Source organism: Centroberyx gerrardi, chromosome 2 (genome assembly GCF_048128805.1).
Source record: "Centroberyx gerrardi isolate f3 chromosome 2, fCenGer3.hap1.cur.20231027, whole genome shotgun sequence".
NCBI lineage: Eukaryota > Metazoa > Chordata > Actinopteri > Beryciformes > Berycidae > Centroberyx > Centroberyx gerrardi.
Window position 1 is genome coordinate 28,997,891 of NC_135998.1, and position 141,180 is coordinate 29,139,070.

Sequence of the window (141,180 nt, forward strand, 5' to 3'; positions counted from 1 at the left end):
TAACAAACACATTGATTACTGCCGACAGAACATTTCAGTACACCATAGGAAAGCACAGCAATAATCAAAATGAGTCGCTGATCTAACCAGGTAGTTAGAAGTACACTGACAGTGGTTTACACAAATGCCACAGTGTGTTCATTCCATGCTACATGCCAAAAAGTCCCCACACCACATGGTAGCAAGATAATTATCTCACTCAGTAACAAAACACCTCCCGATACCAAGATTTCCTTCAACTTTTTCAGAAATCGTGGTGTAAGAGACCCCAGGGTGACCCGTCTTGCCAGCTTCTCATTGTCTTTTGGCTGAGGAAGCCATAAACAAACACTGTCCTCATGCATATAGCAAGTCTTGAGTTATGCAAATATGTCCCCATATTTGATTAGCAGATTACCCATCTGAAATATGCTAAAATATGAGGATATGAACTGTAAAATATATATTTTCTTAAGTGTATGCCTACAAAACCAACATGTTTTCCAATTTGAATTCCTTATATATAAAATCTAATAATTTATTCCCTGTCTCATAGCTGAAATCCTTCAACCCTGTCATGAGAATGACAAAAAATAGTCATGAAGAATGAAAGCTAAACTGATTGTATGATTGTAACTGATTTGTATGTTTAGTATGTTGAATTAATCATTGTTTAAAATCTTATCAACACTTGTTAAAACAAGTGCAAAAATGTGTCAGTGGTGGTGAGATATTTTCTCTCGTCTCTTATGCAGTGTATAGATGTTTTAAGGATTTCTGTGGAATCAAGCAACACCTGAAATAAGGCTGATCACACTGCTCGTTTCAAGTAAGTCACCCACGCCTAAGCTCTCTCGCCACACTGTAAGCTTTTTAAGATTAATAATAATACTTCATATAGTATTTGCAGTGTCTACTTTCCTCTATGTCCTTGCCTGTATGTCATGCTCTCTATTTGGTAATTCACAGTATTTAGCTGTAATTATGTTTCCTACTTTTCTGTTTAGTAGGGAAAGCATAACGGTGGTCTTTAGTGGAGAAATAGAAATAGCTGGGCATCCTTCAAGTGCAGTGTGTTTGGTGTGTGTGTTTGGTGTGTGTGTGTGTGTGTGGGGGGGGGGGGGGGGGGGGTGTAGGTGACAGTGGGGGTGGTGTGGGGCGAGATAGGGGAGGGAGAGAAAGAAAACAGGAACCCTGTGACTTTTGTACCTTGTCTTGTCCTTGGTCAGTTCCAGTCTTAGAATCAATAATCACAACTTGCACACCCACACACACATGCCAGGCTGTACTGGGTGCCAGTAGTAGGTTGGAGAAGCACTGGGACCAGCAACACAAGGCCATTAACCAAAGCAGTCCTCTGTGAGTGTATATTATGTGTGTATGTGCATGGGTGCGCAAGCTTGGAGACAGAATATTATGAAGAGAATAACAACACTGCACTGTTACCACTGGCTTCTATTCCCCCCAGAATGGAAATCATTGAAATCACTGGAGTGCAATAGGAGATAGCAAACAAGTAGCTGTGACTCTCATATACTGGAAATAAAATCATATGCCCATGCCCAGCCACCCATAAATAAATTGCTTGTGCTCTCGTACACACACTCACTCACTCGCGCACGCACACACACACACGCACAGACACAGTACATACCCTCTGATTTTATCCATGAATGAAACCAACATTTTCTTCAGTTCCACACCTTTGAATTTGCAACCCTTGAGGAAAGAGCACAAATGAAAACGGCTACTATCAGAGAGAGAGAGAGAGAGAGAGAGAGAGAGAGAGAGAGAGAGAGAGAGAGAGAGAGAGAAATCACTTTCAGTGCATTCAGTGATTTCAGGCTAATTTCAGCCACTGTGAAATTAGAGTGAATTGATTTGTCAAGCAAACAGCAAGATAGACATCTGGGGTCAAGTAGACAACCCACAAAAAATTATTTTTTTTCTATATTTTGCACTTATGTGGCTTTCTGTGACTGTATCTTCTGGTACGTGTGTGTGTGTGTGTGTGTGTGTGTGTGTGTGTGTGTGTGTGTGTGTGTGTGTGTGTAGGTGTGTGTATGTGTGTGTGTGTGTGTGTGTGTGTGTGCGTGTGTGGGTCTGTGTGTGTGTGTGTGTGTGTGTGTGTGTGAGACAGAGAGAGAGAGAGGGAGAGAGCACATGCTGGGGGAGGCACTGCATCCTGCAAAATGACCAACATTTTTATACTAGGCTGTTATCAGAGTCATAACTGATTGCTTAATTATGAGTAAGAAAATATTGGCTAGAATGGAATTGATCTCGGTGTGAAAGGCAGGATAACAGCCATCGATCTGTTTGGGACCCCATGGCCAATATGAAGAAAAGAAGTGAGGGTTAAAGTTCAACATTGACTCTATGACAATGCTAAATTCGTAGTTAAGATTCCATTCAATAATATTGATTTGACATGGAAAACTGTCAAAGTGATGAATAGATATCACTATCTCCCCTCATACATAAGAGCACAGAATGAGTTTCACTTTATTTAATTGGTTAAAAAAACAATAATGAAAATAGCCTTTTCCAAATAGTTGTTATGGGTTATACTATAATATGACATAATGTAATAGTTTTGGTCCCTATATGGACTTAATTTTCATCCTGAACTGGCCAAGGAGAATTCATTTTATTCAATTAATTCCATGTAGTGGTCAAACAGGAGCTAAACTCCATTCTTAGTGTCAAAAACTAGTCATTCTTACAAACCAGTTCTCATCTGGGAATTTTTTAGTTCATTAAACTTAAAGGAATCAGAACCACTAAAACACGGGTTTTGAGCTGTTAACAGGTTATGTTGAACTGTTGTTGTAGGCACTAAATCAATAATTATTTCTGGGGTTAAAAATCCATTTTGTGCTTTATCATTGGTGACTGTTTTATATTTGACAGTTAGTTTGTCATTGTTTACCATGAGAAGGAATCAATCCCTCACCTCTCCTCATCTACAATCTCCTCTAATTAAACTGCTTTTCTGTCTCACCTCACTAATGCACTATAGATGAATGTATTTTATTAAAGGGTGACTATCTCCAGTTTCAGTTCCACTGCCCCACTAGTTTGAAAAATGCAATACATTGGGTGTGGACAGCAGCAGTGAAGAGGGAGGGGGTCAAGAGGAGTGGCTATCAAATCAATCTGATTACATAATAATTTGTCGTCAATCCCGATGGCCAGGGATTCCTTCTATGATGGAATCCCTTTTCTTTGGAAATGCATGTTGTGCGTTTTCAGAAACCAAGAATTGTTTAACATGGACAGTAAACTGATGAAATCTTTCTCAAATAATATTTAAAAACAAAAATAATGAGGGTAAATGATTGTGATTTATTTGGGACAACTTTGACAATATTTGTAAATGACAGATTTAATGACTTTGTAGAATAAAATTGTTTTTCTGCAGGGGTTATACAAGATCGCAAATATTGGGAGTTACCATAGCTACTGATCATATTCCGGTTAAAAAAGAGCTGTATAGTTGCGTAACCCCAGTTACATATTTTCATCAGAGAGAAATAAACAAGCTTCAAGTTGTTTCTTTGCACGTCTAAACGAGACCACCGCATTTTGAAAACACAGTAGGTCAAATCAGAGTGTTTATGTTCTCACCACAGGGGAGCTTAATTTATTTATCCTTCTCGATTTCTGTTAACATTTTATGCATACCAAACCAAAAACCAAGACCAAAAGGGCCATGCCTAAAGATTTTAGGCTGCGTTTCAGCTGACAAGGAGATAAAAGGTTTGTGATACAGCCAGGAGCCAGACCCAGTTGTGCCTCAAAAAGTGATGAATTTTAAAATAAAGCTTAAAGTAACTGGCAAGCAATGAAAAACACATAATTGGGGTGATACGTCGTTTCTTTTAGCACTGGTTAAAAATGAATGAAAATAAATGTTTTGGCTTGTGTCAGTCTGAGGTCTTAATTATTGAGGCTTGGGGCAGAGGTGTCCTATGAGTCATTAGTTAGTTGGATGGATCTAGGTTGTTCTGGCCTGGCTGACCCACCTAATCACAGAGCGCTTCAGGCTCTACATGTTTCTGTTCCAGTTCAGCTCTCACATGACAAAACACAGCTAATCATCTGCACCTTAACTCAGGTGTGTTGTTTGTGGAACAAAACCACAGGAATGCACCACATTTCATTTCTGATATTTTTGTTTACTACTTTTCACTTCAGCATTCTCAACAAAATTCTCCCCACCTTCAGGCCTCCAAGCAACTCACGCCTGCAGTCCCAGCAGGTATTGGGGAGATGAAGCGCCACCGGGGTTAGACTATCAGACACAGAGTGACCATCAAAGGATTCTCTGGGCTCGACTTGCATGGCATGGAGGAGCTGGGGCTCTCTGGGACACCCCCAATGGAGCCATCCATAGCTTTCTACCATCACCCAGATCGCTGTGTTACTGCATCGGCAGCTAGCCCCTCCATTGCAAAATGGCCAGACTCACTGCCTTCATTTACCAGAAGATCTATACATCCCAGGCTGTGAGGGCCTTTAATGGAATTACCCCTCCTGTCTGTCTACCATGCAAAGCTATTGGAGGGCATGGGCCAAGAGCTAGTCTTGGGTACCACTAACCCTGCTGTATTGAAGGAGCTTTGCATCACAACCGATCTCATCCACGCCTCTCGGGGGGGCGTCCAGTGCTGCGGCCACACCATGGGCCTCCTCGTAGTGGCAGGGGAGAGGTTGTTGTGGCTGAACCTATCCAGCCTGGCTGTTAAGGAGAAACAGGACATCATGGACTCTGAATTCAACGTGAACAAGGGTCTGTTCTTATCCCCCTGGGACACTTTCACCCCTCCGTCCCCCTGCCAAACGGAGGAGAGCGCCTATTGTTTCACACTGTCCCCAAGACTATTGTGTGGCAGCCCATTGTGTTCCCCCATCCCACAGTCGTTCAGTCATTCAAGCACAAGTTCCCCCAGTGCTCTCTGTCCCACCCCCTCCCCAGCCCTGTCTAGGCCTGGGAGGAGCGGGCTATTCTCCATTCCCATGTGGCTAGCAAGTACAGCCCGCACACTGTGCCATTCTCTTACAAGAAATAAAATGTCAACTGTTGCATCCAGGCAACCTGCCGAGGGCACAGTTTTTCATAAACCAAACTATGAAACCAAAAGAAAGTCCCACATCGCCACTATAGGGTGCCATAACTCCATTAATCTCCCTCGCCAGCCGAGTGGAGTACTATACTGAGCAAAGGGGCAATCAGAGTTGTACCAGGACAAAAACTCCAAGATGGTTTCTACAGTACTTTCAGTATTTCATGGTTTCAAAAAGGGGAGAGGGCTGCACCCTATCCTACACTTACATGTCCTGAATAGCTACTTCAGAAGGTCTGCCTCTGCAGTCTGCCTTGTTTTGCTCTGCCAGTGGAGAGAGCCAACCCTTCTCAGGCTCAGCACACCACTGGGGGCAGTGCCACAGAGGAAAGCTGTCACAGCAGACTCAAGTCTGATGGGCTGGGGGGCTATGCACGAGGAGAGAGTGGTGAACGGCAAATGGACATCATGGCTCCGCCTCGCCCATAAATTACTTAGAATTCCTGCCGGTGTTCCTAGCCCTGAGACGTTTTCTGCCATTTCTCCAGAGGTGTCACGTTTTGATAAGAAGTGACAGCTCCACAACGGTAGCTCACGTCAACCATCAGGGGGGAACCCATTTCTTCCAGTTCTCCAATCTCCTATCACTACATGTGACCCGATATGAATATGAATACAGGAGCAGATCATGGGGAAGTCCCGTTTATGGGGAGTGGGCTCGCAACCATCAGGTGGTAATAATGGTAATACCGGTATGGTGGAGATACGGTCAGACTGCCATAGATCTCTTTGCATCACAAGCAAAGACCCAATGCCCTCTCTTCTCATGGGCAAATGATGTTGCACAAATAGGTGTGGATGTGGATATTCCCCTCTCAGCCTGATATCCAAACTGCCCCTTATCATGATTACTCCTGATTTTCCTGGCTGGGGAAACACCCCCATGGTCGCTCCCGTTACACCAGGATCTGTTGTCCCAAATGAACGGGGAAATTTACCATCCTGGTCTGGAGTGCATGGCTCTTTGGGTCTGGCCTGTGAAAGACTGAATTTAACAGGCTGGTGGAGACTGTCCAGAGTGCTAGAGCACCATATATGCGTTCTTTATACAACACTAAGTGGTGTGTGTTTGAGGATTGGTGTAATCAGAACTACATTGTTCCATGTCAGTCTTTTGTTTGTTGTTTTGTGCTTCTTAAAGGACTTATTGGACTAGGGTAATGCTTTCTCTACCATCAAAGTTTACCTTGCTGCCATCTCTGCTTGCCATGTGGGTTTTGGGAATGATACTGTCGGTCAGCATCCTCTTGTCTGTCCTCCTCTTGTATCCTCTTGCATGTCCAATGAGTTCTGTAAGAAGCACAACACCTTGGACACAAAACACTGGAATAACCTGGAATTTGCGAATTTGTGAGATGGTGACATTTCACCCCCTTCCTTTCTCTTCTCCTGTAGAGCAAGTGCTGAACTCTCCCTGCCCAGTGTGCACTTTACACATACAGGACAAGAAAGTTTAGAGGAGGTGACCAACTGTTTGTGTCTTGGGTTTTACCTCACACGGGTATACCCATTTCATTCCAGCGGCTATCCCACTGGATAGTGGATGCTATTAGGGAGGCGTATGAGAGCAAAGGCTTACAGGCTCCAATGGGTCTCACGGCTCAGCTACAGCGGTGTTTCTGTCTGTCCACTTGTTTCGGAAGGGTCAGATCAGATACGCAGCCATTTACTTCAGTGCAGCCTTCTCCACTGGCCATGCAAGTTGCCGGATCTGAAACAGATGGGAGCAGCAACTTTGGAGATATGCATATCTTCTATTTTTGACGGACTACAGAGCGGTCTGTTGAATAATTGAGCCATATAAATGTATGTAAATGCCAAGATTTTGCTTAGTGTAGTCATTTATCACCACACTAGTAAACAAAATAGAGGATACAAAATCTGAAGAGTGGGCGTGGCGCGATTCAGGAGTCTGGAACCAGGCTAGAGCCCATTCCACATGTGGCATGACCAGATCGTGGGCCCTGTTCAGAGGAGTTTCTGCTCAGGACATTTGTGCTGCGGCAAGTTGGGCGTCACCGCATACATTTGTCAGATTTTACAAATTAGATGTTACGGTGTCTTCATTGGCTCATTCTGTTCTCATTGTGGGTGGTGTCTGACTTGTACCTCTGTTGTTATTCCTGCATTGTCTGTTGGAGACGGAGGTTTGGCTTTTGAGAGCATGGTGCAATACAAGTCTCCTTTAGGCTGAGATACCGAAATAGAATGTAAGGTTAACTGATGTAACCTCAGTTCTATGATATAATGAGGTATCTCAGCACACTTCCCCCCGTGCTGTGAGCGAGGAAGATGCCTGTTTGAGAATGCCGTACCTGTGGATCGCAGTGATTTATATGAGGGGAGGTGGGCTCCTCTGTCACTGCTGGAATTGGTCTGTCTTTGACAGACGGGGTGTCATTGGAGCTTCCGTGTTTGGATTGTAGAGAGCGCTCTCCCATAGGCTGATATACCTCAGTATGAAAAAAAATTCAAAACGCAAATGCAAATCCAGGTGGGCTGGTACCCCGGCACCCGCTACAGGTCAGTTGCCACTGGTTTCTGGCCAGTTAGAGATTGCTCAGTTGCACTCATCAAGCAATTTCCCCAGTTTGAATTTAACACAAAATATAGCTGAACTATAGATTTGATTGCTACTTTATGTTTCAGGAATGATTTCAATGGATTAATTTCATTTCATGTTTGATCAGTGAAATGGAGTATTTGCCCTGCTGCAGAACCAACTTCAAAGGCAGTGTGTTTTTCAAAGTGTAGGGCATGCCACCTTGGTGCGTAAAGATAAGGTGAGAGAGACACACAGAGAGAAAGACAGCTTCAAAGCCACATTCTGATCCTGAAATTGTTGAGAAAATATTTTATACTCACTTGTTTACTTTGTAAAAAAGTGTGTGTGTGTGTGTGTGTGTGTGTGTGTGTGCGCGTGCACTAGCTGGAGGGTTAAGGACCTCTCACTGAACCTTCTATTTTGAAGCCTGTTGTACACAACTGGTGAAAAGTGGCACCCACTGTGGTGCCTTACATTACATTCAGTTGGCTGTAGACTTACTGTAATGTAATGTAATACTGTAATGTAAGCAGTTCTTTCATTTGATATCTAGGTGGTAGGCTATAGGCTACTGTCAAGAAGAGGCAGTGACATATGATCCCCTGCATGTGTATTTGCTCCCCAAAATGTGCGTTGTCCGAAATTTTCCTTTCGACTTGGCTGCTGGCAATGCTGTCATTCACACTTATTACTAACCACAATTTGGCTGTTTGTTGTTATTGATCATTTTAGTGAGGTTACCATTATTTAGATATTGTTTGGTTTTCTTTGATGAAAAATATTGCGTTCTCCTCATAAATACGCCCACCACCTAGCTTCATGTCATAGCAAGAAATGAAAAGGCATGCAGCTGAGACACACACACACACACACACACACACACACACACACACATACATACAATTCTCCCTAACTCAGCACTGCCGCCTGAAAATATCTCCCTGTGGTGTGTGCACATTCCATGACAAGCACTTTGAGCTGCTTCATTATAATGTGCTATACAAATTATAGGAATTATATGAACAATTATATGAAAGGTGTGAGGTTGATTATAATTTATTATTATTATGACACACGTGGACACGTCATCAGTGATGTAACCTCAGGGTACTAATGTTGTTTCCAGCAGTTTGTGGCGTATGGACCCATTGGTGAAGTCTCAGTCAGTGCTGAGCAGTGTCAATACCCCATAGATGTATGAATTGGTTATGTGAAGATGCTGATTTACACTCAGAGCTACAACTCCCACTGAATCAACTCAGGACTATTACATCCACTTCTGCAGGTCCGTCATTCCAGCATATTCAGACTGATTACTGTAGAACTGTCAGGAGGCTATGCAGTCAGGTGAGGGTGAGGGGGAGTGAAGAGGAAAAGGAAGGAGGGATTGAAGGAGACTGAGAGTGGCAGGAGAGGAGTAATGCTGAAAGAGGGAGGAGGACATTAGCGTTTGGGGGACACGTTTGAAGCAGCTAATTTCCTCTTGTTTGCTTCCTCTCAATCTCTCCTCCGCCCGTCTATTTCCTTCTCCCCATGGCCTACAATCTCCTCTGCCTGATGGAGTGAAGAGGAGCCACCTGTGGCCCTCGCGCTCATGATCCACTGGCTCTCATACCGCTTCAACCCCCCCCCCCCCCCCCCCATCATTCTCTTTTCCCCCACTGTCCTCCATTCATTTATCATTTTTGTCTATTTATTACTATTCTTCTCTTAATCGCATTCACTTCCATTTCCCTCCTCTATTTACTCAACACTTCTCCCTTATTCCAGAACCTCCACTAACCTCTCATTTGCTTCTCTACCTCCTACTCACTCTTTCATTGTCCGTGCCGCCATCCTTTTTCTACCCCCTCTCTGCCTTGTCACACCAAATGGGGCATAAAAGTAGAGGAGTACCACATTCACCACAACAACATACTTTATCTTCAAACTCCAATATGGAGGATATGTTTATGCTTCCCTCACTCTATGCCTCTCTCATGCTCTCTCTCTCTCTATCTTCTCTCTATTGCTTCTGTGACACAAATACCCTAACATTAGGATTCCTGCTGAGCCGCTCTTGTTTTCTATATTACCCTGCAAGTGTGCAAGTGTGCGCGCACACACACACATACACACACACACACACATTGACAGGCATGCATCTCTGTTTTAAATGAGGAAAAAAAAAAAAAAGTAGATGAAATCTGAGAAAAATAAACATATTAGCTTCATGTTTATCGTGTATCATGCAGTTCACTCTGTTACAGATTGTGTGTGTGTGTGTGTGTGTGTGTGTTCGTGTGTGTGTGGTGCCTGTATTGTTTGTAGCCATACAAGACACAGGACACTGACGTAAGTACAACTCGATCCTGTACTGCCTCCTTGAGGAAGAGATTTGTCACTACTGATCATAACAAACACTCTGCTTGTAGGCTGGTTTCTCTCAGTTCTTCCTGCATTTTTTGCCAAAAAAAAAGACATTTGGTGACATCGCAGAATTTTGGGATGTGATTGAATTTTGAATGTTCTCTGCACAAACCTCTTGCTACCTGCACATGATCTAAGTATATGGTTTCAAATGGTGTTCAAACTGTTCAAAAAATAATGGAAATTTATACAATGGGTTGTTTTGGCCAAACAATATGTTTTGTTAAAGACATATCACCATGCTGAGAATTCCCATGAAACCATACTAGTTTACGCAATTTCAGGAAGACTCCCTAAATCCACCCACCTCTCTCTAGTTTCATTCATGCTTCTCTTTACCCAATCAGAGTTGGCGAACACTTTCCCTCTTTTTCCAGAGAACCAATCAGAGTTAGCCGTCACTTCCCTCTCAGAGAGCCAATCGTCTAAGTGACGGGAGTATAAACACGTCACCTTCAATGCTATTGTGCTACTCACAGATCTATGCTGTATGCTGCTGTCATTCCAGTCTCTGTGCTTACCTTCGTCCCTCCTCCACCCCACCACCACCATGTCCAGGCTCCAGAGGAACTCCCCAGGGGGACAGAGCTTCCTAATTCCTACATCCATCCATGGATGTACTCCTAACTTCACGAATGGGAGGAGTTCCTCCATGGAGCTTACGCCAAAGTTTCCATCATGTTTCACTTCTGAATAAAGCTAAATGTCCCATGTGAACTAAGAGCCAGCTCTGTGTGTACATTCTTGTGTTTGTTTGTGCATTCGTTCATTTGTTTGTTAGTTTGTGTGTAACAGTTTTTGCTATGCGCAGTGCTTAGGGGGATTGTGGTTTGCACTATTTAGGCAGCGCAGAGTCCCAACAGCCCTGGATAATGGAAATACAGCGTGCGCTCGTACACCAGGGAGTGCAGCAGAAGTCAAACAAGCATCAAGCAATGCAAGGCTGGTGCTCTGCACACCCACATACCAGGAAGCAGCTCGCTGATTTTCTAACTCTAGTGGCTAAGTCAATGCATGAATTAAATATTTTGTTCAGCGTTGCTCTTCGTTAAAACACTGCACTTTGGTGTTAACAGGTTTTTTAAGTCAACATAGTTTTCCTCGCTCCAATCATGTATACCAGGTTCTTCCTGTTGGCAGTCTCATTTTCCGCCCCCTAGGGTTCACACAAACAACCTGTTGGCAGCTCTGTCTCTTCAGCGGTGGTGGAGACACTGATTCTTTTACGTAACTAACTTGGTCTGAAACTCTTCAGTCTGAAACAATGTTCAATTCAGCAAATAAACATTATTTTTAAATCTTATTTTGATTTAAAAATAATACGTAGTACGTACTGTTTAAAATGTTTCTAAGTGTGTTGGTAGTTACAGTAAGGTAAGTTCAACTCCAATTACATGTGTAGAAATCAAAGGTGTTCATAGATAATTTAACTTTTATTCAGAAACATGTAACTGAGGACCAAAATCTGCCATTTTGTCAGGATTTGCCTCAGGATTTGTTCTGGATCCACCTTTATGTGTCTGTGGCTATGGTCTGTGGACAGGCATCACAGCACTGCAGCAAGGCCAGTCAGCCTCTATGCTGTCATGCTTGAACGCAACCATCTGTGACGTTCTTGCTCAATGACTTCTGGATAAGGTAAGTCAACTTTGTACCAATTTATCATCTTCTCCTTTGTCCGCTTTGACAGTTGGTTAGGTACCGGGTAAAATGCCAATGAAGCAGGTTCAGTTCTTTCAGAAAACCTAGTCCAGTGGTTAGTGGTGATCAATGAAAGTATAAAACAGGTTCAATCTGTAATGCTCATCAATTGACTGGGGAGGTGTGTTCTCTCTGTGCTGCTGTCTCACTGTCACCCTCTTTTTCACAGAGACAACATCAATGGACTTGGACAGTTCTTCTGCTTGTTTACATATTGAGCTGAATCCCTCCTCATTCTGTAAACTGGCGACACACTGAATCACCTCTTCTGTCTCTTGGGCTGCCACCAAGTCAATGTTGGGACATTGGAGTTGGTTTGTCACTGGTTGTAGTAGCTATGGATATTGCTTGTCATCTCTGAAGTGACAATAGTGTCAAAAGAGTCTGTGCTTTGTCGCAACATGCTGGCTTTTTCAAAGCTCTGTCAGACATTTGAGGGATGCTTCTTTGTATCTCCACATTTTCTTCGTTCTGCAGACACGGGCTGGGTTTGCAGTACGCTCTTCCTTCTCACTGATGGTGAGAAGAAAACAGCAACCTTCTCCACGGTGCCCACTGTGTTCCTGACTAAAGAACACCCATGAACAACAACAAGTTTCAGGGCATGACTTTTGGAATGGGTGAAGAGTGTCTTTGGGTACAGCTTCATTATACTCTGCTGGACTCCACTCACATGCCCGCTCATTATAGATGCTCTATCAAAGCCTTGACCACGAAGAAATGTGGCTTGGAGACCCCACCCCACGCAGTTCGATGTTGCATCCATTACTTCTGCAACTGTCTCAGTTGCAGAAGTAATGGATGGCACGGTGGCTCAGTGGTTATTGTAGCACTGTTACCTCACAGCAAGAAGGTCCTGGGTTCGAACCCTGGTCCGTCCCAGGTCCTTTCTGTGTGGAGTTTGCATGTTCTCCCCGTGTTTGTGTGGGTTTCCGCCGGGTGCTCCGGTTTCCTCCCACCATCAAAAGACATGTATGTTAGGGTTAATACTCCTGTCAGTGGCACTGGCAAAAGAACTGGAGTTGGTCCCCGGGCGCTGTACTGCAGCTGCCCCTAGTGTGTGTATAGGATGGGTCAAATGCAGAGGACAAATTTCCCCACGGGGATAATAAAGTATACAAATACAAATACCAATGAGATTAATGAAAACAGTATACGTAATATGGAATTTAGGTTTCTTCTTCTCCTCATGAGATTATAATAGCCTATAGTCATACACTTACATCATAACACATAACATTACAAAATAGACAGGACAAAGACTAAAACACACACACAGACAAGACAAGCTCCTGACAATCAGAATATATGAAATAGTCCGTTTCACTCCAGTGTCCCCAACACATTTCAACTCATAATACAGGTGTGGAGGTGAATGAATACATGACGTACTGCCCCTTTAAACGTCTGACTAGCTGTGCACTAGAGTCAGGATGGCCGAGCGGTGGCGCTGGATTCCTTTCCATTCCTTTCAAGTTTTACTACTGTCTGATCGCGCTGATCGGCTCATCTTGACGCTCCGTTCGCGAGGGGTGGAGGCATAGCTCACTCACCGCTCTCTCTCTCTCTCTCGCTCACTCACCTCTCTCCCTCGCTCACTCACCTGTCTCTCTCTCTCTCTCTCTCGCTCACTCACCTGTCTCTCTCTCTCACTCTCTCTCTCTCACTCACCTCTCTCTCTCTCTCTCACTCTCTCTCACTCACCTGTCTCTCTCTCTCTCTCTCGCTCACTCACCTGTCTCTCTCTCTCACTCTCTCTCTCTCTCACTCACCTCTCTCTCTCTCTCTCTCTCTCACTCTCTCTCACTCACCTGTCTCTCTCTCTCACTCTCTCACTCACCCCTCACTCACTCACCGCTCTCTCTCTCTCTCTCTCTCTCTCTCTCTCTCTATAACTGTAAAAATAAAAAAAGGGAAATACGGGAGATTTACGGGGAAAATTAGCCACATTTTTCTTTTCTTTCTCATTTTTTCCTTTTCCTCTCTTTTCCCCTTTCTTTTCTTCTCCCCTCTTCTCCCCCCTTCTTCCCCCTCTTTGACGGACGAATGTTCCCCAGCTTGAATCCTTCCAAAAAACGAAAAGGTGGGGCAGAGAAATTGAGGGACAAAAAATAAAGTCCCGTGAAGCTGAGGCATCAAAATATGCAAAAATGACTGACCTTTTCAGTAGTGCAAGTACCAACAACATTTCCATTGCCGGTGGAATGGCATCAAGAGGCTCTCTACATGTCTACCCCTTTACACCTTTTACTGTAACATCCAGGCTGCACAGAAAGATGAGGCAATCATCCTTGGACTGCAGCTTCAACTTGTGGAGTTGAACAAAAACGAGAAGGAGGCTCTCTTCACAACAGAGGAGTTGAAGGAGGCTCTCCAAAAGGAGAAAGAGGAGGCCCAGAAGGTGCTGGAGAAGCACCTGGCCTCCCAGCTGGCTCCAAAGGAGCGAAGTGATGAAAAGAACAAGATCACAGAGACCCTGAAGCATGCTGAGCAGCAGCTGGAGAGCCACCTCCTCCAGTGGCAGGAGGAGCGGACCTGTCTTGTCAGGGATAAAAACAAGAGCCAGCAGGCCCTGGAGGAGAAGGAGCTGGAGTGGAACAAGACGAAGACCAGCATGGAGGACAAGCTTGCCAATCTGGAGCGTGAGCTCCGCGAGGTGAGAACGGGGAAAAAGTCCAAGAAAATCAGCTGGCTAAGAAGAGTCATTGGTGCCCTGACCCCAACCCGCAAGAAGAGGAAGAAGGAGAAGAACATGGAGTCCACTTCCAACAAGGACTCCAACAAATTCCTCCAGATCTTCAAGCGAAGAGCCTGAGCACACTGACACCTGTGCTCACCCCTGACACCCCCCACTCACCATCAAATTCCCACAAACCCCTTTCCCTACCTATTTTTCCCTCAATATAATTTGATCTAAAATCATGCGCTGGCTGTAAAGTTTTATTTCTATAGAGAATTGTCGAGAATTGAAAAGTTCCACTCCAGTCAACAGTGTATGCATAATTAAACTATCAATTGTTTGTGTGGTTTTGATATTTAAATGCTGTTTAAAAAATGAAGCAAGTATAGAAAAGGAAGATATGGAGAGATATTGCAGTGTGGGATGTGATTCATCAATCCTAATTGTAATCAAATGGTAGTATGTTTGAAACTGTGTCTGCCTTTACAGTCATCTATTGACACCACTACAGAAGGAAATGGAGATCAACCTGTATATGCTCTAAAGTACACACACACACACACACACACACATCATTTCATATTCAGTTATAGCAGTGAAGAGTAGCCTGTTTTTCAAATATGGAAGACCTAAAATGACTTATCCGTTTACTGGATTATTACAGTTTTTCTCGATCGCTTACACACTATAACTGGGCCTATTAACTAAACATCCCAAACCATGACGCCATCTACCAAAAGACAGACCCATTTCCCAAAACTATAAACACTATTCCCCTGTTTCCACACATGATTCAGATTTGTTGAACTTTTTGTGAAAAACTCTACACACAAATCCCTTCATATATCACTGGCTGCACCATGTGCTCATTTAGAAAGCACTGGCATTCAATATCATTAACTCAAGTCATCACAGCTCGAACCCAATTAACACACAATTCCCCAGGTGCAAACACTAAGAGTCAAAATTGTTCACACACCAATCAGAAGCTCAGGATAGATAGATAAAAGGGCCATGGGTCAGTTCACTTGTTTTGTGATGTGATGTGATGTTGATGAGAATCTCTGGCCTGACCCAGACCAGAGACGGGATGCTGAGGCAGAATAAATGTGATTTCTTTCTTTATGTACAAACTGTTTTTTTTCTCCATTGGTTTATATTGGTAAATACATGGAATCAGTATCAGTATCAGTTGCATATTTTTACAGTACATTTACTTTTTCACTCAATTTCAGTTTATTTTACTACAGTACATTGAGGAATTAAACATTTTAAAAATGTATACATGTGCTGTGTCTTTATATTGTGTTCATCATGTAAAGAGGTTGTTCTGGGGGAAAACCATAAGTGCATTACAGTATTCATTGCAGTAACAGGTTTTTACAGTAGTGTTTTGAATTGATCTCACCAGTGTGTAATGGTTGTTTTGTAGTGTACGTGTATTTGATGGCTTTTGTGTGATGTCTGAAGGCAAAGTTTGGTTTAGATGTAAGATTACATGGTTTTGAGTGGAGAGTTTGGTTTTGACATGGAAGTTTGAACTTTGTGAAGATGAGTGTGCAGTTATGCATTTGTGTTTAGAGTTTCGGGAAATGGAGCATAATTTCAAGAAATGTGTCTTGGCAATCAAAAAAAACTGTATTATTCATTAAATGTAATGTCTTGGTGTGTGTTGTTGCTTAATGGAATCCTCTTCTGTAGAAATGGATGTACAGAAGAGGATTCCATTGGATTTCTGAACTAATTATTTAAAATTAGTTAAGTTGAGAAATTTCTGTAATTTACAGCCATGCAGGGACTATTTGAATTATTTTCTAAAATGCTGCAGTGAAAACGTTGGAGGATTGTTATTGTTTGAGACTTTTTTTTTTTTTACATATTATGTTTTTATTGCTTTCATATGGTTAATGGTATCAGATTGAGATTTTCAAGCAAACAAAACAGCAAGAAAGCGTTTTTTCTGCCTTTTAAAAAACAGTTTTCACTCACGCTAATTATTGCAGTGTTTCTCAACCAGAATAAAATAGAAAGCCATTAATAACCCGGTGTTAACATGAGCGGGCCCGCGTATCTCAATTTGCCCAAACTATGACAATAAAGTTATTTTGACTGGGTGGGTGAGTAGCCTACCTGTAAAATAACACGTACTACCCCTTTAAATCTGTCTGACAGCATGCCTGCTGAAGTCAGGATGGCCGAGCGGTCTAAGGCGCTGCGTTCAGGTCGCAGTCTCCCCTGGAGGCGTGGGTTCGAATCCCACTTCTGACAGCAAAGATTTTGGACTGCAGTTGGGTAAGGTCATGTAGTGCTGGGAAATGAGACGGCGAGGGAACTGTGATCATCAGAGGGTAAACATCCACCAATAAAACAGCAAATTCACAGTCACAAAACCTTGCAGCCCGCAACCACCATTCATTGTTCTTTGAATAAATGACATTGGCAAGAATCTTCCTCCTTTCCAACCTCACTTAGCCTCGTGTTTGTCTGCAGTAACTAGTTTGTGCCACAAGGTGCCGCTACTTACTTTGATTGGAAATCAACAAGATGGAGAGGACTTCTTGACTGCGGACTGATATGATTAGATGTGCAACAGCAGTCTGTTATGTGAAACGGTTCTGTTATCCAGAAATAATAGACCTCAGGATGCCTTCATTGGCCAATCAGAATTGAGTATTTAACAAAAGAGTGAAATAAAACAATAAGATGAAATATGGTATGAAACTAGGGAAACTGCATTGTTGCAGTACCAAGAGGAATACAATTCAGCGAGGGAAAAGACAAATAGAATATAAGCAATAGAAAAAAGTCTACAGAAGGCCATACATATGTACAGAAAGTGTTGTGGCTTGCTGACTAGTGTTATAATAAAGGTATAGCTACAACTTATCAAATATATTCACTTAACAGTAGCATAATGTATGAAGGATATGTATGGCACACGGATCAGCACACGGAGAAGGAAAAGTCTCACGTGTGTCTTGTGCAGAGATATGCGGATATGCAGTCAAGAATTCTACCAGTGCGAGGTCAAAGGTCAAATTTAACCCTCAGAACTTGACTGACAGCACCTTAACCTCTCAAGAACACATGGGCATTTCACCATTACAGTGCTCAGGTAAATCAATACCGCATTTAGAATGTTCACTTACTGTGAAAGGAGACGAGGACTCACTTTGTTTACATCCGCACCCTAACCTCCTATGTCCTCTGCACCCTAACCTCCTATGTCCTCTGCTCCCTAACCTCCTATGTCCTCTGCTCCCTAACCTCCTATGTCCTCTGCACCCTAACCTCCCATGTCCTTGGTATGGCCTAAAGTACTGGTGTAAAAATCGACTTGCGTAAATGTAAAAAGTAGCTCATTTAAAAAGTTACTCAGGTACTTTTTTTGAAAGGACAACATTTTAGATGTGATCTTTTCCATCCAACTCTGAAAAGATGAGAGGACAGAGTTCAAACTAGATTCTAGTGTTTTGGATAGCTAAGTACAATACTTGAGTAAAAACATACTTAAGTAAAAGTAAAATCACTGGCTGAAAAAATACAATATATATATGTATATATATATATATATACATATATATATGTATATATACATATACATATATATACACAAAACACAAGTACACAAAAAGCTACTCAATTACAGTCACTGGAGTAGCCTAAGTGTAATTAGTTACTTCCACCCTTGAATACCATAATCTCCTTTGTATCTACAGTACAGTCACTCCATGTTCCCCGTGTTCTAATACAGTGATTCTCAACCTTTTTCATATCAAGGACCCTAATTTAGTACATATCACAACCATGGACCCCCATTTGATGAAATTTTGTCTCTCGGACGTAAATCGGAGAATATTATTGTTAGACATGATTTTGATCCAGAATTCCAAGACTATCTGTATTGTAGGTAGAGAGATAACAGTGAAACTATGATCAAAATAGTCATTCTTCTACATTCTCTAATTGTGTTAACTTCTTGTGAATTAAATAATGCTGAAGTTTAACAATTCATCAGTTTGCTGGGGACCCCCTGGAACCCCCTCAAGGACCCCCAGTGGTCCCCAGACCCCACGTTGAGAACCACTGTTCTAATGTGTTCTGTATATCACAATAGTAGTTAGTAGGCCTAATTTGCAAAATGAATGGAAACAAGTCGAGATGTGGGTTGCTCTCCTAAGAGATCTTGGGTTTTGTGATCATTATTAGCATTATGAGCTGTATTAAGCCACTTCCAAACCTTTGCTTCAGAAAGAGTCAGTTTTCAAATTAAAATGAAAGTTGCAAACTTGTGCTTCAACAGCTGCGCATACTGACAAATACAACGTACTCGAAACATTTGTTGGTGAAACTATAGCACTGGTCATGTTGCCGTAATTCATCACATTGTCATTCATAAATGTCCCTCCTCTCTGTTTCCCACGAAGGAAGCCCCGCTCACTCGGAGAGAGGCTTTACATAAATAAGGCGCACCCATCTATAGCGGCTGATCCCGGTCTGAACGAGCTGGATACTTGAGAGGAAGCTACCAGTCCCTCCAGTTAGTATCACAAAGTTGTTCATGTTTTACCGTTTCACACTCTACTGACAAAGGAAACACACACATATGTAACAGAAGACACTGTTAACACCACGTCAAGCTATGGAAATCACAAAATAGGTGTTAAGATTTGGTTTGTCGACACCATAAAAACACGCTGTTTGAATGGGAATCCATGAGTGTGTACCCCGCTAGCGTGTTATTTCCTGGTTATTCGCTTTGCTTTTTTTCGCTCCTTCCGGATTAAGAGAGGTCACGTGACCTCGCAGCTCCTGGTGGGAAAACTATAATGTCGCCCTCTGGTTGTTGCGTTCAGTGACAAATGCGTAACTTATCATTGTGGCAAAATGATGTGAATCTATATTACAGAGTGCACTAAATTAAACATAACCTAGAATACATGTCTATTAAAATAATCTTTCGTTGTTGATTGTAGTTATTTGCTGGCTGATAATGACGAAATTTAGTTTTTACAGTGTTTTATTGCAATGACCGTTGTTGAAACTCGTAGTTCATGACCTTATTTATTGAAAAGACACTGCTCTGGCAAAGTCCGTGCAGTTAATTGCGCGTGAGAAATTATTTTGCATTCGTCAGTGGGAAAATGAATGGGATTTTTCTCAGCCACTAAGGCAGCCATGAGGGGCGCTGTTGTCACTTTCCATCCCCATAAGCGGGGGAGTGAGAGGTGCATGAAATGGAGAAAAATGGCGGATCATGTGCAGGTAAGCAGAGGTTTATGTTTTTGTAATCAACACATTATTGATATGCATAAAAATTAGTCGGTGCACGGATTCAGATGCTTTATTCATCGCGCAGAGCTAGTATGTGCCCAGTACGTGCAGAAAGTGGCCGTGCTTTGGCTGTCGGCAGTAATAAAAGGATGTGGCTGCTTGTGTTGACTTGTGGCCTGTCATCGTGCAGGCAGCTTATTGCATTAACGTAGTTAGCTGCTGTTAGCTGCAAGGTTACTTTTAGGCGTGAAAACGAAAACAAAACACTCATACCCGTGCATTATCACGTGTTTTATTCCCGATGTTAGGCCGAATCGACCGGAGGGCGCCGCCGGGCTCCCAGTGTATTTTCCAAGATTATTTTAACGGAGTAAACAATAAAGGCATCCACAGATTCAAATGGGCTGGCCGCGGACGTCGTTAGGGATGAGGGGGAAAGAGCTGTCAGGCTAGCTCTAGTAACTGGCTTGAAACATTTTGGCGCCAGTGGGTTTCGTCATGCGGGAATTAGCTCTGTCCCAATTAGGAAAAGCTGAGTTTTCATCGGTGCTTTGTGCACAAGATTTGAAGTTTGGTGACCGACCAGTTGCGCTAAAACAAGACAGCTCCCCCCAGCAAGCTAGCTAGGCTAACGTTAGCTTTCAGCACAGACGTCAACTTCTCCCGCCCGACCCCGTTTGAAATCATGTGTCGTTTTGTTTAACTGTTTGCCTCTAGTATAAGCATCATGGCTATTGTTATTACCATATAGACCATTCAAACGCGTGTATACCTGGGGTTTTGTCCCTATGTTATCTGTGTGTGTAACCAGTGCTGCTTTCTTTAGCTAGCCTGCCTGAACGTTAGCTGCTTCGAGGTCTGGACTGGACACATGTTTTGGAGAATAGCTGCAAGGTGAAGAGGGCTCTATGGATGAAGTTACCTGGCAATATTATACTCTCGCAGGCTTACATTTCTCCTAAAAGGCCCACCGGACCACAACCCATGTCCTAAACAAGACCCACGACTCGCTCTTGAAATATTACAGCTAACCATATTCAGCATGTTATTGTTGTACTGGCACTGGCTCGCTGTGGTGTGTGGTAGCTTAGCATGCGGTAGGGACGCTGACGAGTGGGCACTGAATTTTACTAACACAAAATTCCAAACCAACTAAATGGTTATTGGATTTAGAGGGTAATACCACATTTATAGTGAAACCAGTCCAATTAATAGCTTTAGCCCCCGAGCTAACGTTAGAAACGGAGAAGAGAGATGCTGATCTGTGCAGCTCGAGCTACATTACTGACACTGAATGCCAGACTGACTTCTTGGAAACATACAGCATTTGTCCGAACCTTTACATGCAAACAAGGTTTATTTGATGGGTTTGTTATCAGGAAATGAAAAATATTCTTGAATAAGGCCATAGTCTCCGCTTATCTTTTGCAGTTCATGTAACTGTACTTACACGTGTCATCACATATTGAGGGATGAGACAAACTGTTTTGTTGTGTTTTGTCATTGGAAACAGTACTGAAGTCTAACCAAAGCAGAAAGAACTATTCTGATTGCAGAAACAACATATTTCGAAGTTAATACCCAAAGATGCATGGCACATTGGCTTGATGAATGCCTCATGTTTAACACCTGCTTCCCTATAAGTGTTAATGGATGAAAAGTTTACAAGGCTTTCAATAGCATACCCATTTGAGCCTCTTTGCAGAGCCCCAGTATCTTTGGTTAAAATGAGTCAACCAGCTAAACTGGCCTGGATGGGAGGCACACAGACTCCTTATGTGCATACGGATGTAGCCTATACAGTGCTGCTGCCTGGCTGAGCTGTTCCCTCTGTCTGACTGATTGTTAATACTCACCTTGCCCAATGTCCAACTTATGTTAATTGTGTACAGTGGGTTTAATTTTATAAACCACTAAAATATTGGAATTCAGAGGATAAGAGTTGTGCGTATTTGTAGGGGGTGGAACGACTCACAGAAGTAATGATTTGGTACATACCTTGATATTGAGGCCACAGTTTTGTATGATTTTGGTACTGTGGTGGCCTGTTTTTTATGGAAAATTGATGAATCAAAACCGAAAATACCGTCTCCAAAACAGATCAACGTCAGAGCTTTTTCCTCTCTTGTCACTTTGGTATCCTTTAAAGCATCACAGAGCGGCCCGGTTGGTAAACATGAGTGTGCTGTGTGCAGTTTACTGACATCACTTTACAGGATTTCTGGGTATTGAAGTTCACATTTTTCACACAGTTGTCTCTCGCTGCCATTTGGAGCCGCCAGCGTGCAAAGTTGCCTAGTGCAGCTTTAATTAATATGTAATGTGTTTCAAATTTCCTACCAGAAAGTCGAGCCTTTTCTCATCCTCACTGAGCTTTAAATGGAGACACCGGAGGACAGAATTAATTTCACTCCTTATTGCGATGAGAAGAAAGGCCTCAGCAATATTTCATGCAGTTATCCATGCCCTAGTGCTCATTAACACTAGTGAGCAGAGGTTAGCAAATGCTGCTTGTTTCTCATGGAGGGCACAACACAGGAATAAACCTATCCAGTTGTAAAACAAACTCTTTTGAAATAACTGCCAGTGTAAGTGTTTATTCATATCTATTCACAAAGCTTTCTGGAGACTGATCTTGATGAGTACATTTAGCAAATGAGTCTAAAGTCTTTCACTCTATTGTAAATTACTTGGTTATTATATTCCCATCTGATTAATGCATGGTTTGTGAAGTAAATATACCACACAGCTAATTACAAGTTGATTACATCCTCTATATATAACGTAGGCTTGGCATGGCTCAGCATGGCAACACCAGCAGCACCAGCTCCATGTGCGGCATCAGAGGTGCAATGAATTATGGTCACTGTAGTTCACAAGCAGACTTTCAGTGCATGACAGTTTTTGTTGTTTTCAGCAATCATTGAGCAATTTTTTTTTGAAAATACATGAACTGGAAACACCAGGTTTGAACTCCAGATTAGCCCCATGTAAATTCAAGTAAATTAAAACCAAAAAAACATTTACTTGGGTGGCTGATAATTTAGGTGGGCAGGCTGCCCTAATATAATTAGTATAGCAGAAAAACATTGGCTTCCTTTGGAAATGACTAAACAGGTGTTTTTGTTTCCCTGCTGAACCTTTTGTCTATTTATATGTATGTATGCATGTACATATACATGCATATGTACTGTATATACATATATATATGTATGTATATACCTGTGTGTGTGTGTGTGTGTGTGTGTGTGTGTGTGTGTGTGTGTGTGTGTGTGTGTGTGTATGTATGTATGTATGTATGTATATATGTGTATGTCGGATTTAGCAAATCCTAACCAGTTCCTAATAACGGTGGTAGGACATTTCTTTTCGTTGGCCATGCTAGTTCAGTTTTTTGTTTACATAAGTAGCGTGCTAAACTAACATCCTGTCCCTTATTGTAGTGAGGTCCCCAATAGTGGGGGGAAAACGGGAAGCTCATTCATTCATTCATTCATTCATTCATTCATGGTCTTCTGCTTATCTCAGCATTGGGCAGAAGACAGAGAAACGCCCTGGACAGCAATTTAGAGTGTCCAGTCCACCTGACCTGCATGTCTTTGGTGGGAGGAAACTGGAGCACCTGCTGGATATCCTATCTAGTTTGGCCTTTTGTAAATTACTACCATGCATGACACCATTGGCTCAGTGTATTTGTGAGGGAGGGGTTTGTAGGAAGGTTAGCAGCAAAAGTTTGGTGAAAGCAGTGAATGTTATGAAGGCTATGATTAATGTTGTGATTGGAAATTATGTGTGGATTATAGGCTGCATAAATGTCCGCAATGTTCCTTCATGATAAAATTTATCTCGCCCCAATGTAAGATTGTCAGACCGCCAGTTCTTTCTACATGTACCTTTCCACTCCTCCTGTATGTGTATTGTGAGTATTCGAAGCCAAGATGAATGAGTGTTGATCTCGTAACTCGGCTTGCAGTGTGATGCAACTTCGTCATTGTGCATCGTAAAGTCATTATACTTGTGTAGGCTTTGTTCAATAGAGCAGACAGCATATGTATACTGGCGGGGTTTAGTATCCGAACTCTTATCTATGCCCAGCAGAGTTGTACTCCTGGCGGTTATCTGCTATCTGTATACCGTGTGCTCCATACCTCGTCCCTCATCCCCGGGACGTCCTGCCTTGACTGGGATAACCCTCTGTCTCACCTCAGTCGGTCCTCCGACAAACACACCTTACACCATTCACACACCGCCATTAAAATAAACCACATCTGTACCGTGATCCAAGAAGACGCCCCACCCCCGCCCGGACCTCCACCTCTCCCACCAACCCCCTAATCCTGTTCCCAAACCTGATGCCCCCACCCTTTCGATCAGCAGTTTATCAGTAGCTAGCATCGTACTGTGACTGTGCATGACTCAGCACTTTTTCCTTCCTGCAACATGGGTGGAACTCAAAACCATTGGAGGTAATGGAGGTAAATCTCTCCCCTTCGAGCTCGTGTCCTTCAAGCCTTCAAGCTTCTTCATGCTTGTAGACGGAATACAAATGCATGCTTTATTAGGCGAGTCTGAGGCGCTCTGAGTCGGAAGAGTGCCAGTTGTAAAGGTGAGGCGTCTGGCCGCAGTGGGGTGACTTTGTTATGAGTTATGAGCTACCCAGACTACTGACTCTGTCATTTCACTTAACATATCAGGCGCGAATTTAAACGATTCAAAATAGATTCAGTGAAATCTAAACGAGAAAAGTCAACTCTGTCAGCTGGTTCCATAAAGTCTCAAGAAAGCCCTGAGGTAATATGTCAATGAAAAAATTGAGGAAAATTAGTTGAACAGACAGTAAACAATGGAGTATTGCCTGACCACCGTGACTGAAATTAAATTGAGGAGATGATTGACAAAATACAGTGAGTACAGACTGGAAGTAAGAACTGTCAATCACAGGTGGACATGGCTGGACAGGAAAAAAAAAGAAATAATTTTGTCTACTTTTGGAGAACAGAGAAAGCTTCAATGTTATAAAACAGCACATTTACGCTGCAATAGCCTTTATCAGGGTTACAGAATTGCATGCAGAGTAGACAGTTAATATATTCGCTGACATTCAAGATGATCATCTCAGGACCCATGAAGCAATGATAAGCCAGGATTTAAAAAAAAAAAAACACCAATTGCTATCAGCCAGTGTAGGAGGCACTATAGGGGTTTAACCCTTACGGTCTAGAACATAACAATACTAGACAACATTAGAGGAAGTTGTTGAAATTAATTCACTCATTCATTCCGATTGCGTAAAAAAAGGCCTCTTTTGTCTTCTAAGAAAATTTAGATTGCTTCCTCTTGTGCCAAAACAGGCCTTCTCATTGCCTATAAAAGAAAAGGCAGCCATAGGATGATTAGCGTCTTTAAAGGGGAGCGCTACTTGATTCTAGATATCCTTTCTCCTAATGGAACTGCAGCGTTTGGTAATGCAGCATGTCATATAGGCCTATACATGTAACATATTTTGAAATTCAACACTTCCACTGACAGTATGTTCACTACTTATAATATGGCAGTATTTTAAAAATAACATTTGTCGTTTTAGGTGTATATTGTAGAGTATACCGGATGGTCTGTTTTATGTACCCTCTAGCTTTCATTCAGCCTCCTGGCGCCATTCCCTTTTTATATTATCCATCTGTAAACTTGCTCGGCATAATATTTTTATTTGTCTTCTTCTCTTCAGATCTGTCATAAATTCTTTCAGCCCTGGTGAGATGACTTCCTGGAAAGCTTTGTTTTCCAATGCGGTTGAGTGGAGGCTATTGGCATGCAAAAGGATATTTCTAACAGTGGGCTTGTACACATCAGCAGGAAAAAAAAAAAAAACACCTAGTTTAGTGACCTCCAAATACAGAAAGTTCAGTCAGTGCTATAGTTTAATGTATGGCTGCAACAAACATTTATTTTGATTATTGATTAATTATTACTCTAGCAATTAATTAATTAGTTCAAAAAGAAATCTAAACCATGCCAGTGCATCATCATCAGGCCAGGTGATTGAAATTGAAACCATCATCATAATTTCTACTGCACAGTAGCCTAAGATTGCACTGTCTAGCACTCTTTGAGAGTTCTGCAGTGTACAGTCTTAAGGCAATAGGCAATAGTCATTTAGGAGACTCATTGTCCATACAGTGCCCCCATGTTAGCATGTGAGGAACAAGATTCTTCTGTGCATCATATAAAATATAGGCTAATATATATCACTTTTAAAACAAATGTCAGCCAGATTGAGCAGAAAGCTGGTAGAGGGTGTCTGAGGTATCTAGGCTTTGTTAATGTGGGATACTAATGTACAAAGCCTCAACGTCACACGTACACAGTAAGGTGTTTTGTTCTCCCGTCTTTGTATCTGCCACACTCCACTGAGACTCCTTTATGAATTACCCCATTAACGAGCTGATAACTTGCCTCCATTGCTCTTGGAGAGAAGTGGAGCAGTCAGTAGGCTGAGCCCAAATAGATTAAAGAGTTTGATAGTTTTCAATTAGAGTCTTGGTTTCAGCAAGCTGAAATGAGATGTCTACAGAAAATGCAGACAAAATTCAATAGTAGTGTATTTCTTAACAGTGTTGTCCTGAGTGTTTTTGTGAGGTTATTTTATTTGCAAGAGCTTAGCCTATAGCTGCTGTGAGATGGCCCGAGTCATGACCTGGTTATAGCCTCCAGCCTTGAAATTAATTGATCAATTCAAATGAATGGTTGTTTTTTGGCCACATTTTGGCTTGGAGTAGGGTTGCAGGGTTTAAATAGTTTTCCAAACTTAACATTAACAAATGGAAAAACTGATGTTCATGTGGCAGAAATGTTATATAATGACCAATTTTGACAATATATAAAATTCCAACTGAAAAATCTGGATTGTAAAATTATTAACTTACTTTACTCACTTTGGTTTCACTTTCACTTTCATTATATTATTCATACTTGATCTTTAAGTCATTGTAAAATATTTTGCTGTATTTTACCTTTCTTGCCAGGAAGGTTCATCCATCTTAATGGGGATTTTAGGTTGTGGGATGTTTTCTGCCTCAAAACAATGGAGCACATTGTGAAATACCTGTCACTCATGGATGACATTTGATTCCCATTCCCTATGAAGAAATAGGATGTAAAATACAGAAAAACGCTTACTTTGACGCACAAGAAAATGTGCAAAAAGTTAAGAGGAGTTAATATTTTTTATAGCCACTGTATGTGATCCCTGCTGCTGTATTAGTCAGGTCCAGATCAAACAGAGGGTATAATGCTACGCCTACACAGTTAATTAAAATAAAAGAAAGCTAATTGCAGTGTTCACAATTGCAATTACCAAATTTCAAGGGGATACACTTTCATTTACTAAGGAGAAAGGTGTTAAAGATGGCGCCATGCACAAGCGTTTTGCAAAATCCTTGCCCTGCAAATCAAGCTGCATATTGGAGAAAAACTTTCATTATATTTTTTGTTTGTTTCCTATTTTACAATCATGAACGTTTGTTAATTTTTGTGAAATTCAGTATTGGTCAGACTAGCCTGTCGGTCACTGATAACAACCTTTCTTTTCTTTGTCTTTGTGTATCCAGGGCCTTGCCCAGCTGGAGATCCTGTGTAAGCAGCTGTATGAGACTACCGACACAGCCGTCCGGCACCAGGCAGAGAAAGCTCTGGTGGAGTTCACCAACAGTCCCGACTGTCTCAGCAAATGTCAGCTACTACTGGAGAGAGGCAGTGTGAGTACCAGGCTGGACTGTGATGGGTCCGCTGTGTCTGAGACTACAAGTGGTACTCGCCAAATGATAGGCTCAGCTAATGATTATTACTTGGTATTAGGGCAGAGGGATAGTGTGCATTGTCCTGTGAACTAATTGTCGTCCCATATATAGCCGATCCCAGATGTTTTCATCCATTCGGGACAGACACACAGTGTGCGTGGTGTAGGTGTAATGACTTGGAAGTGAAACGTGCTTTTAATTGTGCAAGGAAGGGGGCATTTTTACATTTTAAATTACAGCGCAAGTCCAGTCAAGAACAAAATTTCTGAACCAGTATGAGGTGGCAGTGCATTGATTCCCAACAAGAAGCAGTAGTACAAGACGCTCAATGTGACAAAAGCAGAACACCCTAAATGCATCTTAAGTCAACTTGAGCATAATTTGGATCTCTCTTCCTGCTTCCCTGTTTCGGCGCCTTGCACTAGACTACATTTTAAATAACCAACGATCAAGGTAATTTAAAACAGCAAAGGGAATTCCCACTGGCCGTGGTGTTTTCCCCTGTGACGATGTGTGTGAGATTTACCAACCGTATCCCTCACATTCTTCCAAACCCATTCATGTACCTGCAGTTATTTGGAGCTATAAAGTTTCCCCAGTGTGCTCACTCTCTGTGAGTCTGCCTCATTCGCTCCATCTGACTGGGATCTGAAATTCCCTTTTTACATACATCACTGATCTCAAGAAGATTCGTCATTGGTGATTTCTTATTTCATTTTGAGGCATTCCTGTGTTTTGTTTTGTGTCAGCAGTTAAAGCTACACTAGGCATGATTTTTATGTAAAAGTACACTTTACATTTTACATTTTATCAGTCTAAATCACAAATGGGGCAGCAACAGAGAAGAGCATCCCATTACCACTAACTGAGACTAGAGCTGCAACGATTAATCGATTAGTTGTCAACTATTAAATTAATCGCCAACTATTTTGATAATCGATTAATCGGTTTGAGTAATTTTTTAAGAAAAATAAGTCACAATTCTCTGATTCCAGCTTCTTAAATGTGAATATTTTCTGGTTTCTTTACTCCTCTATGACAGTAAACTGAATATCTTTGGGTTGTGGACAAAACAAGACATTTGAGGACGTCATCTTGGGCTTTGGGAAACACTGATCGACATTTTTCATCATTTTCTGACATTTTATAGACCAAACAACTAATCGATTAATCGAGAAAATAATCGACAGATTAATCGACAATGAAAATAATCGTTAGTTGCAGCCCTAACTGAGACCCATCATTTCACCCTATATGCACAAGTGAAATTTGAAACAACGCGTCCAGGATTGGCTGAACAAAGCCGGACTCAAGTTACTGCCTGATTCTGGTGGGGTTATGGGGATGCAGAGAGCCACTAAAGTGCTGGGAGTTTTCAGGTGTGCGGTCGTCACGAGAACCGCGAGAAGCACGCACGCCAAGATACACGGACGACACGTTTGCGTCTAGCCATGCAGAAAGCATGAACCGAACCTGACTCTCTCTCTCCCTCTCTTCCCCACAGTCATCGTACTCGCAGCTGCTGGCTGCCACCTGTTTGTCTAAACTGGTATCTCGAACCAGCAACCCTCTGCCCCTCGAGCAACGCATCGACATCCGTAAGTCTCTCACACACACCTTTACACACCTCGCATTCTTTGTTTGGGAACAGAGCATCATCTGACACACACAGGACTGTTTGGTCAATATAGACCAGACTGGACCAGGTGGGGCTGTTATGCATGTGGAATAGTTTTGGTATGACCCTATGATATTTGGGGGAATTGTATTCTTTTCAGGGTCTATTTTCTTTTATTAAGAAGAAGCAACTTGTTGTGCGTGTATTGGTATATTGGCCTCCAAACCATAGTAAGAGAAGAAGAGGTACAGTGTAAAGGCCGCTTTTAAAATCATTACTTCTAAAACATTTGGACTACATTTGTTTTAGTTTTAGATGAGAGTAAGACTAAATTACAGTGCTAATTATAATTTCACATTGTCTCTAGCAGTGGGGGTAATTTCCTTGCTGTGGATTTGCACCACTGCTAAATGGATACAGAGGACACTGAGCTATATTTGCTTTCAAAACCAGTGATGGAAAACTCGGTATCTGCCTTTTAAGACACAACCTTATCAGTGTTTCCCCCACATAGAGGCAGAAGCTATGCAGTGCTGCCACCGAATCTCTGAAATGGCCCATTAGTTCTTAGAAGTTTGTTTGGAACCTGCATTACTACCAACCCACATTAATTTGTAGGCCCAATTAAACAATCTTCTACCCCAGAATCAGCAGACAATTGTTCTTTTGAAAGCCATTGTTCATATCAGGACATGAAACTGTATGACAGTTGGGTTCATGCTGCCTGGGTTTCAGCTTTCGCTTTGAATGTCACCTCTTGCTGACAAAAATGACACACTTTTATTCGTTTAAAAAAACAGCAAACCAGTGGCTAAGGGCTTTCTTTTGGGGCCGGGCCGGCAGCTTCACGGTTAGATGCCAACAAGCTACAGCTAAACTCTTGATGTTTCCAAATGCAAAATGGTTTTCAAAGGCCTGACATCTAACAAGGAACAGTGTCTTTCCCTGAGTCAATATTACGTTGGCTCACTGTAAACAAAATGTTTCTGGTCTCTACAGTCTGCCAGCTAGTTACTGATTGGGCTGCTGAACATTAAATAAATACATGAAAACTATGGAACATCTGTATTTCTTTCAACTTGAGACACTGTTTCTCTTAAATGTGAGAAAATAAGTTTAAAAATGCAATTTTGAGTTTGTATTGCAATATAATTTAGTACATAGAATAGATGAGGCTTCTCCATGGCATAATGATGTTTGTCACTACAGCTATGATGTAGCATGGAAAATATCTTTCTAACAGAAGATGATGAGAGGTGAAATCATTTGCTTTTTCAAATAAGTTCTGCTTATAGTTAAGTTTCCATATCTAACCGCTACTGGGGAAAAAATCCACGGGGAAACACTGTTTATGCTCATTTTTATAAACTTGCATTTAACTTCACTAGTGTCAATTGTTTTGTATTTTCTAGGTTTTGAGTTATGAGGTTATGAGTGTTGATGGATTCAGCACTTCCATTTTTATTATAGCTGATTGATTGTTTGCTGAAATGTTTTGTTTTTGTTCCTTTTTTGCCATATTATTTTTAATGTTCTCTACAAATATACCTATTATATGGTGAAAGTTTAAGGTGTGTGTTTTCTCAGTATCCTAAAATTGATTTGATTGTGTGTTTTTGCTATACAGGGAACTATGTGCTGAATTATCTGGCGACACGGCCAAAGCTAGCGGCATTTGTGACCCAGGCCTTGATCCAGCTGTACGCCAGGATCACGAAGCTGGGCTGGTTCGACTGTCAGAAGGACGACTACGTCTTCAGAAACGTCATCGCTGATGTTACACGCTTTCTACAGGTGTGTGTGTGTGTTAAGCCCTTTGATACAAAGGTTGACAATAATTGCAGAGATGATGTAAGACCCGGGTTGGTGTCTCTGTGTGTGTTTGAGGCAGAGGTGTGTCCCAAGTCAGTCTCAAGTCTAAATGTAGAACACCAAGTCAAGTCCATCTCATTAAGAAATGTGTAACAAATGTGGAACACCAAGTCAAGTCAGAACAAATCAAGAGTCCAGTATCAATTTAATATCTTAAAGAAAACTAAATATCTAGGACTTTTCAATGCAATATGGTTTTAATAGGATAAAAACTTGGTAAGAGCATCATGAGTTTGATTTCTAGAATCAGTTTCAACTTCAATAAATTCAATCATTCCATATAAATTCAGAAAACAGAATTTAAATTCAGTCGTCTGCTGGAACAAATCTCATCACTTTCAAGTCATTTACACAAACACAAGATCTCAAGTCAAGACTTTAGAAACCTTTTCAAGTCATCAAAGTACAAGTCAAAGTCAAGTCCCAAGTCACCAGAACCCAAGTCAAGTCTCAAGTCTTCTCTTCATGCATCAAGTCAAGTCTCAAGCGATTCAAATTGTGACTCGAGTCCCCACCTCTGGTTTGAGGTAATTTATTTGATTGGCATGTTTGTTTGCGGCTGTATTGCTGACGCTGTGTAACTGTTGTGTTTACAGGATAGTGTGGAACACTGCATCATAGGAGTCACCATTCTCTCCCAGCTGACCAATGAAATCAATCAGGTAGGCTGAGGCTCCTCCTCATTTCTCTCCCCTCACTTGTCTCCTCTCTACATAGCGTTTGAAATGTTAATATTGTCTGTTCTATCCGCAGGCTGACACAACGCATCCCCTGACCAAGCATAGGAAGATAGCGTCATCATTCAGAGATTCCTCCCTCTTTGACATTTTCACTCTCTCCTGCAACCTGCTCAAACAGGTACGTCTGTTACTTCAGCTGTGGTCCAGTTTTGGGTGAAGGACAGTAATCTGGAACTAGTTTGTCTGCATAACTCAGCATTTCACTCTAAAAAAAATGAAAGAATGAAGTTAGTTCAACTGAGAATCTTTTTTTCGGGATGGCAGGATTAGCCTAGTTGTTAGTGAAATCGTACCCCAGCCAGAAAAAACGTCTGTTGTTATTGTTGTTTGTTGTTTTTTTTTCCATTTTTATTTTCCCAGATTTTTTGGGGGAGTATATTATTTTATTTATTCCGAATTACATCAAATTTCTAGGTTTCTATAATAATGATAATAATAATAATAATAATAATAATAATAATAACAGCGGGAAATACCGCGATATTCACAAAATATTGCAATGTTCATGAAATATCGCGATACTTGATAATATTGAATATCGGCCCAAGCCTAATATCAAATCAATCACAGAAGAAACTATCTATTCATAAGTGATGCGTGTGTGTGTGTGTGTGTGTGGCTCTGATGTCATTTGGTTCGGTTTGATTCTCCAGGCGTCGGGGAAGAACCTGAACCTGAACGATGAAAATCAGCACGGCTTGCTGATGCAGCTGCTGAAGCTCAGCTACAACTGTCTCAACTACGACTTCATAGGAACTTCCACAGACGAGTCCTCAGACGACCTCTGCACCGTACAGATCCCCACCTCCTGGAGATCAGGTAGCTGCGGCTAAAGTGGTCAGCTAATTGGGAGAAAGCTGGTTCAGGCTGTCTGCAGGTCCTGGAAAAGCCAAACTCAAGGCCTTAAAACATCGTAAACAGTTAAAATTCTGAAACTGAATTCCTAAATTCTGTTTTGGAGGCTTTAAAAATGGTTTGATTTGTTAGTGCGCTGCTTATTCCGGTGAGAAATCAGCCCAGTTCACAGACCTATATTCAGATTTTTCATTTTCAGTTATTTCAGTTGTGAAATTAGTTTTATATGTCATTCAAACTGGCATTAAACTGTCTTAAATTTAAGTTGATGAAACTTGCAGACACCCTGTGATTGTCAACTAGACTTCTGTGGTAAATACTTGAATATTAACGTGTAGCATTGTGACTGCAATACATTTTGACACCTTCTGTTTCCCTTCTGTCCTGCAGCGTTTCTCGATTCCTCCACCCTACAGCTCTTTTTCAATTTATATCATTCCATTCCACCGTCCCTTTCCCCATTGGTAAGTAAAGGAGGCGCATTGTGTTAATATATCCAGAATAAAGCTTAAGTTCCCCCTTTGTGAAGACTGAAAACCATGTGTGTGTGTGTAGGTGTTGTCATGTCTAGTTCAGATAGCCTCTGTCCGGAGGTCTCTCTTCAACAATGCAGAGCGAGCGAAGTTTCTTTCACATCTGGTGGACGGAGTTAAGAGGATACTAGCAAACCCACAGGTACGTGCACATCTCCTTCACACAGATCAGCTGTCCATGACACTGAATTTTATGGCTAATTGTTACCTACCCGGTTGTTTGACCCGTGAAATGTTTGTGCTTTAGTGTTTGCCAGATCCTAATAACTACCATGAGTTCTGTCGTCTGCTGGCGAGGCTGAAGAGCAACTACCAGCTGGGGGAGCTGGTCAAAGTAGAAAACTACCCAGAAGTCATTCGCCTCATAGCCAACTTCACTGTCACCAGTCTGCAGGTGGGTGTGCGTAATTTGATGTCTGTTACTGCTTTTTTGTTGAGAAAATGTATGTTTTTTGACTAGAACATAAAACTTACTACGGTTTGATATTGAGTACTAATAAATACTAGTGTTGGATCAATTTTCAGTACTAAGCAGCCTGATTTTAGGCTGTTTAAATTAGAGCTAATTATAGCTTTTGTAGCTAGCCTAGCCTAGCCTAGCATTGGCTAATTACAAAATACGTCTAACGGTGAAAACAACAGCTTCTAGAGTTACTTTGACTTACCGACATGGCGTGTGTGTGGGTCTTGTCTCTAACCCCGCAATGTATTCATGACAATGTAAAAACAATAAAGTACAGAAAAAAGATGATTTTCTGCATGTCGCTGTACTAGCTAAGACCTTTCCGTAAACATATCTTGCACATGGAAGTTCAAAATAACAGTCCCCCGTAGTCCCTACTATAAAGTTGATTACTTCATGAAGTACCGAAAAAAGTATTGATTTGGCATCAAGGTACAGGAACCAGTACCAGCACTGAAAAATGTCAAAAGATACCCAACCCGAATGTTAGATACTTACAAATGGGTCTCAAGTTTTCTGACAGTGGGCATTTCAGTGAAGAAAATAAATCAAATGTCTGATTTTATGTAGGAAGTAAATTGTGGGTAGAAATGACAGAGAAAGAAAGACCTGTGTCATTTTTGAACATTGAGCATTAGATGGTGGTTTTCGGGTCAAGTGCAGTGGAAACCAGACTTTTCACCCCTTTAGAAAAGCAACCAGGAAGGAAGAAAATCTTTAGGTCATGGAAGTCGTGGAATTTTGCATCAGATCCATGGTGGGAATGCTCTAAAACTGGTTAAAGTGTAGAAAAACTCCAATAGTTAATCCTCACCTGTTTATCATCTCTTTGTGCATCAGCACTGGGAGTTTGCCCCCAACAGCGTTCACTACTTGCTGAGTCTATGGCAGCGTCTGGCAGCGTCTGTCCCCTACGTGAAAGCCACCGAGCCTCATCTGCTGGAGACGTACACTCCTGAGGTCACCAAGGCCTACATCACGTCGCGGCTGGAGTCAGTCCACGTCATCCTCAGGTAAGATCTGCTCTCGCTCCACACCCAAACAACGCAGTTCCTCTTTGTAGGGTGTGTTCACACTGTTCCACTTTTTTCAAGCTGCCACCACCTTTTTACCACGATGCCAAATTCAAGTCATCCTGTCAGGTTGAGGCACCTGGGCGCTATCAGACTTCATCACACTTTGTGATTTTCCCATCTTAAATTTTCCTCTATTCTGCATTTCTTCATTTGTTGAGGTGGGTTGCAATGAAAGCTGCAATGAAAGAAAAAAAAAAAATTTGCCATACTGAGCGTAGCATTCCAGCATTTTGTGGCTTTGTGAAGCGAGGATAACACAACTTCTGCACCGTGGTTGGTAGCAAAATGTATAAAAATTATATATATTTTTATATTTATTTATATTTATAGAAATGTATATATATTATATTTTTTAATTATATATAAAAACAGGTGAAGATATGTAATAACTTCGCCATACGTCATTTCTACTTACATTTCACCCATTTTAAGAACAGACCGATTGGCAAACGGGACCCAAAAATCCCATTCATTTTCACCATAGGCAAAAAAAAAAGAAAAAAAACAATATATAATCCGAAAAGCCCCAAAATGACAACCACCCTTGAGAGGACAATGGGACGTTTTGGAAAAAGCTCTCCTCAACTACTATTCATCCTACCATTGGTTTCAAGTGCAGCTCCGTAGGAGGTGAAGCATTCTGGGGAACAAAAAGCTACTTTGACTGAACTGCATGTCCAAACATGTGTTTGCTCTACAGAGATGGTCTAGAAGACCCTCTGGATGATGCCGGCCTGGTTCAGCAGCAGCTGGACCAGTTGTCCACCATAGGGAGGTGTGAGTACGAGAAGACCTGCGCTCTGCTGGTCCAGCTCTTCGACCAGGCAGCTCAGTCCTACCAGGAGCTACTACAGTCCACCAACTCCAGCACTGCAGACATCACTGTGCAGGAGGGTGAGGGTAACGCACTGTAATCAAGGGTTTGGGATACGTTTTTTTATTTCCTTTTTGAATAGGCATCACAGTTCAAGCTTTGAATTTGAATTTTTTTGTAATATTGAATTCATGTAATTTTCTGTCTAACTGATGAATGCATTATTAAGCATATTAAGGATGGTCACTTTAAGTAATTTCAGTGGCGTTTGAAGCACAGATATGAAACGACTAATTTTAAAAATAGCTCATTTAAAAATAGAAAAGTGGCAGGGAGGATTTCCTGCTTCCAGCTGTCTGGCATCCAGTTAACTAATGGCACTTCTGGCACCAGGAAATAGTAGAGTTTCAAATTGTGTGACTCAAAATATGGACAGTCAAATTCAGACAAAGCAGCACACACACATAAACAACTCTGGTAGAGATAGCAGAATCAGACACACACATAAACAACTGTGGTAGAGATAGCAGAATCAGACAAGGGATCAGTTGCTTCATGAAATCAATGGCTGTTTTTGAGGGAAAATCGACATGCAGGTTAAACAATAAAATAATTGAAAATGCACGCCATGACTATAATCTCTGTGTTTGCTCTTTATCCTTTAATTGTGGTTTTAGGATTTGAAGTCTTAGAGAGATTTTTTTTTTTTTTTACATTTTAACTGATGTTCCTCTGCCTCCCTGTGCAGGTCGGTTGACGTGGTTGGTTTATATAATTGGAGCAGTAATTGGCGGACGGGTGTCGTTCGCCAGTACAGATGAGCAGGACGCCATGGATGGAGAGCTAGTCTGTCGGTAAGAATACAAGAAGATACGCTGTAATACAAAACCTCGCTATATCTGGTCTGCCAAAACTGTTAAAAATATCTGTGTGTGTGTTTCAGGGTGCTCCAGCTGATGAATCTGACGGACTCTCGGCTAGCCCAGGCTGGGAACGAGAGACTGGAGCTGGCCATGCTCAGCTTCTTCGAACAGTTCAGAAAGATCTACATCGGTGACCAGGTGCAAAAATCATCAAAGGTAAATACTGCTTTTAAACATCTCAGAATATCTCTGTTGTACTTGATCGTATTGGAGGGAGCAGAGCACGAGTAGTCGTCTGTAGCATGTGTCCATAGCAGGAGCCCACTGCTAATTTAACCCCGGCCTGGCTGACACGCTACCGTTGGTTCCCCCTCGCCCCGTCCCTCCCCCACTAGACCTGTACTAACAACCGGTGACAGGGGGCCAAGTTGATGGGAACAAGCAGGTCTTTTGTCCTGAGCACCGTTTGTGTCTGACAGTGCTGATCGCAGCGTTTTCTATAGAGCCGCAGAGTCTCCGTCTGCTACTACTGATGTGTGCATGTTGTTTTACCATTGTTAAGCTTCACATGGCCTCGTCCACCAAGGCATGCTGACTGACGGAGTGTGTTCTCTTTGTTCTGGGCAGAAACTGCAAAATGTGAACGGCCCAGATAAGTGGCGGACTGTAGTAGCTTCTCCCCACATGTTGTCTGTCTGGTTTGGTTTTAGCTCCCCCTGCCTCTCGTTAAGTCTCACCGCAGAACCCGAGTCAAAGTTTTGTCAGTCACACCCTTAGCAGAATAGCGGGGGCTAAGCCTGCTTAGTATCGGCTTAGCAAACAGATCAGTAGTACAAGTGGCCTTACAGTCAATGAGTATGTTTACATACCACACTAGTAATTAGATGTTAACCTGATTAAGGCAATACTCTAAGTACTGAAACTGTCATGTAAACACCTTAATCTGATTAATCGGAGTAAGGTCATAATCAGACTAAGCAAAACCCAGTTTACCGTAGTTGTGTATCCAAAACAAACAACATGGAGCAGTGGAGTATGGAAGCCAAGAGCGACTGTGGTTGCTTAATTTTGTTTTTTTATCCTTTTATCTCTAGATCGGACTTAATTATCTCGTTATCTCGAGACAACAAATTAATGGTTTTGCCAAGCCCAGTAAGCCTGATGGTGTTGCCGATGTGTGGAAAGACTAAAGTGGAATTGACAGTGTCAGAAGCGGAGATTACAGTCGATTAACGCGTTTAATCAAGATGCAACACAGGCAAAAAATTGCAACCACAATCGGTAACGTAGCCTAGTTAAGTCTTGATCTCGAGGAAACCAGTTTTTGTGATCATTTCATGATAATGAGATAATGAAATTGTGATCACAAGGAAACAAAGCTTGATCTCTCAAGATAATTAAAGTGATGATCTGGAGATAATAGGATTAAAAAAATGTATGAGCAACCACAGCCGCTCTTGGCTTCTGTAGTGCAGTAATCGACCAACTATTAGATGAGTCCATGAAAACCGGGTTATTAGAGAAATTGCGTTACTTCGAAACTTTATCATCGCTATGCAGTAACAAGGTTATAGTCATCACAACACCCAGCATGAGAAGAATTGGACATATACTGTGCACTAGAGTCTAGTCAGATTCAAGTGTAGGACGGGCCCCATGTCCTGCCAACTTCCCCTCTGTTGCCCAGCTGTAGAGCCAGCCTCGTCCATAGAGACGCACCCAGCTCTTCCCTCAGCTACATGCCTCATGTTAGTCGTCCTTCAGGCCCGTTTGCTTCTGCTTAGTGCCTTGCTGTGCCCTGTAATGACCGTAGAGCAGAGCTGCTAGACTATGTATTTGTGCTTCAGATGATGAACAAATATTCAGCTCTACGCACAATTTTGGTCAGCCCCACATCCTATCCATCAACTGCATCAGCTGATGTAGTCTCAAAGCTGTGATTTAAGTTAATAAAAAAAAATAATAAAAAAATCGTTCTAAATTCGAAGGAAAAATCAGTGGACAGGACGTGAAGTGACTGGCCAAACAGCGGATCCGTAGAGCCTGTGGCCTTCTAAAAATAAGATGCGTTCAAATTGTGAAAATTGTAGTAGATGTGAATGGTTGTGTGTTTTTAGATGACCTGTGTGTGTGTGTGTGTGTGTGTGTTTGTGTGTTTTCCAGCTTTACCGGCGGCTATCAGAGGTTCTGGGGCTGAATGATGAGACGATGGTACTCAGCGTCTTTATTGGGAAAATGTGAGTGGCAAAAATGAAAACTGTTTTAGTATTTTGTGTGTATTTGTGTATGTATATGTGTATCCAGAGGTAAACAATTGGACTTTTTCTCTATTTTGTTGATCAGGTGGTACACTTTTCAGGCTTAAGTTGATGAAAAATTGAAGTGTGTTAGTAGTAAAAAATTAATTAAATACACAAAAAGCTAACTTAGATTACTGATAAGCCGAAGTGTAACGATTGCCTGATATTTCATTGTGAATTATCTTTCTTTTTTGTAGCATCACCAATCTGAAGTACTGGGGCCAGTGTGAACCAATCACTTCCAAGACGCTTCAGCTACTCAACGACCTCTCCTTAGGATATCCTTGATTTGTGTGTGTGTGTGTGTGTGTGTGTGTGTGTGTGTGTGTGAATATATGCATGTTTCTTCAGAGTAAGTTTAGGTCCCATATCTATCTGTCTTCTCCTTGACGCTACTTTTGTGCACGTACAGCAGTGTGAGGAAGCTGGTGAAGCTCAGTGCGGTCCAGTTTATGTTGAATAACCACACAGTAAGTACATTAGTGACACAGTACATTACACAATACCCATACATACCTATGAAGGTATTATAGTAGCAGAACTTCTTTTCTTTGAATTCAAATTTAAGACACAGGTGGGTGAGTATTTTCTGATAGTGTCAATTCCAACATTCAAGTTCTCAGGTGTTTTGCTACTATAATACCTTCATATCATCTCCAAAAAAATGTTTTATAGACAGAGGTGTGACCAAGTGAGCTTTGCTCGAGTCCCAAGTCAGTCTCAAGTCTTGAGGCACAGGTCTCAAGTCAAGTTTAAATGTAGAAGACAAGTCAAAACAAATCAAGAGTCCAGTATCAATTTAATATCTTAAAGAAAACGAAATATCTAGGACTTTTCAATGCAATATGGTTTTAATAGGATAAAAACTTGGTGAGAGCATCATGAGTTTGATTTCTAGAATTAGTTTCAACTTCAATAAATTAAATCATTCCATACAAATTCAGAAAACAGAATTTAAATTCAGTCGTCTGCTGGAACAAATCTCATCACTTTCAATCTAAGTCATTTACACAAATACAAGATCTCAAGTCAAGACTTTAGAAACCTTTTCAAGTCATCAAAGTACAAGTCAAAGTCAAGTCCCAAGTCACCAGAACCCAAGTCAAGTCAAGTCTCAAGTCTTCTCTTCATGCATCAAGTCTCAAGCAATTAAAACTGTGACTCGAGTCCAAGTCATGTGGCTCGAGTCCCCACCTCTGTTTATAGCAGATGTTCCTTGTAATTGTGAATTGTATGAGAAATGTGATGCAGCGATGGGAACATGAGGTCACACTATCTTGTCTACCTCCTGTCATGCTAGAGCGAGCACTTCTCCTTCCTGGGAGTGAACAACCAGTCGAATCTCAGCGACATGCGCTGTCGGACCACCTTCTACACCGCGCTGGGACGCCTGCTAATGGTCGATCTAGGTAAACACACACACACACACACACTGCCCTCATCCAGAAAATCAAAAGGAACTTGAGTGGACGGTGTGATGACTTGTGTGTTTTCTCTGTATGTGTGTGTGCAGGCGAGGACGAGGACCAGTTTGAACAGTTCATGCTGCCGCTGACGGCCGCGTTCGAAACCGTGGCTCAGATGCTCAGTACAAACACCTTCAATGAACAGGAAGCCAAGGTGACACAAACACACACACTCGTTCACAGCATGCATACCAACCGACCTGTATGCATTTTGCATGCCGTGCACACATCTACGCTGGCAAAGGTTTCTGGTTTCTCTTAAGTGCATACAGTGTGCGGTTCACCTGATAAAGAAAAATATATTAGAGGCGATCCAGGCATGAAGCAGGGATTATTGGCAATTATTTCACAGTGTCACTCGCTAGTTTGAGTATATATTTCACAGTTTTGGCTGTGAGTCTTGAGAGATGCCTTGGTAGTAAATCATCATTCACTTTTACATTTTAGTCATGTAGCTGTCGCCCTTATCCAGAGCGACCTGACCTGAGCAAGCTGGTAGGGGTTCAGCGTCTTGCTCAAGGGGACATAGAACAAGACATGTGGCTGTGGACGAAGGAATTGAAGGATTACAGCCAACACCCTCTTTCTTTCTTTCTTTCTTTCCTCCTTTATGGGACAGTCTCTCAAACCGCAAGGCGTCCCTGCCGCCCATCTGCCCTCAATCACGAGCCTGGTGTTTACTTGCAGTGTGTTTTTTAGGGAACATAAGAAGGCAACTGTGGTTGGTTTACTGGAAGTGTTGAGTGTTGGTGGAGAGTTCTTGCTTAAACAGCTGGAACAGAAGTGCAATCTTGAAAGTGTTGAATGCTTAGAGATGAACAGGACAGGAGGAAAATACACCATTTGTCTTGAAGCCAATGAATGAATTTTCACTGTTCTGTTAAGCTATATATGGCTGCAAGAATATTGAGCAAGTCCATAGAGATCAACAGGCGCAACACTTGCATGAAACAGTCTTTGATGGTAGTAAAAATCTGACATTTTGGTCATGTGCACACAGCAGTGGCTGGTGTCTTTGGCTTATGTTGCCAATACGGTACTCAAATTGCTGATTGCACAGAATATTAGGGACACTTAGTCTCTTCATGAAGAACACTGATGAGGTGAACCCAGGTAAAAGCCTTTATCCCTTATTGATTTCCCTTATTAAATCTATACCAATCACAAAGGAGATGTAGATAAAGAGAAGCAGAAGGATTTTTAAGCTTTCAGACAATTGAGATGTGGATTGTGCAAAAGGGGCTACAACTCAACATCAGAACGATGTCCCTAATATTTTGTCCATTCAGTGTATGATGATGGGCTGTTTGCACCAGTGCTCACCGTGTGCCAAATGCTCTCCTTTAACAGTATTCTTCCTGTCATGTTGTTCCTTGCAGAGGACCTTGGTGGGTTTGGTCCGAGACCTGCGGGGCATCGCATTTGCCTTCAACGCCAAGACCAGCTTCATGATGCTGTTTGACTGGATGTATCCTTAACTGACCTGTGACCCCCTTCAGCCCCCGTCCCGTCTGACCTCTGGGCAACATCACTGTTGAGAGACAGTGACTGATGAATTATTGCATGTTTTTTCTTATGGAGGGGGCGGGGGCATTCACCAAGTCTGTTTGTTCCCAAAATGGTATTTCCATATTTAAAAGGGATAAGGTAAGTTTTGCCATCAACCTGCCAATCAGGGAATGATATGTGTGGGGGAGACAAATTCTTAAAAATGTATTTTAAGAACAATAGTCATCTAATTACACATCCTCGCATTGTTACAACTGACATAAAATCAGACAAATCTCTGCTGTGTATTGCTAAGCAGCTCTCCCTATTTCCACGGCCTCAGCTGGCCTCCATTCCGGAGCATCGACTGAGTCGCTAAGATGATCTGTGTGTGCAATTACCCTAACAAAACGGAAATGAAAGCCTACATTCTGCTGGTGACTGTCGCCCCAGTGGGCATGTAATGTGAGAGGCCGACCGTTCATGAACTCTAGGGGTACGAGTCCTAAAAAGTGAACCTGGCCTACTTCAGTGAAATATCACTTTAATAACAAAGGTGCTTCAGGAGACCGGCTTACCGTTATGATCCCTTTGAGTGTTGTCCTTCACTTCAGCCCAATAGATATCCAGCTTACATGCCCATTTTGCAGAGAGCCATAGAGCTCTGGTACCACGACCCAGCATGCACCACGCCCGTCCTCAAACTCATGGCTGAGCTCGTTCACAACAGGTAAAGATGCTCATTGTTACAGCTGCTGACTCGTGCTGCATTCATGTCCCGTGGGAAAGATGGTACATTTGCACTTCTTACTAGGGCTGAGAGATATTGACAAAAATTTAATTTTAAGATCTAAGATTACCCAGAGCTCTAAAACTCATCGATTGTTTTAATTGTTTAGTTCTACTTCTTATTAGAAATGACTGTTCATCTCAGCTTTCAGATGGCAAATACTATATGGGAACTGAGAGTTGTCAAGTGTAGAGAATTCATTATTTTTACACCACATAAGACATGGTAGGCCAGAAGTTCTTGAATTTTTTATTTGTGGTTGACATTGTACTGTTTGGTTTTGCTGACAAAACAGTATCTAAAATGTATAAACTCACATGTTAAGTACATGTTAAACAGCTGAAATGGGTTTCCCACACGATGTGAATGCAGCATCATACACAAAGTCCTTTGTTTCAAACTGCTTTGGGTGGGGATGGTCTCTCATCAGTTTTTTATGAGACAAGTAGAGTGGAAATTTGAATTTCGGGGCGGCTGTGGCTCAGGAGGTAGAGCGGGTCGTCCACTAATCAGAAGGTCGGTGGTTCGATCCCGGCTCCTCCAGTCCGCATGTCGAAGTGTCCTTGGGCAAGATACTGAACCCCAAATTGCTCCCGATGGTTGCGCCAGCACCCTGCGTGGTAGCTTGCCGCCATCGGTGTATGAATGTGTGTGTGAATGGGTGAATGTAGGCATTGTTGTAAAGCGCTTTGAGTGGTCGATAGACTAGAAAAGCGCTATATAAATGCAGTCCATTTACCATTTACCAATTAAGTTGAGGTTTCTGAGATGAATCCTTAATTTTGACAGTTTGACACCCAACCTGTGACTGTGTTGTTTTTTGTTTTTTTTATTGTTTCTAGGTCCCAAAGGTTACAGTTTGATGTGTCGTCGCCCAATGGGATCCTGCTGTTCAGAGAAACCAGCAAGATGATCACTACCTACGGTACCTTCACCAGCCTATAACCCCTGACCCCCACTCCCCACCCCTAATCTCCCACCACCTCTAACTTTCACCCTGACCTTCTCATCCCGGCTAGGTGAGGTGTCTGACGCAGCATTAGTAACTGTATTGTAAATGCTTGCCTGGTCATGCCCATGCGTGCGTTTGTGTGTGTGTGCGTGTGTGTTTTGTGTGCATCAGCATATCGCTGTTTTGTAGAAATATTATAACTCCAACATTGATTTTCATGATTTTGAATGCTCTGGGCGACCCTTAGGCTTATGAAACCCTTTCAGCACCTATTGGATAAACTCAAAAACGCATGGTTGTCAGCCTAGAAATGAGGGTTCAACCAATATGGGTTTTGAAGGCACATAGTTATTTTTGAATTGAAACTACTTGCCACTATTTTGTTCCAATATTCCAAAATTCTAATTCCAATATTTCTATATCCAATATTCAATATCTTTAAATGGGAAAAGCCTCTGAAACTGCATTTAGATTATAGAGACATTAAAACTCTCCATTGAAACCCAGTATAATAAAACACATTCATATATATTTGTCTGATGAAAATGTGCATTAGAATCAATTCAGGTTAGGAGCTATTACTATTGAACAATTATACAATAAATATTACTTTTAATAAAAGTCCAGTATGATATATCAGCAAACCCATATATTGGTCTAACCCAACTAACACAAGTCTGTTTTTCCAAGTTCCTGAAAAATTAATATTTTGGAGTTTCACCCAACAGCAGCGATATGCGAACCGCCCCTGTCTTTCTGTGTGACACCTCTCGTCTCCCTCCGTCTAGGGAATCGCATCCTCACGCTGGGGGAGGTCCCCAAGGACCAGGTGTACGGGGTGAAGCTGAAGGGAGTCAGCGTGTGCTTCGCCATGCTGAAGGCCGTCCTCAGCGGCAACTACGTCAATTTCGGGGTCTTCCGTCTGTACGGCGACGACGCTCTGGACAACGCCTTGCAGACCTTCATCAAACTACTGCTGTCCATCCCTCACAGTGACTTACTAGTACGTCCATGCATCTGTTCATTACAGCAGTGTATCATTTATCAAAACACAGAACACAAACACCAAAATCATCCATGTGTCCCCGGTAGATCATTCGTTCCGGTGCTCAGTGCTAACACTTTAGTGTACTCTAAGTTGAGTGATAGCGACTAGCATTATTATATGGCCTGTAGATTTAAAAATGAAATATTAACTCAATATAGCTGATGTAGCAGGTTTATTTTGGGATCTATTTCATGTGAGCAACCACGTATTAATCCGCTGCGCAGTGATTTTTAGCTGTACACAGTCTACCATTGCCCAACACCTTTAATTCCTATGGAAACAGGGAAAGTAGTCCCTGCCACTTTGAATTAGTTTGCTAGATTGATTTGCATATTTCCTGTCATTTTTACAAATCCTACACAAAACAGACTTAGCTGCATATCATTTAAGATTACTTACCATTTAGCTTTAGAGCTGCTACATAGATAGATTTTTTTATTAATGTGTCGTGCACCAGACTAGCTGGTCGTCTAGGCATCAGCTAATGGGGATCCTTATAATAAACAAATAAACCACATGGTGCCCAGCCTGTATGGGTTTACAAGACACAGAGACGTTGAGCTCCAACAAACAAACAAGAACCAGAAACAAATAATTATCAAATAAAAAAAAAGGATCAAATTAAAGTCATACATTCAAATAAACAGCTTTTCCATTCTCAGTTTCAATGCTTTCCCAATGAAACTGGCCACACTAAAAACTTCCTCTCTGAATAACCATTCCAACTTAAAGGATAAGGCTAGTGTTTTTTAATGCATTGCTTACTGTCAACAAATCCTATGAAAATAACAAAATCAGCAATGATTTTGTTTTGCCAACAAGTCTCGTCCATGTAGCTGGTGCCCAGTGAAGCCATGTCCCAACAGCCATAGAACTCCATTGTATTAAAAAAACGATTAAAAACACATCAAAGAGCCATGCCGTTGCTCTGGGCAGCATATTTCATCATCACGATGCACCGGGCCAGCCGACTTTTTCCTCAAACAACTTAATAAGCCGGCTGTAAACACTTTGCGATCTCAGGAAAGTAGTTTCGTAGCACCGAAAATAGTCCCCGGCGTAATGAAGAATTTGTTCCCATTTGATTTGGTAATAACTACAACAGCCTGACTTTTCATGGTAACAGTTAGTGATTTTTAAAATGTAAACTATGTCTTTGTGAGCTGTATTTAAAGGTTTTCAGCTTACAATTGGAGCCAATGACTTCCGGGTTGAAGGCTAAAAACGGTACGTGGGAAGTCAGAAAGCAACGGGAGTAGAGCAAACGCATTGTTGATTTTGTTATTTTCATAGGAGCAAGCAATGCATTAAAAAAAACCACCAGCCTTATCCTTTAAACTCATCTCCTCTGTTTTGTTTTTATTTACTTGACAAAAATAACAATACAACACAAAACACAGAACTGACAAAAACATATACATGTAGAGACATCAGAAAAGAGAAGAAAAATTCTGTAAACATAACAAATGTAAAACAAAGTATATTAACTAGATAGAATGGAGATCACAGCCCAGTTATGAAGAAAAAAGGTACAGAAAGTCTAACTGATATAAACAAATGCAGGTATACTCATATAAGCTTATACATAAATAACATGTATAAACTTACATAAAAGAACAGAACATAATAAAGTATTATACACTCCATTTACAGTTTTTATAAATAAGGCCAATACAAAACGCACAAAACAAAACAAAACAAAAAAATGGAAAAAATAAAAAAAAAAGAATACAAAAACAAATAGGACATATCAAAGCTCAATATCCCATGCCTTTATAACTGATAGTTTTTCCCATTTACCACTAAAAGCAAGTCCCTTACCTTTCCTTCTCATAATTAGCCTTTCCAGCAAATAGTGATGTTTGAGGAAGGAAATAAATGAAGCCGATAATAGATAACTGTTATTTGGAGTATTAAATATGTAAAGTTTGCCAAGCAATACAATTGTATTCAATGAAGTATTTTGGTCATCATGAACTCCCCACATAATTGTTAGAGGGGACAAAGGTAAGAAAATGGCTTGTGAAAATAACCAATCCGCCACCTGCTGCCAAAAGGATGCAACAAGTGGACAGTATCAAAATAAATGCATGGCATCCTCCTCCTCATCAGAGCAAAATCTACAAAAGCTTTCATCAATTATCTTCCACAACTTAAGCATTCTCCTTGTAGGTAATATCTTATAAAACATTTTCAACTGAAAACCCCATAAATAGGTGGAAAAGGATGTGCTATAAAAGGAGTTAAAGATTCTAAACCAAGGAAGTGGCATATCAAACACATTTTCCCAGTATGATTGAAAATGGTATGGTATGGAATGGAAATAATGCTTTCAGAGCAAAGTGATACATTGATTGATCAGGCTTCTTGTTTTGCATTTTCTCAAATAAAAGCAGTCTTAGTTCCTCATATAATGTACAATGAAACAAAAAATGAAATTCATCTTCAACAACACCCAGTTCACATACAGTACAAAGTCTCTCCTCAATAGAATTGAACCTGTCCACCTCAATAGCCAGAGGGAGGGTCCCAGTTCTCAACTGGGCACACAGAGATCTTCTGGATCTTTCCAAGGGTAAAGTAACATAAGGTTCTGGCCTATACATACTACAAGTGATGTTCTCACTTTTGAGACAATGCTAGTGGCTACTATCACTCAACATAAGGTGAGTAGTAATAATAAAGCTCTGTGCTAAAGTTTTGATCTACTGGGGACACATGGATGATTTTGGTGTCTGTTTCTCATCACTCAGTGTTGACCAATCGGCCAATCTACCAGAAACAAGGTGTTACCCTTTAAGTGCATTATAATTTTCAGATCTAAATGGTTTTGGGTTGCATGTGCTAACAGTACTTTGCATACAATTTGTATGAATTTTGCTTGATAAATCAGTCATCATTTATGAATATTCTGTCATGTTGGAGCATTCATACATTCTAATTTACAGATGAAATGGTTTTGGTTTGCACGTCAACAATACTTTGTGCACAAATTATGTGTATTGCTTGATAAATCAAGCCTTTTGTAAGATGCAAATCTTCTCTTCCGGTGCCTGCAGGACTATCCCAAGCTTAGTCAGTCATTCTACTCTCTGCTGGAAGTGCTGACTCAGGACCACATGAATTTCATCGCCAGTCTGGAGCCACATGTGGTCATGTACATCCTGTCCTCGATATCGGAAGGACTCACCGCGCTGGGTAATATACACAGACACACCTGGGCTGTTACGCACGTACATTTTATTTGAAGAATTGTGCTCATCGTGGCTGGTGAGGTTGATGGCAATCGCTGACTGCCTGGCAGTTAAATCTGTATTTGTGTTTTAGATACGATGGTGTGCACAGGATGCTGCTCCAGTCTGGACCACATAGTAACCTACCTGTTCAAGCAGCTGTCGCGCTCCACCAAGAAACGGCCGGCTCCAATGGCAACAGATGATCGCTTCCTACACATCATGCAGCAACACCCGGAGATGATTCAACAGGTGGGATGACCTATATGTCCGCTTATACACATATATCCACAAGATATTTACTCTCTCCAGTAATGTAAGACTCTCAGCAGACAACCATTCAACAAGTCGTAAAACAAAACATGATTCTTTCGCAGATGCTGTCCACAGTTTTGAACATCATCATCTTTGAGGACTGTCGGAACCAGTGGTCCATGTCGCGGCCTCTATTAGGCCTGATCCTACTCAACGAGAAGGTAAAATGCGCACTCCCACCTCGATCCTCAATATGAATAATCTCTGACACAACAGTATGTCTACAATGTCTGTTTGGGTTTCCTGCAGTATTTTGCTGACCTGAGGAACAGCATCGTGAACAGCCAGCCCCCAGAGAAGCAGCAAGCCATGCACTTATGCTTTGAGAACTTGATGGAGGGAATAGAGCGCAACCTGCTAACCAAGAATCGGGACAGGTCGGTTTCATGTACAGATTGTCATTTTTACAGGAAAACAGTCTGGAAAACCTGCAGTGAAATTAGTTTTCTTTCCACATTATATTTATTCATTTAATAGTTCAGTAATAGTTCAGTAATTAATAGGGGTGGTGGGTCACCCTGCCTTAAAGCTAACACAACTGTTTGCTAACACAAAGAATCTCATTAGTCTGGGTTTCAATGGAGAGTTTTAGTGTCCCATGATGGTCTAAATGCTGTTTCAGAGGTGTTTCACCCTGACGAGAATAATATTTTGGCATTAACATTTCCAAACCCTAGCCCCTTTGGTCCTAGTCTGGACTATGCACTATGAATTGTAGCTTTGACTTTCTCTTTTGGGCATTGTTAGCTAGCTAACTAGCCAGCAGGCTAATTTAGCAAAGCAACTGCTGTTCATATTACTTTATGACTACCAGCCATTACTAGCTCTAATGTTAGCTTCTAGTAGGTGCTACTAGTGTGAAAGTCAGATGTGTTTACAAGACACTGATGGTTAGCTGACCAGATACTGTGGTTAGCTAGCTAACAAGCTGACATGAAATACAAAATCACATTTGTCTGTGGTAAAATGATAATTTTACAGTCAAAAACGGCACAGAATTTAGCATGTTATGAATTATGTTGACAGCCAAGTCTTTTAGATTTTGTTTACTTTTAGAAATGCAATTGTTACTTAAAGGTCCCATATGGTGTAAAACAGGATTTCCCTTGCCTCTTTGATTATAAAGGAGTTGGATGTGCTATCTAAACATGGTGAAAGTATCAAAACACACGGTCGCCAACTAAATCCACACAATCCATATTAGAAAAGCGAGCCTCTAAACGAGCCGTTTGGACTTCCGTAACTTTGTGGCGTCACAAAGGTTCGCTCATTATCATTTTTGTAAGAAATAATAGACTAACAAAGTGTCTTTTTCAAAGCGGTTGAGCGGTTGTCATTGTTTATTACCGGAGCTACCTGTAGCTGCCAGGCTGCGGTGTCTCACGTTTCACTCTTGAAACGGTTAGCCAATCAGAACAGAGGGTCGTTAATATTAATGAGCCTTAAAGACACAGCGACAGAAACAGCCTGTTCTTGGTAAGGCTCAGAGAGATGCTGGAAAATGAACGTGTAAAAATGGATTGAGAGTGTTTTTGGTGCATGACACCACACACACAGCTTTTAATGGACCTCAAGACATAAAATAAAACACTGGAAAATGTAGAATATGGGACCTTTAAGAGAGACCTCCAATATGGCCGCCAGAGGGTATGTCACGGCACCTGAAAGCCACCTGCCTTCAAAAGCCCATATCGGTCAAACCCTGCACATAGATTGCCATGATACTAACTCTGGTGGTTGTTGTGGATTATCTTGTCTCCCACCTCACATGTTGAATAACCCTCTCTCTGTGTAGGTTTACCCAGAACTTGTCAGTATTCAGGAGGGAAGTCAATGACAGCATGAAGAACTCGACATACGGGGTCAACAGCAACGATATGATGAGCTGACATTCCACACAGCAGAGTCTTATCCAAACGCACCCAGAGTCCCCCCTCCTCGCTCCTCCACATCCTCTCTCCCCCCCACCAGCACCTCCCCCTCTGCATCAGCCTCCCCCCCCCCTTGGGCCAGGATGCCCGGGGATCATTTCTCAACCCCAAGACGACTAGCTGCTGCATGTGCAGTAGCTTACGGGGGTATCGATACAATACAAACGAATAAACCACCTTGCATCACTTCTATGTTGCACCTGCCCATTCCCTATTTTTGGTCCCTCTCCCGCCCCCCCCCCCCCCCCCACCCTCCTTTTTGATATAAGCATATATAAATATATACAGATCTATTTTAAAGCCAGTCCGAAGCGGTCTCAAGGGGCCGCTCGTCTGGCTGTCCTAAGAGTGGAGGGGTCGGGGTATCGGAGGTCGTGAGGGGGGGTGGTGGGGGGGGGGGGGCGGGCGCACCTCTTCGTACTCTGGAAAGGGAGTAAATCGTCGCAAGAGGAAGGAGAGTGCTCCGGATGAAAAAGGGGGGGGGGGACGAACGCCGGTAAACGTAGTAATCTGCTTCTGCCTGCCTTGTATAGAAAAACACACAAAACAAGTGTACATTTTTTTTTCGTAACATTTTGAACAATGTTTATAATGATTGAATTTAAAAAAAACAAAACACAAGCTGAGTTTAAAAAAAAAAAAAATTGTGTGAGTGAGCTTTTTACAGTGTAGTGAGTTAGTGCAACTGTTTGTCTGTGTGGGGGGAGCGAGCTCTCCACAGGAGCCGGAGAGCTGGGGGGGGGGGGGGAAGAGACCGAGAGAGAGAGAAAGGGGGGAGGGGGGGAGTGTAACCTGAGCTGTGGAGTGGCCAGGGACGTACGGAGCACTTAGGCTACGGAGGTTAGGCAAGATGAAAGGAAAAGAGGTACATACACTAATAGAAATGGAGAGTCAGAGCATCCATGTTGTACATTTTTCTCAGTCTCTGGTCGGAGTGATGTAAATAGCCACTTCCCTGAAACGGCGGCAGGCTCGGCAGGGTTTCGCCTCCCTGACTCGCCTGTCACAGCTCTGCCCTTCTCCTCGAAGCAACCTGCTACACACCAGACCCAGGTCTTCTGTGCATACACTTGCTTGGTCCCCTTTTACAGTTTGCAAACGATTGACGTGTAAGCAACATGGTAATAGCTACATTTTACCCTCTGGTAGGCTGGGTGCAGTTTCCACCATTTTGTTTACACTCTGGATCCCTCGGACCAGGTTTTGGGACCGCCCCATTCTTAGGACTAGGTCCCGCAGTGGAGTCCTCTTTTGGGTGTGCGTGTGCGAGTATGTGTCCTCGTCTGTGTGCGGATGGGTTTGTGGTGAAAACGGCTCTCTGTTGCCTGGTGTGTATGTGGCGTCCCATGGTGCTGCGACTGCTAGAACCTCTGATGGAGCCGTGGGCTCAAACAGCCGGGGTCTGGGCCAGCGGGGAAACAAACCTAGTTCCCAGTTCTGGCGCATCAGCATTGAAACGCGAGTTCTCGTCATCAGAGCTCCCTGAAGGAATCCAGTTTTATTTTAAAAGTATCTGAAGAATATTGCATCAACTTTGGTAGAAGTCAGAACAGTGTAAAAAGAGATACAGGAATGGAGTATATTAGCAACTTGTGTTACTCTCTACGATGTTGCTGCTAACTGTTTGTGACAACTAGCTCATCTCTAACCATGTCAGCACTCATGGATGTTCATTTGAGTTTCTAATTTTTTGGTTTGTGTCCCTGATGTGAATGTGTTGGGTCCATAGAGTGAATAGCTGTTTGAGTTGTTTGGATGTCTGCTACATATAGTGTAAGCATTGTGACTGCAAATAAACCTCATTGGTTTGTACGTTGCTGCCTTTGTGTCTTATTTTTTGATTGAATTGAATTTTGATTAGTTTTTGCTTAGACATTTTCTGAAACTAAGGCAAATTTTCTCAAAACTCTAAACACAAGAACACTAACAAAATGCAAAACTCCACAAATCTTGCAAAACTAAACTGCATTCAAAACGCTTCTCTTGCAACAAAATGACACACAACCATCATATGAATACATCTTTCTAACAACCAACTGATGTGCTCAATGGAAAACACTACTTTGAATATCTTATCAGTAGGCTTATGCCTTTTGCATGTTCAGAGTTCCACTTCTGCACAGTAGCCTGTTGTAAAAGACTTACAGTAATGTAGATCTGTGATTGAAATACTTCATTTTATTTCAGTCACAAATACTTTATTTCAACACTTGGATATGTGAAGTGTTCTACATACAAAACGCAATGCAGCAGGAGAAAACAGAAAAAAAAGGTTAAAAGTTAGGCTCCATCCTGCCTCTTATTTGGGTCTGACCACAGCACCTCATTCAAGTTCAATATCTTTATTGTTCCAGAGGGAAACTGGTTATACAGTCAGGTAAACACCAAGGGTAAAAACTACATGGAACAAACACTGTAGATAAAAACCGAACACATAAAAAACACAAGTATCCGAATCCCTAAAATAAGGTCATGTATCATTCATGAAACAGTCCAGTCCAAAAATGCAAGTCAACTGTGTTTGATTCTCTCCAATAAACATCTTCTCTTCTGAACACAAGCAATTTATTTGTATTTTTTATGTTGTGCCTAATGTAGAGAAATGTGTAGTGTTTTGCAAAAAGTGATTTAGAATTGCAAACTGAGTGAAAAGCAGAAAATGTGCTTGTATTGTTGCAGACTTGGTTTAGGGATTTGATAGATGTGTTTCAGGTTTTAGTGATTGTGTCTCAAGTTCCAGTTTTAATGTGCGAACAACTGTGAAAAACTGTAACACCTCCATTAACAGTGGCAGAATGTATGACTTTATTTGTTTCCTCCGTCATAGGCTTCCATCAAACAAATGCAATTTCAAGGTTATTACAAAACAAACAACCACTCGTATGATTGGCACAATAAGAATGTACAGTAAATACAAAATGTAAAATTGGGATTTAAGTATACAAACAGTGCTGCTGAGCAGGTAGCACTTGGGGAAGGACCGTGTTTTAATCTCACCATTACGCATTGCACCTGTCTCCCAAGTCAAGGTAATGTGACACAAAGATATTAAGGGAGATTTCCACATAAGTCGCGTTACTTATTAAATTAAAAAGACAGGGTACACCCTCGGAAGATGGAAAATATGACAATTTGAAGATAACTGTTTTTACTTAAGGAGGGATACTTGTGTGATAGTCCTTGGCTCCTCGGGTGATGGTACAGGGGGCGGGCCGGGTTAGTTCCTGGTCCAGTCGGAGGCTAGCTCTTGGAACATTTGGCCATGTACACCGGGCTGTTGAAACCCTCTCTGTTGCGGGCGATCTCAACAGCAAAGAACTGGATCCTGGTGGCTGAAAGAGAAACGGTAAAAGATGAATTGTCTTAAGTCTGACTTTTTCAAATGATAACGCTTTTCCCTCTATAATGAGAACATACCGAATATGGTGTTCTCCTCTGTGTAGTCTTTTTCACAGTCCAGGCGGAGCAGGGTCCCGTAGTTGAAATCGTCGATGACCCCTTCAAACTGGTTACAGAATGGACGCCATTGCTGCACAGGAACAGATCAAGTTAGTTAACGGACTCATGGCGGGCTTCAGGGAAATGTCTCCCGTTGTGTTTTTTTTGTGCCATTTTAGCACTTTTAGCACACAGATACAGGTTTTGTAAAATAACATGGATATAACACACTTGAAATTTTGGGGGAGAGACATTAAGCTCAGATTAAAAATGCCATCAATTTATTGATTTATTTTATTTACTGAAAAAATTGACTTTGTAAATGTTACGAGTCAAAGTTAATCCACCAAGGGAAAAAATGTCCAGGCCAGGATTTCACAATGAGCACAGAAATAAACTTCCTGCAGTACGAAGAAAAACATTTACTACTTAATGCTTGTTGGTTGACATTATTTCACCAAATCTTATAGACATGGAGATGCAGTTATGAATTAGGGGTTCACCCCATGTGGGTGGGTGGACAGACAGACAGATAAATCAATGGTCTTTAATAAATGCCCCTAAAATTGGAAAACCAGCCTGAAGAAACACAATTAATCGTCATTCAAGGCTCAACTGAAAACTACTTTTTATAAACTTGCAATTTATGGCTTATTATTATTATTTGATAATATTTTATAGCTAATTGATTATTGATGTTTTGTTCCTTTTACTTTACTTTGTAACTTGGTTAAGAAAAAAGATATACAAAAAAATGATCTTATTGGATGTCATTCTTGTAATGGCCACACTGAAAACTCATCCTCATGAATAACCCTCATAACCTATAAACAGCTCCATTATGGAAACAAGCAGCTGTATGATATTGTTCCTTAATGGACCTGTTGTGTCAGTGGATGTCTGCTCATTTTAATGGGCAGGCTGCCACATCTTCACATGTTTAATTGATGTGCTGTACTTCAGCTCTCAGGCCCACACTGTGCACCGAGCTCTTTGTGGCTTGCAGAAAGAAATTAGCATTTAGGCTGGATATTGTTTGAAAATTTCCAGTACCAATACTGGTATCAGGACTTTGAATTCAATACCAATAGCGAGCTATAGGCTATATTTTTGCCAATACTTTGCATGAATGTTTTAATTTAAAATTCATGTCAAAATATTTCTACAGAAATGTGTTTTGACAGAGAAATTTGAATTCTAATGAGTTCTATTAATGAAGCCAACGTATTCCAACTAACTGGACTGTTTGACCAGTCCCACGTTGTAAACAGTGGAACAGATAGGACAGTCATCATGTTACCCCCAAAAACACTTCCTTGTCTTTAAGTCATCAGTGCAGTTTCATTGCAGCGCACTCTATCCCTCAACACAAACAGCAGGCCCATTTATTTCATGTGCAAGTGACACCGTCTATATTTTCCAAACAAACAAACCTCCTTGGCCTCGTCGGACTTGAGCAGATCTGGATTGAGCATCTTGATGTCGAGGTCCTTGAAGTTTTCCCTGAAGGAGGTGTAGATTTTGTCGTCCACCTTGGTCAGCTTCAGGAACTTAGGGTCGACTGATGAGATGAGCTGAAGGCAGAATCAAAGTAGAATTTAAATTTCCCTCTGTTTACATACATATGTGATCAAAAATGTTTAATGAAGACATTGTTAACATTTGATTTCGAGTGGTTAGATTTTAAGTTAATGCATTCTCAAAAATCCATCTCAAAAATCAGGCCAATCAGGGTCCAGTGTTATGAGGACTTAGCCTTCAAATTAATTCAATTTAACTAATTCAATTCAGCTTTTACTAAAATACATCTACTTGAAAAACATGATGAAGAAGAGGCTGTTAATCTGAGCCTCAGTGTTTTTGTAAAAAAAAAAAACATCCGGAAACTGAATAATATAAATAATGTGGAGAGCCTACACAAGGAGTCTGAGATGATGATGAGATGATTTGGATTTATACTCTACTTTAACAATAATGGGTGTGTAACATGTTTGACGTGTGTGTCTGTGTATGTGTGTATATACATAAAAATAAAAAATAAGGGACAGTTGAGTGAGGATCTTACATTGAAGTAGACTTCTGCGTGGTTGTAGGCCTTCATCGCCCACATGACTTCGAGCTGAGGCTGCAAGGGAGGTACAGGTCAAAGGTCAATACACTCACTGCAGTGAAGTGCTGGATGATACCGCCTGCTTCCACCCTGTATTGACATTTGCAGTCAACTGATTGACAGTTGCTGGTTTCTCCTTCATGTTGAACCGTCTGCTGTTAGCTCCCAGTTTCCTCTAGCTGATGCTGTGTTTCCCTCAGACTTCCTCATGAAACATCAGCAACACTTAACCCTCCCCAGTAACAGGCAACCAGGTCTGCCTGGGACTTCCATACACGACCCTAAGCATTATGGGACGTTAACTGCTTAGTTATCATAGAGACCCGACCTATGTGGAAGATCCAGCTTGCAATATACTTTATAACTTTATAACTAAATCGTAGATATTGGCATTAAAACTTACATCATTTCCATATGCATCAGCTGGAAGAGACAGTGCATGGGCAGCTGCTGAGGCTCCCTCCACACCCTGTGAACCCAAAACACAACCAGCACACATCAGTAACTTGCAGGAAAGATAACTATTCATACATGATACTTAGGTGTGGATATGGACTGTCTGTAAAGCAATTTGTCAGCTGATAGCATGCATGTAAAAATACATACAGATAATCAAAATAGCCTACATAGGTAATACTAACTGGTGGGGGTCTACACGCTCTTGGATAACAATTCAAACGAGATTATCACTAACTCAACTCTGTTAGTTTGCCATGATGTGAGACACTTTAATAGATCTGACTGGAAACTGTCATACACAGGAGTGTTTCTACACGTGCTTTCCTAGTTAGCATAGCAGAGTTAGCTAACAAGCTAGCAGACATGGGTACAACATTTTACACTCGTGTATTCATTTCTGTGATTCGTTATGAACCGTTTAGTGCAAAATGAACGCGTACAGTCAGTACATGTAGATAAAGTGGAGTATAATTCAGTGCTTACCAGAGAGGCCAGTCCATTATTCGACGCCATTGCTCTCAACCAAAGATGATATACACTGTAGATAAATACCAGTTCAACAGCAAAAACTGGTCCAACTTCCTTGCTTTGTAAGTGGGCGTTACCCTCACGCATGCGCTCTTTTCCATCTATTCTACCTGTGACAGCAGGGGCACGTTCAAAGTTTGCACCGTTCCGCTGCGGTGCAAAACGTTTTGACGATATATTTGCTCATAAAAACCTCAACGCACTACTGTTTCTTTTTAAACTTCCTGTTTGCTACGTTTTTAGGTCCGCCGTTACCATAGCGACGAGCCAAATTGGGCCGAAACTAGTAAATTGGGCCGTTGCAGCAGCTGATATGCCTACAGTTTCAACACAAGAACATGCTGAAACATATTAATGCATGAAAAGCAGGCTATGCATTACATTATTAAGAGAGTGTGAAAAATAGCAGCACTAGCAGCAGGAGTTATTGAAACCAAGAGAAAAACATTAAAAAAAAAAAAAACTATGTGAAACACGAGACCATACTAAAATATGGAACGTATGTACAGTATGAAATACGTGAAAAAGTATTTTAAAAAAGCAATATATAGCCTACATAACAAATGAGAGGAACATGAGAATATAAAGAAAAGTAATGCCTAGCTTACATGTGCTCATATTCACTTTACAGATCTACAGAAGGCCATATATGCAAAGAAAGAGTATAGTTGTGTAGATGTGTGCTGTAAAAAAAAACCTGTACACCTTTTTTCATTAAACATTAGCCTCCTCTAAAAGATTTGTTTTAGCTCTGATTAACTATATTTTGGCTTGTATGCAATTTGGCCCAAAATTAACCTTAGATATTTTTCAAATATCTGCAACAGAAGACCATATTTCTATATTTTTCCAAACAAATTGTACAACAAAAAAAAAAGCCAAAACATTGAGAACAGACTATCGTCCCTCGGTCGTACCCGGAAATGGACTTAATCATCTTGCCTTTTTATGCTCTCAACTTTAACACTTTTGTGACGTCATCCATTTTAAAGGGCCATAGCTGGAATTAAAAAGAAGTTCACAAATATATAACTTTACACTTTTACACTGTATATAAGCAGTATTAGACATGAGTTATACCCATCAATACAATGAAAAGGCATGAAGTGGACTCAAAGATGAAGAATACAGCAGGAGAGTTTTGAAAAACAACCTGTGGTTTATGCTGCCACCCTGTGGCCATACTGATGCATGACGTCTTCTGCCATTCCTCCTCTCATCCTCTTGGCCTAATATTTCGATTTCTTAAAATGTTGTTTTGCATTTGTATCAATATAACAATATAGAAGACAGACCTTTGCGGTACTTCTGCTGCTGAACTGGTTTCATAACGCCCTGACTCTCTATCTATCTACTGTGCTTTGGCTGCAGGATACTGGAACATGTTTTTAGGCATTATGCAATGTCATAACAGTGTGCTGGTTGTTCCCCGTCCCCAGACTAGAATGGACTGTTCCACTGGAGCAACAGGAAAACAATTTCCTCCTCCTGCTGCTGCTATTGGGGACACACAGCAGCCCCCAGCACAGGCTACAGCCATATCATACTGTACTGGCTGTTAACACCAGACGCCCCTTCACCTCCTCCTCCTCCTCCTCCTCCTCCCTCCATCCTCCTCCTCCTCCTCCATGTCTACAGGCGAGGAGCGTCATCGACGGTCTCCTGGATGCAATTTAAACGGAGCTGAACCAAACACTTTGATTTATTCTGCGTTGTTTGGAGGTAGGAAGATCATTTTTTTCCACATTAAAATTGCGAGCAGATTGTAGTCCTGTTATTTCTAACCGATTACGAAATTGTTTTTCCGCAGACGCACTTGTCTCTTTACCCTTCATCCGCGCAATTAAGACACAGATAGGCCACATGATCCAGCATCGACGCCCGCGATGCTGCTTTAACGCTGCAGGCGATGATGTTAGAAATAAAATAATAATATCGGCAGTTTTCTAAACACCTAAAATGTAACTGTATTCATATCCCTTATATTTATTATATGCTTTCCAGAATACCTAGAGATCCTCGCTTATATCGCTGTGCTTAGGCTATATGCTCATTATTGTTTTATTTTTAATATTGATGTAGATCTATAAACAGAAATAATGCGCTTCTTCAGCCAGCAAGTTAAAGGCCCATTCCCGTAACCTAGAATATATCCCATCCTTAGAATATAGCGCCACGTGCGGTGCCAAGAATGATCATTTCACAATGTGTAGCCTACATATATTTCTTCTAATCTCATTGACAAGAGACATCAACTGATGATTTCCTTTGCCAAATGGAATTAGTTTAGCTATATAGCAGGTGGCCTACAATTTCCAACCTCTCTCCTGCTCTTTAGATTGTGACAATGAATGTTGAACTGTAAATGTCTGTAAACATAAGAGAAAAATTGACTATAGCATGAGTCACAGCAGGATCTAAAACTAAAACCAAGCAAAACTAAAGTGATTCATTTATATCAACAAGTCTTTAGACAAGAAATTAGACTAACATGCTCATGTGTTAATGCGAAAATTCCTCCAAGAAATGGTGGTATGTACATAATCAATTACAAAGTATGTGCAAAATAGGTGTGTGTGTGTGTGTATGTGTGTGTGTGTGAGCACTAATGGGCCCACACAGAGGCTTCAGCTTCATTGATGGCTCCCTGGCAGTTAAAAGCTCTTAGTGATAAGACTTTCTCCTCCCCCACTGACTGCTGGACACACAGCTGCACTCAGGCCTGTTCAGCCCCGAATGGACGGATCACTGTCAGCCAGTGATCCGTCCACTGATACAGCGTCCCAGGACAGGGGCAGAGGTCTATCTGTACACCCTTGCTTGCACTGTACTGTACTGGGAGTGTAGATTGCAGTCCCACTGTATAGATTTGTTGCTTTCCAGGTTTGACAGATATATGATATTGTTTCCCAGGATGCCTTAGACTTGCCGGAGACTTGCAAGATCCAGTTTCCCTGCATATAGGCAACTGTGCTGATCTCAGTTTTTGTGCCGTCTGATAGTGTGTGTGTGTGTGTGTGTGTGTGTGTGTGTGTGTGTGTGTGTGGTTTTTGTTAGGGATGCTCAAACAACAATAGGTGCCGGTTAGGAGTAAGAGAGGAGGGAAGGTAGCGCTCCCCACGGTGTGCTGCTCTCTGGAGGGAGGAGTGTCACCACAGCAGCGACTGTTGAGGGCCGGCTGGGCGTCGGCCCGGCTGGGCGAGCTGATAAACAGTGAGAGGAGGAGAGGGAGGAGGAGGAGGGAGGGCTAGAGGAAGAGGAAGGGTGATGCAGATGAAAGAGGAGGCACGGTGTTTTGGAGGGGGGAAAGAGAGAGACGTGGAGGAGGAGGAGGAGGAGGGGGTTTGGAGGAAGTCGGGATCATTCAGCGGAGGATATCCTCTGGAGCGGCGACATTTGCGGAGTCTCTCATGTTTAGGTGCAAGGTTCCTTTCCTCCGAGTTGTTTAGTGACCCACAGAGTGAGAGTCCCCCCCCCTCTTCCCCTCTTTTCTTCTATCCATTGCTAAGGTGGATAGAAGAAGAAGGCTCTAATAGCAACAAGCCTCGAATCAGATTCACTGTGAGCTTTTACGCACTCTCTGTTTGTCCCCATCATTCAGGCTATAGCCCGAGGGATCTGACGTGTGTGTGTGTGTGTGTTTGTGTGTGTGTGTGTGTGTGCGTGTGCGTGTGTGTGTGTGTGTGTGTGTGTGTGTAGTCTGAAAGCAGCTCAAAATATTGCAAGCAATACAATGCATTAACCTCTACAAAAATGCAATTGTAACATAAATTATGACTTTGATGGAGGTAATATGCAACATGTTACTTTCCTGGAGTAACTTCCCCAACATTGGTGTGTGTGTGTGTGTGTGTGTGTGTGTGTGTGTGTGTGTGTGTGTGTGTGTGTGTGTGTGTGTGTGTGTGTGTGTGTGGATGGCGATGTTGAGGCTTATGGAGATGTTGCCAGGAAATAATAATCAAGCACTAATGCTTTTCTGCCCCTCCTTCTGATTGGAACTTCACCTTCAGTTTGGTAGATAGTTTGCTTTTTTCTTAGTAGCAACAACAACAAAATAACTGCATCATGTTCCTAGACTGTTTCGTAAAATGTCAGTCTGTAATGAAATATAATAGTAAATGTGTTTCTTTCTAACTCGACTATTGTTTTTGTTTTTTTAACCCTCTCTCTCTGTTTCTCTCCCAGAACCATCTGGTTAAAACAAGAAGAAGGTTTCTCTCCAGTCATGCAGAAGGTAATCGTCTGCCAGGAACACTCCTGCTAACAATATAGATCAGTGGTTCTCAACGTGGGGTCCGGAGACCACCAGGGGTCCTTGAGGGGGTTCCAGGGGGTCCCCAGCAAATTGATGAATTGTTAAACTTCAGCATTATTTCATTTATAAGAAGTGAACACCATTACGATGACTGTTTTGATCATAGTTTCACTGTTATCTCTCTACCTACAATACAGATAGTCATGGAATTCTGGACAAAATCATATCTAACAATAAAAATATTCTCAGATTTGGGACAAAATCTCATCATCTGTGGCTCTAATGTGGACTAAATTACAGGTTGATATGAAAAAAGTCACTGAGAATCACTGATATAGTTGATTCCATAAACACTGACAGAGATTTGTATGAACCGATACACACCCATTGCTGTTTCTGCCGGTTGCACAGGTGGAGGGAGGGGTCACCCCGGTTAAGCTGCCTTCCTCCCGGGGGCCGAGCACCCCCGGGTCCCCCGCCACCGGCATCACTGTAAATACACACCCCGTATCCAACGTAGGCACATTTCAGTTCGTCTGCCTGTACACGCACTCACCTGACCTGTCGTACGGTGTCTCCAGGCCCGCGTGAACGACCAGGTGGTGGGCTACAGAGACCTGGCGGCTCTGCCCAGGGACAAAGCCATCCTGCAGGTGGAGAGACCCGACCTGATGACCTACCAGCCGCACCTCAGCTTCTCCTCCCTCGACCCGCCGCGCAGAGAGGTACACACACACACACACACACACACACACACAGCAACATAAATCGGCATCGTGACATCAAGGGCTAACGTGTATTTGTGTGATCCGCAGCGATCTCTGTCTCCTCCCTCCACGTCTCCTCCCCTGTCTCCTGAGGTAAGAGTCCGTCTACTGTTGACAAAATGAATATGGACGGCATGAATATGATTTCATTGAATTGTTTCACCTGTGACCCAGAGATCACCTGTCAATCAAACAGTGTGTCCAGCATCTTTTTCCTTGGATTTATCTGTTGATGCAGTTTGAGTTCTCTTCTCTTGGATATAGGTTGAATCACTATTGTGTATTGTGAAGTAAAACATGTGAAAATGATTTATGTGAAAATGTTACGGATTAATACTTTAAGCATCCTACTGATCAGCAATTAAGCGTCCTATTATCTCATCCACAGACTCTGATGAAGTCCAGAGTGCCAAAGATGTTTTGTTCATCGCAGAATAAATATTGTTAAAGCGTCTGGAAACCCAAATCCACAATAACCTTCTAACTGTGTAATTTAGGGTCTTATGTACATAATAGTAAGCATCTAAAAAGTATTAGAAATTAGTTTCAATCCAAATTCGAAATATTGTCATTTAAGTTTTTGTAAACTTTCCTGATATTGGGTTTGAATTGGGCGTGGTTATGCTCGGACATTTATTACGCAATTCATTCCGCGAACCAATCATAAAAAAATCCACGTCAGTTGTCAGTTGTTGTTGAGCGAAAAAGAAACAGACGCAACAAAACCTGGTGAGTCGAGTCAAACTAGTATAGCCGCTCGGAGCTGTGTGGTGGAGAGATGCAGAGGACTCGTGCGCGTGTGTGACGCCCGTGTTTTCTTTTTTTCTTGTGAAGAATAAATCCCACAGATCCTCAGCTCCGGTATGTGTCTCTAAAAGCGTTAGCGATCTAAAAGTCCGCTAGCTGCAATCGAGTTTTTACTAAAAGTATTAGCTCTCTGAACTAATTATTTTGGTTGGTTATGAATGAAATTGTGATTGTGAAACTGAATTGAACTGCCTATGTTGTACAACAGAAGTTTGTGAATTGGAGCATTAAGTTGATTTCATAGTCCTCTTAACTTCTTCTTCTTCTTCGTCACAGTTTTGATTGACATCTCCCAGCCAGGGAGATTGACATCTCCCTGGCTGGGAGATGTCAATCAAAACGTGATCTGCCACGCCCACACAGTCTTGAGAAATGGTCTAAACAGCAAAATGAGCTGTTTTTTGAACTAGGTTTTCTAATAGTTATGAATGTTTATTTTCACTCAGATTTTTGTGGATGCTTAATGAGACACTCAACTTTGATATCATATATGCATTTTTACTATTTCAAGCCACATTTCCAGAGGCTTGCTGGAAATCCTTGCTTATTCTTTTGAATAGACAAATTCAAAATGTCCCTAAAACACTCATGTGATCAGGGTTTTTTTTAATTTCTGCTAAAGCAATACATGCATGTAAGTCATTCTTAATCAGACTTATTAATATGTTACTGTATGTATTTATGTTTCTATCTGCGTTTGTTAGATGAAGGCACGCAGGGCAGAAAGTGAGAGCGGCTCTCCTGGAGGATCGACGCTGCAGCTTCAGCCTGAGCGCAAGATCAGCGCCAGCCTACAGCATTTCCACAGACCAGGTGCACACACACACACACACACACACACACATAGATGATAGATAGGCAGGTATAATAGGCAGGTACAGTATAAGACAAATATATACAAAACCATGTACAAAAAAGTCACATGTGAAACCCCACATGTGAATTCAAAGCACATGTGCATTCTGGAAACATGTTGGTTTTCACATGTGAACAATTTGTCTCAGTTGTATTCTGACGTCACGTGACAGTTTTTACTTAAGATGTAAAAAAAAAAAATCTATTTCTAGATGAAGTGTTGTTGTTTTTTTCACATTTTCACCTGAAATTAGATATGCCAATATTTGTTTCACATGTGAAAACTTCGGTTCACATGCAAAGAGACAATTTGCAGGTGAAATGTGAATGGGGAAATTTCACATGTTCGCATATGAAAACCAACATGTGTCCAAAAAGCACATGTGCTTTGAATTCACACGTGGGGTTTTTAATTAGAGTTGGATGTAGTCTCCACCATAGTTTCAGCCACAGAACTGGTGTTTGGTAGTGAGTTTACTTTGCTCAGCATCTACCACAGCTTATCCTGCACTTAAAGAAAAATATATTTTTTTTTTTCAGATAATGGCACCAACATATACAGGAAACCTCCCATCTACAAACATGGTAAGCACGCTACGGTCTCATTTTTATCACCAATTCCTGTCAATTCCACTGTTTTCCCACTGAAACAGGCTTTTTCTCTCTCTCTCTCTCTCTCTCTCTCTCTCTCTCTCTCTCTCCAGAGATGAGCAAGCATGTGGAAGGGAGTATCATCCAGTCATCCAAGTTCCCTGCAGCTCAGCGACCGGATCCCAGCCTCCCATCCAAGATAGAGACAGAGTACTGGCCCTGCCCTCCATCACTGGCTGCTATGGGTAACACACACACTCACACACACATAAACACACACACAGTAAGTAAGTATATGGTCATCGTTAGCCCCTGACTTTAGCGTCTCTCTCTCTGCTGCTTCCATAGAAATCGAGTGGAGGAAGAAGAAGCTTCAAGAGGAGGATGAGTTTGAGGACCTGACGGAGGACGCCAAGACGTTGCAGGAGCAGGAGCTTGAAAAGGTTTGTTGACTCGCATCCAGACAGAAGTGATAATAACAAGAGCTGATAATTGATGACATGACTTCTGTGTGTGTTTGTGTTTGTGTGCAGATCAAGTCTAACCTGGGCCGCCTCATCCTGAAGGAGGAGAAGGAGGAGAAGGACAAGGCTGTTCATTTCCGCAGGAAGACACAGTCACTGCCTGACAGAACGCATATGCACACGAGTATGTTTATTATGTATTTTTTTGTTTTGTATTACCCAGAAGTGTGACCAAGTCTACTTTGCTCAAGTCCCAAGTCAGTCTCAAGTCTTGAGGCACAAGTCTCAAGTCAAGTCTCAAGTCTAAATGTAGATTACCAAGTCAAGTCCAAGTCAAGTCCATGTCATTAATGTCAAGTCTCAAGTCTAAATGTAGAACAGCAAGTCAAGTCAGAACAAATCAAGAGTCCAGTATCAATTTAATATCTTAAAGAAAACTAAATATCTAGGACTTTTCAATGCAATATGGTTTTAATAGGATAAAAACTTGGTAAGAGCATCATGAGTTTGATTTCTAGACTCAGTTTCAACTTCAATAAATTCAATCATTCCATACAAATTCAGAAAACAGAATTTAAATTCAGTCGTCTGCTGGAACAAATCTCATCACTTTCAGTCTAAGTCATTTACACAAACACAAGATCTCAAGTCAAGACTTTAGAAACCTTTTCAAGTCATCAAAGTACAAGTCAAAGTCAAGTCCCAAGTCACCAGAACCCAAGTCAAGTCTCAAGTCTTCTCTTCATGCATCAAGTCAAGTCTCAAGCGATTTAAACTGTGACTCGAGTCCAAGTCATGTGACTCGAGTCCCCACCTCTGGTATTACCACTGCCTTGTTCTCATTGGGTTTTGTTGCTGGCAGGTTTGTCCACAAGCGCGTCCAAGTCCCCTTCACGCTCAGGCTTGACCAGGGTAAGTGTGTGTGTGTTTGTCTGTGAGGTGTGTGTGTGTGTGCATGTGCTTCCCAAACACAGTTGGTTTTTAACAGATTATATGTAACAGAATTACAGTGATGTCATTACAAAGCTATTACAATTCATGAAAGAAAATAATGGTCAAATTGCAGATACATGTGGAAAAAAATGAATTGAATAGGTGAAACTCAAAATGCTTTTAAACAACTTAAAAAATCATACATTCTGCGAACTGGAATAAACTGTCATATAATACCATTTAATAATATATAATTAATTTACAAGGCAACAGAATTGAGAAGTACCTTACAATAATCTGACTACATTACCAAATTGCAGTAGTCCAAAAAAACTATCGATTACAGTTCTAGGCAGATAGTCATCAATTTAAAACTGGATTACATTTTACAACCTTCCTAAACCAAACCAGTTCCTAAAATGGTTTTTGTGTTTGCAGATGCAGTCTGCTGAGTTTTCAACAGATGGAGAAAAGGGACAGACAGGTAGGTTTCCTCTGACGTTTCCTATAAAGTTATGTTATACTGCCAAAATAAAGGAAACACCAACATAAAGTGTCGTAAGGAACATTGTCGTTCTCGAAGATCCCCAACCCACCAGGATAGAAATGCTTCATTGGATGGCTCTTGCCCTTTGTAGCACTTCACTCACAAAAGTGCATTGTAGGTTTAATGAGGGGTTTACACACTACAACCTGAAGTGAAGTGACATTTGCAGTCAACTGATTGACAGTTGCTGGTTTCTCCTTCATGTTGAACCGTCTGCTCTTGGCTCCCAGTTCCCTCTAGCTGATGCTGTGTTTCCCTCAGACTTCCTCATGAAACATCAGCAACACTTAACCCTCCCCAGTAACAGGCAACTAGGTCTGCCTGGGACTTCCATACACGACCCTAAGCATTATGGGATGTTAACTGCTTAGCTATTATAAAGACCAGACCTATGTGGAAGAACCAGCTTGCAATATACTTTATATCCCCTATTTACTGCAGTGTTTCCTTTATTTTGGCGGTGACCTGTGCCTTATAGAGGACCTTAATACGACTTGTAGGATGGCTAGGGGAAAATGTTTGATTCTGAACAGCGGGTTTAACTCTGACATTTTATCTCTGTTCCAAGTTAATGTGCTCAAGATAATCCTTACATTGGGTGGTTCATTGCCTTTGCATCATTTACTGTACACCACCTTGGATATTATCCCTTACAAATTGTTATATTAAAGCCCTTGTTTTAGAATTGTATACTGACATTCAGAAGTGTTTCAATCTTTCAGTAAATACAAAGTGCAGAAAAAGAATGGGGAGATTGATCTCAGGCAGGAATATGAGACTTAACACAAAAATATCGAAGTCCAAGTCTTTCAAAATGCTGGACTCCAGTACTGCAGCACTGTGTAAATAGCAGGATGATCATTTTGATACCATGTGCCGGACCTCATTCTCTTATCATCATGTTTTGCAGGTGCTCAGGTAAGCATGGTGTCTGCTCAACCTGTTTCTGTGGCATGTGCATGGCCAGTGGCATCTGCAGCAGTGTGTTCTCACTAACCTGCCGTCTTTACTTTAACAGCCGCATGTCTGCAGTTACTTTTCCTGCTTTCTGTTTCAGCTTGTATGGAAGCCCATTCCCGCCACTCAAGAAAATAAAAAACGACTCAATTGTGAGTTTTTTTCTCGCAATTCAGACTTTATATCTCACAATTCTGACTTTATATATCAGAATTCAGACTTTTTACCTCAGAATTCTGACTTTATATCTCACAATTCTGACTTTTTACCTCTGAATTTTTTGGCAAGAGAAAAAAAGAGTCAGAATTCCGATATATAAACTCAGAATCATCAAAAAAAAGTCAGAATTCTTTGATATAAAGTCAGAATTGCGAGAAAAAAACAACTCAGAATCTAGTCATTTTTTATTTTATTGAGTGGCGGAATGGGCTTCCATAAGTTTGTGCACAACTCTGCTTCAAACCTCTGTTCCATCTGAAAGTTCCTGTCTGTGTCAGCTGAAAATGTGTGCTTGAACAGTGTGTGTGTGTTGTGAGTGTGTGTACTCACTGCACTGTATGTGTTAATGTTGCATCTTTACAACATTGGCACTATGCTCATATACAATTTCTGATGCTGCTCACTTCTGTTCTCTGCATTAGTGTGTTTTTATGGGCATGTGCTCCAGGCTGTACATAAATATCTTTACATACAGTATGTCTGCGGTTTGCTGGTGTGTGTGTGTAGAATGGAGAGGCACGGAGAGAGCGGATGGACAGAGGGAACTCACTACCTAGCATCCTGGAGCAGAAGGTGAGCGCTGCTCAGCTGTCTCTCCATCAGTGCCGGTCATCAGAATGCACATGCAGCAAGCAAGCATTTAACAAGCTTAACAACACTGACTCATCTCTATGACAACTAACAATGCAGCTGCCAAGCCATTAACTCTCTCACCCTCACTCATTGATAGATATAAGGTGAAAATGTAATGATGGGTAGTCACAGCAGCAAATAGTGCTAGGATACAGCAAACAATATAATAATAGAAGAAGAAAATAAGAATATAGCAACTGGAGGGTATTAAACAACTGAAAATTGAAACACTAAATAGGAATCAATAGGAATGTATGAAAATGAAAGTATGAGGAAAAATATAAACTACAGGCATGCAGAAGGGTGTAAAAAAATGTACGTAATGAAAATATCTACAATATGAAAATATACCCAAAATGAAATATATACGGAATATGAAATGAGAGGAAAAAATATAGAAATAAATATTTATGCAATATATACAAATAAGAAAGAAGATGGTAATATGAAGAAAACATACCTAAATACCTAACATTTGTTGCATTACACAGCATTTCTCTTTATTTCACTTCAGTTAAGCTGGATCATACAACTAAATGACGTTTTGCAGAATTCACAATAACCTGACAGAATGAAAAATGAAAAGAAAAGCTATGAAAAGTCCATGTTTTAAAGCAGCACCAATGACCCAGCATCATGCCGCTTGTCTCTGCAGATCCATCCCTATGAAGCGCTCATTGTGACCCACAGAGGGCGCTGTAAGCTGCCGCCGGGAGTGGACCGTACCCGCCTGGAGGTGTGTATCGGAAGCAGTGTTGGCATGTGAAAGTGTGTGTGTTGGATTAGTGGTTTTTCAGTCATGGTGCAGTACTTTAGAGCAGTGGTTCTCAACGTGGGGTCCGGGGACCACCAGGGGTCCTTGAGGGGGTTCCAGGGGGTCCCCAGCAAATTGATGAATTGTTAAACTTCAGCGTTATTTCATTTACAAGAAGTGAACACAATTAGAGAATGTGGAAGAATGACTGTTTTGATCATAGTTTCTCTGTTATCTCTCTACCTACAATACAGATAGTCATGGGATTCTGGACAAAATCATATCTAATAATACAAATATTCTCAGATTTGGGTCCGAGAGACAAAATCTCATCAAATGGGGGTCCTACTGTGGCTCTAATGTGGACTAAATTAGGGGTCTTTGATGTGAAAAAGGTTGAGAATAACTGCTGTAGAGAGAGAAAGAGAGCGGTCCTGGTTTTGGGGGTTTTACATTTTAAACTTGTGCTTGTCTTCTCTCCTCCCAGAGGCACCTGGCTCCCGAGGTGTTCCAGGAGCTGTTCGGGATGCCCATCGGCGAGTTCGACCGCCTCTCGCTGTGGAAACGAAACGAACTGAAGAAGAGGGTTTCACTTTTCTAACACCTAGTGACCTCAACGCTCCTCCTCGCTCTGCCCGGAGGAGGAAGAGACACCAGTCCACAGTCAGAACAAGGATCGATCCAGAGTATAGTATCTGCCGTTAACACTCTATACTAGTCCAGACCAGACCGACATATCCTCCATCAGACTAACTTTATCATATCTCTCTATGTGGAAAAGACATGTAGTAAAGGCTCGACTAACCCTTTACCCCTGACTCTACTAACCTTAACTGATGCACTGAACACACACTCACACACTCATCCATATTATCTGTGCTGCACTTGTAATCACCACTGCTTGTAAACCACCTGGAACATCTCTGCTCATTCTCTATGTATTTTATTGTCACTACATACATCATCAAACTCATAGATTTTTTTTTTTTTTTTTTTCTGTTGGTATTTCAGTGATTCGGACCTCCAGACGATGTATTACTGTTCTTAACTCCAATGACAGCTCATTAATCTCGGGCACCGCTGTCATGTATTAACATGTTACTGACTTGTATGGACAGAATGTAATAATATCCCAACTATTTATGAATGGTGCGGAGCATTAAGGATGATCTGAATGAGATATTTATTTGACGATTGTAATTCTTACTCTCCACGTCCGCTACTGTGAATTGTTATCGTTTGCTTATTCTAAAGTGTTTCTGCTGTACAGATGGGTTTTTTTTCACTGACCTCCTTGTTCCTGGCTTTAATCTGCCTTCTTGCACATTTCAATATAGATCAGAAGAAATCATATTGTAATAATCCACATGGTGGCATCTTTCTTGGGTCTTTCTTGGGTCTTTCTTGGGTCCCCCCCCCGCCGCCATATTAAATCACTTCAATCCAAGATACTGGCGATGATGCAAGACCTTCACACTCCATCCTCACCATTCAAGTGTCTGTCCATCATGCTTTCTACCTTGCTTGCTTTCTGGTTAAGACCTTCACACCATCCAGTCCTTTGTTTCTGTTGTACAATGTAAAGGGAGTCCAATAAATCAGTAAAAAAGAATATCGGTTGTGGAATGTCTCGTGTGATGTTTCTTGGTGATTTTTCCACAGCGAAGTACATTAACGTTACAATATAGTGATGATTGAGTGATGATAATATGTAATCATCACTAAACTCACCACACTACTCTGAACCAATGAGAAACCAGATTTTCTACACTGTGCATGTTTTTTTTTTTTTGCACATGCTGTATATATGCTGTAAATTCACACTTGTTTGTTTCATATTCTTCTATACTACAATATATTGCATATATATATATATATTTTTTTTTTTTAAATATTTTTTCATTTACACTGCCCGTCAAAAGTTTGAAAAACATGACATTTTTCTTTATTTTTACTATTTTCCACATTTTAGAATAACAGTAAAGACATCAAAACTATGAAATAACACAAATGGAATTATGCAGTGACCAAAAAAGTGTTAAACAAATCAAAACTATCTTATATTTTAGATTCTTTAAAGCAGCCGCCCTTTGCCTCGATGGAAAGACAAAGGCTTTGGAAAGAAATTCATACATAGGATCAACTTCACTGTTCATATTTGTCTAAGAAACACATTTCAAGCATTTAAGCAGAAGCCTTTAGATCAAAATGGCTTTAAGATAATGAAAAACATAGAACATTCAATCAGGTGTGTCCAAACTTTTGACTGGCAGCATAGATTTCATACTTTGGTATATTTTCATATTTTTCATTCATTTATTCCTATCTCAGTATGTTCTCTTGCTTGTGTTCAGTTTAAATACCCCCTTTTTCTAGATTATTCTATTCATTAGTCATACCTTTGTAGCTGATTTGAGGGAAGCAAGCCTAAGCTGAGGAAATACTTCAGGCTCTGCCATGAACTGTAGGTAATAATCTGAAGGGTTTGTGTTGCTAAGAGACATATGGGCTACACACAAAAGAGTGGAGCTTGGCAGTTTCTCCAGTGTCACACACTCTCCCACTGGATGAAGCCGCACAAAGCGAGCGCCTCCCACGCAGGCCTGTGATTGGCAGATGCACCGAACCGTCCTTGAGCGTCTGAAGCAAGAGGAGCCGCATTCAACAGACAGAAGCACCATAAACTTTTCTGTTTTTTATTGAATGGAGTGAAACATCTACATAAATGAGAGGCCTCGCAATACAAGTACTTGACAAAAAAGTTCTTTTTTTTTTCTCAAATTTAGCTATAAAGAAAAAATCTCGATTAAACCGTTTTCTGTACATTCTGTGAGATATGTTCTGAGACCGAAAACAGAAGTCAGAAAAATGAGGCCTCGCTCTCCGCCCTCCCACCCAAAAAAAAAAGAAAAAAAAAAAAAAAAGAGAGAAAACCTCAAACCCACCCGGTTCCCAACCGTCGGTATCGTCATACAACACACCCGAAACAAACGCACCTCACCTCCGAGCTGAAGCAACCATCTTTCTCTTCCCTATCCGTCTCCATTTCTATTAAAGCTTCTCTCCATCCTCATCCTCTCCTCTCTTAACATCGCTCTCTCTACCTCTCCCTCTCTCTTCTCCCATCCCATTTCACTCCATCAGCATCTCCCCCTCTTTCTCCTTCTCTCTCTCCTCTTCTGCATCCCTCCCTCGATCCCCCTTTTTCCCGCTCTTGGGGAGATTACGCCTAAATCTATGTATTGTAAAAAAAAAAAAAAAAAAGAACAAAAAACAAAAAAATTCAACATCACATTGAAAAGAGGGAACAATTAAAATATACATATATAATATAAATGTCAATACTTGCTCGTCGGAGCTCAGTTACACTATCATTGGCATAAGAAAGGATGGATTTTTATGCGATGGAGGTTTCCCAATTGATTTCTCTCGTTTTCTATTCAAGTGCTTTTTCGCTTGCTCTTTTTTTGTGTGGGCACAAACACAGCGGTAGGTACGTTAGATGAGTATACAGCATCAGTTCTTCCTTTTTGCCAAGCACACAAAACTAGAACTCAAAAGAGCTGATAAAAAGGGGTTTCTTAACGTCGTCCCGAATACCAACTCATAATTAATATAAAATGGATTTGCCTTTGATTCAATTGGGGCAGTGATTGCCTTGAGCAAGTCCATGTAGAATGTACAATTGAGATTTTATCCTGCGTCGTTTTGTTCAGGTTCAGTCTTAAACTATGATATTAGATCTTTATAGATGATGAAATAAATAAGCGCGGCGAAGAGTCGGTCGGACTGAGAGTCACACTGAATGACCCCCCCCAGCCCACCCCGCCCCTCCCCCCTCCCTCTCTGGCCGGGAGAAAGGAGGGGAGGAGATGGGAAGGAGGGAAGGAAGGAAGCGAGGAGAAGGAAGGGATCAAAAGGAAGGGCAAAGGTGGTACACAGGGGAGGGGGGGGGGGGGCAGCAGAGAGTGTTAGCAGGAGCCGGGAGAGAGGAGGAGGAGGAGGAGGGGAGAGATGAAGGGGGAGAGGAGGGCTGGAGAGGGTGGGGGGGGGGTAGCAGGGAGGGGGATCTAGGCCTGCGCGTTGGTGCCGTTCTTGTCCGGCGGGCCGGTGCTGGCCGGCAGGTTGTTGAGGGAGGCCGTGGCCTCCTGCTGCTTGCTGTCCCGGCGGGGGGGCATCCTCTCGTTGATGCGGTCCAGGCCCCTGGCCTCCTCGAAACTCTGGATCTTGTGCTGCGGGTTGAAGCCTTGGATGGCTGCGGAGACAAGACGTTCTGGGTCAGAGCGAGGCCGCGGCAGACGGCAGGGAAAGCAACTCAGAGCTAATGGGTGGGATGCAGCTACTGCGCACCAGGGTGAGAAATTAACTTTCTGTTTATCCAGAGGGAACTTTTTGCCCCCTTGACCTGATTTTTTGGGGGCATTTAGGTCCTTTGTGAGGGAAATTTCACTGAACTGTGCATTAGGCTTGGGCCAATATTCAATATTATTGGATATTGCGATATTTTGTGAATATTGTGATATTTCCCGCTTAAAAAACCCCCCAAAATAATTACACTTGAAGTGAAAAAACTTTTCTTTTTAATTCAAGTGGGTTCAATTTTCCGCAATCAGCCCGTTTTTCTGGAAATAGCAGGAATGAGCAAATTACACCAAATGGCCATTGTTTCCTCCAATGCTTCTAGGCTGTTAATAATAATAATTATTATTATAGCCTAGAAATATGATGTAATTTGGAAGAAATAAAAGAAAAAAAAGACTGTTTGCGATAATATTGGATATTGCAATATTTTGGCGGGACAGTATCGCGATATTAAATTTTACATATCGCCCAAGCCCAATGTGCGTTGTATATTAGCAAATAAACACTCAGCATTCACTTTCAGATCAAAATCACTCTACTTTCTCACCCAGAACACACTGGAGTGAACGGGGAAACAGTAGTCGCATTCACGTGTGACTATTTGACAACTCAAAAAAACTGCGAACAGGGTGAAATGCAACTACTCCAAAATATCGGGGACATTTTTTGCCCCCTCATGTTTATTTTCCTGGGTGTTACGTGACCTTTCTAGGGCATTTTTTGCCCCGAGGCCCCCGTTAATTTCTGACCCTGCTGCACAATGTTTACTGAAGTATCAAGTAAAGAACAATCTACGAGGGGAACTGAGAAGATTGGTCGGACCAGGAGAAAGAGAACTTACTTTACGAGAAGACAGAGACAGCGTGGAGACAAAGAAACAGAGATTTTTACTTAAACATTAATGACGGATAACACTTTAACTCAATGGGTGTTTGCTTCTGAACAAAGAAGGGCAAAGCATCAAAAGCATCCACAATCGTTCGACTACTTGAACATACGAAGTTTTGGGGAGGGGGGGAAGGGGGAGAAAGAGAGAGAGAGAGAGAGAGAGAGAGAGATCGTAGATGACTTGCATACCTCGTGCCTCTTCTGCCTCTACGGTGGCTGTGTAAGCGTGAGTAGAAGTGCCATGCCCAAAACCGATGAGAGAGAGAGTGGTAACGTTATCAATGCAATCAGTCAGTCACGTTAACACTGCAATCAGTCAGTCCTGTTATCATTTAGTCAAAGATCATCACACACCCCCTTCCCCCCACCCCACCCCATCCGATATGCTAGTAATGACAAAGGTCAGAGGTTAGAGCAGGGGGTGCAAGAACTACATGGGACTAGATGATTTAAACAGGTAACACAATAACATGGGATAACCTACAGTGCTGCGAGAAAGTTCGTACCCCCCCTTGAGTTTTTGCACCATCTGTTGGGCTACGAAATGATTTTAAAATGAAATTATTGCCATTTTTTTGTCTGAGACCTATGCAATGTTTTCTAATGCACCAAAGTAATAACAGAATTCTACATATTTTGGTTACTCAAGTTGTAAAATTCAAATAAATGAAAAACAGGGTGTGCAAAGGTAAGGGCACCCTTTGTTTCTTTAGAGCTAAATTGCGGCACTGACAAATATTCAATAGACATTTCATATCTTATGCTGCTCATGTATGTAAATGTATTCATCTTTATGTATTCATTTTATTTTTTCTTTGAAACAGAGAGACCTGGACCTCAATGCCATCCATAAGTGAACCTCACATTCCACATTATACTCATGTTTTCTCAGATTGAATCCATCGTACACCCTGAAATCCATTGACACCTGTTATCAGCTTTTGTTGTCTAAAAAGGCAAAATTACTACAATTCTGAATGGTAAATACTGTTTAAAACCTATAGCTGCAACCTTAACATGACATCTGCGCAGCATAAGATATGAAATGCTGATCAAATATTTGTCAGTGACACAATTGGCTCAAGGGGTGCACACCCTATTTTCCCCATTTATTTGGATTTTATAACTTCATAAAAATATATAGAATTTCCTTATTACTTTAGTGAAATAGAAAACATTGTATAGGTCTCAGACAAAAAAAAACACAAAATAATTTCATTTTATAATCATTTTGTAGCCCAACAAATTGTGCAAAAACTCAAGGGGGGTACCAACTTTTCCACAGCACTGTATAGGGGAAGCTGTTATACAGAAAGTCCTGTGAGGAGACGGTTTTACTTTTAACAGGATGGTTCTTTTGAGGCGACATGGAGCAGAGAGGATTCAATTTAAGGAAGGGTAAAGAACATTAGATTTAGTCATTTCATCTGCCCCATCTGCTCAGTGTGTGTATGTATGAGTGTGTGTGTGTGTTTGTATGTGTGTGAATGTGTGGGATTGGGGGCTGTTTGTTGTTTATGAGTGGTTAGTCTTGGAGTGTGAGTGCAGGCACAGGAGGTTAGTGTTAGTTGGGGGTTTGTGTTAGTGTGTGTTTGTGTGTGTGTGTGTGTGTGTGTGTGTGTGTGTGTGTGTGTGTGTGTGTGTGTGTTGGGATGTATGGGCTGCGTTCCACTCACCGCTTTGCAGAGTTTGCCGGCCTCCGGACAGGACGCCCAGAGGCAACGTCCCGGTGGGTGTCAGCCCCTTCAGCTGTAACACACTCTCATTCTCCTCTCTGTCACACACACACACACACACACACACACACACACACACACGCAGAACATAACATCATCATCTGCTGTTGGCAATTTCAGCGATTTCAGTCATTTTCCACACATCAAATTTAATTGATCAAACACCAATTCAATGAAAGACGATGAGATGGAATATGGAGCAGCGTGAACGCAAAGTGAACAGAAGGCAAAAGCAGAGCTAATTAATAGCCTGCTGGTATCACATTGTGGCATGTGATTATCAATTCCATAAGCCCAAAACGGTTATATAACGACACGTGGCTGCAGGTAATTCAATCGCCGCTGTTGTACGATAGCTTAGTAGAACATTAGATAACGCGCCCATTATACGCCGTGTTGCTTTTCTAGGCCTCGAAAATCACTCCGCCACGTTTTTCTTCTTCGAACAGGAGCATTCATAACCTGAGTGCAAAATGATTTTGACACACTTGCACAAGACTGAAGGAGGACGAATGTAAGTCAAGGAAAAAGTCATTAGCCTTATACTAAACTGGAGCAAGATTGAAATAAGGGTTATAATTAAGGAGTCGCTCAATAGTAATCCAAAATACATCAATGAAACACAATAGATTAGAATAGATCTTTTTATATTTATTTACTTTTACTGATTTAAGCTTTTCTTTGATAAGGCTGAGATTAAGAGTCTTGTTTTCAAGTGAGTCTTGTCCAGGAATGCAGCATCAAGACAAACTGACTGCTTGAAAAATAGGTTCAAAGTAGTGAAAAAAGCACTGAAAACCCCTCAAAAATACAAAATGCATGTGGCACACACACCTGAGCACAGAGAAGACGCGGGCCATCTTTCCAATCGCACGGATCTTATTTCTGATCACCTCCTTTCTGACGGCAGGAGCTCCGCCTGAAAAAAAGGAAAAGGGAGATAAGTTGGGGGAATTAAATTGTTTAAAGAAAATTTGAAATGAGACAGAAACCTCAACTAGGGGAAATCGCCCTGAGAGATATTCTCTACTTCACAAGCCTCAGCTGACACTCAGCTGGTTGTAAGCAATATCTGAGGCTTTGTTGTTGTGCAACACTGGCACACAAGTGTTGGTCGTTTGCTTTTGTTCTGGTTTTAAGTTACAGCCTATAAATCTAACATAGGTGAGTTTGACAACAAAATAATATGCAGTATAAATCTAAAATAGGCTAGTTTGATACCACAATAATAATATTCAGTGTTCACTTTAACACCCAAATAGGTTTCAACTAAGACCAGGATCCAGACTGTCACATCCAAAGCATCCATCTCCCAACTACCAGTGTTATCTTCAGATACAACTGTGTATCCCCAGGCCTTACATCACCAGACTGCCCCCCTGCCCCACCCCCACCCCCACCCCTAATCATTACAGTCTGGAGTCATGCTGCCACTAACGCAGCTCAACTTAGAAGCAGCACAGCCACACTTAGGAAGCTCAATTCAATTCACCATATCTAATATAGAAAGGAATCATATGATGGGCAAAGAGAATCGCGCTGCTGCAGGAGAGAAATCTGACTACCCTTTTGCACACACACACACACACACACACACACACACACACACACACACACACACACACACACACACACACACACACACACACACACACACACACACACACACACACACACACACACACACGGCATGCGAGTATATGCTCTGGGGACAAAATACTATTACCTAGCAACAGATTGTAGAGGCACAGCACTGGCACTCGGCCACGCTCTGTGGGTAAACACTGCATTGCACTGGCATCGACTCACACCCGGCTAGGACGGTGTATTGCTGGCCAAAGCTTTACCATCCCTTTGATACGGATCTATTTTCAGCAGATGCAGCCGCTCACACCGCGCTTACTGCTTAGACTGCGCTGCAGTGTGAAAAAATAATTAACTCGACTTCCTCAAAATGTTGGAGTTCCTCTTCAGTAGTTTGCACTGTGTGTGAGTATGTTGAAGTGTATTATGTGTAAAAGAGCGGTTCATCCTGGTTGGTCGCCAAGGCAACCTGCCAGTTTTTTTCAAACCGAGATATGAGGCTTGTCGGCTGACTGCTGTCTCACTGATGGGCATTTTGCAGGCTTCTTTGACTACATCTTTGACTGTGACTGCTTGTTTACTGGTCAATATATAAGCTATATGTATCCCAGAATGTAATATAGTACAATAAACCACTTCATGGATTGGCAATCTATACAAATACCCATGGAGTGGTGAGTCTCCCCCCTTCTGCCTCTGCCTGTGTTTGCTGTGTACTGGGAGGTAAGCCTGTGCGGGGGCTGTGCCGTGCTACGTTCAAGACAACTGGGAAACCTCCCAATTGGAATGTCCCACTTCCCACCTCAGAGCATTGAAGCGGTTGAGGTGGGAACAATGTGGACGAACGAAAGCTGCGCTTGTTTGGCAGCAAAAGCTTTGGAATAGCCAAGCTAAAACACATGAAGAGGAGAAAAACACAGAGACTCAGAGAAGAGTCAAGTTTCTGACGAGGAGGACCGTTCAGATGGATTTTTCCTATTCGGAAGTAGGACGTTTCCCAGTTCCTGGTTGTCTTGAACGCAGCATAACACCACAATTTCATAAAGAAAACATTGTGTGAGCTTAAGAGAGAAGGTGTTCTGTGGTCTTACCCTCGCACGTGTCGTCCCCTTCTGACATGAGCTCATCATCAGAGCAGATGTTCAACACGTTCACCAGCATCTCTGTCACTGCATGAACAGACAAGATACGGACAAATTATCAAGCAGTTTCCATGTACAGTACAGGTGAGGTGTTGTTCTGCATATGGGAAATATGGGCAAATGGTAAATGCACACAAATATGTACGACAAACTGTGTACAGCGGGCTGGTAAATGTACAGATTTCCCAAGGTAAATTTGGTAAATTAACACATTTCCCAGTTAGTATGGTATAATCACAGTCCTTGAGACACAGTGACTGCATATAATGTGTATATAGCTGTGCAAGGTCGTTTAGTGAATAACTGTGATACAGTGGAGCCTTATTAAGAGATTAGCGGCATTATTGAGTTATGGCAGATTCTTTAAAATCATAGGCCTAATTGCGAGAGGCAAGCGTGCGCATGTAGGTGTATATCTTTTTTTACATATGGATGACAATGAGCTGGATTGTGCACCCACTGGGACTAACCTATAAAACCATTCAGGCATCAGTTTATTTGGCCAAACTAAATCCATGATGAACACGTAGGCTATCGCACAGCCACATTGTATCTGCCCACAGTGCATAAATAGACACACACACACAAACACCGGTGCACACCAGCTGGGCCGAAAGCACAACCTGTTTTCTGACAACTTGCCAGGCAACCGCAGCTTAATATGTTTTGATTAGAGTTGTCGTAAGAGCCGTCACCTGTGCAATTAAAAATGAAAATTCCCTTTGGCACTTAGATAGATAGATACCCTATTCTGGTTTACAGCTGATATGGACAGAATGCAGTAGCTGTACCACATATTGGCCTCAGATGCATCCTCAGTCCATGATGCGCTTCAACTAGAAGAGCATGCATGAAAACTTACCAAACACTAAGGCAGAAACCTGACTTGGCAAGAATGAAATGAGTGTGGTTGAGCATCCGGCCTCTAACCTTTTTCTCCAACAAAGGGCAGAGACCAGGTGAAGACGTCCATGAAGTTGGGCAGCCAGTAGGGGTGAGGAGAGCAGTTGAACTGCCGGATGTTCATCACATTATTCTCGTACTTCAGCACCGCCGCTGAGGAGAAATCACCACACACACACATACACACACATTAACCCTTAGAATTCATAAACCCTGTGTTCATACAGTTCCTGATTCTTGTAAGGTTTCCAACCACAGAGTTTCTGTCCTACAGAGCACACTTCTCTTACCTTTGTTATTGTACACGTCCAGGTAGTTAGGAGCAGAGAAGATTGTAATTAAAGAAGGGAAGCCTGTCGTTTGACTTTTCCTGTACATTCGATACCTGAGAGAGAGACCGAGGTTATTAGCCAATCAAAATCCCCAGTTGCTCCAGCAGGACAGATTCATAGATGATAGAAAACGTGCATCGGCGGTGCTGCCGGCATCCCTACTCACCCTGCATCTTGGGCTTCATGTGCTCGTATTACAGACAACAGATTATTGTTCATCAGGAAGTCACATACTGCTGGGTAACTGATAAACAGAAGAATAATGTGCCGTTAGTGATGAACAAACATCAAGTTGGTCAAGACAGAACACGCATTTAGCCGTTTTATGATTCCATGAAGAGTTTTTGCTTTTACCAGAGCCAGTGTAATAAAAACCAACTAATAAAATAGTTTTGTGACAGCCTCTTTGTGCTGAGACATGAGAACAAAGATGAAGCCGAGAGAAGTAGTTCCTGCGCCTACTCACACATCAAATTCAAACACCTTTCCATGACTTTTAGGGTTTTGCCAATTCAATTCAAGGACTCAAATCAGCTTGTTCTACATGGAGAAATAATTTAAAGCAATTTAATATATAATATTTATTTGTCCAATCATCTATTAATACATTTACTTATTTCAGTGTCACAAGATGTGGTGTGTGCAATGGAATAGATATCTGTCAACTTCATCCATCAAAGCTCATGGGAGGGTTCTAACCGGTTCTGACTTTTGATTGGTGGTTGAGCTTGAATCGATTACTCATGCCTACCTCAAAATGGCTGCGCCCAGGACAAATGTTTACTTAGAGATTTTACATGATATAGCAGGAGAAAGCAGATAGCAGACAGCTTCAGCAGACAAAATGGAAGCAACTGGTCATGGTCTGATTTCTTAGAGAAAGTTGAGAGCTTCTCTGAAGCATTTACAAAGATATAAGCCTCCCCTATGACACTGTTGATGGTGTAACCAGCAAACCTGGAGAGTTTCAGTAAAATTCAAATTTGATGGAAGAAGTGGACAGATATATTTATTTGATTGTACGTGCCACACCTTGCAACAATAAAATAAACAGGTAGATAACTAATTGCTTATTGCAGCTTTAAACGAATTATTCTGATATAAATATATTTATGACATTTCACAATTAATTTATTTAATTTAGTCAGAATAATTCCTCCATAGTTGTTACTCATTGTCTTTTTGAGTTAAATTTAAATCAAATCAATACTATTGCTAATTTATCATTTGCTACCAAAAACTGCATTAGTGCATACTGTATGTACTGGAAGAGAAACTAAGATGTTGTTGCCAGAATTAGATATTGTCACTAGGATTGGGGGAGGTCAAAGTCTGGCCAGGGGGGAAGATATTCTTCTCTTTTGTAACCTGTAAAAGCCATTCCCTAAAATCTAGGAGCTTCAATTGCAGCATGTTAGTCATTTCAGTTGCTATTCATAGCTATTTATGAGGGAGAGAGACAGTTTTAACTGTTAAATATCTGTAATATTTAAAATGTTAACAGTATAATTATGTGAATATTTGATCAATTTGGCAAATAGTGATTGAACGTATTTCAATTGACAATTTTTCCATATTTTCCCAACATGTTCTCCGGCCCTCCAGACTGACAGGTGAGCCTTGTGTTTCCATCCTGGTGAATAGATGCTCCTGCAGCACTGCTGTCTCTTCCCAGTCACCTTGGTTGTCATGACAGTTAAGCAGGCTGCTTAAACTCAAGTACGAGAGAGGCAAAACGTGCTAAAATTAGAGATCAATTAAGGTTGAGGCTTTTACACAGGAGGTCTGGGATTTTATTCTTGATCCTAGAACTACAGATTCAGTTTCAAAAACTTCTAGCCACAGTGTGGAAATGAAGAACTGCAACGCAACGAAACAAGCCTCATAATCTCCGAGTGTGAGAGGAGCAGGCAGGTTGTCTGTGTATCGAACAGTGAATGAGTAGGACACAGTGCCAGAGGGAACAGCACCAGAACAACTGCTAGAATTACTAATAGATTTCCTGGAATGGTGATAGAATAATTGACATTTTGTGTGATTTCTTAACAAATCACTGAAATGTCATGCCATTAAAACAAACTAAGGATGAAGGATTCAATTAGGTGCTTTTATCTTCACCTCTCCATGACTTCCATGCAGTGCCAACATTGCAAAATCAACACAAATACTGAGACAGCACAGAGAACGCTGAATAAAAGCATATTCAGCCATAACCAATGGTCACATCCACAGATAACCAATTGTTTATGAAAGCAGGTGGTCACTACTTTTAAGGATTTTTTTCCAAAATGTACATCAGCAGTGAAAGCCATGAATGTTGTACCTGTAGAAATAAGAGCAGCCTCTGACACTGTTGTGGCAGAAGTGTTCTTGGGTCTTTTCCGAGCCGTAGTCCTCTCCTGGGTCCGACCACAGCAGATCGCACATGGGCCCAAATGCCGGTGGTTCCTTAAACCGGTCCAGCTACACACAGCAGAACCACCGTCAGAGTTTAACCAAATTAAACAGAGGGTAACCCACTTAAATTAATTTATGTGTTAGATTAAAATTAAATTAAACAAGTGTTATACCTATGTTAAAGCAGAATTTAGCTAAGAGTTAATCCAGGGTTCAGATCTTAGTCCAGACTAACTCCTTAAAGAGAGCCAGACTAGGGACTAACTAAGAGTTAGTTACCTTCCGTATGTCATCCAGGCAGGTGATTTCGGGGCTCAGACCTCCATGCACACAGAGAAACTGCTGGTTGAGGAGCGCAGCCAGGGGCAAGCAGTCAAATGCTTCCATACAAGCATCATATACGCGCTCCGAGTACTTTATTTTACCTGGACACACACACAAGTCTGGTAAATTCACAAGCCTGTTGCAACAAAGCCTTTTAAATACACACTGTTGCACCTACCACTCCCAAACAGACCCGACTGATATAATGAGATAAGAAGTTTGCCCATGGCAAGGACTTGCCAAGATAAATCATGACAACAAAAAGGGGATTTAAGGCTAGACCAGAGTAACTTACACTCCTGTTTGAAGGTGAAGTACTCTGTGAGATGCCGGCACTCATGGTTGCCTCTGAGGAGGAAGAGAGTGTTGGGATGGTTGATCTTCAGAGTCCACAGGTACAGTACACACTGCAGGGAGACACGCAAGGGAGTCAAGACACAGAATCTTACAGTGAATCCTTACATGAAACCTTAAAAGGGAACACTTGTAAGACATGTAAGTTTACTAAAGTAGTTCTGTGGAGTATCCTGAACTGGAAAATGTAGTTCGGTGTAACATTCAGAGCTGGGCAACACAGTTAAGTAGTCTAAATTGGTGCTGTGGCTCTCTGAGGATAAATTAGCTCTAAATTAATGTAGTTCAATGGACTGTTCTGATATTCCAAAATCTAGCGACGGGATTATGGAATATCCTGAATGAGCAGTTAACCCTAATCCTGACAAAGTCTTCGAAAGTGGATAATATGGTTCTCTGTGGTCGAGTCGCTGCTGCCAGGATATCCACTGACCCTAACAAGGAAACATGACAGCAGCCAATAAAAATGTCATGCCAGCCATAGCTAGACTAAGTTAGACTCACTTGCAGAAAACACAGTGGCAGATTCAGTACTTCCCTCACACTGGTTTGGAAATGGGAAACAGACAGAGCCTAGAGGCAACATCCAAGGCTTTTATGTGCATGTACACTTGCGTGTGTGTTTGTGCATGTGTCTGTTAGAGGTGGTTTGGGGGGGGGTCAGTGTAGCAGCCAGGAGGGCAAGACACAGACACAGATTTGTATGTTAGTGTGCCTTTCATTTCCTACTACCTTCTATTTAAAGACGTTCTCCTAAGCCACGCGACCCAAGACCGAGCACCAGGCCGCCGCTCCAAATGTCAGATGAAACGGCAGACGCAGCGACACAAACGCGTACGTGTTAAGCCACACCTACCTCAATGCTGAAGTACCCTCGATCTACATAGTCCCCGAGGAACAAGTAGCGGGTACTGCTGGGGGATCCGCCCACCTCAAACAGCTTCATCAGGTCAAAGAACTGGCCATGGACGTCTCCACACACTAGAGAGACATGCACAGGTTATTTTCCCAAAGTTTGATCCTATAAGTACATATCAAGCATTTCACGCTTAGCAAGACAGTGAGAGTTCCAAAGGTTTTAAGGAATGAGAGAAACACAAGAAGAAAAGGGTACCAGTGGGGAAACAATAAGGCACACAGACAGTGTAGACCGAGACAAAAATAGGCAGCGGGGATGAGGGTGGAGGAGGGTTGGATACCTAAGCTACGCCACATGTCAGGGAGGGCAGCTATAGAAATAGATTGCTACATCTGAGACAGGGTAGATCAGTGAAATTGGCTGAGTTTCCAGAAAGCCCTGGCACACACGGGTCGTCTTTGTCTTAACTTGCTGAAGTTTAAATGATCTCCATGCTGGGGGTGGTTTAGGGAAATCCACTCCTGCTACAATGGGATCAAGTTAGGGCTGCACGATTAATCATACTAAAATCATGATCTTGATTCATAGCTCTATGCGATTCCTAAATGACGACGATTCTGCCGCATGTTCGTTAGGGGTATCCGTTGCATCAAACCAAGCGCTCCTATTTTCTCCCCAAGTTGCATCAACAAATGACAACACTGTTACACCATGTGATGAAATGTGCACATGCAGAGACAGAACAGAGAACAGCAGACACACAGAGGAAAACACTTGTTCAAAGGTTGTGTACTAAATTAGAGAAGACGAGAGATGTAAGTTGATTGTTTTTATGTTCAGTGTTGGATTCATCGACCAGTTGGATTTAAGCTGTTTTGTCTGTTAAAAAACAAGCACATACTTTTAACAGGCCCATGGCGCGTGTGTTCAACTCAATTCAATTCAATTCATTTCATTTCAATTCAATGTATTGAAGCATTGCCACATGGTTATCAATTAAATTACCTAATTCCACTAACGTTACTTAAAAACCACAAGGTAATACTGATACCTACCGTTAAAGTTTGTAGGGCAGCAGAAGACGTGTTACTGTTTATAAATCTGTTACTAACATAGGTAAGTGGGGAGGAGAGTGTGGAATGTTAACCTTCACTTTTGTTTTCACACCGGGAGACTCTGTGGATTGAGTACAATGCTGCTGGTCTGCTGTCTGTGCATCTCCAAATTACAGGCATGACGTGTTGCGCGCATCAGGCACATTAGAGATCGATTTAGATCCATTTATATACATTGACCAACTTCTGATTTTGTGGCAAAGCCACACATGTATGTATGAGAAACACTGCATCTCACAGACAAAGACGCCTCTAGTGGCCATCTAACGGAGTGACGGCTGACTCACTGACTAAGTTGATGTGACAGTCCCACATCAGTCACTGTCACATTTTTTGTTGTGTTTCTGTCTGTCTATAAAAAATTGTTTTCCCGTGATCTCAGTTCTAAGCAAGAAAATCTGGATTCTCCTTTTATCCAGAATCGTACAGCCCTGGATCAAGTGTCAGAGGTCAGGCTTACCTGTGATGGGGGCTTCCACCTCCAGCATACATTTCTCCTGGCGGAGGATGCTAGCTCCCTCGTTGATGATTCGTAGAGCGGCCTCCTCCTCCAGCCGGCCCTCCTTCACCAGATGGCCCTTTAACAGCTCCACGCTGGGCCTCCCATCTACATACAGGTCTCTGACCGTCAGGCGTGTACCGGGAGGATATGGCACCGCTGCACACACAAACACACACCAAGACAGACAGAGAGAAAAGAGACGGAAAAGGGTTAAACACACATAGCTTCTCAACACCTCCACACACACACTGGCAGACTAACAAACAACAAAACATTTTCACTCTACATTAGTGGTTTCAAAATTGTCCAATCGTTAGAGCCAATCTTATGAAAAACATGAAGCTGATTTCTCTGCACATGGAAATACTGTTGAATCTGTTGTACTGATTGCTTAGTAACTGAGGTCAAATAAAGCTGTGATGGTGCAGAATTTCTCTTAACATGCTAACAGAGTGACGTTACTGACATATTACCGCTGGGGAGAATGTTGGAAAAACAAAACTGGTTTCCTTCACAATTATACACAAAGACTGTTTCCATTGCAACTGCTTGCAACGTATTGAACCTATGACTAAACCATTTTTTCCAGCAATCTGACATGGGAACTCCCCAATTGTCTCCATGTTCTTCGTAGGGTAATCAAGTCGATCATGCTGAACTGAACTTGAATCGTACCATGGTGGCGAGGATCGCCTCGAGCATTATCTATCAAGTGAAGCAGTAAATTTTGTCTCGCTAACAGAGTGAGTCGTAGGCGACAGTGGAGTACAGGGAAGAATCACATGTTTGGCAGGGGAATCCCTGCACTGGGAAAAGTGAAATTAACAACACACTGGCTCTTTATGCCGTTTTTCACTGGGAAAGATATGACTCACCTTGCTAGCATTTCAAGGCGGTGTTAAAACAACACATAGGCAGTCAAGCCCTATGATGTATCAGAAGAAGCAAACGTATGAGTGCTATGATGGCACGGACAAGCCACTTAGCCCTAAAACATGATGTATACATACTAGAAACCCTTTTCATTACATGTGGACATGGACATGAACTTGGATGTACTGCTTGGTGTGTTGGGATTTCTCTCTGACTGCAGACATGTGCTATAGAAATAGTGAATTACTGGTTTTACTGGTATTACAAGATTTTCCGTTATATGCAACTCAAAGAGCAATCTACCATTGCCAACTATGTTGGTAACACATCAGTCATTTCTGACAGCTAATGAATGTCAGCCATGTAGCTAGCTGCTTCCAGTCAAGCCACTGTTGTTGTGTACTAGCTATCTGATGCTGTAAAGGTTGCTGACAGTGAGATTTCTAGCAAACTACAGCAAACAGGACTTCTTTGATTAGGGTTTGGTTAGGGTTAGGGTTACGTTTTGTTGACCTATTAAATTACAAAAATGGTTGCAATAGATAATAGTGGCTTTGTTGTATTCGCCAGTACTTGGAGAGGTGAGAGAGGGTGGTGCTGTCTGCAGCAAGATTTCCCTGCCATAACTAGCATTTAAATAAATTGCATGGCCAACATTGTGCATTTTTCTGTCCCGCCACCATGGTGCACATGCACTACTGCACCTCCTTAAAGTCGAGATGAAATGAAAAATGCCTTTTTAACCCTTTTAGATCACATCCCCGGTCATATTGTGCACCTATATACCAATATATGCCAAAAAAAATACAAAAAATCAATTTCTTTGTATTCTTATATCAAAATTCAATCATGTTTTCTTCCTGTAAAACAAAATATGCCATGTGCTTACGTAAGCATGCCCATAACCAATTTCAACCAATAATATCATGACATCCACCCATTAGCTAGCTAGCAACAGCATGGTACTTCGGTGTGTCTTCGGGTGTTATGACACGCCCACTTTTCAACGTTCAAATCGAATTCCTCCCAACGTTATGTCCCGCCTGTCTTTCCTGTTTCACTCGGAAATACGTCACAATACGGAAGTTAGATACTCTTGAAATGCCGTTTCATCTCGACTTTAATGCTTTGAGAGTTATATTAATACCATCTATGTGTTATGTGAAGACAAGTATGTTGACATATAAATATTTGCTAATGTATTAATTAATGTTTAATATATCATGGTGATTACGGCAGGACATTAAGCAGCTCAAGTGCCTCTTGCTGCCCCTGCTCTAGTATGCCCATTAGTGTCAGTTAAATGTTGACATTGAAACATTTTGACTCAAGTTTGAACAAAAATACACAAACCTTTTTTCAGCACCACTGAAATTTGCTGTTTTATAACATAGGCCCATTTATGCCTCATGAACACTAATTCTTTGTTCGTTTACATGAATGAATGTGGATTTGGAAAATGACTTGCCTATTCCTATCCCTATTCAAATGTGCCAAACAACTGACCAGCGACGGTAATGACATGGACTATAACCAGGCATGACTGCAACCATCACACAAGGTCTTCTTAAACATCAGTTGAACACTGCCAAGATCAACCTGCTTGGTCTTGACAGAAACATCACTGACTCAGGCTCAGATAAGGAATGGTGCAAGTACTGCATGACCAGACTTGAACCAAACGGTGGAGAGTTCAAACTTGGCGAAGCAGTTCCTCAAGCAGGAGTTCTATGCATCATGGTGGGTGTAAAAAAAAAAAAACAAGCACGTAATTCTTGATAAGCTGCGACTAGCTCGGCGATTTGAGAGGGCGCGTCACATTTTTCATTTCAGTCTGTGGCTTCAATGAGGAAACTGAAGCCCTGGCACAATAAAGGGTTACTTAAGGCTATGTATTCATTTATTAGGCACAGATAAGACAGATAGCAAACTAGGCTACAGAGCAATCAAGCCCAGAGAAAAAAAAGACAGCCTGAAAAAACAGTGAAAAATCACTGTAATATTTCTATAGTATTACTATAGGGACTTAGTGTGTCTAAGTCCAGCTTGTCTATTGTTGATAATGAATATGTATGGTATAATTTTTTCAAACTTTGTCTCCGTCTTTGTTGCTAAGTGCTCAATGCTGTGGTGTTTCTGCACTGCACTTCCCACTGATCACCTGTCAATCAAACAGTGTGTCCTGTACCGTGACCGTGTCTTTTTCCTCGGATTTTCTGTTGGTATAGTTTGAGTTTCTGTAGGTGGTGCTCTTTTCTTTGTCTGTTTAGTCACGGTGACTCATGCTAACTACCCATTATATTCCCCTGTTTATTCCAAACAAACTGGAAAGGTAAAGCGCATCACCTCCTGTGCACTAGATGATTTTTTTCCAGGAAAGAGCTACCAGACACCGGGTGTTTAGAACAGCAAATGTAAAAGCTTTCATGAGCATGAGCTAGATATATATTAAAATCACTATAGTGTAGCCTATATCAGACATTGAAAGTAGCAAAACTGACATTTAAAACATTCTCCACTGTTACTTCCCCACAAATTTGAGCAAAGTCACATTTTCTAAATATTATATCTTACAGAATCTTGCAAAACCAAATATATATTCATTTTGGAGTCTGTTGCACAAAAAATGAGAACACCTAACTACTATAAAACCTCAACTAAACGCTACTCTAATAGCCAGTATCTTACAAACTTGAAGACCCTTATATTTTAGTAAGAAAAGCCAACAATAGTCCATCAAAAGCTCTTTTCTAGATGCTACATATGAAAAGGCAGTAGGTGATATTCCTGATTTACACTGAGGCCGACTTCATGCCTTCAGAATTATGCAATCAGTTCAGTAGAAGAAATTCCCCACAAAGACCATGATGGCATGTCAAGGCTAGAAATGAAGACAAAGGGTAATAGTTTGGCAGTACGAACCAGTCCCTGAAGGAAATGCCGCACAGTTTAATTCCCCAAAACGCCCTCATTTCATTTGGATTTGGTAGATCTATCTAAAGAAAGCGGTTGTGCCGTGTGTTTCCATGCACATTTAAGCAAATGTGTGCTTAGGACCGCTTGCTATTGCTGAAAGAAATGATGAAAACTGTAAATCAAAAGGTTTGTTTAACAGGCTATGATTGACTGTGGCTAAGATTAGTGTTGCACTGCAGTAGCATGGCTCGAGAGAGGTAGACGGATAGAGAGAAGAGACAGAGAGGCGTAAGAGGAAAGACAAATGGGGCGATTTGCGGAGAGAAAACCAAAAATCTGTTTCTACTGACAAACGAATCAGGTGTGTCACACTGGTCAGTGCTGCACCTCCCTTTTATCACCAACTCAACTGGGGCTGCACTAATCTCACAATCTCGCCCGCTGTCACGCAGATACACACACACACACACACACACACACACGCGTGTACATAATTCCCTCCGCTCTCTACCTCCATACCCACAGACTGAAAGTATTTCAGAAGGCACGTGCCGGCGTCCATACACACTCTCCTGGCCCAGTGATCTAGTTAGTGTACAACTCTGAAACCAAACCAGGTCGCGCAGATTCAGCCAATCATGTCAGCGCCCCTGAACTGGTTCATCTGCAGCTCCGTGTGTCACCAATTGGGTTCCTGTACAGAAGAAACCAAGCGGACTATCGAGACGGCCGTGATTTTGATGGGACAAGATAATCTAACCAGTCATTCAGGGGCCAATACCTATAGGGCAAGGCATTTAGGCACGTTATCTAAGTGATGCGATGTTCCTGCCAGTGGCTGAGGGGACTGAGGAAAACTTTGTTTCCATTGCAACTATGCCCAAACACTCTTCTGTTGCAAAGTTTGCACTGTATTCAGCCTATGCCTAAACTAGGGCTGCCACCAAGGTCCAAAATTAACATCCACCAAGTGCCGAATGTCAGTAAAAATTGTCTTTGGTGGATAAATCAATAATACCCACAGTACTGGCCGGTAACTTTTGGAGATGATGACTTTTTAAATTCTTTGGTGATAGTCTTTGGTCTTTGCCAGTTGACAAACCTAGTCCTGCTGGCCACCGTACGCTCTCTCTGACCACGAGCGAATCAGATCAAAGTAAAACAATGGCTGTATCAAACAGGCTCCTGACTGGCTGCCTTCTCTACACAAAGCGCTAGTGTCTAAACTTCTGTTTCTCCGCAGTTTGACTGGTTAACTAGCCTAACGTAAATTGAAACTTAACGTTATGACCATGTGGTGACACACGTCAGGTGTGAGGACACCAAAACGTTAAGGCTCAGAAGAAAGCTAAACATTGCCATCTCGTCATCACCTTCACACCAAGTGACAGAACTGACATGAATAGTTATCTCAGGCTACAAGCACCAATGCTAACGCTGTGCTAGACTAACCAATTTACACCAACTGTGAAGACGCTCTGCCATCTTCAACACCGGGGTGTTGAAGAACGGAAGTATTAAGTCAGCCAGAGATAAATATAAAATAACACCACAAGTAAGGACCTTTTGCCTTCAAAATAAAAGCATGAAATGTGTCACTTTTGGTACTGGAGCTTTGATTCTATAAACTTTAGGAACCAGTGTGCAATAGCTATGGATTAAAACCTATGGATTAGAACAAGATGTATGTTCATTACTATCGGTTTAATTTTGAATATTTTGACTGAAGTCCTATGTATTTTTTTATTGTGGCTGACTTGACATAGATTGAGCAAGTTTGTTGGACTCTTAGTAAGAAGCCAAGTAGATCATCTACATTACTAATACATTTCCACCCTGTGTTGTACTCAAGTCTTTGTTTTGAAGGCTTGCTTGAGGATTTGTCATCCTGAGAAATGAATGCGCAATTTTCAAAATACAAACAAAAAGTAAGAGAAGAATTAGGCTTGGTAGTAGGTATCTTGTGATGAATCCACAATGGTTAGGCCTAATTCTATTAAATGATTTTTTCAATTATTCATTATTGAGGATGTCAAATAATTGTTGCAGCCCTAGCATAAACCATTCCCTAATCTTTCCCCTAGTCTGACATTGGAACTCTTTGTTCTCTCCATGTTATATGTTCTTCGTAGGGTAATCATGTCGCTCAAACTCAATTAACTTTTAAGTGTGGCAAGACAACGGTTCTCTTCTGAAAAAAGGTGACCACTCCCATTCAGGTGCGGAGAGAGTAGCTGCCCCAAGTGGAGGAGCTTGGGTATTTTTCACGAGTGAGGGTAAAAGTGATCTTGCGTTTGAACCGCCAGTTAACACTGTTGATAGTGGTACTGCGGGTGTAAAGTTCATGTATGATGTAGCAAACAGTTTGGACAAGTAAGTTCATCTGTAGGACAAGTGAAAATTTGGTGCCAGCTGCAGCAAGATTGTCCCCTGCCAGAACTATCATTTAAATAAAAAGCATTGCCTACATTGTGCTTATTTTCATTCATCATTAATGTGAGTGAATGTGGAAATGGAAAATTATTTTAAACATGCATCCCTATTCAAAACCAAAATGTGACCGAAACACAAAATAACAATAATTACACTATGGCCTGAAGCTCTAACCAGGCTATGACTTACTAGAATCACCCAAAACAATTAAAAAAAAAAAATAGGCTACGGTTAACTTTTGTCTGCATTTTCTGCAGACATCACAATTAAGCTTGCTGAAACCAAGACTTTAATTGAAAACTATCAAACTCTTTAATCTATTTGGGCTCAGCCTACTGACTGCTCCACTTCTCTCCAAGAGCAATGGAGGCATTATCAGCGCATTGCGTTAATGGTGTAATTCATAAAGGAGTCTCAGTGGAGTGTGGCAGATACAAAGATGGGAGAACAAAACAACATCTACGATTAATTATTATTTCAAAATGACATGGTAAGGTTCAGCTTGTGGTAACGTTTATCCAGAAAAAGGTGAAAACTGAGTATATCAAAGGAAAACAGCTGCTATGGCGGTGATGGCAGTAACATTCCAAACCCTGCCTTCAAATGCTGTGGTCGGGTCCTAGTGTAGTCCTAGTTACCATGCTATTAGTGTGACGGCTTTATCAATGGCATCTCTTATTGCCTGCTTTCTTTGTTATTACAGACATCACCCTTGGCCAGACAAATAGGAGCCCAAGGCAGAGTCTTATCACAAGACGCAGGACAGGGCCCTGAGCAGAGCTCCACCATAGGGCCCACGACAGGACACTAAACCTGGTGCCACAGTAGAGCTCCATCGCAAGGTCTAGGTCCATCAATCATGAATGAGGACAGAATCATTACACATGCCAGGCAATGCAAATGGCCGGACTGATTCGATTACCATCGGTAACTAAGCCAAAAGGTCAAAGCATCAAGACCAGATCTGAGATCTATCGGTCTCTAAAGACCGGAGGGCAGGAACACAGACCATTGTCCACAGTGGCAGGAGCTGAAGAGTCAGGGGCTGCTGTGGGAACAGTTCAACAGGATGCCCCCAGCTGGTGCAGTGCCAGTCAGCACAGGCAGCGCTGATGGACTGTGAGTATATGGGCTCAGGGAAAAACAACACAAGGCTGATCACATGTCACCAATTCTATTAACTTCACTTCTTATGAAAAACATCTGATTGCCATTATGTCTTGTGCACGCATACACATACATACACAGAGGATAGGCTGCAAATGTGATCTATTGGCATCAGTGAACAGAAGTGACTGGCCAAGGCAGGCTGCAGGCCCACATGATAGAAACCTGTAGGCTCGTTTCCTGTGTGAGACAAGTCTTGACAGGTGAGCAGATAATGAGATAGAACTAGGCTAACCGGAAACTAGAGGTAACCAACACATAGAGCCAAACCATAGTCAATAGTGGGTGGGTTGTGCGTGTGTGTGTGTGTGTGTGTGTGTGTGTGTGTGTGTGATGGGCTCCGTGGCTGGCTGGCAGCCTTAGGAGGGCAGGTTTAATGATCTCATGCTCTCCTGCAGCTTTACACTCCTAAGCCTCCCTAACCCACTGAGCCTATCATACGTACCCCCAACCCACAGACACACACTTAACTAACCTGCTAGCTAGCTAACTACTGAAACCCCCCCCCATCATCACACAGCACGGTCCATTGCTCGCGCCCAAGAAAGAGAAGGAGACACACAGCTCCTGCATTCAATCAAGTTCACAAACGCTGCAGCAGTGCATTTATATCCACCCCATGGACAGCCATAAATTGTTTCACCACTTAACGTTACCGTATTAAAACACATTCCTATATCATAACAGTACAGTATTTGTTTAAAAAAATAAAGACCAGGTGTCCGGGCGTCGTACTAACTTGTTTAGTGAACCTGAACTGAATGTGGATGTCAAATACATTGCTGACATCTGGCACTGTGGAGAGCTAAGCTACACAGCTAGCTTATTAGCTACTGGATTGATTAACTTACATAACCTGGCTAGCTACCGCTTTCCCTTGATGGGGAGAGGGAGTAGTAAGCATCATGATCCATCGGGCTTGGTAAAAACCTGAGTAAATTAACTGTTAACAGAGCTGGCTTTTCGTCCAGCGGCGAGTTAAGCTACCCTGCTCATATTAGCAAACTAGCTCCAACAGCAGCTACCGTTAACTTCCTGCAACCAGAAGAAAAAAACATTAGCTTTAAAGAAATAAAAGCACACAATAAATACCTTTGATGGGTCGTTCAACGGTAGAGAGTTTGTTTTGGTCTTTCGCCGACATCCTCCTCCCTCTGGGTTGTGCGTCGGAAAATTTGCTAAATTCCTAACTAAACTTGATAAATTCCTTACTAGCTAGCTAGCCAGCTAAAGTGAGCTAGCCGTGCTAGCTAGTTGTGTTTTAGCACCTCGGAGCAGCAGCGCTTCACTCCTGCGACAGGGCAACCAGGCTGGAGCAGTGAAGCCGATCTAGACTGGAGTTAAACCTGACGGGGAAGGGAAAGGGGGGGAGATCTCTTTAACCAACAAATTAAAGCTTTTCCTGCCTTCTCTGCCCTACGGTGCAGTGATGCCAAACTGCTGTCAATTTCTGTCAAATGATGAATCGACTAGTCCAGGAAACGATCCCCAGGCGCTGCCAATGGCTCCTTCAGATGTCCCAAAGAGTGCGTCAGATCATATCTTAATTTTATCCCTTTATTCTTGGACGAGGTGCATCTGTTACAGGCCGCTGGGCTTTGGTTTTTGTCGTGATCCGATGTGTCGTCCAGACCCTCTGTCGGATTACAATAATCCACCACAAGCGGATTTCCTACAACATGGCTGTATATGTCCAACGCGTGGAGCTGTGGGTAGTGTAGTATTAATGTAATATTAATGCGACGCATTCACAGCCTCCTGAGCGGGTCATTCACTTGTTTGCTGACACTCTAGACTAGAAGGTGTGGGTGTGTGTGGGTGTGTGCGTGGGAGGGGGGGGGGGGGGGGGGTCAGAACGAGATTCAAATTATAGGCTATGCTAAATTAAAATAAAATGTATAAAATAAAAATATTGAAATGACAAATAATGACAAATAATAATGATAATATACTATAATAATAATAATAATAATAATAATAATAATAATAATAATATAATAATAATAATGATGATGATGATGATGATGATGATGATTAATATACCTAATAATAACAATTGTCTTGGAAGTCTTGTTTTGACATCTGTGTGGGTAGTGAAATGAGCATTTTGAGCAGGCTGTGTCCAGTACATGCCGTTCTCTCATCGCGCCAAACTCCATTCTCAAATTTGGCAGTTTAAAGTTGCCTTGCTTCTCAGCAAAAGTACATGCCATGTAGAACATTACATAAGACATTTTCTGCACACCAAGCAACCAACCTTCAGTTCGGCATACATACAATTCGCCAATCAATTTAATAAAATTTCACCATATAGAATCATTTTCCACCAAAATATACGGTATGCTAGTAGGTGGTAGTGTGAACTAGTTATAAAAGTTTTGATTTTAGTGATACAGAGTGGTGATGGTCTGTGTGCCGAAGTGAAGAGTAGCTCCAAATGATTTGTACATTGTCAGATTTTTGAATCGAGTTTGGCGTCACATCCTCTCCGTACAGCTGAGCGGCACGTTCCGGGTCTGTCTGTCACAGAATCCATCAAACAAGCTCTTTAAGAGGAGACAGCCTTTAATGGGATAAAAACTCATCGTGAAAACTCAAACATACTGCTATAAGTTACCAAACCTGTATATCAAACCGCTCATCATTAAACACCACACTAATGTATGAGCGGATGGTGTAAGATACAAAACGTGGGGCCAAAGTGTGACTGCAGCACCGCCACGTGGACACCCATCTAACTGCATCATGAGCCAGTGTGACAGAAATGTCTGTAACATGGTGGAATGTAGATAACTGAAATTATCTTTTCTTTTTTCTTCTCAAAACTCTCAAAAGACATCACACTTCATATTTTATATAGATTTTTCAGAGGTAGTAGTACTTCCTCTATTGTCATGTTACTTGTAACTTAAAAGCCAGACTTTTGAGTGTTATTTCTCATTTTGAATTGTACAGATAACCTAAGACAGACAGGTTAGACAGCCTAAGTAATAATAACGGACAGAGAACCACCAAAACTGAATAACAATTAGCCTATAACACCTGGGTAGATTCAAGAAGTGCTTGTATTTTGAACATTGAGGTTTCATTTTAAGATAATTGCCTTCCTTTTCATGACAAACATCCTGGTTTGGGGTTTTATATTTCCAGAAAACATGGTGGAGATGACTGTCGACAGTCACAGGTCAAAGGTCAGGACTGAATTTGGCAAAAGGGCTTTCATGTAGTCTGCTCCCTCTGCTTCAATGTCAGTGCAAAATGCTCAGAAACTAAAGAGCTGGTCTCTCTTGATGAGTTTAATATGATTATGAAAGATCTTATTTTGGGTTGGCTACTGGTCCTGATGGTCAACAATTGCTCTACTGCTTTTTGTACTCTCACACTTTATAGCGCATTTCACTTAGCTGTTAAATTTGGTGTGATTGTATTTTGCTCATACTTTTTCACACGTTGCTTGCCTGCAAATTAAATGTGTGATCGTGCTGCTTTCTTGGCCAGGTCTGTCTTGAAAAGGTGTTATGTTTTGGTTTTTTTGGGGGTTTTTTTTATCTCAGTGGGACTACCTTTTTAAATAAAGGTAAAGAATAAAATATAACTAAATCAAATATAGTAAGAAAGCAACTTGGCTTTATGTCATTTATGATACCATGACTGTTAATGCTATTGATATAGGCCACAGCACCTGAAGCCACATCTACCATCCCTTTAACATCAATATTAATAGGCATATTTCCAATAAGATTTTCTATGCTGATCCTAACCTTTGTGATGAATCACAAGTTTTTAATTAAGCATCTACCTTGTGAGATATGCAATGAAAAAACACCATGTGTTTTCTTGTGCTAATATAAATCAATAACTATAAATAAAAGAATATGTTAATCTCAAACTATCCTGATGTAAGTAGATGTGTATCTCAAGCATTTTCCTGATTGTAAATAAAAATGAATTTTCCCAGAGGGTGTGGATAGCCAAATAACTGATTTTTCTTTTTTCTATTCTGAGATGATTGATTTTTCTTTCTGAGCTGGTTGTTGATACATTAAGCCTATCTTAGGGTTATGGAGCATTGTAAAAACTAAATGACTTCTTGTACTGAAACTATTTTTTTTTTGGAATATTTTATTTTCAGTTATTTTACAATCATACAGAACACAGAACAACAAAGAAACCCCAGTTCCCTACCCTTCCTGCATAAACCCAATTAGAAAAACAGAAAAAACGAAAAAAAAAAAAAAAAAAATCAGTGCATAGAGTGAAACAGAGAGACACTGCACCAACACAGTGTTATATCCTTTAAAGGGGCCTTCTGGCTAACCAGAAATGATCACATCCCTATGGTGGCGTCAGTGATGTGCCTATATACTCTAGGTAAGGCTGCCAAATTTTCAGAAAGGTGTTGTATCCTTTTCTAAGACTATATGTGATCTTTTCAAGAGGAATACAACTGTTCATTTCCAAAGACCATCTATCAATGAGGAGAGGGGAATTAGATTTCCATGTCACTGTTATGCATTTCCTGGCCACACATAAAGCGATTTCCATAAATTTAATTTGGGAATTAGTTGAAGATTTACTGACACTTGTGAAATTCCCCAGTAAGCAAAGCTCAGGGTCTAATGGGAAGGTAACTCCTGTGATCTTGGTCAAGGTGTCACAGAAGTCGTACCAAAAGGGCCTCACCTTTGTACAAAGCCAGGTACAGTGCAGGAAGGAGCCGACCTCTATACCACATCTGAAGCACATTTCTGACAATTCAGGTTTGGATTTATGGAGTTTCTGTGGGGTGAGGTACAGTTGATGGAGGAAATTATAGTGAACCAGTCTGTACCAGAGCTGTTCATCAATTGTTATGTTCAGATCTGATTCCCATCTCGCTCTAGATTTGTGCAAACCTGGCTTCGGGCCCTCATTCAGCAGTAAGGAGTACATTTTAGAAATAAATTTGTATACATTTCCCTCATGAAGCAGTTTCTCCACAACAGTAAATACAGGTAAAGTCATTCCAGGGCCCAGGTTGGTTCTAAGGAAAGATCTTAACTGAAGATAGCAGAAGAAGGTCTTGCTGGACAGGTCATATTTCCTCTTCAATTGTTCAAAGGACATGAGAAGTCCTCTTTCGTAACAGTCTTCCAAATGCTGGATCCCTTTATGATGCCAAGTCTCCAGAATCTTGTTATTTAGAGTCATGGGTATGAGTTCATTTTGTCTCAGAGGTGTTTTTGGTCCCATTTTCAGTCCAAGACTTCCATGAGTCTCACACCATATTTTAATCAAATGCTTTAAAATAGGATTATCTGTCCTGTTGGATATAATTCTGGAGTTCCATTTATGAATAAAATCACTGAATACCCTTTCTTTCAGGGAATACCCAAGGAATCTTACCTAAACCAACTAAACTGAACTTGTCTCTTATTTCACAGCTGAGCTTAATGGATGAATTAAATGTAATGTATGAATGCAATGTGAATTTCCTCCATAACACACATAAATAACAGCTCTAAGTGTAAGAGCAGCTCTCCCCACCCGCCCCCGCTGTGAAATAAATAGTAACACTTTAAAAGGTTTTGATCAGCAGCAGCAGTTGTCGGGCCTCTGGAGAACCGGGGGTTTCGCCCAACGTCTTGCCCATGTATGGAGAACTTCGCGAGGCCGGAGGGGGTCCCAGTTAGATCGGGGCCTCGTCCCCCCAGACCCCGCTTCAATCTGCCCATCATCACATCACACACCCCTCTCTCCATCCCAGACAGCTGCTGTATTTAAGCGTTCTCCTCCCAAATCATTAGACGCACTGAAGCAGCAGCATCTGACGGAGAGAAAGAGAGAGATGGTATGTGTTCAAATGATTCCCTTCTTATTTTTTCTTGAGTCTTGAGTTTACAATGTATCTGTAATCTGTAATGGTTGAATAGAATAACCATGATCTCTCCGTTTAGGCGAGTAGAAAGACAAAGAGGAAGGAGGGAGGCGCCAAAAGGGCCCAGAGAGCCTCTTCCAATGTTTTCTCCATGTTTGAACAAACCCAGATACAGGAGTTCAAAGAGGTAAAGTCACGTTTGCAACGTCATATTTACAACAGATTCATTGGGTGACGCTTTATTTTCTGGGACCGCAATTTCCTCAACATTTCTTAGGAAGTCTCCTGGAAAGAACCATGACATTATGTTCTAATTATAGGGGAAGTAGAGAAAGAGTTCAACGGTAGTTGGGAAATTCCTCCAATTTCTTCTGGAGTTTCCAAAACAGAACCATAAAATTATGTAGTAGCTATATAGAAAATTAGAAATTAGAGGAAGGAATTCAACAAATAACTATATTATATAATTATATGAATAATGACTTCTGATAATTGACCTCTGCCTATTATTTTTCCAATAAATAGTTTATATTTTGCAGTTCTTTCCAGGAAACTCTTTTAGAAATCTACAGTATCTTATTGACTCACCAGACTGCTGACATTTTCTATACAACTCCTACATCATTTCATGGTTCTTTCCAGGAAACTTCCCAAGAAATTAACAGTTCCTTTCTAGGAAATTATTAGGAAATTGTGGACCCGGAAAATAAAGCGTTACCATTGATTGAACTGTTGAACTGTAGTTACATGCCTGATCCTTCTTGTCAGGCCTTCACACTTATCGACCAAAATCGGGATGGATTCATCGATAAAGAAGATCTCAAAGACACATACGCATCTTTGGGTTTGTAGTTCTACAACAGACACATTACATGTCTTACAGCACTTTTAGCCTTATTTACTGTATGCATTTTTCTAAACAAATCTCTTTTCTCAGGTAAGCTTAATGTGAAGGACAACGAGCTCGAAGACATGCTGAAAGAAGCCACCGGCCCCATCAACTTCACCATGTTCCTCAACCTGTTCGGAGAGAAGCTGCACGGTGAGGCCCAAATAAGTTCTCATGCTTTAAAATCGTCCCATGACGGATACTGAGGAAGCTGCGAAACAGTCTCGTCACATGTCCCGTCTTTGGTGTGTGTGCAGGCACGGATCCTGAAGATACCATCCTCAACGCTTTCAAAATGTTTGACCCGGACGCCAAAGGCTTCGTACACAAAGACGAGTAAGTTGTCGGTTTGTTTGAATTGGGACGAGTTGTTGAAAATGAACACTTCTGATGGTACCAACTTCCCCAGATTACAGAAATTACTGATGACGCAAGCAGACAAGTTCACATCCGAGGAGGTAAAGAATTGAACTAATTGATCAGTGTGTTCATACTGAAATAAGTGTTTTTTCCCCCCTCACTTTTTTCATGAATCTGTCCAATTTCAGGTCAAGCAGATGTTCAAATCGTCCAACATCGATGCTGCGGGCAACTTGGATTACAAATCTCTGTGTTACATCATCACACACGGGGAGGAACAGGAAGAACAGTAGATCGTAAACACCGTTGACGCCTGTGTCCTTGTAAATGTAAATGCTGTAATCGGTTTGTTGTGAAAGATTAAGCTTCAATGCTGCCTTTCTCTGGCTTCAAATAAAGGAAAAAAATGACAGAAAACTCTCATTCATTCATTTTTTTCCTGTAAAGACAAAGACAGTCCCCATACAGTGTTTTACAAAGGGTTCAACATTAGAAAAAACATAAAAAGGAACTGCATAGTTTACAATATTTCCCATAAATAAGACACTCCAGCATCCTTGAAGTATAAATTGAATTCTTCTGAAGAAAAACGTAGCCGATTTACTAAGTCGATTACCTTCGCAGGCAAAGTCATTTACGGTCTGGTGAGCAGCCCTCAGTGCAATGTTCATTGGTCACAGTAGGAAATGGCAGGTGTCCTTCATGGCAGTGTGTTGGCTGAGGAGTGAAATGTTCATGTCCCGCTGCTGTTCCTCTGCTGAGGTCAGCGGCAGGCGGAGGCCCGGGCCTCTGTCAGGACGAAGAAGGCCAAAGAGTATCCGGGCAGCTGGAGATGTTCTCCTGGCGGCAGACGGGCTCCTTTAAGCTCAGGGAGAGTTTTGTCATCCACCATCGTCAGCACTTCTCCATTGAGGCTCACAGACCTGTGTATCACAACACACTGTTAGCTATCATAGCCATTTGTACCCAAAAGTTTGGACCCACCGGATTGAATGTTCTATGTTTTTCATTCCCTTAAAGCCATTTTGATATAAAGGCTTCTGCTTAAATGCTTGAAATGTGTTTCTTAGACAAATATAAATAGTGAAGTTGATCCTATGTATGAATTTCTTTCCAAAGCCTTTGCCTTTCCATCAAGGCAAAGGGTGGCTACTTTAAAGAATCTAAAATATAAGATAGTTTTGATTTGTTTAACACTTTTTTGGTCGCTGCATAATTGCATAAAGAATGTATGTTAAAGCCACAGAGCACAGATGAATGTCTATACTGAAAGAAAGCAGTGTGACTGGCACCTGGAATAGAGCCCCTCCTCCCCCGGCTGGTCGGACTGGAGCACAAAAGCCTCCGCTGTGCTGTTGGCCATGTGGGCCGGCACAGACACTCTGGCTGGACTCTTGCTCAGGTTCATGGCTATCAGCGTGACCGCTCCACTTCTGTAACTTGTGCTGGGTGCAGTGAGGAGAAAGATTACTATGATGTCAAGGGCACATACAACTTCATACACATTAAAATGTTCATACGGGAATACCTTTTCTTGTTGGTGCAGTGCAGATACACCCGCACTCTTTTCCTCTGGGCAGAATTGGAAAACGCTTCAATTCGCAAAACCTCTGGTCCGACAAGTCTCTTGTACAGAACAGACAACCAGTAGTCCTACCAAAGAAATGCATAGCACAAAAGGCTTGTGGTCATATATTCCAAAAAGGCAACATTTAAATAAGCAAAGATTGATTAAGTCATAAGGTAGTATTTTTTTTTATTATAACTGAACACTTACAGGAAGAGGATCCAGGTTGTCATCGACCAGGTGGTAACTCCCTGAACCAATTAATACCTGCCTGATGACAACATCCAAGCCCAGTCTGGCACCAAGTCCTAATTTATCCAGCCACCTGTATACAGCACATATTCAGAACAATGAAACATATTACAAAATGCTGGAATACAATACTGTATATCAAACAAATGGCTCTTTTGTAAATGTGTCTAATGACTCATGCATCCATCTTATGTATGAGACTGGTATATGACATTTCAACCCTTTAACTATGTTACTGTGAATACCATTAAACTTTTATGCAATTCCATTCTAATCCAGTAACTGGTTGCAGTAATTACAGAGTAATTACAGAGATTTGTTACCATTCTGGTTCAGTTTGGCGTTTAGCATTTTTATAAAAACTGCCTTATGTAAACATTCTTTGTTGCTACACGTGAGCCTCATTGTCAGTAATGAGCGGCATCGCTTTAGGTTTTGTCATGAGACCTCGCCTGCCGCATAATCAGTTAGTTCAATCAAGCACATATTCCAAAAAAGCTGAGGTCATCATCCATGTGAGCAAGCGTAAAAAAAAACATGAAGTTATGAAGATAATATGAAGTTCATTCATGAAATACTGGCATAAACTTACATGAATCCTGCCACAAACGTGTCCGACAGTCCTAAAGCCCCGCCTCCGTAGGCCGAGCTCGTCTCGCCCAGCCACACTTTCTTCCCGGGAGACACCAGCTCAACTGTCTGAAAAGAGGGGAGACAACAAAGATCCACTTTAATACTCATAACATACTCATATGATCATACATCGAGCACCAAGATACTATAACGCATTACCTCCAGGACTTCATTGGTCTTTAAAGCCAGAGTGTCCAGCACCTCAGGATCTAGAAAGTCTTCTAAGGACGTGTCTCTTCCATTCACATAATAACTGAAAAGTAGGACAGGAATAAACTCTGTGAGGTTCAAAATAAGGGAAAACCATAACTTATTTGACATGAATGTACTATACTATGCTACAGTATAAACAGTTCTTTTGAGCCCAGTGAGAAAACCTCAGACGCTCCTAAACTAATCTCATGTTTGCTTTACCTGCAGTCACTCAACAGCCAGGCACTGTAGCACTCTAGCCTGAGGTCAAAGTATAGGTCAACTTACTGGTGCCATGTACATGCGTCAATTGCCTCTGCTCCACTCTTCAGAAACCTACAGGAAGGAAATGGTGGTGGTTAAGCACATTTAGCACTTGGTTGTGGGGGGAATCTACTTCATCTGCTAGCTCTCCTCTCAAAAGTTGTTTGTTATCCAGTCAATTATGTAGAGCTACTGTTGCAGAATAGTAGAATTAGCCTGTTGATGAAATCTGGATTTGTAGGAAAACAGCAAACAGCCATAAACCAGGCATACCAGTCAAGCGAGTGACTCTTGATAAAATTAACAAAAGGTATGCAGGTCACATGTATTCAGTTACAGAATCCCCACTTCATTCAGCTCAGATGCACCTTTCATGTGTTCTACTCAGCAGAAGTATCTGCAAATTGAAAGTTGTACATTTTACAAATACTATGACGGTACTGTTTCTACAGTTTTAACAACTTCTAACCTTAAGTTTTATTTAAGGTTATTGATTCTGCTGTCAGCGGTTCCTCCACCTCTAATACTGAACTCAGCCCTGAATTAGTAGAGGAATTTCTGACTTATTTTGTTAAAAAGGTGGAGAATATTAGGACTCAGATCGTTTCAGACACGAGTGTCCTATCTGTCCCCCCCTCAAACTGTGCAGTGCTGACTCAATTTCAGCCAATTTCCCTCTCAGTCCTAGAAACCACTGTCTCTCATATTAAATCCTCTTCCCAGCTTGATATTATTCCCTCTAAACTTTTAAAAGACATATTGCACTGTCAGTCCCTGCATTTTATCAATTATTAATTGCTCCTTGGCCACTGGTATTTTTCCTTCTTCCTTTAAACATGCAATTGTGCAACCCATGTTAAAGAAACTTAATCTTGACTCACTCACTCTAAGCAATTACCGACCTATTTCTAAAATTTATTTTTTATCTAAGGTGTTGGAGAAAGTTATTGCCTCTCAACTGATTGATTATATGAATGTTAACAGCATTTTCGATAACTATCAGTCTGGTTTTGGAGCTCTACACAGTACTGAGACGGCCCTAGTCAAGGTGACAAATGACTTATTCTTTGCTGCAGATAAAGGTGGAAGCTCCATTCTGGTCCTGCTAGACCTGAGTGTGGCCTTTGATACAGTAGACCACTCTATCCTTCTACAGCGTCTTGAAACTTGGGTTGGTCTAAAAGGGTCTGCTCTCAACTTATTACGCTCCTATCTGTCCAATAGAACCTTTTCTGTTGTTATTGGAAATTCCCCATCTTCTGTTTCCCAGTTCACTCATGGCGTTCCTCAAGGGTCAATCTTGGGGCCGTTACTGTTCTCCATTTATATGCTGCCCTTGGGTCAGGTCATTAATAAGCACAATGTACAGTACCATTGTCATGCTGAGGACACCCAGTTATATGTCCCGTTACAACCCACTAATCATAGCAGCCTAACCCAACTTACCGCCTGCCTTTCTGATATCAATTGCTGGATTCTCAAAATTTCCTCAAACTTAATGATGACAAAACGGAAATTATCTTGTTTGCCACACCCAAGTCTTTCAGTCAGATAGCCTGCAATCTTGGAGCCCTATCACATAACATTAAGCCAACTGCAAGAAATGTGGGTGTTTTATTTGATTCTGGCCTTTGTTTTGACGACCAAGTTAAGAAGGTTGTTCAATCATGTTTCTTTCAACTTAAGTTAATTTCAAAAATTAGATCCTTCTTATCCTTTGAGGATTTACACAAGGTTGTCCATGCCTTTATTTTTTCTCGTTTAGATTTCTGTATTGCCCTCTACACAGGTATTACTCAGGCTTCCCTCTTTCGCCTTCAAATGGTTCAAAATGCCTCTGCTAGGATTATTACTGGTTCAAGAAAACAAGATCATATAACCCCAATTCTGGCCTCCCTGCATTGGCTTCCCGATCATTTTCGCATTGATTTTAAAATTTTACTGTTGACCTTCAAGGCTTTACATGACCAGGCCCCTAATTATATCAAAGATCTACTAAACCCTTATGTGCCGGGGCGCCCTCTTAGATCGGCTGATAGTGGCTTTCTGGTCGTTCCCAGAGCCCGGCTGGTGACTAAGGGCTATCGGGCTTTTGCAGTCCGGACCCCCAAACTCTGGAACGAGTTACCTGCTGAGATTAGGTTTGCTAAATCTGTCACTGCTTTTAAATCTCTTCTTAAAACATTCTTTTTTAGAAAAGCTTTTATCTCTATTATTTATTATCTATTATTTCATTTTATTCACTTATATTTTATTATTATTGTTTTATTGTATTTTATCTTTTTGTGAAGCACTTTGTAACATTGTTAAGAAAAGTGCTATATAAATAAAGTTTATTATTATTATTATTATTATTATTCTAAAACTATAAAGCTGTAGAAAATAATGAGGCTCAAATTCTGTTGAGCCATATCAAAATAGTTTTTATTTCAAAGTGAGAGGTGCGTCTCTTACCCCTCCAGCAGGTCTCGTCTGTGGTCACGTGGCTGGCTGACATCTGGGCCGTACAGTCCAGCGTTGCGGTAAAGTTTAGATTCTCTCATCATCTCTCGGAGACGGACAAAATCCTGACCCAGCTGGTACCCGTCCACTCGGACGCCTGCCTTCTTCTCATAGCTGTTTGGTTCTGACAAGAAAAGACATTGCCAACCTCACATTTATCATCATCATAATGTGCTTTCTGAAGTTTGGCTTATAAAAAGGACTTCCCTAATGCGGTGCCAAATGATTCAGTGAATGTCTGAAACCACTCGAAAGCCAGGAAGTGAAACTAGTCTCTTACAGTCTATCAGGAAATACTTGTACATGTGCTCCAATTCAAATTAACTATCGACTGGCAGTGAGTTATAGTTTGGAATTCTACCGTTCCCCAGCTCCCAGGACATCCGGTACTGTCTGGATTCGCAGTACTGCATCAGGGAGCGGGCGTTGCTGCTGTCCCAGGCGTTGTCAGCGGTCCGGAGTAGAGCGTTTAGACCAAAGATCAGATCCAGCTCGGAGCAGTTGGCGAAGGACTGCAGCAGATCCACGGTGTACTCTGCCAAAGGAAGAGGATACAGTCACCATGGACAAGACTGTACATTCTGTCATGTTTGGAACCTCAGAAGACACACCCATCCTACCTGTGAACTTCACCCTCCTGTACTTCCTCTGCAGATCCTCTCTTAGCAGGACTATCTCCTGTTGAGTCCATTCCCTCTTCAGCCTCTCCTCCAGTAATGAGGGCAACTCCAGTTTCTCGCAGGCGTCTTCTAATAGTAAAAAGGACATCAAGCATCAACATAATCAGCTTTGCCGAATAGGCCTCTGTGAGAGCCAAGCAGGCTTTAATGAGGTGAAGCAATTTGATGAAACAGCATAGGTCCAAATCAGCACTCATCAAGAAAACATGTGACCTGACCTGCGGTGACAGCAGAGCTCAGCGGATGATGGTCATGTGACTGGACAAATGACTTCTGAGGGGTGAAGATCATGAAGTCTTGTCTGGTCCCCCCGAATCTCAAAAATGCGGGTGCTAATGCTTTTGCCAATGTCCTGAGCTTTGGAGACCTAGCAAAAAAATAAAAAATAAAAATGAAACCAAAAATGACACATCATTCCTGTGATCTGAAAAGTCCAGTTTTAACTTGTGACCAAAGAACAACTTTTTCCTCAAAGCAACAAGAGAACTGAGACTAAGTAATGAGGTCATGAAGAGACAAATCCTACAGCTGCTCTATTGAAAATGAATAGGAGACACTGTGACCATGAGGACAGGGACACAATTCCTAGTTCATACCTGCCATCATGAAGCTCATGTGCACAGCCCCACATTGAAATTTGTTTTCAGTGTCTTTTGCTTTGTCCACACTGCATTAATCTCCAATTCCAGGTCTATAGTGCAGGCCCAGCCTCCTGATCACATCAACCTTTGCTCTCTGGTTCATGTTTATAAATATTTAACATAGCCTATGGCAGCGGTTCTCAACGTGAGGTCCGGGGACCACCAGGGGGTCCTTGAGGGGGTTCCAGGGGGTCCACAGCAAATTGATGAATCATTAAACTTCAGCATTATTTCATTTACAAGAAGTTAACACAATTAGAGAATGTAGAATAATGGCTGTTTTGATCATAGTTTCACTGTTATCTCTCTACCTACAATACAGATAGTCATGGAATTCTGGACAAAATCATATCTGACAATAAAAATATTCTCAGATTTGGGACCGTCCGAGAGACAAAATCTCATCAAATGGGGGTCTGTGGCCCTAATGTGGACTACATTAGGGTCCTTGATATGAAAAAGGTTGAGAATCACTGGCCTTAGTGAATTCTTTGGAATGGACACAATGGAGATGGAATGCCACAATTTAGCCTACGGTAAGTGAGTCCAAATTTAATCTTGTGGTCTTTATCACTATGAAGGGGAGTGAAGATCAGGTAAATTGCAAAAAAAAAGCCATATCATTATTAACAATAACAGAGATTCAGTGGATATAATCAGTCAGATATTTAGTGGATATAGACGGGTGTTGAAGAAGCTTTGGTGGGAAATGTTACTATGCCAGGATTTTGTCGGTACCTTAGGATTTAGTGAACGGACTCCCTTGGTCAACAGAGTCAGTAAAACAGCTACCGATATTGTTCAAAGCAAATACAGTAGAATAAAGTGTTCCTTGTAATATTCAAACAGTAACCTAGTAACCTACCCCAAAAGGTACATAAACTTTTCCTCTGCCACCAGACTGGCATCTATGGCCACAGATAGATAGCGCTGGTCCACTGTGCCGAGCACTACGGACAAATCCGCATCCAAACTCACATCCGCCAAATCCGTCTCATTTCTCCCGAAGCCCCTATCTGCTCCAACCTCAAATCTGTGAAGCCGAAACAAGCCGAACACCAAGATTATCACAACCGACTTCATGGCAGCAGAGGAACGACACACCGACGAGTCATGTCTGTGTTTGTCTCTGTTTTGCGGTGGACGGTGAGTGAATACGGCGGAGGACTTCCTGAACACTCCTCCTGTTCTCTGCAGCTGCCTTTGATTCAGCAGCGCGCCTTTCATTGGCTTCACACACTGTGGCGTGCTGACGTAAACAACAGCTCAGAAACAAACACATGAATACACGTGCAGAATTAACAATGAGAATATTAGTAATATTGCTATTTCATATATTAAGGATGGTTAAATTAATAATTATTTCCATTGAGGACGCCACTGTTGCAGAAAAGATACTACACTGATGCAAATTATTAATGTCCCTTTTATTTCAGTGTATTATTAGCCTTTTTTTTTTTTTTTTACAGTTTATAGTTTTATTATATATAAATGAATAATTAAAATAATAAATTATTGCACACAGCTTAGAGGGAACTGAATGCTCCCTGATATAGAGATAGATATGGTTTTTGAAGTGGTTTGTCCCACTCTGGACTGATGATTACTTTTAACTACATTTATTGTTTAATTTTCACATAACCATAACATCATATTTATTTATTTGCATTATTTAGCCCTCTCTATGTAGGAGATGGACAAAAGTCTTACAAGTCTCTCTAGTTGTGCAGTGTTGAAGAAGCAAACTAGGCTACTGTAAAACTAAACTACTTGAAAGAAGTTCACAGAAAGAAGTTAGTCCAGTGTAGTTTGTCTAACGAACAGTGCTTTAACAAAGTATTTCAACTACATTCATTAGCCTCACTGCTTCTCCTTTTCTCACCTGTAAGCCTGTTGTGCAGGCCTGTGGCTTCCTCCTACAGCATCTTCATAGCCTTGGCTATGTGTATTTGGAAATGGGATTTCAGGAGACGCCAATCAAGCTATTGCCATCCTTTCTGAAAACAGGCAAAATCACCCTTTATTTTGAAACATCCTGTGTAGATGTATGGGTAGCAGCTTTGGCATGGATACTGGGGCTGAAATGCTGTCAACATCAAGTGAAAATGTTTTAAAAGTGTAGCCTACATGAAAAGAGGATAGTGACTGACACATTTATCAAACAGAAAATGTAGAAAATATAGCTAACTAAAGAAGAACATGGCCAAAGAAGTATTAAGAATACTGAAGATTTGGATTCAGTCAATATACCACCCACTTACTGTAGAATCACTCCATGTAGGCCTACACATTTTTTTTTTTTTTACATACCCACTGATTGGTCTGCATCTTACAGCATTGATATAATAGGCACACATTTGGCATAAATTGTTTTCCTGATAAATCAAGAAAAAGTGAAGCCCACTCTAAATTCAGAATTGCCATTTCTGCCATACCTAGTATCAAACATTTTTCCTCCACCAGCCTCTTTTCACCCTAAAATTCACCAGTCATTTTCATTATTTTACCCAGCTACATTTGTTACAATAGATCCTCAAAATGATGGTTGGTTATCTATGAAAATGTCTGGTAGAGCCAAGATCTGACTGCTGGCTTGTGTTCGGTAGTTAAGTTCTCACTCTAATATTTTGTTTACAGGCCTGTATTTCTGGACTGCATCAACATATTTCAATTGATTGTGACAAAAACATCAAGGGGAGTTGATCTTGTGTATCATTTAATAAGATATGGCTTTCCAGTGGGAGAAACAATTAAAAAAAAACAATGGCAAATGTGTAAGCAGTTTACAAGGAGAATAAAACTTCTCTGTAATAGATGAACTCAAATGAGTTATTTCGGTTTTATAGCTGGGGGAGATCTAGAGGCATCATTAGCAAGTCATCCACTTCTTCCTGGAGAGCTGCAGCCTTCTCATTCAGAAGCATCTGGAACAGAGAGATACATCATCTGATAGACACAAGCAGGAGAAAGTTGAGACGTTAATTTGAATGTAACTACTGCGCACAGGAAAATTAATTACTAAGATGTTCAAAGTACTTGAGAAAGCACGATGATTCATTAAAGGTGGGCTCTGGATTGCATCTTTGAAAACCTGAAGCATCAGATAAAGGACGGGAAGATATTCTATTTACTTTTGCAGAAGCCACTATTTGGTTGGCTTGTTTCTTGTAGAGGTTCTCGACATTCTTGGCAAGAGCGCTCGGGTCGGCATTGGCGAGATGAGCCAGCGTCTTGTAACCGGCGTTGTAGAGCTGCTTTGCCCTGGACTGGGGAAAAAACAAACACAAGGTTGTTGTAGTAAACATAAATGATTTGATCTTCAGAATATCTATTTTCCTGTGTGTGTTACTCTCGACCGGTGGTTTCCAAACTGGGGTGTGGGAACCACCAGGGGTTCTTACCGGGGTTCCAGGGGGTTCCCAGCATACAGGAATTATTCACAAATGTTCTCAGAAAGATCCCTTAGAGCAAAATATTATCAATTGGGGGTCAGTGGTCTAAAGCACAATTATTTGGGGGTCCTTGACATGCAGAAGTTTGGGAACCCCTGCTCTCGACAATGCGTACTGACCTCCATGACCCCAGCCACCTCCATTAGAGGGATGAGTTCAGCCGTCACACAGTAGCTCAGCCTCCGGGTCAGCTCCACCAGGAGAGCTTTGAACGGCCAAAACTCCTCCAGTTCCTGATCACAGAGAAGTGAAATCGCTGTTGAATATCCTTAACAGAACGGAGGTCCACCTCAGTGATGTCCTGCGTGAAACTACACTGCAAGACATGGGATATTCAATCTTACAGCTGGGTTTTGGCGATACCTCTGTGAAGTGCAGCACGCAGGAGCAGAAGGCGGAGGAAGAGCTGAGCAGAGTCTGGATGAAACCTCGGCTGAGCTGAAACTTCTCCGCCACGCTCCACAGGTTAGTTTCCTTCAGCAAGTTGAAGAGCACTAGGGCCAGGTACAAACGCTTCACCACCACCGGATTCATATTCTAAAACAGAGGTAAGACAGAACATGTACTGTGTCATCAAGATTTTTTTATATCAAAACAGTTTGACATTTACGAGGTGTGCTGGTGGCACAGCGGGGTAAGGAACATACTCCATGAAAACTAAAAAAACACCCACTTGATGTCAGTTGTATCATATTTTTAATGATAACACATAAGCCATTTCTGTGATACTTACAGATTACCTCCCACACTTGTGTGTGTGGGCAACGTAATTATCCAACGATAATTATTTAATTTAATACTTCTCAAAATCCCTAAACGCTTGTAGGTTTAGGAACAGTTATAATCCCTTAACTCCTGACAAATTAGATACTGAATATCACACCCTTACTTATATTTAAGTACAAGCTGCTGGGCTGTTCAACTTTTGGATAGAAGAGAAAAAAAATCAGCTTGGAGGAAAAGTCAGATAATGTAGCATGATAATGTTTTCCTGTGTTTCTTACCTTTTTCACTGTCTGCCCAGCAGCCTTTCTGGCAACAAAACTCTCCGGCACGCCAACCGCCGCGGACATCTTCTGCTCTGAAGCGGACAACAGGGTGAACTGAAACACACCAGCAGAACAAAGCTCATGTACACGAGTCTACCGAGAGAAAAGTGACCTAAGAATAATTAATGGTGACATCTCAGGAGGAACCGCTAAACCTGGATGCTGTACCTGTCTGAAGTATATCATCCAGTCGGGCTTGCACTGGGAAATCATGTCGTAGGGTGTGACCAGATAGACCAAGTGGAGGAAACTGTCGAGCATCAGGCTCTCCAGGCCTTTGGAAAGGTCTTTATACAGCTCGTCACTGTAGGTCAGGTCCACAGAGCCTGAGGGAGGCCGGATGGATAAAACAGACTGAACATGGCACTGAATGATCCACATGAAAAACAAACCTGGGTGACATGAGAGGGACCTACAGTACCTTTGTAGGTTGCTTTTCCCAGCTTGGTGACTTGCAGAATTTCACCCTGTGCATCCGTCGACACGGCGACGAGACCCTTCCCTTTCAGGAGTCCCACACACTCCTGTACGATTTCCCACAGACTCCTTTCCACACACAGCTGCCTCTCCTGGACATGCAGGAGGGTGGCAGACATGAAGTCCTTCACCTGCTCTAATGAGTTGGTGATCTACAAGGGGACAAAACAGCACGGCATAAAGACTGTCCTCCCAGCAATCAAGACTGCAACAGCTGCTATGAGAGGATATATCTAACTTGGATTTGATGGTGGATGCTGAGCAATTAATTAACAGAGGTATTTACATTTAATCCAATGAGGGATAGGATGAGACTGAGAACGCCCTTTCCATTGTCATGCATTAGGTTGCTGTAACAGATCTCCATTGGGGCAGACACAAGCTTTTTAGCCTGAAACACAAAATAAAGAATAATGCAACAGCAAAATATTATGAATAGAACCATATTTACTGGTATGTTGTGAGTGTTATTACCATAGTCTTGTCCTTGTCCTGCAGGATGAGGATGCTCTCTCCCATAGTGTCTATCCCCGCCCGACCGGCCCTGCCCACCATCTGCTTGTACTGGCTCCTCTTCAGGAAGTCCGTGGCCACGTAGGGTGAACGCAGAATCACTCTGATGTGCGAACATTGGGGGCAACCCCAGAAATAGGTTGCATTCGTTATGTCATGAGATATAGCAAGTGAGACACATCATGACTCTATATTTGGAGAACGCGGGGTAGACTGATGACTCCCATCAGTATGTCATCCACTGACCTGCGGGCAGGTAGGTTGATCCCAGCAGCCAGGGTGGAGGTACAAGCGAGGAGACAGAGAACCCCATCGGAGTAGGCGTCCTCCACCAGCTTCCTCTCCTCGCTGGTCAGCCCGCTGTGGTGATAGGCTAAACCGTACGGCACGATCTTCCGGAGCACCGGACACATGGAGCCGTTCCCGCTGTTCCTCAGCTCTCTGAGCAGGAGGGCCTTCTCTGCCTCCTTGTGCAGGAGAAACTCCCTGCGAGAGTGAAACAGGAGAGACTGAATCACCGCTATCGACACCAGAGGAGGGAATGTCCACACCCAGCTGGCTGCTCCACTTACTCTTTCAGATATTTGCAGATCATCCCCGCCACGTTTTCACAGTTCTTCTTGGTGGGACAGAAGACCAGGCACGAGTGGGTAGGTATGACCTCGGTCACCAAGGCGATAATGTGATCTGGGTCCATCTTTTGCATCGAACTGGAGTACTGTGGGATCAGATCAGACATGCGCTCATGCTGAAAAACAACTGATGGTTGAGTGACTATAAACTGTAAACCTGAAGACTATAAAACTCTGTGATTATTCAAGTAAATGTGTAAATGAGTGACTATTCGAATTACCTTGAAGTTGAGAGGACGTGAGAACTTAAAACAGTCCTCTTCCTTTGGGTCCACCTCATAGATACTGTCCTTCAGTTTCACATATTCCCTCAGCTGCACCTGGGAAGGGCAAAAAAAATACTTTTGTCTTCAAGCCACAGTGGCAGGTAAGGACTAAAACTAACCAGCCAACCAGATTTTTAGAATACAAAAGGACAACAACAATAAAAACAAAACAACATAATTTGGCTGGTGGTAGCTGGGTCAGAAACAGCAGGACAGCACTGGTGCAAGTCTATATAATATCAGCAGTCGATGACATGTTTTGACACAAAGTACAAATATTCCACAGATTTATAATGTAGAGTTTAAAATCACATACAGGCCTGAAGTCGTTAGTGTAATTTTCCGCTCGCAAAAACTTCTGAAGGTCTTTTATGTTTCCCAGAGTGGCGCTCATTCCAATTATCTGAGTTGTCTCTGAAAAAGAATATGTATGCTTCATTAACAGCAATAGACATCAATAACAACTGTGATAAAAGTAAAAAGGAATCAGAATAAGGGACACTTACTGCTGACGTACAGAACTTTGGCCAGTGTCATTTCAATAACAGCCCCTCGGCTGCCGTCACCCAGCATGTGAAGCTGTACATGGAAGATAAGTTGCGTCATTAAACCTCCTACTGTCTTAACTTCCACAGCTAATGTACCGAAGAGTATTAGGGCCATTGTAGGTGATTTTTTTTTTTTTGTTACTGCAGCCAGGGGGAAGGGGGTAATATTCTGGGAAAAAACTCTGAAATTCTGAGATTAAAGTCAGACATTTGCGAGAAAATAAAAAAAACTCAGAAATTGGCAAGAAAAAAAACGGAATTTCTGAGCTTAAAGTCAGAAATTTGTGAGAAAAAAAATATGAATTTCTAAGTTTTTGCTCAGAATATCACCCCCCCCCCCAGCTGCAGAAAAAACAAAATTTCACCTACAATGGCCCTAATACTCTTCTAATGCACATAATATAACAAAACTGTATGTCTGCGTACCTCATCAACGACCACCAGTCCCAGGTTATCCAGCCTGTTGGTCTCTATCAGAGAGTTGACCAGGCTGTGGGCCTTTTCTATTGTCGCAATGTAGAGGGACCTTCTATTTCTTCTCTTCATTGGAGGGAATCTGCCCTTGCTGCCAGCGTACTCCTCCACCATGAAGTCCAGCTCCAGGCCAAAGCTTGCTAACCCACGCACCTGCAGATATATGAGGAGAACTGAAATTAACAAACTAATCATGCAAATAATAATGCTACAACCTAGTAGTGCTCTTTAATAAGACAAGTGTAGGTGTAGGTTTGCATGGCCTGGTTATCCTTAAGCCCTAGTACCTTCTCTTGCACCAATGCGACGTATGGTAAGATGAAAAGAGAGTCTTTCTTCCTGCACAGCAGCTCTCTGAGGATGAGGATCTCTGCAACAAGTGTCTTCCCTCCACTGGTGGGAAGGGAGTAGATCAGATTCCTTCTCTCCTGAACACAGTCCAGGTTCAGACAAGTCTCTTGCCAATCTGAAAAATGGATACAATGATCATCAGATATAACTCTGGTCTAGCCTATATCAAATTGCCCTTTATCTATGCTGTCTTCATTACTAAAACAGAATCTGGTTGTGAGTTCTCAGAAAAAAACAGCCAAACACTACATCACCGTATAAGTTCTTGATTCCTTTAAGTTTGCATATCAGGTCTTTCACTTTGGTGGGAAGCCCAAAGAAAGGCCCGAGGTCTGTTGTCTTTGCAGATACAGTCTCCATGGCCTGCATGGCAAAGCTGATCTCCTCACTGACCACAGCCTCTTTCAGCACCACAGTGCGTGAAACACTGGAGGGAGCTGCTGCGTTACACAGCAGAGCTCTCTTCACCTGATCGGTCATGCGTCTTTTTGCTTTAGGAGAACTGGCCGTTTTATTTCCGAAGGCCCGTTCAGTTTCCTCTTCAACGGTCCCGTCAGTGTTTCTAAAAGGTGTAGAAGTTTTATCCCCTTCTCGCCGTTTGTTCCTCTTTGCATCTTCAAGAACCTCTTCTTGAAATTCACGCTGCGTGGCTGGCAAGTCCTTCAGGGATTCATCTCTGAAGTCGTCTAGGATGGAGTCAGTAAGAATGTCATCACAAGCCTGTTTCAAGAGGCTGTCTTTTGATGACCGCAATGATGTGAAGTCAGCATCCGGCTTATCCGCAGGGTCGGTGTTGGCTGCACAGTGAAGGCCATGCTGCCTTTCATCTTGCTCTGCATAGTCCAGTTTAGCCAGGAAAGAGCTGTCACCCAGGATGCTGTCGTAGTCCCCAAACAAATCTTCATTGTCACTGCAATACTGCACAGAAAAGCAGGAGAGTTAACTGGCAGTTCTGCAATTAAGACAAAAGTCCTCTGATCAATACTGGCAACATAACATACCTCAGTAGCTTTTATATCAGCCATGGCACTGGTGAACACCCCGTTTTCTGTGCTGTCAGGACATTGCCCTAATGATGTACTTCCTCTTTTTTTGGCAGGTGTCAAGTGACTTTTAAGACTGTCCCTAGACCTCTTCCTTGACGACACTCTTCGTACTTTAATTTCTTGCTTTTCAGCATTCATTATTGTCCAGGCTAAGCTACCACATCGCTACTTGATGCTTCATCCACAAACAAACCATACAGAATGTAAGTTAGCAGGCTAACGTTAAGGCAATAACAGTGGTGTTGCAACGATTTTGGGACCTGAATAAGGGCTATAGACCACCACACATCGCTACGAAATTATCAGTATCTATGCTAATAAAAAGTACTGCTTAAGTGCACCAAACAAGTAAAGTTAAACTAGATTATTTAGCTTACTAAGTTACCTTGACGGCAGTTGGTAACAATAACTTAGGGTCTGTTCAAATTGGAGCTGTCAAGCTGAAACAGTCAAAGCGAACAATATAAATAAATAGTTATGTTAGTGAATACAAGCCTGAGGTCTCAGCCAAACAAAATTGGTAATATAATATAATATAAATAGCTAAGTAACAGTAGCTTGCGACTAAGTGCAAAGGCTATACAAATAGACCGACTAGACATGCTCGGTGTAAATCACATTTGAAAATTGTAAACATCTGCATATGTAACGTGAGCAAGAGAAGAACCTGCCATCACTTCCGTCTTCGGTTTACCGGTTAAGTAGAACAGTCTGTTCTGTTTTGACTGGGAGTCAGTAAAGAGTGTCAAAGTGTCCAATAGCTTTGTTATAGGCTTGGTTGTTTTCTTTGTGCCAGGATAAGAGTAGTGTATGGTAAACTACTGATAGCAGAAAATAACTTAGCGTTGGCTGAAACAAACTTCGCTAAGCTGGTGTTTCGAGTTCGTTCGAGTTTGCCTAAAAACGAACTACGGTCAAATTTAAAACAGACTTCCTGATGAGTAGCCACATACTTGATGTAGATTATGATATGTTGCTGTATCAAATATAAATTGGCAATCTATTTTTTTATTGTATATGTGCGCACGCGCGAGATCTTCCGTTGTAGAGGACAACCGTTTTTCGTTGGCTGGAGAGGATTTTTGTCTTTTCGACACTATCATCTTTGTAGATGGTAACGTCTAATTCTGTCCGACTAACATTAAAGCTAAATATTACATTTACATTTACATCGTCATTTTAATAGCTAATGGATCTAAAAAAAATATCGCACATTGAATATGTATTTACATCTACATTTTTAAATTCATTTTACTTATAATTCTTTACCAATGAACAAACAACTACGAGTGATAGGAACTTGTAGTGTTAAACCCCAGTGAAACACCCGGGATTTGTGTCGGTCGGACAACATCCTGTACTCTGTCAGGTCAAAATGCTTGCTCTGAGGGGAGTGCAAACACTAAAACGTGTTGTTTCGCAGTATGGAAATACAAGTAAGACTGCAATTATGCTTTAACATGGCTTTAAACATGTGATAGAGTTTACAAGGTATTAGTTCATTATAGCTAGATTTATACTAAAGTGAAATTCTGTGTCATTCATAGCTACAGAGAATGTTGCTAACGCTAGCATTCAAATTCAGTTGAGCTTATTATGAAACATGCTCTTTAATTTACCCTGGTCTATATTACAGGTTTAAGGAGTCTATCGGCCACCTCAAACGTAACCCAACCAAAAGATGACATGGTAAGCATTTCATACACAAACGCTTGTTACGTTAATGTTGAAATTACTGGAAGCACAAAGCCCAATAATGTATTCTTCATCCATAAGCCTGTGAAGATGGATAATCCATTCAAGGAACCACAGAAGGGATGCATTCTCTGCAGTGTCACAGTGGATTTCAAAAATACTCAGGTGAGTGTAACACTAGAGCTGACTTTAAACTGTATGTCACTATCAAATGATAAGTAGTTATAGTATGTTAACTCTGTTTTCCTGTTACAGTTGCTGTCCCAGTTCGTATCCCCTCACACAGGCAGGATATATGGCCGGCACATAACAGGTGAGGAGCGGGAACAGGATGCCTACCTGTATGGCTGCAGCACTCTGTTGTAATCTGCTGTACAGGATTTGTCTGGTCAGCAGTTTGCAACATTTTGTTTCATAGGCAGATTGATGCAGATTATTCCTGTGTTTTGTTTTCCAGGCTTGTGTGGTAGAAAACAGAGGGAAGTCTCCAAAGCTATTAAGAAAGCTCACTCAATGGGTAAGTCTATTATCTTTCCAATAGAGTGGGTGCCATACCAAGTGGCATCTGTTTTAACACCTTTTTTTTGATTAATTAAAAGTAATCATACCTCCACTAATGGTCGCTACTTAAATTGTTTACATTTACAAATGTTTATAGCTATAGAATATGGTGTATAAGGTGTGTATGTATAAGTATTTGACAATTTTAATAAAGTATTTACACAACAATAGTGCAGTAAGGACCAAGAGACTGAAGGAAGACAGTCGGTCATTGGAAATGTTAATAGGCTGAACTCTGCGATCATAATTTATAAATATGGTAGTCCCTTCCATACATTTATCTTTATCATGAAAGCATTTCAGACCTTCTGAATTTTAAAATTCCCTAAAACACTTCTAACATCTATTGGCCTCACAGTGACATCTGGACATTTCCACCACTGGTGACAATTGCCACGCTGTCTATTTGGGTGAAAATTAGAATACCAACAAACTGAGCTGTATCTTGAATATAAACTGAACTCCTGAATATGTCTTTAATCAGCATCATAAGAGGGAATGTTGCACAAAAACCAATTGGTACCTGAATATCTTTGAACAGTCCTAAAATGTGCAGATGTTGCTTTATTTAATTGCTTTCGGATAGTCTTTATATAGTTCAAATAACACTGTTTCCATCTTCCCACCCAGGTTTCATGTCAGTGACCCACAAGCATCCGCAGTTTATGAAGGATCCCAACATCTGTGGTATCAGACATTTGGATTAGTGCATCAATGTTATACGTACTCTGTTATTTGTGTTGAATCTGTATTCATGTGTTCATTAAAGTCTCTCAATTCTGAGTTTGATTACTGTTAAAATTGTGCATTTCCTTGGCCTTAGGGGCAAGTTGAATTTTGTTTGTATAATGGAGAGCAAAGATCAAGCAAATACTGTCAAATTTATTTAGAATCCACATCTAAAAAAAAAGACAAGTATTCAGGACCAGTGTTCCTGCCAAGCTGACAGTTAGGTGACATGGATGTAAATGTGTATCACATTGACCAAATATGTTGTCAGTCTTTCCAACAGATTTCTTTTAGGATTGTTTGTGATAAGGTGTGGGAACAATGGCAGCTGGCCCATAAAGGGGGCGCCGGTGCACTGTCTGACCTAAATTTGTACTGGGGGGGTGTTTATTTTGTACCTGTCCCTTTTCTGAGTTGAGCCATACTATTTTAGCAGATGCTCACTCTTCATCAATGGAAAAACATTTGGTGGGGAAGCGCCTCCCAATGCCCTTGAAATCACTTGAGATGTTTTAAATGTATGTGTACATGCAGATGAGATTATAAAAACCCAAAGGGACTTATAAAAACATCTGACCACGAAAGAACCAAAAAGATCAAGATGAAAAAGTAGATGAAGAACAACTCAAAGAGGGCAAACGGCTGCACAAATGACAGGTCGGGGGGAATAAAATCAAATGAAATCACATGTGAAACTAGATGTGTGTATGCGTCCATTTTTAATCAGAAAGGAGTGTGTTGTGTTCATCCACCTCATTCATACTCCAACAGTCCAGCAGTACTGCAGATGCAAAGAAGTTCAATGAAAACTGGACCGAATTGAATGGGCTATTGATGATAATAATGCATAAACCACTTAATGAAATGTGTATAGGCTTTATTTTGCTTATTCAAAAATGTAAACCTCTCAGCAATTGAATGATACAATTTTTACACATATTTACACATAAATACAAAAAAAAAAAAAAAAACTTTATTTATATAGCACTTTTCTTAGCAAAGTTACAAAGTGCTTAACAAAAAGAATTAAAAAAACAACAATTAAAAACAAAAGAAAAACAAACAGAGATCATGAAACAGAGGGGAATAAAATGAAGTTACCCAAAAATATAGATGGGAAAAGTGAGATAATAAAACACAGCAACATATCAAACATTCATAAATACAAGTCATCTCTCTCCAGTCTTTCCTGTGTCTCTCCACTTTCAATGCCCCAAAAATAATTTATAAAAAAAATAAATGATTACACCTAGACTAAATGTTGCAAGATCAGCATTTTTGCCGTTTCTTATCCCCACTCGGCCGCGTTTTACTCAGCCTTTTACGAGAGATGCTTCTGCCCGGCTGCGCTCCCTCTTCTGGATCGGACGACCTCGCGGCACCATGGTCGGTGCTGCAGGAGATCTCCGGCACGGGGGCGGCCTGAAGGGTTAAAGTCTGCGTCTGGAATAGAGGCGAGCAAGCGAACAGGGCCTCGAGGGCCTCGTGGAGCAGCAGGTTCTTCTTGGGCTCGGGCGGGAAGGCGTCCGTGTCTGCGGGGAGAGACGACGCGCTCAGGGGGAAACGTGGAAATTTGTCCAAAGGTTTTTTCTCATTCATTCATTCATTCAGGGATATATTTAGGGAAAATCCTACACAAGAGGACAATACATACCTTCTACCAGTTTGTGCCGTCTCTTCTCACTGACGATCTTCCTGAGAGCTGAAACATCTGCCAGCAGCCTCTCGACCAGTCGCTCGCTCTCCTCCACGTCGCTGCATGCTTTCTGTGCGTGGAAAAACAGAGGAGTGAGTAAACGGGACGGCAGTGAAGAACAGCTGCCAAGCTTGCATGGGACAACCTGGGATACTTTCCTCTATTCCTCACCTGCAGTTCAGACTGTAAAGAATCATTCATTTTGTCAACTTCACTGACTTCTCTCAGTGCGCCGTTTGAGTTGAAAAATTTTGACCTAGAACAGCGTAGAAAAAAGAAATTCTCAGTTATAGGAGCAAACGCACGAATAGAAACATGGATCCTCCCACGGCCGCAGCAGCATACCCGTGTTTCTTCATGGTGAGGTTGTAGCCCGCTGCTGAACACGGTGCGGAGACCTTCCAGTAAGCCAGCTGCTCCAGCAAGCCCAAGTTGTTGACCAAGACAGGAACGTTAACGAACCGTCTGCTCAGAACAAGAAACACAGAGCAAAGAAAGCGCATGAATGCTGATCTTTGCTAGTGTCTATTTATATGACGGAAAACGCTGATATTGCAAATTGATTGTAGTATTTAGACATTATATATGCAATTTAGAGATGTTGAGATGGCAGCCATGATCCAAGAATCACCCATGGTAAAATACATTTATTGTGCTTCGTTTCATCTTAAATGAACACTAGGCTTGGGCCGATATTCGATATTATCAAATATTGCGATATTTTCCGCGATATCGAATATGCCCCCCCCCACACACACACACACACTGACACACAAAAAAAAGGTTCCCCACCCTTACCAGCCATGGCGCCATGTGTTGCTTAGATCACAATTGTAAAAGCTTTTAAACTCATAAACCTATAATCTACTAGTGGTAGGATAGTAAAAAAACTAAAATAATCAGGAATCAGCAAATTATACCAAATGGCCATCGTTTCCTCCAATGCTTGAATAGTAAGATCAAATTTCTAGGCTGTTAATTATAATTATTATTATTATCATAGCCTAGAAATTTGATGTAATTTGGAAGAAATAAAATAAAATACCCCCCAAAAAACCTGGGGGAAAAAAAACTGAAAAAGAAACAAAAACAAAAACCCGATAATATCGTATATCACGATATTTTGGGGGGACAGTATCGCAATATTAAATACTGGATATCGCCCAAGCCTTTTGGTGTCTATGTTTTCATCATTTAACAGGTAAGTTGACCAACGGACCAAACCAAAAGTGTATTCCTTTAACCTTTAATATGAGTCCCACATCCTGACCTGCTGTGTGATATGAAGGCGGCGTATTCCGTCCTGTGAGTCGAGCCTGTTGATGTTAACTTGCTGGGCGTCAGCAGCAGAAACACCATGTGAGGATTGGACAGCGCTCTCTTCAGGTTCTCGTGGACGACCTTTTCTCTAAACGTCATTTGTTGATCTGTGTTCCTGCGTTGCCTGTACCAACCAATCACACTCTCCTCCAAAGTTGAAGAGAAAACAGCTCAATCAATATAAAGTTTTGATTTGGAGACATGGTTTTACAAATATTCAATTCCATAGTGAGCATATTTGAAATCTGTTATTAGTTTGGTATTATTTAGAGAAGGTTCCACTCACTTACCTGCTTATTTTCTGCCAAGATTTCCTTTATTATATCCTGGTCTACCTCTCCTACTCCATTATAAAAGCTACAGGGAGATCAAATAATAACAAATTAACAATGGAATGATTGGTGGTGCAATTTAACTAGTGTCAGCAACAATAAGTAATTTCCACGCAAGAAAAGCATTTGTGGTATTAATGATTGATCCAAGTTAAGTTGAAATTGTGATTTGAACATGTGTGATTCATGTTTAATTTTCCATGCAGTACTTACTTATTCAGTTTGTGGCAGGTTATGTGTTTTTGGATATCTGGAAAAGAAATCAAGCTGTATTATGTGGCAACGAGGATGTAACTGTGTGTGTGAACAAGATTAAGAATAACTTACTATATATTTCCTCAATATCAATGTGATCAACTTGAGAGTCATTGATGGTAACATGCTCTTCAAATTTGAACTCCCCGAGAATGAGACCTTCCTGCAAAGTCAGAAGATGGAAATGCTTCGTTTTATTCATGTTCTAGGGTAGATGTTATCACCCATTTCAAAAACTGTTTTCTTTCCCTAGCAACAATGATAAAAACAATTCAATGCATCACTATCATTATATTGATTCATATTTTATGATTAGAAAATATTAACATTAGAACCAGTTTTTGACCAGCAATGGCTTTTGCTATGTGGTCTTTTCCCATGATTTATGGGTTCAACACTGACTGCTGTCAGACTCAAAACATAAGTAAATACAAATAAATAATAGCTACATTACAGCCTTGACAAAGTCATGTGGAGGGAAATCATTGTGAACTTAAGTGAAAACCTCTTGAATTTTTTATATTTTTACTCACAAATATATACTTTTATTCACAAATATGTCTGTTTTTGATGATGATACATTTACATATAGTTTACACAGTAAGGTTATTTGTGTTTCTGTTTTTTTGCATTCAACAATCTTAATACATATGTGTGGCTTGTAGTATTCATTTATGTTTTCTAATGTATATTTATTTTATTTCATGTATTTGTGATTATTGACTGACAGATTTCCCTCCATAAAATCACGCCGAACTCCATTCAAAAATCTGGCAATGTAATGTTATTCTGTTCTTCCGCCCAAATACACGGTGGTGGACGGTAACTGTGAACCAAGTCTATAAGTTGAAATTTGATTGAAATAAGTATGCCGAATTTAACAGTAGACCTAAGTGATACGTAAATTATCTTTAGTCGTGCTTCATGGGCTATGTGTATCCGTGAATAAGCAATGCAACATTAAATTTGCTGTATTTTAATGTGGGTGTCGTTCTCTCCATACAGCAGAGCGGGACTTGTAGGGGCTAACTTACTGTTCGATATCTTAAAAAGTTATGGAAATTAACGTAGTGACAGTGTTGTGTGCTTCTGACTTAAACACAAAAAACTGTTTCAATTCAGAGGTTAAAATCCTAACTGTCACGCTAAGCCATAACTTTGCTTAAAAGTTGTCAAATAAACAACGAACACCGAGGACGCTTCCACCGCTGCTAGCTAGCTTTCCTCAACCAGAAACAATACATCCAATTGGTGCCCGAGGACAACTGCTTAACCTTATGTGTATTGCTTTAAATGTAAAGAAAACCTTCCTCACCACGTCTGAATCACTGTTAACATGCTGAAACATTAATGAAGCAAGAACAATCCCAGACATGCGAACGGTTGGCTCCGCCATGTTTGTCGAGTAGCCCTACCTCGGAGATTTATCACACTGGAGCCATTACTGAAGCGCGATATAACCGCATTCACGCTCTGCGCTTTTTCTGCGCAGCCTCGCTTTGGGAAGTGACCGGCGGGGGCGTGTTTTCAACCCGCTGGCTTATGATTGCATTTTGTTTTGAGACACTACTCTGCTTCTTCGCACGAGGGTCTTTAAGACTGGGGGAGCATACGCTGACTATCTAAACGTCTTTAAGGTATATATTTGAACACTTTATGTTTTTTTTTGCTGTTTATGTTACTGTCATGTATTCATTAGCTTACAGTTCTAAGATTACACTATTCATAGGCAAAATTTCTTCATTAGCACTCAGTAAAAAAGAAAAGAAGCTGTGTAACTGCTGTTGTCCTGTGTTGTAGGTGATGCCATGAGCCCAGTGGGTGCCGGGGCAGAGAGTGATGGAGGACCTGTGGGGTGTAGCGGTGCTGCTGTTCCAGCTGTGGATCTCTGTGGTGCTGGGCCTCATCATGCTACCTGCAATGTTTGGCTTCTCCCTGGGAGTCACCGGGGTCTATATTCAGATCTTGGTCCAAATTCTGGAGGTAATTTAAATGCACATGTCTTTTCTTTTTTGCTCTTTGTGCAAAGGTTTTATTGGAAAAGTGGTTGTTTTTTTTATGTAGCCTGATAGGGAAGAGCTTTGTCATTTAAGCAAAAAAAAAAAGATCCAGATGCAAATTTCATCACTGTGTTCTCGCAGTGATGAAATGAACTATCTGTAGTTGTGGTTGCCCTTTTCACTCCTCAGTTAATATTCATGTGCAGTTAGGCAACGTGCAGCAGGCATTGTGTCAGAGGTCATCTGAAAATAACTGTTTTCTTGCTAGTGGGCCACACTACGAATCCAGAGGGGACGCAAGGAGCAGCCCAGTGTGCCTGTCCCGCTGCCTAATGGTAAGCACCTTTATGTTCACTATGAGGGAGTTAGTGCTTTGTTATATGAAGATCCTGAGTGCTTCACAACAAATGAATACTCAACTTTCCAATTTACTTTCTTGTATTTGTTCCTTTTTATAACATCAAGTTTCAACACTAGATATGTCCTTAATGTGAGCTCCAGTAAAGATCTCTGACAGACACTGGAGGAAATGTTGAAACGCTAACTTAGAAAGAGCCATCTGTAGTTCCTTGTTTCCCCCCTCAGTACATTGTGTCCTGTGGTATGAGGGATTTGATTCAGCTGCAGACGGGCCAGACCCTGCTCATGTGACTGCGTGTGAGTGTGGGGGCTCCGGATTGGTCAGTCCTTGCATCTGATGTCGGGGTGCTGTGCGGCGATATGGAAACACACACAGGCCCCGTCTCACGCTGATGATGCAACCGCACATTGCATAACTCCAGCCAAATAACCAGCTTGTGCTCAGCCCACATCCAATATACTGTGAAACACTGTCTCTGTGTCCTCAGCCCCACTGGCAGAAGCTGCTGCTCTGTGTAAAAATGTACTGCAGATTTAAACATTTGCGAGAGGTCACCGCCCTCGTGATCCTCGTGGTAGCGGCTATGGAATATGACTTGTTTCTGCTTAAGCGTGATGCATGTTGTGCGACTGCTGCAGATTGTTTTAATCTTGTTTTCAGCTTGAGCTTTAGAAGGGTTTTAGGCTTCTCATGGCAGAGAAAACATATATAACTGTGTATGACTAATAAACAGATACGTTTACGAAAGTTGAGCAACTTTTGGAGTTATTGATAAATAACTTTTCAACAGCTAGTCATGTTTACAGACCAGCTATTTATCCTGTTGCTGTGTCCCTCTGAATTTGTTCCTCTTTAAAACACACCAAGACAGTTTGTTGTATTAGTAAATGAGTCACATGGAGGATGTTACACAACATGATTTAGCAAATTATTCAGCAAAGATTGCAGAATATGTGCTGTCCTGCTTCCTTTGCCAAGAACGTGGTATAGTCAGACTCCAGTTATATATAATGAGGCAAGGTAAATGCTTGTGTACACACTGCTATGGATCTCTCTTGGAGGTGTGGATAAAGACTGTAAACATGTGGAAGGGTCCAAGAGGTAAAAGATAGTGGAGGGTAAACACACTTTTGTATTTATCCAGTAGAGTTTACCGCCTTTTTAGACTGACAAATCTTTATGAAATTCACAGTATACATCATAGTATCAGATACATGAAGATAGGGTCTTTGTATTTACCACTAAATCACTGGTAATAGAGCAGGATAAACCAACAGAGCAGGATACCTCAGTAGTTTGCTGCTACATTGTCTTTGTTGTGAAACCTGCACAGGGATCATTGAGAGAGAGGGGGGCTCCATGGAGGAGGAGATGGGGGAGCTGCGGCGCTCTCGGCGCGGGTCGCTGGCCGAGAGAGAGTTCTCCCTGAGCGACGTCTTCTACTTCTACAAGAAGGGCGTGGAGAGCATCGTGGACGACCAGGTGACCCAGTGCTTCTCCTCCGAGGAGCTGGCCTCCTGGAACCTCCTCACCCGCACCAACCAGAACTTCCGCTACATCAGCCTCCGGCTCACCGTCATCTGGGGCCTGGGAGTCTTCGTACGCTACTGTGTCCTCTTCCCTCTCAGGTCAGTGTGAGCCAACTCGACCTTTGACCTCCTCGGGGGAATGGTGAATGTGGCAAGAGTCTACCCGCTGCTCAATATCTTTGGGTTTTGCAAGAGGCAGAGAGCGCGTGCCGGTTTGTAGTGTATTCACATGAGTTGCAGACGAGGCTTTTCCACCGTGGTCTCTCTTCTTCTTCTCTTGCAGGATCACCCTGGCAATCATTGGCCTGACATGGCTTGTGATTGGAACGACCCTGGTTGGATTTCTGCCTGACAGCAGGTACAGCAACAAGGAAACATTTAAGAAGGTTTTGCATCTTCTGTATCATTTTGTCTGCTGCCACACTGATTTTCCACGATTCTAGCTTTTATTTTGTGCCTGTATTAACAGTGCGAAGAACTGGCTGAGCGAGCTGGTCCATCTGATGTGCTACAGGATCTGTGCCAGGGGACTCTCAGCGACCATCCAATACCACAACAAGTCAGTTCCAGCTGGATGTGTCAAGTGCAGCTACTGTTATTTCACATTACTTCTCACTCTTTTTCATGCCTTTAGTTATCACCAGGCATTAATACAGTTGGTCCTCTTATTATTCTAGAGAGAACCGACCACAAAAAGGAGGAATATGCGTTGCGAACCACACCACACCGATTGACGTTGTCATTTTGGCCAACGATGGATGCTACGCAATGGTGGGTATCATCGACACAGCAGGTCAGCGTGTCACTGATATCTGATATTTCACCCAGCAGCTATTGTTCTAAAGAGGCAGGGAATGTCTATGCTCTTTGCCCCATGCCGTCCTCAGGTGGGTCAAGTTCACGGAGGCCTGATGGGGATCATTCAGAGGTCGATGTTGAGGTCTTGCCCCCATGTGTGGTTCGAGAGATCAGAGATGAGAGACCGCCACGCTGTTACCAGTAGGTGAGACAGTCATCTAGTGTATAGGAAAGGATACCAATAACAGCACATAGGGTGTAGACACAGGTTTGCACGGCAGCACTCTCAGGTGTCGGTTAGAGCAGGATCAGTAGGGACAATTCTGCAAGAAATTGTTCTTTTCTGGAATTGTCTTTTCATGGAATTTCTCTATTCATTTTATTTATGATTTGACTCACACACTAAATTCTAACATTGTGCATTCATATTTTAATAGCTTTTGACTTTTGACTACTACAGCTGGCAGCCTACAGGCAGTCTTTGCCCCTTTTACACCTTAATAATAACTCCAGCCATTTTCAGCCTGGATCCTATTATCCCGTCATTTTCCATCATACCGATTGATTCTGACCAAAATCTCGCCCACTGCTTCACTACAGAAGGTACTTACTGTATGTCTTGCCTGCCTGGGTGTGCAGCTCTCCAGTACAGTCCTACAGGGCCAATGGACACTCTAAAATCAGCCCCAAAAGCACCAAAAGCATGTCTTTTCAACACATTGATTGTGTTGTAATGTAATGAAACATGTTGGTAAAGTCCTGTCTTTCTCATACAGTTTTGATGCTACCTTGGCTGCTGCTTTAGCACTTCCTTGTTTACTCTGTACCGGCTGCAGCTGTCTGTCTCCAGGCACCACCCTGTGAAGTACTGCAAAACAAATATTGGAAGTCGTCAGGTGATAGATAAACTTATTAAGTGAGTGTCAATGTGTTGAAAAGACATGCTTTGGGTGCTTTTGGGGTTGACTTTTGGAGAGTCCGTTGGCCCTGTAGGACAGTAACTAGCTCTAAAGTGAAGCAATTGGCAAGATTTTGGTCAGAATTGATCGGTATGATGGAAAATTAGGGTAAAAATAGGGTCGAAAATTGCTGGAATTATGTTCAATTATGTTAAATCCGGTCATTTTCTTGCTTCTGAGCAGCACTGTAATCTGCCTGAACTGCTGTGTTGGGACTCTAAACAATATCCAATATCTATTATTCTATGAATCAATATCTATTAATTTGAAAATGCTTTTTAGATTGTTTTATTTTAGATTTTTCATTTGAGTTTATTCGCACTGTATTTTCATCCTATCAAGTCAGCGAGGATCCTCTTATAGAAAAACCACATGAATTTCACATGAATGTGGAGCACCTGAAAATGTTCCAAAACCACACATTCCCCATGTGCAAAGCACATGTGTTCCACATATTGCCCATGTGATGTCATGTGTTTCACATGGGATTTTTTTCCACATGTGAAATTCATGTGGTTTTTCTGTGACCTTCCCCTTTTACAATGGTTTTTATTTTTTTTCATTCTTTGCAATTCTTACTCATTCTGACCTACACCATTTTCTATTCTTTCTGTGTTTACTATCACCTGCAGAAGAAAAAAAAGAGACACAAGAGTTAGAAATGTTGCGATACCTGTAACTAGCAACCACTTCAAAGAGGGTTTAAGTGGATTATGGAGGTGTTTTGGGGCATTCGGTGAAGATGATTTCACTCACTTTTTTTTTACTGTTTTCATGTTGAAGTTGTCGTATACCACCTGTCTCATGGTATGGTATGCTATGTGAACTAAAAAATCTAAATGGTTAAATTAAATGGTATATAAGCATGTTGTGAGTGCAGGATAATTATGATCATATAATAAACCCAATGTGCAAAAAGCGTAGGAAGTTTAATACTTTATGAAGTACAGTATATTGATATACTAAACTGAATGTAATTTTATGATGTATTATACAGATTATATTGCAAGCAGAGTTTATCTGTGCTTCTATTGGGTTTATAATCTGTTTGCAATGCGTCACCATGCACTTTAAGTGCAAATAAACGATATAAATAATAAAAGATTTTAAGGATAATTTCAATAATCAGCACATGGATTTCAGTCATTTTGCCTACATATCACTACAGCAGCTTCTTTTACAATTGAATCACGCCCTCAGCCCCTCACGTCAATCCAAATGTACACTTGGTGATGTTATTAGCATTGTCACTGCAAGCAGCTTTTGGTTTGTTCATGAGGGAGTAGAGTACAAAAAAACAGGAAGAAGCTGAGTTGAGACACACTTTAAAGCAATACTCCACTTAGTTTTAACACGGGGGTTATTTGGCTCTTGACCACCATGAAAACCAGAATATAAACTAATCACCAAGATCAGATTCAGCTGGACGAGTTTGTAGCGTTCCGATTTTTACTTCCCATTCATTTGAATGAAGCCATGAAAATAGACTGAAAACTGACATTTAACACGTTGGTGAACAGATTCAACATGATTTTCAGTTGACTGTGGGTCCAATGTTTTAGAACATAATTTCGCCGAATAGCATTTTTTTGATAGAAGAGAATATAGCGGAGGGATACCATTTAGGAGAGATAGTTCTTGTTTGGGAGACTGGATCTACTTTTATTTTTAAATACTAATTTTAGTGTAAAGCAAGAATAGAAATGCAAAATGATGAAGGACCCAGGATGCTTTATTGTCTTAAAAGCAAGATCTGTTGTTGAATCTGTTCACCAACATGTTAAATGTCAGTTTTCAGTCTGTTTTCTGGCCTCATTCAAATGAATGGGAAGTACAAATCTGAACACTACAAACTCGTCCAGCTGCATCTGATCTTGGTGATTAGTTTATATTCTGGTTTTCATGGCGGCCAAGAGCCGAATAAGCCCCATGTTAAAACTAAGTGGAATATTGCTTTAAAAGAAAGGCTGTGCATTGAATGGTTCATAGAGTATTTGGGTCTGAAGTGACCGCATTTGATCATTCACTCTCAGCTGTCCCAGGAGCATCCATGTGTTGGACTGATGCTTTATGACGTGGAAAATACATCTAATTTCACTGGGGATTCCCTAAGGGCCAATGGGCGACGGCTAAGAGGATTTAAATAGGCTTCGCTGTAGAATCCAGAGTTTAGCATTGCTTGCACTGAAACAAATTACCTGAATATTTAAGTACAAGGGTCTGGAACATTTCATTTTCTCAAGAGGTGGTTCAATTAGTGGGCAAGCAGTACATATAATACATATAACACAGCCTCTCTGTCAGTGAGGCTAGTCTATATGACAGACATAGATGTTTTTAGCACCAAATGTATGCTTGCTGTAACCGGCATTAGGTAGATTATATTCTCTTTATTTCAAGGATAATATATTTATAACCTATGCCGATTTCAGATGAATGTAGGCACACACACACATGCACCTTCTGCCCTCCTTACAGCAAGTACAAAATTAGTATATTATTGTTATTATATTAAAAAAGTTCTCATCCCTACAGTATGACTAATGAAAAACTATTCCCTTCTCCTCCACAGGCTGAGGAATCACGTTGCAGCGAAGAACAAACTTCCCATCCTGATTTTTCCTGAAGGTTAGTTCCTACTATGCTATGAAGAAGAATATTTGAGGATGATGGCGGTGTTGTGATAGTTAGGATAATTCCTGTTTGTCTGTGACTCTTCCTCTAACAGGAACCTGCGTCAACAATACGTCCGTCATGATGTTTAAGAAGGGAAGCTTTGAAATCGGAGGGACCATATACCCAGTGGCCATCAAGGTACTGCCTAAAGAATGAATTCATGTTTAATTCTGCAGTGATCGATTGTGTGAGAAAATGTCACCTGAAGTGTATCGCTCAATATTTCAAGAATACAGCTGACTACATCCTCTAAAATGTTACTTCACAAGTAAAGGTCTTGGTGATGCTCTGTATGGACATTGTCTCTCCCTTCTTTATCTCTTCACCTTCAAGAAATTGCCTGTAATAACTTGCGTGTCATCTTGTCTGTCCCAGTATGACCCGCGTTTTGGAGACGCTTTCTGGAACAGTGCCAAATACAACATGGTCAGCTACCTGCTGAGGATGATGAGCAGCTGGGCCATTGTCGTCAACGTGTGGTACCTCCCGCCCATGACCAGACAGGTCTGCAAAATATAGTTATGATGCTTTTCCTTTTTGCATTCTACACACAACACGACAATACCATACAAGATATTTCACTTCATACAGTTGATTTTTTTATTTGTTTATTTGTGCAATTTGGAAAAGAGAAAATATGGACAAGTATATACAGTGGTATACAATGCACAGATGGTATAAAAAAACCCTTAAGGGTTTATAGTAAAAAACACCCTACATAAATACATCATAAAAATTCACATACATATGCCATATACCTGTATATACAAACACATCACATATATACACACATACTGTATATACAGCACACAATACATAACATGAAAACAAAACAGAGTAGGAAATAAACAATCAATAATATATCATCTGACATTACATAAAATAATACAAAAATTATCAATAGTACTGTGCATCACTAATATAAATAGGTCTATACTACTGTATAACACTATAAGGAATGAAAGGGATATAGAGAGAGGGAGTGCATTCTATAACACCTTATACTGTCCTCTTTCAAGAAAAGCAGTATTAGTTATTATAATAATAATAATAATAATAATAATAATATTATATTATTATTATAGTTTTAAAAGCATTCACTACTGGTTACTGACTACTGGTTCTATGAACATGACTGTGAAGAAGATCAGTAGATCTAGTACCGTAAGAGTGGATGCAAGGGTTAATATAGAATAAGTTATTAAAAGAAATTGGAAGTAAATGATTATAAAATCTAAAAACAAATGTACATATGTGGAATTTATTCATGTCAAATATAGTGAGAATCTCCAAAGTATGGAAGAGAGGAGCATTGTGGGAGCTCCAGCTAGTTTGTCAACCTTTCTATCTGCAGGAATAGACTGACATAAATCTTTATGAAGCTTATTCATAGTATAGCCTACATCATAGTAGTATGAAAAAATGTATATTATATGAAGATAGATTTTTAAGGTAAAAAAAAAAGCATAAGTATAACAGATTTTTGTTCATATTGGTGGTTGTTTGCCTTATGCTGATCACAAACTGGCAACCCTCAAGTTGCATTTAAGTTGCATGTAAAGTTTTTTTTCTATTTAGGTTGTGCATGACTGTGAAGTATCTAGAAGTCACTGTGATGCTCAGTTCTGACAAACACAACAGCAGCATGGCAGCTGCTGCGGCATTTGTAATCGAATTTGGTTACAAAGACTTCAAAACTTTAATAGCTGAGCTTGCATTGTGTTTTTTCTTATTGCAGAGCAGTATAATGTATTAAGTAATTACTAGGTAGACTTGTGGTTCCTGTCTATGCCGTCATATAGGTCACATTGTCATTTTATTTAACCCTTGCCCGATATACTAATAGCTAAAGAAGACGTAATGTAATCAGCTGGCTGTCTATTTCTTAGAAATAACCATTTTGTGGTTTAAGCCGACCATCTGAGACTTGACTCAGATTTGTGACCAAAGACTTAAGACTTGACTTGGTCTTACATTTGGTGACTTGTTAGCATCGCTGTAGACTGGAAGTCATAGTTTTTATTTACTATGATTTAACCTTTTTATTTACTTCTACATCACTGAGCATGATGTTAAAACAAAAAAGTGTCTGTATCCTATAGAAATCATCCACTCTACACTTAGACCTGTAAGATATTCCATTAATATAACATAAAATATTATGCTGCCATCCAGATCCTGTCAGAGGTTTATTAACCATCCATTTCTGTCACATTAACTTTAGAGACTTCATATTACAACCAGATTCAAATTACCATGTTGAAAGTATTCTGTTACACAGACTCTGATTTACACACTGCAGCAAATCTCAATCTTAACAAGTCGTTCAGTCTAATGAGTCCTAAAAATCTTAATTTTCTTAAAATAAGTGAAAGAATCTGCCACTGGTGTTAGATCATTTCACTTGTTTCCAATGCAAATCAACCTGTTTCAAGAATTTTGTAGAATCAAGTGTCATGTTCTTGACAGCAGTGCAGTGATCTGCCTTATTCTGACTTGTTTCAACATACTGACACTCATTTCTAGAAAATTCCTGAAACAAGTGAAACTGCAATGGAAAAAAGTGAAATGATCTCACCCCAGTGACAGATTTTTTTCACTTGTTTTAAGAAAATTACGATTTTAGGATTTGATAATAGACTAAATGAATTGTTAAGATGGAGATCTTTCAGGTGAATGTTACTGTGTATGATCTGTAACATATTCACTGTCTTTATGTCTGTTCCGAGCAGGACGGGGAGGATGCGGCCCATTTTGCCAACAGAGTGAAATCTGCTATCGCCCACCAGGGAGGCCTACTGGACCTGGCCTGGTAAGGAGGGACAATATACTAAATTGCCATATCACTCACAGTTCATTCATACATATATACATATATACATTTAAATTCACAGCACAACTCGTCAGTGTTTTGAATGTGTCTGTGTCTTGGCAGGGACGGCGGGCTGAAGAGAGGGAAGGTGAAGGACTCATTTAAAGAGGAGCAGCAGAAGATGTACAGCAGCATGATCGTGGGACAAGATGGCAGCAGCTCCCCACAAGGCGCAGAGGAAGAATAATATCGGACAATCCCTCTGATAAACTGGACAATCTCTGTGACGCTGACACCTTTCTATCATGTTTGTCATCACATGTGAATTGGATAAACTCCAAGTTGGAAAGAGGTAGGTCACATGACGCTGATTCACCTCCAGGGTGAAGGAGACTGCTCAGCTCGTACATATCTCAAGGTAATATGTATTGATGATACATTTTATACTTGCCTTTTTAACTTGGTCCACGAAAGGGTTTCCTTTGACCAAGAAACTTCACTTTGTACCTTTTTCCTGTTTTCACCTTATATGCTGGATCTGACATTTTAAGTCTAAAACTAGCGCTCAGCCTCAAAGCTTGAATGAGATGCTCCTTCTCCAAAAAAAGTCTTAATGTTAAGGATTCTGTTTTTAGTTGCATTACAGTTACATTCCTGTTGCCCTTTGTTGCTGTAGGAGCGTATCTCTACCACTGGGAGGCAGTGTTTGCTAACACAACAATCATTTGAATCCCTTTATCCACCTATTCCATTCCTCAAGACTCAGGACATCAACATACATATCTGTCGTTATCAGAAGTTTTTACATATAGCTGGGGGCCACTGTAATTAAAATGATCTGCATATGAAATAGCTTGAATCATAATGAAAATGTATTTGACTTTAGTGATATATCCACAAGCCCAAACTAGGTTGATATAGAAAATTAGCCACCCATTGCTGGTTACTATGGAATACATATATATTGCCTTAATTATTATCAGCTCAATACAAATTATTGGTATTACCATACCTAAGGATTTTAAATGTATAACTGTTTAAATGTTTGTTTTTTTTTCTTTTTTTTTAATAGAAGGTCACATGTGTTAAGCTGCTCTTTTACCTGTGTGGGTCTGTAATTATGGACAAAATGTTATAACTGGTTTCATAATTGCCATCTGCACATAGTTATAATCACTTCACCTTATTTCAGTGTTATTTTTACTGTACTATGTTATAAATAGTACAGCAATATCATCAGGTAGAGAGCAGCTTATAGCATCTTAATACTGGGGTTATTTATTGGATATGCCACTTGTAGCCTAATGCAACTTTGTTCAAGACAGATATTCCCTATCACATTTGCACATGGGTCTAAATGAACGCCTGCTCTATGCCATGTTTCATTTCATTAACAGCACCGCTGATAGAAATGCTTTTGAAATATCCACCTGACTGCCGGGGCAGTTTAAGGGCAGAGTCTGTCCTTAGTAATAACCCGTTATGCTTGTCCTGTAATAGAAGTGGGAGAGGAAGAGAGAGAGAGAGAGAGAGAGAGAGAGATGTGGAGAAAGAAAAGAATCGCACGGTCCCCGGCTAAAACGCTCGCGCAGATGAGTATCGGCAAGACATGTTTACTGTGACGGTGCTTTAATAAAGAAAGCAGAGACTGTGAAATAGCATTGAGTTATTCTTCCGCACACAGCGAGCCGGAGCGGGGCTTAAATTTCACAGGCTCTCCGTCTCTCACACCGAGGCCATCTCGCAGCCGCCTCCGGCACCCTCGGCTGTAATAACAATCCCGCGACTTAAATTGCTTGAACAGAAATGTTTGTTCTCCCCTAACAAGATTGTGAATTATTAATAGGATCTAAAGCCGATTTTATAACCCGATTGTTGAGGTGGGATTCTTGGCGAGCGATGCTCCGCCACACCATTTACTGTGATGTATGTGTCTGCACATCTTTATATCCAATTTAATGTGATTCAGATAGATTTCAAAGGGACATCATAAAAGGCATTGGAGTGACCCCTGCTAGGTCCGGATGACTGTAGACTCCATACGACTACGTCTCAATATGTTGATTCGATTTGCTCAATTTGAGTTTTACTCTGGGGTGATCTATACAAATGCAATGCAGGTACACTAAGTAAATATGAATACATTTCCAAATTGAATCATTCTGCCCAGAGAATGTAGTCCGTGCAGGACATCATTTTAAATCACGTTTTGCTGGGAACTATAGCAGTTTGACCAGTCAGGAGGGTAAATGACTGAGGCTCTTTCTAAGAGTTGCCATTAGTTAGAGCGTAATGTCTTTAAATGCACTGTTCTGCCATCTGTTCTGTGCTGGAAAGAGGCCTCCTGCTGTCATGTGTGTGCTGCTGAGATACAGAGAGAATAATCAATACAGGCATATTGTATATGTTCAGTGGGATTCCACAGAACTAGATGTAGGCCAACATCAAAATCATTACAAGTGTTTCTTCGGCCAAGCCTAGAGTTTAGGATTGAGTGTCCCGGTTGAGATTACCTTAACCTCCTACCTTTCAGAAACTCATCAGTCTGACTCAGTCTCATCAGACAGACCAGTCAAAATAAGGCCAAGTTAGCAAAGACTACTCACATGCCATCTAATACACACTAGACTTCATTTGTCAGTATTTCTGTATGGATGTAATGTTGAAGGATGCTGAAAAATCTATCTAACAAATGAGGCATGTGTGTGTTAAATGCTTTTAATGGAACAGTAGTGTCTCATTTGCATCTTAAATATTTTGAATTGTGATATACAGTACTGTGCAAAAGTCTTAGATTTTCCATATAAATTTTGTCTTAGATGTTTGTTTTCTGCATCAGTGTGTCAGTAGACTTTTTGCATATTTCGAAACTTTTCATTTCATTATTTTTGAAAGCATCTTCACTTTATGTAATTTTTTGACATGTGCCCAAGACTTTTGCACAGTACTGTAGTAAAAATGCTTTCCATGTCAATGTTTTAGTTTGTTGCTTGGTAAATGACATCCGCTATACCTATTCAGTGATGATTTAGTAACATCACTGTGTCATAACAAAAGAAAATGATCTAATTGGATAGTACATCCGCACAAAGGATAAACAGAAGGGATAACAGGATCAGCGTTGGGTAGATAAATAATAGATAGAGACAAGCATGCTTTCCTTCCTTTCTGTCCGCTGTGATTCTGCTTGATGTGGGCCGGGCCACGCTGGACCGTGGCAGCAGTCACAGGGTGAGCGTGAAGCTGGGACCCGGTCACAGTAAAGCCGGGACAAAATCAGGTTGACCACAGGTTACACCGAGCCTGTCACACACAAACACGCAACATGACAACAAGCCATACGAAACCTATAAGATATGGGGAAAAAAAAAGTTGAGCAAAGTTCTCTTTCTGTTAGAAAATTGCATCTATCCTCATGGTGTGTGTAGCCTATGTTGTGTGTGTGTGTGTGTGTGTGTGTGTGAGAGAGAGTCAGTCTGGCCAGGAGGGGGAAATAAAAGACCAAGCCTTTCAGAGCATTGCGCCGATTTGCATACACTAATGAAACGGGCTATAATTGGTCGGAATTGATTTTTTTTTTCCCGCTTTGATTGAGCTACAATTGAGTCTGAAGTTCTTCAAGTGGAGAGCTGATTGATTTGTGGTTAAATTCCAGTTTATTTAGTTTAGGAAATAATTATGTACTCATGCAGTGATCGGACAGGGAGACGAGAATTGCTGACCCCCCCCCCCCCCCCCCCCTCAAACCCCCTTTTTCCTCTGACATTTATTTGGAGTGTCATCATTTTTATCATCATCAATAGATATCTTCTTTTCTTAGAAATCACCGACCGATTCATTGGGTTTTACTGAGTTACATGAAAAATGTCCTTCAGCGAGGTACATGAAGGTGTGAAATTGCAGACTCCTCTTTGCCCTCGGCCCTGTGCCTCAAAAGGTATTTCTCCTTTTATTGACAGAGCAGCAGAATTCCACCTTGATGGCGGCGGCTCTCGCTGGCGGCCCACCGTTCCCCCCCCCCCTCGGCATCTTCCTCCCCTTGATTGCTTTTGTTTCCAGGTCACCTCCTATCTATCGCCGCAACTTTTTCAATTTCTCAGGGCTTGTTGTATGAAGACAGAAGGCATTGCCGTCGCGCGCTCTCCGGGAGAAATGTACATAAGCCTACAGAGGCACAACACAAGAGAAACACGTTCGAAAACCTTCTCGCTTTCATGCTCAGTGGGCGACGGGGAGAGAGATCTCGTCATCTTCCGAGTTCATCAAATGAAATAATCAAAGAAATGTCTTGCTTCATTAATATGAAATTATCTTAGCATGAAGATTAATTGCGTTAAACTTATGAAAGTGTGTTTTTTGTATGAATCTAAGCTGGGGGGAAATGATGGATGATGAGAAAGGCGTGATGAATGAAGAAAGCAGCGGAACTAAATTGAAAGTGTACTCATCCGTTCTCTCCTCACAACTAATGATAAATTGAGCATGTCAGGTTGAACAATACATGTTCAGGTTTAAACATCATCTCCTGCACAGAGCCGTAATGCGGGCCGTCAGGTAGCCCGTTCTGATGGGGCTCCGCACACCTCTCAGGCAGGAGGGACGTCCTGTGTTGGAATAGAAGCATACCCCACTGATACACAAACCCAGTATTAATCATTAACTGCATTCTGCTCTATATCTATCCGTCTGCCTCTCTATTTGTATCTTTCTTAGTGTGTGCACAAAGATTTTTTAGTATTTTACATATTTGTACAAAAGTTACTCAATCTATTCCCCCTGGGAATTCTGTATTTTCCATACTTTATTTTATCCTCCACTGATATTTCCCTTTGACTTTATGTTTTTTTCAAAATGCAAAAAAAGGGGAATATCTATAAGGATTGATTGCAGGAATATTGTTTACTTTGCTTTGTTTAAAAAACAAAATAACTGACAGGCAGCCAAAGTTACAGATGATCAAATTCCTATTAAGATTGCATCTGGCCTGGCTCCAGCTGACAGCCTATATTGTAAATGATATTGCCATCTGTGAGATTGCGACAGTTGGGGAATGAAGAAGAGGATCTCTATCAATCTCCAGTTGGGCCATTCATATTACAATACTAGTTATGTCATTCCTGCAATGCAGTATGGAAATCTCTGATTGTGATTGGTAAATATTGACAATTGTTGCACAGTTTATAGCATTATAATGCTGCATTATATTAGGTTTAACATCACACTTTCAGTCTAACTGTTACATCATGGCAGAATATGAATAATATCCATTTCATATTGCTTTATTGCTCCTTAGTGCAACTATAGCTGCTCTATATATATGTATATGCAATTGCTTTTGCAAACTACATTATCATGGATCAATATTAAGTAAGTTTTGTAGTTACATGGTAGCTACAGTGAAGCATTATGTGTTGTTTTTTTGATATTACTCAAGTGCACAGTTTGCCCCGTGCTAAAATATGTGATGACATCCAATTACACAAACAACTTTCAAAGAAAATTACATTGCTTGATTTTATTCCAAGTTAATATTTGGCAAGTCCATGTTGAATGTCATCCATCATGGCACTTTCTGATCACGGTCTCTGGGGGGAGAGGTTCATCTCTCCTCTTCCGCCAACCAAAGCAAAAGCAAACGCCACAACCGGCAACTCCGCTTCTCCAATTTCATTCTCAGCAGCTATGCAGAAAAAAAAAATAAAATCAGTTCAGCGGAGCAGCACACTTTACAACTTCTAGGCAAAATGAATACTTTTTAATTTCTCTGCCTGGGATGGCCCCGGGCCCCAGGACAATGTTGATGGATGATGTTTTAATGCTGCTGAATGTTATTTTTACTGAACAGGGAAAACTATAAATTTTTACTTCATTGGCAATGATCGTGCCCTATGCATAAAAGTGCGGCGGGTGTGCGTTGCCCATGAATAATCGCCCCTCGCAGCAGATGTTACTTTGCAGAAACCAATTCCTCGGATAAGATTTGCAGAAGATTAATTGTCTACAGCTGTTTCATGGCCCGGTGCAATCTTAATACATTTATGATAAGTTTAAAAGCTCACTAGAGGCAACGGAGCCTCCCGTGTGAGGCCCCGCGGAGAGAAAGGCATGCTTTATTCCTACATCTGGATTCATATCCTCCGTCAGATTCATCATTAGCCTTTATGCAAGGCGACTAAGAGGCTGGCCGTCATTATGGCGCGGGGGTGCAACAGTGTCTTCCTCCCTCTTTCTTTATCCTCTCTTCCCTCGCTCATCATCCCCACGTTTTCATCTCTTTTTTTTTTTTTTTGAGTGACCGAATTATTCAGATTTGTGCAAATGAGTTGTTTTCATTTTTCTCCTCTGCGAGTGGAAATTGAAAGTGACCCAGCGTGACCCCCATCTATTACTCAAGCTAAATTGCAGTGAATGTGCAGTCTGGATCATTCTAATGGTACAGGGCCAACTCCGCGGCTTTTGTTAACCGAGAAGATGTGACCCCTGCCTATACACGGCATCTGTACTAGTTCGAGAGAATCGGCGTGTTATGACCCATACTCCAAAGGTTTTAGAAAGCTCTATTTAGATATTCTTGACAGAACAAAGGCAATCATGTTCACATTTCAGCGGCGGGTCAGGGGGGGCCCTCGGCGGGGCAGTTGTTTAAGGCGACTTTTCGAAGCACCGTTTCGTGTTTAAAAGTTCCCGACGCCGACGGAGAGGACGCAAATTTGTCTGAGGGTTTAATTTGCTGAGCGCTTAACCCCCCCCCCACCCCCCCCCCACCCTCAGCCGCCGTGTGCTTTTCATTCCCCCATAGCTCATTTAACGGCGCCGCGAAGCTTTTCTCTCCGAAACGATACAGCTGTCAATAGATTGTCCGCATCCATTATTTATATGTGAATCCTCTCTCCGCGATTGAATGAATCACGGGAAACCCTGCGGCCTGTCAGTTTCATTACTCTCTCTAATACTCCATCATCATCCGCATGTGTGTTTATGTCGTCGGTGCCGTTTCCACTGTCTTTGATTACTCCAGGATGAGGCACATTCAGAAACACGCTGTAATAGATCGATGGGATCCGTGTTAACATAATAGAGGGGGCTCTATTTTGATAGTCTGTCTGCAACAGCTTGGATTATAACTGTAATTTAACAGACATATTCATGCTGCTAGCGGACATTTGATAGAGATTGAGGCACCGTCCTGATCATCAATATCTTCCATGTCTTCTTCCAACACACACACACACACACACACACACACACACACACACACACACACTCTGTATGACAGAGTTTGGCATAATCTGACAGGTATTGGCCATAAATAATCCAGGAGAACCGCCATCGCCATGGCCTTTACCTCATTTCAATGACACCTCAGACATGGAACATGACATAATATGCTGCAATAAAACAAAACCTTCACTTCATAAATTTGCATGATTTATATGGGGGATACGGGACGAGTTTAGCGTCATCAATATGCAACAACATGGAAGCGTTTTAGCGGCATGGTTTTTAATGTATTCTCGTGCCGACGGTGGGACTTAATTACTAATTGGTTCCTCCTCCTTTCTCAGCTCTCCGCTCGTTAAAACAATGTAAGTTAATGAAGTGAGCGTTGCGCCTCTATACCTTTTATTCTGTTTTTCATTTAGAGAGCAAACACAACATGGTGGATCCTCTGAGGCCAAGACTTGTAGTGGGAAGCAAGAGAGTCTATGATGTAACACAAATCATCATTTTCCATGTAAGGATTACAATTATACGTGACCTTGGTTAAACTCTGAAGCGACAGTATTCCATGCTTAGGTGTAAATCCTCATTTTGCCCCTCCAGCCGCAGCAGAGAGGCTGTAACAGCAACACAACACGGCCGCTCAGCAGTGTATCACATCATCATTCCCACTCTGCCTCCTCTCTCTCCTCCTCGCAACACCTTCCTCCCGGCTTTGTACAAACAGATACCTGTCACGTATGAAGAATAGGACGGCTCCTTAACAAATGCCTCATTCTCGGCGGATTATTTACTTTTAATGGGCGGGGGGGGGGGGCGGCGGGGGGGGGGGGGGGGGGTGACGAGAAAAGCACTTAATATGTGCTCGCACGGGGCGTGATGTATGGGGTCATCGTAACACCGGTGGCATCGCCCTAGGTTGCTCGTTTGAAATAAATCTATCAGAGGCTGGGGGGGGTTTTACTACAGTACATGTAGTGGAGAAATCTGCTCTCCCCGGGAAAAAAGATACTCCACATCCCCCGAGGAATAAAAGACTGTTTTGCTTCTTTTATCATTTTAGGAGCCTCGTGCGACAAGTTTGGTGGATGAAATATGTTGCCTCTTTTGGCGTGGCACCTCCCTGACAAGACATATATGGACGAGGCCATAAGTATTTAAATGGCGCCATTTATTTGCCGTTTGGTGTTATTAATATTCATGCTCAATCATCAGCAATGAGGCACCATGGAGCCACTAGTACCAGCTTTTATGATGGTTATTAATGACAACCTAACCCCCCTATAATGACATGCCTTACTTCTCCCACTCATACATCTCTGAACTCTTAATGATCAAAAGTATTAATTCCCACAGTATTCCATTATTAATATCCTGGATGGAGATAAAAAGTAATATTAATGTAAGGCCAACATAAAGACAGAGTCATTACTTAAGCCCTGTCACCATTTGTCTTATTTAAATACCAAAGTGATAACACTTTATTTCAATTTGAGTAAAGACATTAATTTTTTTTC

The 141,180-nt window shown here is 41.4% G+C and overlaps 10 protein-coding genes and 1 non-coding gene across 17 annotated transcripts; 6 read left to right on the forward strand and 5 right to left on the reverse strand.

Annotated features, from left to right (window-relative positions):
• The first annotated feature begins 16,628 nt into the window (after positions 1-16,628).
• On the forward strand, positions 16,629-16,711 carry trnal-cag (transfer RNA leucine (anticodon CAG)). Its single transcript has one exon. It is a non-coding gene; the product is annotated as a tRNA-Leu (tRNA).
• Positions 16,712-19,662: 2,951 nt separating this feature from the next.
• Positions 19,663-51,682, forward strand: xpo7 (exportin 7). Of its 2 annotated transcripts, none has more exons than XM_071914299.2 (28): positions 19,663-19,708; positions 27,325-27,471; positions 29,018-29,111; positions 30,759-30,925; positions 31,600-31,665; positions 31,757-31,861; positions 32,397-32,562; positions 32,989-33,062; positions 33,154-33,273; positions 33,379-33,525; positions 34,435-34,607; positions 35,371-35,564; positions 36,233-36,338; positions 36,428-36,563; positions 38,511-38,584; positions 38,845-38,925; positions 39,054-39,117; positions 39,948-40,056; positions 40,161-40,267; positions 41,493-41,581; positions 42,224-42,331; positions 43,234-43,316; positions 44,132-44,346; positions 47,451-47,589; positions 47,719-47,876; positions 48,002-48,100; positions 48,189-48,316; positions 49,735-51,682. In XM_071914299.2, exons 1-28 carry the CDS (start codon positions 19,676-19,678, stop codon positions 49,826-49,828), a joined length of 3,276 nt encoding a protein of 1,091 aa, XP_071770400.1. In that variant the 5' UTR covers positions 19,663-19,675; the 3' UTR covers positions 49,829-51,682. The 2 variants fall into 2 exon arrangements, with proteins under 2 accessions (XP_071770400.1, XP_078142485.1); XM_078286359.1 differs by having other exon boundaries at positions 19,684-19,708; positions 35,371-35,570.
• Positions 51,683-52,658: 976 nt separating this feature from the next.
• On the reverse strand, positions 52,659-56,423 carry pbdc1 (polysaccharide biosynthesis domain containing 1). The gene is made up of 6 exons (XM_071914326.2): positions 56,361-56,423; positions 55,822-55,887; positions 55,374-55,433; positions 54,742-54,882; positions 53,288-53,399; positions 52,659-53,202 (listed from the first exon to the last, which is right to left on the reverse strand). Exons 1-6 carry the CDS (start codon positions 56,388-56,390, stop codon positions 53,111-53,113), a joined length of 501 nt encoding a protein of 166 aa, XP_071770427.1. The 5' UTR covers positions 56,391-56,423; the 3' UTR covers positions 52,659-53,110.
• A 4,612-nt stretch (positions 56,424-61,035) lies between these two features.
• On the forward strand, positions 61,036-69,799 carry dmtn (dematin actin binding protein; the record flags this gene model as incomplete). The annotated part of the gene is made up of 14 exons (XM_078286360.1): positions 61,036-61,152; positions 61,242-61,385; positions 61,476-61,520; positions 62,939-63,047; positions 63,630-63,674; positions 63,794-63,925; positions 64,029-64,123; positions 64,214-64,328; positions 65,007-65,056; positions 65,516-65,561; positions 66,535-66,542; positions 67,308-67,373; positions 68,089-68,169; positions 68,675-69,799. Coding segments are annotated over 14 exons (1,167 nt in total), but the record flags the coding sequence as incomplete, so codon positions are not given.
• Positions 69,800-70,879: 1,080 nt separating this feature from the next.
• On the reverse strand, positions 70,880-93,760 carry ppp3ccb (protein phosphatase 3, catalytic subunit, gamma isozyme, b). The gene is made up of 14 exons (XM_071914309.2): positions 93,167-93,760; positions 84,644-84,841; positions 83,066-83,190; positions 82,151-82,262; positions 81,811-81,956; positions 81,458-81,597; positions 79,301-79,378; positions 79,093-79,187; positions 78,830-78,955; positions 77,849-77,926; positions 76,008-76,092; positions 75,114-75,211; positions 73,627-73,653; positions 70,880-72,442 (listed from the first exon to the last, which is right to left on the reverse strand). The coding sequence occupies exons 1-14, from the start codon at positions 93,216-93,218 to the stop codon at positions 72,258-72,260; spliced, it is 1,545 nt and encodes a 514-aa protein (XP_071770410.1). The 5' UTR covers positions 93,219-93,760; the 3' UTR covers positions 70,880-72,257.
• On the forward strand, positions 93,507-99,485 carry LOC139923533 (myosin light chain 5-like). Its single transcript, XM_071914316.2, has 8 exons — positions 93,507-93,600; positions 97,821-97,904; positions 98,011-98,118; positions 98,700-98,775; positions 98,869-98,973; positions 99,078-99,156; positions 99,230-99,278; positions 99,369-99,485. The coding sequence occupies exons 1-8, from the start codon at positions 93,532-93,534 to the stop codon at positions 99,471-99,473; spliced, it is 675 nt and encodes a 224-aa protein (XP_071770417.1). The 5' UTR covers positions 93,507-93,531; the 3' UTR covers positions 99,474-99,485.
• A 147-nt stretch (positions 99,486-99,632) lies between these two features.
• Positions 99,633-107,054, reverse strand: hpse (heparanase). 2 transcript variants are annotated; one of them, XM_071914322.2, is made up of 12 exons: positions 106,777-107,054; positions 105,489-105,637; positions 105,211-105,336; positions 104,952-105,125; positions 104,543-104,714; positions 102,113-102,160; positions 101,792-101,885; positions 101,592-101,698; positions 100,958-101,072; positions 100,709-100,833; positions 100,473-100,625; positions 99,633-100,103 (listed from the first exon to the last, which is right to left on the reverse strand). In XM_071914322.2, exons 1-12 carry the CDS (start codon positions 106,992-106,994, stop codon positions 99,944-99,946), a joined length of 1,641 nt encoding a protein of 546 aa, XP_071770423.2. In that variant the 5' UTR covers positions 106,995-107,054; the 3' UTR covers positions 99,633-99,943. The 2 variants fall into 2 exon arrangements, with proteins under 2 accessions (XP_071770423.2, XP_071770422.2); XM_071914321.2 differs by having other exon boundaries at positions 105,211-105,339.
• Positions 107,055-108,610: 1,556 nt separating this feature from the next.
• helq (helicase, POLQ like) lies at positions 108,611-115,110 on the reverse strand. Of its 3 annotated transcripts, none has more exons than XM_071914318.2 (18): positions 114,675-115,110; positions 113,928-114,591; positions 113,610-113,788; positions 113,275-113,475; positions 112,807-112,879; positions 112,617-112,714; positions 112,256-112,354; positions 111,975-112,120; positions 111,649-111,888; positions 111,364-111,505; positions 111,176-111,280; positions 110,834-111,041; positions 110,581-110,738; positions 110,368-110,466; positions 109,727-109,900; positions 109,483-109,596; positions 109,043-109,177; positions 108,611-108,835 (listed from the first exon to the last, which is right to left on the reverse strand). In XM_071914318.2, the coding sequence occupies exons 1-18, from the start codon at positions 114,855-114,857 to the stop codon at positions 108,752-108,754; spliced, it is 3,102 nt and encodes a 1,033-aa protein (XP_071770419.2). In that variant the 5' UTR covers positions 114,858-115,110; the 3' UTR covers positions 108,611-108,751. The 3 variants fall into 3 exon arrangements, with proteins under 3 accessions (XP_071770419.2, XP_078143857.1, XP_071770421.2); XM_078287731.1 differs by having other exon boundaries at positions 108,611-108,857; XM_071914320.2 differs by lacking the exons at positions 108,611-108,835; positions 109,043-109,177; positions 109,483-109,596 and having other exon boundaries at positions 109,764-109,900; positions 110,368-110,444.
• Positions 115,111-116,058: 948 nt separating this feature from the next.
• mrps18c (mitochondrial ribosomal protein S18C) lies at positions 116,059-117,766 on the forward strand. Its single transcript, XM_071914294.2, has 6 exons — positions 116,059-116,155; positions 116,356-116,408; positions 116,496-116,579; positions 116,670-116,727; positions 116,872-116,931; positions 117,606-117,766. Exons 1-6 carry the CDS (start codon positions 116,095-116,097, stop codon positions 117,680-117,682), a joined length of 393 nt encoding a protein of 130 aa, XP_071770395.2. The 5' UTR covers positions 116,059-116,094; the 3' UTR covers positions 117,683-117,766.
• A 986-nt stretch (positions 117,767-118,752) lies between these two features.
• Positions 118,753-122,706, reverse strand: abraxas1 (abraxas 1, BRCA1 A complex subunit). The gene is made up of 9 exons (XM_071914328.2): positions 122,623-122,706; positions 121,380-121,470; positions 121,266-121,302; positions 121,011-121,077; positions 120,671-120,867; positions 119,746-119,865; positions 119,572-119,656; positions 119,359-119,470; positions 118,753-119,236 (listed from the first exon to the last, which is right to left on the reverse strand). Exons 1-9 carry the CDS (start codon positions 122,701-122,703, stop codon positions 118,974-118,976), a joined length of 1,053 nt encoding a protein of 350 aa, XP_071770429.2. The 5' UTR covers positions 122,704-122,706; the 3' UTR covers positions 118,753-118,973.
• A 188-nt stretch (positions 122,707-122,894) lies between these two features.
• On the forward strand, positions 122,895-134,083 carry gpat3 (glycerol-3-phosphate acyltransferase 3). 3 transcript variants are annotated; one of them, XM_078288529.1, is made up of 13 exons: positions 122,895-122,944; positions 123,108-123,290; positions 123,576-123,642; positions 125,002-125,296; positions 125,481-125,555; positions 125,667-125,756; positions 125,875-125,968; positions 126,085-126,200; positions 129,527-129,582; positions 129,683-129,768; positions 130,006-130,134; positions 132,363-132,442; positions 132,566-134,083. In XM_078288529.1, exons 2-13 carry the CDS (start codon positions 123,147-123,149, stop codon positions 132,687-132,689), a joined length of 1,356 nt encoding a protein of 451 aa, XP_078144655.1. In that variant the 5' UTR covers positions 122,895-122,944; positions 123,108-123,146; the 3' UTR covers positions 132,690-134,083. The 3 variants fall into 3 exon arrangements, with proteins under 3 accessions (XP_078144655.1, XP_071770406.1, XP_071770407.1); XM_071914305.2 differs by lacking the exon at positions 122,895-122,944 and having other exon boundaries at positions 123,105-123,290; XM_071914306.2 differs by lacking the exons at positions 122,895-122,944; positions 123,108-123,290; positions 123,576-123,642 and adding an exon at positions 124,721-124,769.
• The last annotated feature ends 7,097 nt before the right edge of the window (positions 134,084-141,180 follow it).

Excerpts from the sequence above, each read along its gene's own strand:
- helq (XM_071914318.2), bottom strand. The coding sequence starts at position 114,857 with ATGAATGCTGAAAAGCAAGAAATTAAAGTACGAAGAGTGTCGTCAAGG. Across the intron at positions 111,042-111,175 it reads TATCCCTCATTGGATTAAAT|ATCACCAACTCATTAGAGCA; the intron begins GTAAATACCTCT and ends GTCCCCTTGTAG. Across the intron at positions 108,836-109,042 it reads AAATAGTGGCTTCTGCAAAA|ATGCTTCTGAATGAGAAGGC; the intron begins GTAAATAGAATA and ends TCTCTGTTCCAG.
- mrps18c (XM_071914294.2), top strand. The coding sequence starts at position 116,095 with ATGCTTGCTCTGAGGGGAGTGCAAACACTAAAACGTGTTGTTTCGCAG. Across the intron at positions 116,728-116,871 it reads ATATGGCCGGCACATAACAG|GCTTGTGTGGTAGAAAACAG; the intron begins GTGAGGAGCGGG and ends TTTGTTTTCCAG. Across the intron at positions 116,932-117,605 it reads TAAGAAAGCTCACTCAATGG|GTTTCATGTCAGTGACCCAC; the intron begins GTAAGTCTATTA and ends CTTCCCACCCAG.
- LOC139923533 (XM_071914316.2), top strand. The coding sequence starts at position 93,532 with ATGATGAATCGACTAGTCCAGGAAACGATCCCCAGGCGCTGCCAATGG. Across the intron at positions 93,601-97,820 it reads TCCTTCAGATGTCCCAAAGA|ACAGCTGCTGTATTTAAGCG; the intron begins GTGCGTCAGATC and ends TCTCCATCCCAG. Across the intron at positions 98,776-98,868 it reads AGACACATACGCATCTTTGG|GTAAGCTTAATGTGAAGGAC; the intron begins GTTTGTAGTTCT and ends CTCTTTTCTCAG.
- gpat3 (XM_078288529.1), top strand. The coding sequence starts at position 123,147 with ATGGAGGACCTGTGGGGTGTAGCGGTGCTGCTGTTCCAGCTGTGGATC. Across the intron at positions 123,291-123,575 it reads TCTTGGTCCAAATTCTGGAG|TGGGCCACACTACGAATCCA; the intron begins GTAATTTAAATG and ends TTTTCTTGCTAG. Across the intron at positions 125,757-125,874 it reads ACCATCCAATACCACAACAA|AGAGAACCGACCACAAAAAG; the intron begins GTCAGTTCCAGC and ends TTATTATTCTAG.
- xpo7 (XM_071914299.2), top strand. The coding sequence starts at position 19,676 with ATGAAATGGAGAAAAATGGCGGATCATGTGCAG. Across the intron at positions 29,112-30,758 it reads CGAGCAACGCATCGACATCC|GGAACTATGTGCTGAATTAT; the intron begins GTAAGTCTCTCA and ends TTTGCTATACAG. Across the intron at positions 31,862-32,396 it reads CCTGCAACCTGCTCAAACAG|GCGTCGGGGAAGAACCTGAA; the intron begins GTACGTCTGTTA and ends TTGATTCTCCAG.
- abraxas1 (XM_071914328.2), bottom strand. The coding sequence starts at position 122,703 with ATGGCGGAGCCAACCGTTCGCATGTCTGGGATTGTTCTTGCTTCATTA. Across the intron at positions 119,866-120,670 it reads GCCTTCATATCACACAGCAG|ACGGTTCGTTAACGTTCCTG; the intron begins GTCAGGATGTGG and ends TGTTCTGAGCAG. Across the intron at positions 119,237-119,358 it reads ACGGCACAAACTGGTAGAAG|ACACGGACGCCTTCCCGCCC; the intron begins GTATGTATTGTC and ends CTCTCCCCGCAG.
- ppp3ccb (XM_071914309.2), bottom strand. The coding sequence starts at position 93,218 with ATGTCGGCGAAAGACCAAAACAAACTCTCTACCGTTGAACGACCCATC. Across the intron at positions 81,957-82,150 it reads CTTCACCTTCAAACAGGAGT|GTAAAATAAAGTACTCGGAG; the intron begins GTAAGTTACTCT and ends GTGTGTGTCCAG. Across the intron at positions 72,443-73,626 it reads AGAGGCAGAAGAGGCACGAG|CCATCCAAGGCTTCAACCCG; the intron begins GTATGCAAGTCA and ends TTGTCTCCGCAG.
- pbdc1 (XM_071914326.2), bottom strand. The coding sequence starts at position 56,390 with ATGGCGTCGAATAATGGACTGGCCTCTCTG. Across the intron at positions 55,888-56,360 it reads ATAATGGACTGGCCTCTCTG|GGTGTGGAGGGAGCCTCAGC; the intron begins GTAAGCACTGAA and ends TTGGGTTCACAG. Across the intron at positions 53,203-53,287 it reads AGAGGAGAACACCATATTCG|CCACCAGGATCCAGTTCTTT; the intron begins GTATGTTCTCAT and ends TTTCTCTTTCAG.
- hpse (XM_071914321.2), bottom strand. The coding sequence starts at position 106,994 with ATGAAGTCGGTTGTGATAATCTTGGTGTTCGGCTTGTTTCGGCTTCAC. Across the intron at positions 105,340-105,488 it reads GAGCTCTGCTGTCACCGCAG|AAGACGCCTGCGAGAAACTG; the intron begins GTCAGGTCACAT and ends TTTTACTATTAG. Across the intron at positions 100,626-100,708 it reads CACTGCACCAACAAGAAAAG|CACAAGTTACAGAAGTGGAG; the intron begins GTATTCCCGTAT and ends CACTGCACCCAG.